Source organism: Crinia signifera, chromosome 12 (assembly GCF_055691185.1).
Source record: "Crinia signifera chromosome 12, ASM5569118v1, whole genome shotgun sequence".
Taxonomy (NCBI): Eukaryota; Metazoa; Chordata; class Amphibia; order Anura; family Myobatrachidae; genus Crinia; species Crinia signifera.
In genome coordinates this window covers 55259839-55373406 of record NC_139228.1, presented here as the reverse complement: position 1 = coordinate 55373406, position 113568 = coordinate 55259839, and the positions used below count along the sequence as shown (strand labels likewise).

Below are 113568 nucleotides of genomic sequence, written 5' to 3'. Positions count from 1 at the left end.
ATCAGGTCCCGGTGAACATCAGAGGGGGCAACAGGGCGAAGAAACTACTGCAAACGGAGTCTCGGTGGATATTCCGCCTAGACACAATACACCCCAGAGGGTTAAATGACTCCCTGGGGCTAATCCATTTTCTGTAGAGATGGGCAGCATGTCAGTGTTTGAAGGATCTCAGTGTTGGTGATATACATAATATTTATTACTGTAAAATGGGGATATATGAAAATAACCATTAAAGCCTAACTTAGTATAATAGCAGCATAGGTGCCACATGGGCAGAGCAGCTCCCTCCAGAGCATAGGACAGTGGGGACAACACAACAACTTCTAGAAACCCCGTTTTTTTAACAGTGATCCGTATATTTCTCTCATTTTTGCATATAGTCCCAAGATATTTCTCGGACCTAATATTTAAAGCCATCTATTTGAGTATACTGGTTGCAAGTGTTAGTCTGTCTAAGCCCATGTCTATTGAGATGTGGGTGTTTATGTGTTTTCAATGTATTTTTATAGCCTTTTGCTTGGCTCTATGCCAATATGCAAAAGGTATTTTTCACGTTTTTTTAGAAAGCACTGTCACTTTAAGTAAAGTATAATTCTGTGCATATAGGCACAGTCATCCAGTCACGAAGTTTTGAAATGCACCATGTTTGTGATAACCATTTTAGCGGTCTGAATATGTTTAATGCACGCAATAGCGTTTTTTTATATTTATATGTTCTATAGGTACTCTTTACCTAGCACGGCGCCCATCGCGGTCATTGAATGCACTTAAAAATTGGGTGCGACGCGACCGACGCGATGCCCGCGATTTCCCATAGGGAACAATGTTAAATTTCTCAATTGACCCGATTTTACTGTTCAATGCCTCAATTGACACGATTTTTCCATAGGAAACAATGTTAAATGGCCCACAGAGGCCAAATAGGCACCCTGAAGTGTGAAATGGCCCCCACAATTGTTAACGCCACCCCAAGATCAACGTGAACCCGAAGCATGGCGAGCGCAGCGAGCCTGCGAGGGGCGGCGATACGCGTCCTACGACCTTTTTATACCCCCACTATCCACGTCGGCGTGGAGTTGAGAATAGAATAGTGTGGCGAGCGCAGCGAGCCCCGCGAGGGGACGCGGATACCTGTGAAGCCCGCGAAGGGACGCGTTTACCTGTGAAGGTATCCGGCTGCGCTCGCCACGCTTCGGGCTCGGGGGCTCGCCACACTATTCTATTCTCAACTCCACGCCGACGTGGATAGTGGGGGTATGAAAAGGTCGTAGGACGCGTATCGCTGCGCTCGCCACGCTTCGGGTTGACGTTGATCGTGGGGTGGCGTAAACAATTGTGGGGGCCATTTCAGACTTCAGGGTGGCTATTTGGCCTCTGTGGGTCATTTAACATTGTTTCCTATGGAAAAATCGTGTCAATTGAGGCATTGAACAGTAAAATCGGGTCAATTGAGAAATTTAACATTGTTCCCTATGGGAACTCGTGGTCATCGCGTCGGTCGCATCGCACCTGATTTTTAGTGCATTCAATGCCCGCGATTTTTTTACCTGCGATGCCCACGATCAAAATCGTGGGCGCCGTGCTAGGTAAAGAGTACCGTTCTATATTCACAGGTTGTCCCCAGGTGCGTTCCTGAAGCCCGTGGTAGCCATGGCAACAGCCGGGTGCCAGCTCTGACGTAGCCGCCGGAAGTGACGCGCCGTAGAGGAAGTCGGGGCCGGAGCACGCTGGGCAGGATGCCAGCCACGGAGGACGGGGGAAGAGACGCATGGGGTAAGTGTATTTAATGCGTGCAGTGTATCCACTTGTTGTGTATCCACTTGTTGTATCCTGACGAAGGGGGCTATACCTCCGAAACGTAGATTAAAAGTTTTCACTAAGTACAAGCGTTTGGAGTCTCTGAGTGCCGCCGCCGCCGAGGATATATATATATATATATATATATATATATATATATATATATATATATATATATATATATATATATATATATATATATATATATATATATATATAAAATAATGTTGTGTGATCCACTCGACAGGTCCCTGAAGAAGACCAGACGCTGAGTAGATTCCACTCTATGGTAATACAGGTCTTCATTGACTGTGTGGCCCAGAATGGGTGTGGATCGTGGGTTTAACAGTAATTAAGTCAATAGTGTTTCAGTCGACACCAAAAGGTTGACATGCACAGGATTGACACTGAAAAAAGACAGAAGCAAAAGGTCGAGGCAGAAAAGGTCAACATATGAAAAGGTTCCCAATCGGAGTCCGTGTGATAGTTAAAGTAGGGGAAAAAAAGAAAAATACAGGAAAAAAAAAAACCCCAACAACTCATGTCAACCATTTCATGTGTCGACAATAGCCATGGCGACCTTTTGTTTGTCAACCTTATGCATGTCGGCCATATTGTGTCAACCTATTAACCTATCATCCGGATCCCACCAGAATAGCAGGGTGTGAGGACTGTAGTTGGGAGCAGAGTTCGATCCATTCTCTCACTGGGGGAAATTTACTAAGATGGGAGTTCTATTTCACATGGGCTGTTGCTATGGGCAACCAATCAGAATGTACTTCTTATTTAATTAGCACCGTCTCGAAGATAATAGATAGTATCTGACTGGTTACACATAGCAACATCCCATGTAACATATTACTCCCATTTTAGTAAAGTTCCCCCGATGTGACAATCACTACAGTAGGTCAAAGATGGGTAACCTTTTGCCCTCCAGCTGTTTTTGAACTATGCATACCAGCATGCAATGCAACAGTTTTACAATGGCCAAACAGCAAAACTGTAGCAGGGCATGCTGGGATGTGTAGTTTAAAAGCTGGAGGACCCTGCGCTAGATAGAGGAGACACTTAAAAATTACAGAAGGCAAGAATAAAGTGATAGAGGTGCTCAGGAAGGTTTACACACATGCAGTCCTGCTTTCACTGTGTGCAGGTGACAGTGTAATGCAGCCAGAACTCATAGGTTTTGGGGAGGGGGGTTGTTCCCTTTGAAACAGCAAGTTAACTTTTACAGGTGCAAATCATCTCCTTTTCTAAATCTCTCTAGAAGGTAAAAAAGTATGGCTTCCCTTCGCAGATGCAGGGTCTCAGTACGTCATGTGATCACAAAGTGTAGAGTGATGAAGGGGGAGATTTTACAGTGCAGATAGAGCCCAGAGGGGAGTTCCGAGGTCTCTCTGCTCACATCACTGTGATTTCTGACAACAAAGTACACCTCATTTTTTTTTTCACAGGATTCTGGTTTTACCATGAAACTACCTAATATTAAACATTCATATTTTTAAACAAATCGATTGCCAGGTATTCTTGTTTTTTATTCTGCCATTAATATTTCACATTGCCTGTGCAGAGCAATTTGCACGGCAAAGGTCTGGGTACGCAGCCACTTTCACTGATACACCCACAACGTTCCTATAACATCCCCACTGATTGGACCAAAATAAAAGTCTCCATTATACCCAACACCTTATCACGACATATAATTGTCACATACGGGAGAAGCCAAGTCCTCCATCACTTGTGAAGGAAAGTTCTCCTTGATAATTGCCCTCAAATTCAAATTAAGAGCCGGTGTTACTTTTTATGGAGCTTCAATCATAGGAGCGGCAGTTATTAGGTCGCATTCTCATTCCGGATACTGGTACAGCATCGCATCCCCCATAGAATCCTATGGGGGATAGGGCTGGGTGCAGAACTGGAGTGACCTCCGATACATGCTGCGGTCCCTTATACTCGCATTCCAGAGATAATTAATATTTGCAGCTAACCCCCAAATTAGCCACAACTAATGAATGATAAATGGGCCCCAAAGTATGAAAAAGATTTAAAAATTGGATGAAAAAACATTAAAAACTCATGTCGACCACATGAGGTGTAGACCATTATCATGTTGCACGACTGACCACGTAATAACTGTCAGCATAAAGATATATATTATTTTTTATGAAAATCTATCAAAAACAGTTCTAGTTCTACTAGACACAGCTTTTCTGTTTTCAGTGTCGCGTATGAGACATTTATACGTTTTTCCACCGACTGGCCCGTGAACGTCAGAGTGACATTTCCCCACTGCCTTCCCCAAGGATTCAGACATCTGCATCTGACTATGAGGGTTATTCAGATCTTATTACCGCAGTGTGATCTAGCAGCGCCCTACGACTAGATAGCTGTTGCCCAGTCTGACTAAAAGGCCACCAGTACAAGCCTTCAAATTGCTTAGTGCGGCTTGGGAAAATGAGCGGCACCGATCCACCATCCACTGTGCGCAGTCTGTGTGTAGCCCGGGACTTACTCAGTGGCAGCGATAGAAACAGGCTGATCGGGGGCGGAGCTGACATTACAGACCCTCCCCACAAACGCCTGGGTGCACCTGCCTTTTCCCTGACACTCCCAGAAAATGGTTGGTAACCACACCCAAACACTGGCTTTCTGTCAATCACCTTGTGTACAGCCAGCAATAAATGGGTAGCAGTACTTTATCACTTTGTGCATGCGTGCTATGATCCGTATGCATGCGCAGTCTATCGATAATTGCTTGCTCTGCTAATTTGCAGCTGTGCGATCAGGTCTGAATAAACCTCAATGTATCTAGAACTCTTGTAATTATTTTCAAATTTTAATTTGACTAATAAAAATTCAATCTGATTTTTTTAACTTTTTTGTCACCTATTTACCCTACAGCACCCATTTAATGTAATGTAGTTATGTAATAAGCTCTGATATTACAGAACCAAGAGGAATCGGCAATACATAAAAAAAAAATGGCAGTCGCTTACATATGCTGGCTCAGCATTATATGGGATTGCCACTTTAAATTTCACAACAATCTTGCTGCAATTACGCCGTTTGGTATACGGTGCCTGAGAGACATTAGGGGGGGGGGGGGGGGGGGGGGCGTGTATACTGGGATATACAATCCCAGACGACAATTCTGACAAGTGGAAATATCATCCGTTTCCGACAAGATTAGGTTGAATTAAATTTGGCTAATTTAATGACGGATCCGTTTTTGCCGCTCCACAGACTTTGGCCCTTATTTGATTGAGTCGGATGGCTCCGTGCGCATTAGGACGGCCGATGTTTGGTGTTTGCGCCTGTGCAGAGGCGTATCTGTGCATGAGCGAATTCCTCGCATGTCCGGACACGGAGCGAGTTCCGTGCAGAAAACGATCGTACGGAACCATCCGAGCAGGGGGTGGAGAGGGGCGTGAAGGGCTGTGTGGGCTCATTACCATATGCGTACACCTTGTGTTTCATGGGCTTTTACATGAAAACACTGGGCGTACGTTTGGTAATGCAGCCGTGTGGGGGGCGGACAGCTGACATAGCCTGATGTCAGCTGCCCGCCCATATCCCTGCTTTCATACGGAGAAATGTATGAGTGGTCTGGAGCAATCGCTGCTGCCTGACCGCTTGGACCATCATTCGATGGTCGGCGACCATCGGAGGTTACCACAGATGGAGGAGGTGTTCACATGAAATATCTACTCATAGTTCGTTCATTCAGCGTCTTACCGCATTCGGATGGTGTGAGCGATCCATACGGTAGGCGGGGCTAAGAGCACTCGGTTCCTGTCCATAATACACATCCGTCTACATCAACTAGAATAAGGGCCCATATGACTATCGTGGATCGGCAAAAACAACTGCCGGTAGTCAAAAATGTCTGCGGTCTTTAAACAAAGTAAAATCTGCACAGACGAATCTCGTCCAAAAACATCTGGAATTGAATAAAGATGGCCTATATTTCTGCTTGTTCGAAATATCGGCCAAAATCGAATATCCCCTAAATGTCTTGGTCAGCAGGTGGACAATATATGATCAAAAGGTCGTCACAAGCAATAGGTTGACATGCAAACGTCGACAAGGTTGGCATTTTCATGTGGAGTTTTGCTGAAAGCAAAAAAAAATACTAGGCGCTTGTATAATGGAAAGGGTTGGAAAGGATGCAGTATAGTGGTGAGGGTAGAGGTACCGATAGAAATAGAATAAAATAAAAATAAACATATTACAAAATAAAAAATAAATTAAAATAAAAAGTAATAAAAAATAAAATTCCTAAGAGGGACATCAGGACATCAAGGGGAGACGCTGCCACCCGCCACAGCTGAATGCCGCAAGTTGCGAGCAGAAGCCGGAGAATCGGCTGACGTCACCCCAAGGCACACGCCGCACAAAGAAGGCGCTGCCGTCTTCTCCTGTAAGCAGGTCAGAGTTAGGTTGAGCTAGCATTATTGCTTACATTGGACTGTTGCCCTCCCAGAATCTTTCAAACGGAGTGTAAACAGTTTATGCACGGTTTAATTTATTTTAGTTACTTTTTTTTTATTTATTACTTTTTATTTTGTAATAAGTTTATTTTTATTTTATTCATATTTCTAAGTATCTTTCATTTATTCTATTTCTATCGGTTCCTCTACCCTCACTGCTATACTGCACCCTCTCCAACCCTCCCCATTATACAAGCGCCTAGTATTTCTTTGCTTTCAGCAAGACTCCACAATATACGTTTCCACCTACTGGGCTGCTCAAACAAAAAGCGCAAAATCCTTTGGGAAACTCCCTAACCCTCCACGGCCTTTTCATGTGTTGTCTATTTCCGCATCCTGCTCACAATGAGAATTTTAACACAAAGTGACCCCTTGGATGAAAACTCAAATGTGTCATGGCCGCCTGCGAGCACATACATGCAAAAACACGGTGCAGTCGCTACTGCTGTGTCCGTAGACCAGGGCTGGGCAACACCGGCCCTCCAGATGTTAGTGAACTACTCATCCCAGGATGCTTTGCATTAGTTTTGCTATGTGGCCATGCTGAAACTGATGCAAGGCATGCTGGGATGTGTAGTTCATCAATATCGGGAGGGCCGGTGTTGCCCAGCCCTGCCGTAGACCAACTTACAAATTAATTTGCGATAGCTCCATAGCCTTAAAACCACACTGGCATGCAAACATGAATTAGGCCCAAAGTTTTAAACAGCAGCAACAGTGTGTTTTTCAGTTTCTAGCAGCCGATTACAGCCAGAAAGACCAGTTTACATATTAAGAGTCCTATTAACGTAGCAGCCAGTATTGTGATTTCAATTAATTGCCTGTTAAAAAAATAATAATCTGGCATTAATATAGACTGGAGCAGGAACAAAAATATAACAGTTTATAAATAGTCTCCGTGGTGACACGCCATCACCCAGAGCGCAAAAGACATTCCTGACTAGTTAGATGGATTCCTGGTTGGTGTACTGCGGGGTACCCGCTGTGCGTCAGGCTGCCTTATAACGCAAGCTCCTATGTAAGAGAGAGGCCTTGTTGTGATTAGCCCTGCCACTGTTATGGGTTAGTGAGGTGTAAGAGTCTGGGAGACGTCACCCGGGGAGCAGCGAACGTTGTTCTGCAAACACAGGATCACTCAGCCGTCCAGGTCTGTAGTTAACCTCTTCGCAAACTAAACCGTCCCCTGTGACCACCGCAGCCATGCCCGGTGTATAACGAACATCTGCTTCCTCTTAATACTTGCCTCTTTTTTTTTTTTTTATAAATAAAAACTACTAATAACAAGTGTAAAAACATATAAAATGCTTCCAGATCTCGGCCTAAGTTGCGAAGTTCGACGTGGAATGGTAAAGTTCTGTTTCCCGTTATAATGTCTGCATGGCCGGCCTGGCAGACAGGGTAAGTGGCGAGCATGGAACAAAAAACTTCCCCCTGTGATCTCGTCTCAGCTAGGTGGGTTCCTGACCCTCTCACACGAGTCTTTTGGCGGTTACCCGTGAACATCGCCATTATGTGCAACTCTGAATTGGCTCAAAGGCAATTTGGCTTTATAATGTGCTGTATTGTTGCAGAACGCACGCGTTTTTCTAAGTTACGCTATTTGTGCTATACGGAAGTTTAACTTGACCATGGTAGTAGAATCTCAGCCCAAGCGCTCTTTAACACCAAACCATTGTCTGCGCAGAGTTCAATCAGAGGGAAATATGGGCCACACTACCGCCACCTACTGGCAGCCAGCATACGTCATGCTTTCATGTGCAAGATCTATATAAAGAACCGGACATATGCTATAAATACTTCAAGAGGACTAATTATAAATGCCGCCTCAGGATGTTTACTATACATGTCTATTGGTTCATACAAAAAAACAGAAAACAAGGATATAATTCAGTGGGAACAGAGATTATGGTTCATATAATTAATAACTTCTCTTGATAAATAACGTGGGGGATTTTTTCTACAGCTACTGTACACATATTAATCTAGTGGAAACCTTGGACATCGTAGACTACCCAACATTTCCTTTTCACATTCCACACGGGTTGAAATCGGTAGAAGAACCCGATCACTTTTTTGTTGCTAGTTTGGTAATATCAGAAAAATCTGATATAAACTGAGGGAATTATCAATTGTATATTTTAAATGATGCTACAAATTACAATCCTGCACACGCTGGGCACTGCGGCAGCAGCTGCGAATGGGACATACCAGCACACTGTCCACCAGCAGCCATACCACAATACAGATCTGATCAATTAGAAGACTTGTATTAGCCCTCACTTAATATGTCATCTGCAATATCAATGTGTAGAGATTATCCCAATACCCAAGTCAGAGTTGGACTGGCCAGTAGGAGGACAGGGGAAACTGCTGTCCAAGGGTCCAGATCCTCCTCTAGGCATCAGGTTCCAGACCGAGCACTTGAATTATATAGATTACAATATATTGCACATGACTATTGTGTATTTTCTACAGTGCATTGTGATGATAGATAGATAGATATATCTAACTATCTCTCAAAGTGCCCAGAAAATGCACTCCCTTATGCCTTATGGTTAGCCAAGCCAACACCCCCTCTGGAGACTGACCACACCCCCAAGGCACAGTTGCCTACCCTCCTGCAGGAGACTCCCTGAAATAGCAGCAATCTCCCACTGTCCCTCATTAGTCTAGCAATCTCCCTCAGGTCACCTAGCCCAATTACATTTTTTTGGGAAACAAGGAATGAGATACATGCACATTTACATTAAATCATCATCGCTGAATCTAGTTTTCAAAAGTAGGCAAGTATGCCCCAAGGATTAGCCCATCCCACTGCATTTCCCAATGGCCCTCTAGGCCCCAGTCTGACATTGACCCAAGTACACATAATGTAGGGATATTACCGGTACACGTCACAGATGTCACATATATACACTGTAGGAATATTGCTCAGACTATGCATTCCCCAATGTTTTGTACTATATATATGTTAACCATATGAATCAGCGGCGAGTGCCTTTAAGGGCAGATAACAGTCGCCACAGATCTCTATATTGGAGCAGCGTAATGGAACCGATAGGAGAAAATGTTTTCAATTACTGTTTAATGACCTTTCAGTTTACACAAAACATGACGAAATGGAACATTAATAAGATCAGAGCTTAAGTACAAGAAAAGCCTGGACTACGAACGTCTCATTTATATCAGAGATGTCCCTACATCGGTAGAAATAGCAGGGTGCAGATCCTTCTCAGGGTTAGAGGTGTCAAGTAAGACCAGGGCCTTTTCTAGACAATTTAGCTCCCAGGGCGAAGAAATAATGTCCAGGTGCCAGTACAGACTGTTAATACCGATATATGTTTGAGTGCCACAACCTCAGCTCAGCAGTGTCTGATATGTATATTGACAGCATGTGCTCACTCTGCAATAATAGAGCAAACCCATATATCAACCTACAATGGGAACCTTTGGCCCTCCAGCTGTTGTTGAACTACACATCCCAGCATGCCCTGCTTTAGCATGGCCAAATAGCAAAGCTGTAGCAAGGCATGTTGGGATGTGTAACTCAAAAACAGATGTAGAGCCAAAGATTCCCCATCCCTGCTCTAGAACATTAGAAGTGTACAGTACTTTGTTACGGTTGTGCAAGTGCATGATGGGAATACTGGACTCTGCAGAGGGCACATGTTTAAAACATGGAGATTATGCAGCTGTTACAATAGTGAGCCAGAAGCAAAAGGTGCATACACACTATATAATATATTGTTAATGCTATATCATGCATATCGTCTCATGTGTAGGCACTATATAGTTAACAATGTGTGCCCCAGGGGGAGATAAATATACTGTTTAAGGACACATATGTATCAGAGACTGAGTTTATGGCGCAGAAGGTCACACACTGCTTCAATGTCGTCACTGAGGCCAGAACCTTTTATTCCCTATAACTAGGGAACGAGTTTTCTATTAGAAATCCTCAGAGTCCATCTTACAGCATTCTTGACCCTACGCGTTTCTTCTCAGACAGATTTCATCTGGGTTTATCTTATTGAAAAATTATAAAAACAAAACAAAAAGTTATCTCACTACAGAATAGAACACTGATAAAAAGGTGTTCCATTGTTTCCAAGAACACATCGCGAGCATCTAATTGACCCAAAACATCACCACGGGTGGTTTATAACTTTATAAACAGACATTTTGAAAGTAATATTTGCGATCTATATTAATTTGCTTATCTGTAGAATGGTGCACAGGTTCAGGACAACTAATGTAACAAATTATTGGGTACTAGCAACAATCCAACAGGCTAGTTCAAGCTTAGATCCATAGAATATATGTGGATGTAAAAGAGCGAGTCGTTGATGGTCATCCGCGGATTGCTAGAACAATATATATATATATATATATACACTAGGTGATTCATCGCGCCCTACGGGCGCTCTTCACACCGTCGTAAGGGGCTGCGCCCCCTTAATTTGTGAACGTTTGTATATGAGAAATATGGTTAGAATTGTATGAAAGATGCCCTGTATTGCAACTTAGGTGTCCGCGAATCGCGGGAGGGGGGGTCGCGGAGGGTGCCGCGAATTGCAGGAGGGGGGACGCGGGGGGTGCCGCGAATTGCAGGAGGGGGGGTTGTGGGGGGTGGATGCTGCGAATCGCGGGAGGGGAGGGATTGCAGAGAATCGCGGGAGGGGGGTAGCGGGGTGGGTTGCCGCAAATCGCGGGAGGGGGGTTACGGGGGCGGGGGTTGCGGCGAATCATGGTAGCGGGGGTCGCGGGGGGTGTGCCGTGAATCACGGGAGGGGGGGTCACGGGGTGGGGTGCCAAGAATCGCGGGGGTGTGTGTGTGTGCCGTGAATCGCGGGAGTGGGGGTTGCGGGGGGGGGTGTGACGCGAATCGCCACAAGAAAAAATCAACACAGAAAGGTCAACACATGTAAATGTTAACATAAGTGTGGCACTTCATTGGTGTCCATGTCGACACACATGAGAATGAATATGAAAACATTGAAAAAATGAAAAAAAAACTTCAAAAACTCATGTCAACCTTTTTCATTGTCGACCATAGCCATGTCAGTGTTTTCCATGTGCAATTTAATTCTGGAGCTGCCGCGAATCGCGGGGGGGTGCCGCGAATTGCGGGAGGGGGGGTCGCGGGGGTGGGTGCCGCGAATCGCGGGAAGGGGGGTTACGGGGCGGGGGTTGCGGCGAATCATGGGAGGGGGGGTCGCGAGGGTGTGCCGTGAATCACGGGAGGGGGGGTCACGGGGTGGGTTGCCTAGAATCGCGGGGGAGGTGTGTGTGTGTGTGTGTGTGTGTGTGTGTGCCGTGAATCGCGGGAGTGGGGGTTGTGGGGGTGGGGGGGGGGTGTGTGACGCAAATCGCCACAAAAATAAAGGTACTCTTTACCTAGAACGGCGCCCGTCGCGGGCATCGCGGGTACATTTATGCCTGCCCGCGACGCGACCGACGCGATGCCCGCGATTTTCCCATTGAAAACCATGTTAAACCTGAAAAATCGCGTCGGTCGCGTCGCGGCCGGCCATAAACGTACCCGCGATGCCCGCGACGCGATGCTCCCGATTTCCCATAGGAAGCAATGTTAAAAGCCGCGATGGACCCGATTTTAGTGTTAAATGCCTCAATCCACCCGATTTGGCCATAGAAATCAATGTTAAATGGGCCACAGAGCCCATTAACCCTTAAATGTCCCCCCAATTTTTGTACGCCACCCCACGATCCACGCCAACCCGAAGCGTGGCGAGCGGCGGCGGTACGCGTCCTACGACCTTTTCATGCCCTACTATCCACGTCGGTGTGGAGTTGAGAATAGAATAGTGTGGCGAGCGCAGCGAGCCACCGAGCCCGAAGCGTGGCGAGCGCAGCGAGCCCCGCGAGGGGACGCGGATACCTTCACAGGTAAGCGCGTCCCCTCGCGGGCTTCACAGGTGTCCGTGGCGACCCGGACACCTGTGAAGCCCGCGAGGGGACGCGTCTACCTGTGAAGGTATCCGCGTCCCCTCGCGGGGCACGCTGCGCTCGCCACGCTTCGGGCTCGGTGGCTCGCTGCGCTCGCCACACTATTCTATTCTCAACTCCACGCCGACGTGGATAGTAGGGCATGAAAAGGTCGTAGGACGCGTACCGCCGCCCCTCGCGGGCTCGCTGCGCTCGCCACGCTTCGGGTTGGCGTGGATCGTGGGGTGGCGTACAAAAATTGGGGGGACATTTAAGGGTTAATTGGGGCTATTTGGGCTCTGTAGCCCATTTAACATTGATTCCTATGGGAAAATCGCGGGCATTGAGGCATTTAACGCTAAAATCGCGGTCAATCAGGCTTTTTAACATTGTTCTCTATGGGAAAATCGCGGTAATCGCGGGTACCCGATTTTGATGTACCCGCGATTTACCCGCGATGCCAATCGTGGGCGCCGTTCTAGGTAAAGAGTACCAAAATAAAAATCAACACAGAAAGGTCAACACATGTAAATGTTGACATAAGTGTGGCACTTCATTGGTGTCCATGTCGACACATGAGAATGAATATGAAAATATTCAAAAAATGAAAAAAAAAAACTTCAAAAACTCATGTCAACCTTTTTCATTGTCGACCATAGCCAGGTCAGTGTTTTCCATGTGCAATTTAATTCTGGAGCTGCCGCGAATCACGGGGGGTGCCGCGAATTGCGGGAGGGGGGGGGGTCGCGGGGTTGGGTGCCGCGAATCGCAGGAGGGCGGGGTTCACAGGGGTTCCGGTGGGGGGTTGCCGCGAATTGCGGGAGGTGGGGGGTCACGGGGGGTGCCGCGAATCGCGGGAGGGGGGGTTGCGGGGGGGTGTGACGTGAATCACCACAAGAAAAAATCAACACAGAAAGGTCAACACATGTAAATGTTGACATAAGTGTGGCACTTCATTGGTGTCCATGTTGACACATGACAATGAATATGAAAACATTCAAAAAATGAAATAAATCTTCAAAAACTCATGTCAACCTTTTTCATTGTCGACCATAGCCGTGCCAGTGTTTTGCATGTGCCATTTAATCCTGGGGCTGCCGCGAATCGCGGGGGGTGCCGCGAGTTGCGGGAGGGGGGGGTTGCGGGGGGTGGGTGCCGCGAATCACGGGGTTCATGGGGGTTCCGGTGGGGGGTTGCTGCGAATTGCGGGAGGGGGGGGGGGGTCGCCGCGAATCGCCGGAGGGGGGGTTGCGGGGGCTGTGACGCGAATCGCCACAAGAAAAAAATCAACACAGAAAGGTCAACACATGTAAATGTTGACATAAGTGTGGCACTTCATTGGTGTCCATGTCGACACATGAGAATGAATATGAAAATATTCAAAAAATGACAAAAAAACTTCAAAAACTCATGTCAACCTTTTTCATTGTCGACCATAGCCATGTCAGTGTTTTCCATGTGCAATTTAATTCTGGAGCTGCCGCGAATTGCGGGAGGGGGGGTCCCGGGGGTGGGTGCCGCGAATCGCGGGAGGGCGGGGTTCACAGGGGTTCCGGTGGGGGGGTTGCCGCGAATTGCGGGAGGTGGGGGGTCACGGGGGGTGCCGCGAATTGCGGGGGGGGTTGCGGGGGGGTGTGACGCGAATCGCCACAAGAAAAAATCAACACAGAAAGGTCATAACATGTAAATGTTGACATAAGTGTGCCACTTCATTGCTGTCCATGTCGACACATGACAATGAATATGAAAAAATTAAAAAAATTAAAAATAATTCTTCAAAAACTCATGTCAACCTTTTTCATTGTCGACCATAGCCATGTCAGTGTTTTGCATGTGCCATTTAATCCTGGGGCTGCTGCGAATTGCGGGGGGGGGTGCCGTGAATCGCGGGAGGGGGGGTCGCCGCCAATCGTGCAAGGGGGGGTCGCGGGGGGGTTCTTTTTGCCGCGAATCGCGGGAGGGAGGTCGCGGGGGGGAGTGTTTTTTCCGCGAATCGGGGGGGGTGTCACGGGGGAGGGTTTGCTGCGATTCGCGGGAGGGGGGGGTGGTGGTTATGCCGCGAATTGCGGGAGGGGTCGTGGGGGGGTTCTTTTTGCAGCGAATCGCGGGAGGGGGGTCGCGGGGGTGTTTTTGCTGCGAATCGCGGTAGGGGGGGTCGCGGGGGAGCGGGTGTTTTTGCCGCGAATCGCGGGAGGGGGGGGGGGGCGCGCGCGTGGGGGGGGGGGGGGGGGGGGGGGCGCGCGCGTGGGGGGGGTATTTGTTAAATAGTGTGCCAAGCACAGCAGGCCACTGTACCTGAAGCATGGTGATAGGACACCTTACATGTACATGGTGCCCATGTTGACGGTCGACATTCTGGAAAGAAAAGTTAGAAACTCATGTTGACCTTTTGACATAATGCTTGTGTCAACCTTAAGACCTTATACACATCAAACTTTCAGGTGTTGACCTAAGGCCTGTCTACCTTCAGTCGTCGACCCAATACAGGTCTACCTAAATTGGGGCAATTCCATACCCCAAAACATTTCCCACTATCGCTATCCCAGTAACTGGTAGAGAACCCGTTCCTTACTGCCCGAAAGTACCCTGTACCCAGAGACCGGCAGAGAACAGGAAGAGTTAATCAGGTACGGGAATGCGCTCTATAATAGATTGTATTTAAACCTCTAGAACAGGATGAGGAACACAATCAGAACTTTGTCCACATGAGACCGAGTATAAAGAGCAGAGAGTTTCTCATAGCCGGGTCTGCAAAGCTCAGAGCGGCACTATAGCCGCCAGTCTGGCAGAACTTCGAGCACTCCGCTCATTGTTAGATGCTGCTCATCAGCAATTAGGATGAACCGAATACAGAATGGGAGAAAGCATTTACAGAGAGGGGGCTAACTGGAACGAGGACATGGCGCACCGGCTGTTATATGGAGAAGCCTATCTAACATGGATCACTAGAATACATGCCAGGGTGCTTAGATATTAAAAAAAAAAAAAAAACCACACACCATGGACTCTCCTCTCATACAGTGATAATCGAAATGAACCTGTCTTCACAGCTTATGTGCCAACCAGCGCATAAAAAGATGATCTTGCCGCAGGTGACATGCGGCCATGAAAGGGACCGCCTGGGAACTCCTAGTAGCACCATGACTGCTGCTGAGTTCACTTTGGTACCAGGACTCAGTATTGACACGTGTACTATGGCGCTGGGGAGAACTTTGCAATGTATGCCAGGGATAAGCAGCCACCCCAAACAGAGGCTGATTTTGTGGTCTGCAATTGTGGAACAGTGTTTTAGCTTTGTTACACAAACATGTGATCTTCCTCCCAATAGCTTAAATAAAGATACCCCTTTCTAACGGAGTGTTTGCCTTTGAGCTCAGCTACAAGGATGCACAAGGATACAACTGTGTCATAGGACTTTTGTTACATAAAAAAGGTGCCAGGTAACCACCGTCTTGAAGTGCAGCAATAAGGCAGAGCTAACAGACCATTCCCAGCCTCACGGCTCCTCTGCTCCCTGCACTCCCCCATGATACAGAACCCTCTTCTGATCTCACTATGAAACTGAACAAGACACAACACCAACGCGGGGAACAGTTACACATTCTGCCATCCCTTCACCACATGCAAGTCCAGGGGATGCCGGGTGACATTCTGACGGTCAGTATACAGACATAGTGTTCACTCTGAACTTGTTTTGCAGGGCGCCGCACCTTTCCCATTTTTTTTTTTTACTTGTACATTCACCCTGTCCTTGTGTGCAGTACTGTGTATACCCCTATCCTTGCTATGCTGACCTGCCTTCTCTGTAGCAGTCCATGCCAGCTCTTCCAGCTGCCATGCTGACTCAGCACCACCCCCCCCCCCCCCCCCCACCACGGCCAACACACAATAACCCTGGCAACAATCATGTAGGTAAGCAGCATGTGTGTGCCGTAAGGTGTACTGGCCATCATGGTGTGCGCCATAATGGGTACTGGGCGTAATCCTGGTACAATGTGCAATTTGTTATATATGTTTTATTTCTACCACAAAATTTCGAAAATAAAATGTGCCCTTCTTGTTAAATCAGCATCCAGCCCTAAAAAAAAAAAAAAAAAAAAAAAAAGGGATAGGGATCCTAGGAGTGAACACTACAACATAATCGCGTCCGACAAATGCACAACAGTCAGGACCCAGATTTACAGGGGCTATTCTACCTTGTGGGTGTCCATGTAGAGGGAGAATGGAACCTGTGGTGAGCACAGCAAGCCCACAAGGGCCTTTGAGTACCAGCAGTCAGGATTCCAATGTCAGTATACTTAGTCAGAATCCCGACTGTCGGGGGCGCTATACCACACCTGGCCCTGTGTCAACATTTTAGTGTAGCCCTTTGCGCCACATTCTCCAAGCATGATGCGCATTTTACCGTTCCCAATTGAAGTCCACATGGCTCGTTAAGCATGAAAACCACCCCCCCCCCCCCCCCCCCCAAGAGTGAAAATCTCATATTTGCCTGTCCGTGCGTCAACCATTGCAATGTTAAATTTGCTTACATTAAATTAGGTCAAGCTTTTGTTATCGACCAAGACACTGGACCATCAACCGGAACCAGGTCCAGATACCTGCAGCTCCATATCTTCCAGGCACATGACCATATACACTCTTTCCTCTCAAGTGTTTAAAAAAATAAAAGCCAAAATTTGCTTTGTAAAATAACTTTAATAATTAAAAGGTAATTTGCAAAGGTAAAATATTAAAAACTGAATCAAATAAGTTGTCTAATCAGAGTCTAAAGCAAGGGATTTAAAAACAGAAAATATTCAGTAAGACAAGAAAGCAACCTCAATCTGCCATTGTACAGCATTTTACAGACATACATAATAAATAGCTTTGACCCCCGCACTCCTGTATGTACAACAGCAGTTGACATTAGTAGCTCAAAAAAACAAAAACCCCTCAGTTCCTTATATAAAAATCAGATCTAAGAACCCCCGATTCACACAGGAGCAGGCGGACGTACAAAGTATTTCACATTTAAAACACAAAGGTCTGCAACGCTCTGTCCTGGCCCACCTGCTGCCCTGTTCACAAAAGTCAAGGCGCAGAGGGCGGCCCTAACGGACCAGGACGAGACTGGGGGCCTTCTGATTTCCATGTGCGGTGTAAGGCAGGAAGAACTCACACCTAGCGCATTATTTGCCCCATAGCACGTCAGCAGAATGTCCACAGGTACCCCCTGATAAAATCAGGGCCCCTGCTGCGAGTGATCAACGCTGCGTCAAACAACTGAAAAAACGAACAGTTAAAAAGGTCAGCTTCCATCGTCTTAGGCACTAGTCACAAGGCAGTAAGAACATTGCCCCACTTAGGACGCCTCTCCTAGACCCCCTGGTGACAGACACAGTACAGGCAGTGATAATGCACTACAGAGGTAAGGCAGTCACCGTCGGACAAGCATTCAGTTATAGCAACATTGTACTGGGACCAAACAAACACAAGATCCCTCTTCCAATCCAGCCTCAATAGATATGGGTGCAGTCTGTATTACTAGGCCACCTACTGTGCAGAGGGGAACCTCAGCCCTTGCGACCACTTGCGGAGCTCAAGTTAGTCTTGCACTGAACAGTTCCACCGGCACCAGAAGCCACCAAAGAGTAGGTCAGTTAGCAAGACTGTTCTATAGATGCGTAGAGGCCAAGGCTGCACTCGATGACTGAAGTTTGGAAGTTCCTGACGCAGACAAGGATAGAACACAAATGGGGGGGCAGCGGAGCCTGTAAAGCTTGTACCACACTAATGTTCAGCAGGTGACCGGGAAGATCAAAATCAAGTGGAGGAGACCTGGAGTAATAACCAATGCGGTGATGGGGTTAGAACATATGAGGAGCAACAGTACCATCCATAAACGTATTTGTCCATTAAACATTCCAGAGCCTCACGGGCTTGTGTGGTGCAGGGGGAGAACCAGCAACATACATACGTAAAATCAGGGCCACTTCTGGCAATTCTCCAGCTGCCATGTCACCAGTGCCACCGGTCATGTGACAGTTCAGCAGTCATAACATCCCAGCTCCACCGCTTTAGTCTTTGACATTGGTGCCAGGGAAGGGGGCAGTTCCCATACTTCAGGTTTGGTATTAAAAAAAAAATCAGTTTGTTTTCACGCCAGTCGCCCCCTACAGGCCGAGGCGAGGGTGGGCCGTGGGTAGAGGGGGTTGCGTGGGCTCACCACTCGGCATCCCCGATGGCTTTGGAGAAAACAAAGTCACGGCCATTCAGGTTCATGATACCATCTTTGAGATGAAACTTCCACTTGTTTTTACTCCTGTGGATCTGAAACAAAACCAAGACAGCAGTTTACAGCATAAGCCCACTGAGTCGGCGCTAGTGTGCGCAGTCAGACTCCACTATGAGTCCCACAAGGGGCTAACAAGGGCTTTAGCCACAGAGTGAAGAGTTTCAATGACAAGTCTCAGGATATATCTTTTGTTGTGTGAATATGGGCAGTCTAAAAGAAACGAGTGTCTAGCGCCGCACATATTTTATTTAACAGAAAAAAAAAAAGTAGTAATTTGCAATGGGGAGTGAATAGGATGCACAAGCACCTTCTGCTGAATGTAGCCATGCCGCAGATAGTTTTAATCAGCAGAAGCTGCTTGTGTGATCATTCACATTTTTACCGGATATTTTGATGCTTTCTCACAGCAAGCATTGTAAAATCGGTTTTACCAGTCTACTCCATAACCCCATGGTTGGCTTTTGCTTTGCGGAGTTGGGAGGTTTCCTTGTTACACTGAGCAGATCATGTAGGAAGGTGCATTTACCAGTCTATTATCTGCCCTATTTCAAAGCTACAGTCGCAGCAAAATGCTGTATTTGCCACAGAATTCACCGTACTTTCAACTTGGTACACTGCCGCCACCTGCTGGCATGCATAATTAACAACACTTCTGAAGACTTAAGGGTTGAATAAAGAATAGTATATGACTAAACTATAGCAGCAAAGAAAAATGGGCAAGAGCGTAGCAACTACAGATTAAACGCTATCTGTTTTCAGATGATAACAGCCTGATATCGTGATTTACAATGATATCCTATTAAAGACCGCTATTACACTATGGACCCGCTACCGCACGAACACATATAGGAACCAGAAGACTTGAATCCATGGATTATCCAAGCTCCATGAGTCGACATTTGCAGATAGCGCATAACAGCAATAACTGTAAAGGCCCCAGAGGGGATATTAGTAGAAGTAAATTGCAGCTACTAACAGGATAAACCCCCACCCCCTAATAACAAGCTACAGAGGAGGAAAGGATCTAGGAGTCACTATTTTAGGGGGACTTAACAAGTAAGCAATGTAATAAAAGCAAAGAGGAAGGCAAGTCAGATATGTGGTTGCATAGGGAGAGGAATCCGCAGCAGAAAGTGGGTCTTCAAACTGCGGCCCTCCAGATGTTGTGAAACTACAAATCCCAGCATTCCTTGCCACAGTTTTGCTATAAGGGAGTGTTAAAGCTGTGGCAAGGCATGCTGGGATTTGCAGTTTCACAACATCTGGAGGGCGGCAGTTTGAAGACCCATGCTGTATAGTATTAACAGGCAGATGGGCCAAGTCATTTTTATTGCAATGGATTCAAACAACCCTGCAAGAGTCAGCCATCGGCTACCTGTGTAGGCAATAAGAATTACATCATGAGCACAGTGGCCGTCAGCAACAAAACGCCGGTATAGGATTATTAAACATTTATCTATCCACACACCCAATGCCATGTTCTGTGCATATTAAAAGTATTTAATCCATTTATAATTATACCTACAATTCCATTAGATACAGTGACACCAATAAAAGAATGAATAAGAAAAAGCAACTAGGTTTAGAAACTGTAGAAAACAGAATTCATCTGGGCAATAGAACCACTGCCCTGCGCTGTACAATGCAACCTACCTTATCATACTGACAGACTACAACATTCTCTGTGTCAAACAGCTCCTGGCCTTCCTCATCGCTCACGTCGTCCTCACTGTTCAGGGGTTCCTGTGGAGGAAAGTCGGAAAGGTTACAGTTAAAAGCTTAATCCTGGCGGTCACCACAAACCCCAAATGAAGTGGTTCCGACACCTACTGGGGGAATCCACTTAACAGGTATGCCAACATGAGACAAACCTAAAGTGGTTCTTCCACTGGAGTATGTATCAGATGGTAGTATAAGATCACAATAAAAAAAAAAAAAACAGCCAATACCTCCTCTACTTGTCCATCTTCTCCATCCTTTTCTTTGTCTTCCTCCTCTTCATCATCATAATCTTCGTCCTCATCTTCATCCTCCTCAGAAGACGTGTCCCCAGCCCCATCCACCTGCAGGACAAGAGGCGCTTGCTGCTGCCCTTGCTGGGGTTGTTGCTGGTTTGCTACAGTGAGCTGCCCCTGCGTTGGGGCTTGTGGAGCGGACACAGTGGTTGGGATGACTTGAGTCTTGTTTCCTGTAAACAGGATCTGTTGAGGTTGTATGATCACCCCGGTCTGCTGGGAGAGGCCCCCGGGCATTGGAGCCAAGACCTGGAAGAGACATTGTGTGTAAATGCTGTAGAACGGACAGCCAGCAATGTGTCACATGGCTGACATGTCCTACGAGACTGTCCCCAAAGTGTTGTATGGTTTAATGACAGTAGCTGCCAGTGTTCTCTGCAATTTTCATCTGCAAGACAACTCCATAGCTTCTGTCAGTGTTCTTCTGTGCGCACCACCCCAAAGGTGTGAAAAAGAAGGTACAAGTGTTGGGACTTGCTTCAAAACTCCCTGAAAATCTCCCCAATGAACAATCAATGCATTGGATGTTTTCAATAAGCTTAACTGGGCCAATATTGTGGTTTAAGAAATGCCCTCAAATAACCACAAAACTCCGTTTGATAGACTGTGCACCATTAGGAGGTATATGGTCACTAGGCCCACAAGCATAAGGTAGACCGTAAAAAGGCCGACAGGCGGTATTTCATGCCCTACCATCCACTAGGGCGTAGAGGGAGACTAGAAAAGTGCCAGAAGCATGGCGAGCACAGCACTTTCTGTGTCCATGTCGACATTAGGGACAAGAAAAAGCATGCAAAACCCATGTCGACCTCGCCCAATGTCAACCTTCAGCGATCGACCCATACCCGCGAAGGAAGGTTTTACATACACTAATTGTATATAGGATGTGCCAGACACCTCAATCAAATGCTCACCAGAATTTTCGAATCCAGTTAGAAACGCTGGAGTGGGTCTGCAAGTTTGTGAAATAAACTCGCACCTAATTGGATGGAACCCATAGTGTAGTGACTACTCTGGGGCCCTTAAATTACCACAGTCCTCTATGTAAAACGGCTCACAATTATAGGCCTTGGCAAGAGAAACATTCATTATTTTGCTAGAAGGAAGATAAGCTCCAGTCTGCAGCCCTAACCTCACCTGTTGTATGACCGGGGCTTGTACCCCTCCTTGCTGCATCTGGGGAATTACTTGCTGCTGCAAGACCATTTGCTGCTGCGGCTGGATAATATACTGTGCGCCATTCGCTGCTCTCACCACCTGCAGGAGCTGGCCTGTTGATAGGAAGACCATACAGTATAGGACAAAGGTATAATAAGCACAGAAGTAGCGTCCACACTACACAACTGACCCAAGGCAGCTATATTACAAGACACTGCAAGGTAACCCACATAGAAGGCTAAATAGCCATAATATCCCTTGCTTTTGTCACCTTAAAGATACAGTCTATGTAAACAAATTGATGTTGAAACAGATCTTCCAAACTCTTGAGCTGGTTGTAGCCTGGCACAGGTATCCAAGTAGGGAGGCCAATCCCAGGATTCAGAGTTTGACCCCAAAAAGCCAGGATTTGGATTCTGGGGTTTATGGGATTAGGTTGCAAATGTGCAGTTGTGCTGAGCACTAGCAGCACTTGGCTCAGACACTGTGTGGCACAGGAGACTGGTGGACAGCCATCGAGACAGGCAAGGCCAGTAGCATTTTTGGTACTTGTTTCCTAGCACTGCGCCAGCGATAAAAATTGTATCCATCGGGACCCCCCGAAATCGCGTCGATCGCATGCAACCAAATCACGTGATGGATGCGATTTTTACATTGGAATCAATGTAAAATGGTCCCTGAGACCTGATTTTACATTGGCCCCAATGTTAAATGGCTCCCAGACCCCAATTTTTATTGTTTCCCCAACCCTGATGGGTCAAATGCCCCCTCATTGTTAACGCCACCCCACGATCAACACCAACCCGAAGAGTGGCAATCGCAGCGAGCCCGCAAGGGGCGGCGGTACGCGTCCTCTGACCTTTTCATACCCGCACTATCCACGTCGGCGTGGAGTTGATTTCATATAGTGTGGCGAGCGCAGCGAGCCCCGCGAGGGGACACGCATTACTTCACAGGTATTACAAGTGCGCTCGCCACGCTGCGGGCTCGGTGGCTCGCCACACTATATAAAATCAGCTCCACGCCAACGTGGATAGTAGGGGTATGAAAAGGTCGGACGCGTACCGGCGCCCCTCATGGGCTCACTGCGCTCGCCGCGCTACGGGTTGCCGTTCATCGTGGGGTGGCATTAACAATGGGGGGGTACGGGACGGACATTTGCCATGCAAAATACCCATAAGTGTAGGTATACAATCGGGTCCATTGGCCCATTTAACATTGATCCCTATGTAAAATTGCGTCCATCGTATCGCATGCCTTAACTTATAGCATGCGATAGACAAGTCGAGGAAAAGGCTAAAAATAGCCCTAACATCGCGTCGGTCGCGGCCATTGCATACCTTAACTTAAGGTATGCGATCACCTACGATGGGCGCCGTGCTAGGAAACAAGTACCAGATTTTTAAATGTCACTTCAGCCAATCGGAGCTGGTGAATCAGCAGCCAATCAGGGTAGTAACTGAAAGTGTCAAATTCCCAAAAAAAAAAAAAAAATGTAAACATTATGGCATTTTTTAGCAATTGCATGTCTACACAATTTACGTATGCATGTGCTTTGAGTGGCGTAATACAGTACACTTTGCTGAGCATGCACATCACGATATATGTTGTGTAATAGGAGAGAGATATGTAGTTTACTTAATGTAAATATCACCATGTTTGGACAATTTTTTATAAAAAGTAATGTTTATAAGTAGATCTGTAGATGGTTATAACCGAGTCGTAAGGTGGGACCATGAAAATATATATTGAACAAAGCCAGTGTATGGCCCATTGATGACTTGAAAGGTGTGTGTCAGACCAATGAAAGGAGATTCATACATTGTATACTATTTTCTATTGTATATAGTACATAAATATAAGACATCAGAAAAGTATCTGCACACACTTTACAAGGTCTTCTGCTTGATGACAGATAACCTGGATCCTCAGTAGTGTATGTATGAACATGTTGGTTGTAATTCCCATCTATGTTTTATTCATCTGCTGAAATGCTATTGACTTTTAGTATATGTATTTATGTGCTGTAACTATTGGTATAAGTATCTGTTATAAATAGTCGTATTGTAATTAACTATATTTGTGGTTATATCTTCTTTGTTGATTGTATACAACTGTATATACTATTGTATTGTGGCCTTAGGCACAAAAAACTGATTTAAAAAGGTATTAATTTGTGCATAACCACACCAGAGGTATATTACCTATATATTGGGCACCATGGACAGTGCAATGGTTAGCATTACTGCCTCTCAGCGCTGAGGTCATGGGTTCGATTCCCACCATGGCCCTAACTGTGTGGAGTTTGTATATTCTCCCCGTGCTTGCGTGGGTTTCCTCCGGGTAGTCCGGTTTCCTACCACAATCCAAAAATATACTGGTGGGCTAATTGGCTGCCAACAAAATTAACCCTAGAATGTCTGTGTGTGTTTGTACATGTGGTAGGGAATATAGATTGTAAGCTCCACTGGGACAGGGACTGATGTGAATGGTCAACTATACTCTAAAGCGCTGCAGAATATGTGTGCGCTATATAAGAAACCTTATAAATATTACAGTAATAGACGCAGTTTGTGTACGCAAGAAACTATCATACAGAATATTACAAAAGCGGCTCCTGATTAGCTGCTGGTCCGTCAGCGCTGGCTGGTGCTACAATCGGAATTGCTGCTGGCCAAAAAAACAAAAACAACTTTCTAACACAGGACCCTAAAGCACGACTCCTACCTTTCGTACAGGCTACCTAAATCTGCCTGCCATTTGTACTGTATTTGGAGAGCCACTGAGAGCGCCCTTACATCTACTCACTCATTACTTAACTGTTTTAATACCGGCTGCTACTATGTTCTGGATGGCGAAGCCAACAAGGCCCCTTTCTTACAAACCACCAATAGAGTCCTCGTGTCTGCTACCAGCTTCTGAGACTATCCTCCAAGTTCTCCATGCCTGACAGTACCCCCTGAAACATGTACAGCGACTTCAGTCACCTTCCCATGCCCAGACCAGCAGTGTCAGACCTCCACGCACTTACCAGAGTTGGTGATCAGCTGCTGGACAGGGGTCACCCCAGCAGGCAGGGCCAGAGTAGCCGCCGTTGCTGCCGCACTCTGAAAGACATTAAAGTCACTGAACATTAACGATTGTTCACACTCCAGCCCCAGTATAACAGGCCAAGCACCAACCCGTCAGCCCATCAGACACCAGTGTGACAGTAGAACCCAGATCATACCATTCCTTGGGGCGTCATGTGCTGGATTAGTTTGGAATCATTGCTTGGAATCAGCACCTGCTGCTGAGAAGCTGCAAATGGAGAGATAGGAGTAACATTACTGTCTAGAAGAGACACTTGTGCCAGTCAGAGATATGAGCCTTCTACAAGTACTAGATACCCCCTGGTATTACCCACAGAGACCATAGACTCTCTAAAAATGGGATTAAGCAATAGTCTATGGTCAGGAGCGGATGCAGTCACTAGGTCAACATGAGTTTTACATGTTATTTTATTTAAAATCTGGTTTTTCATACTTTACTACCCAAGTGGGTATAGTGGGAGAATATAATAGTGTATGGAGCATTTCGCGGTAATGTGCCTGAAGCATGGCGTGCGAAGCACACTTATACCGTATGTTGTCCATGTCCACCTGGGTCAACAGACAAAAATATATGAATCCATGTCAACCTATTTCATGCATTAACCCTATGGCCCATACTCCCTTCTGATCTGCATCTATACAGAGCTTGATGAAGAAAGTATGGCTCGTCCAAGTCACGTCAGCACAATTAAAGCATAAATGCAGCCCACACACGCACCGATCCCGGCGTGCGTTGTGGGCTTAACTAGCACACATAGCATCGCATGCCTTGTGCATACGATGCTATGCTAGAAAAAGCTAGTACAAAAAGTATGTGCAGCACATACTTTTTGTACTGTACGATGAGGTGCCACAGGAGCGCGCACCCCATCGTACAGCATCGCGTGTGCGTGTGTGGGCTCCTTAAGTCTTATTACTATAGATCAGTGGTCTGTCATACAGATGGTTATTCTTGTACAATGTAATTTACAAATCCAAATCAAGGAAAAAATAAATAAAATAAACAACCTAAAACCATGATCTCTATACACGTGCCCAGTAGAACTTGTGTTGCAGAAGGATGAGTGCCTAATATTTAAGTTTGAGACAACGTCTAAATACAAGCGGTTCTCAAACAAGTCCTGTATAAGACAACGTAACAAGAAATGTGTGTCATCGGTAAACAAACCCGTGTTTTTACATTATGTAAAAGTTTAAAGCCCTGTATATCAGTGGCGGTAAGCCGGGGTGTGTCTATACACTTGCAGATGATGGAAGGGAGGGGGCGGGGCCATGCTGTAGTTTGTCGTTATTGAGGACCTCCCTCATCTGTACATGCAGGATGAGGGAGGTGGTAGTCAATGACGTCCCAGCCCTCCATGGGCAGTGCCAGCCGTTTGCACCATGGAAACATTTAATTCTACTTAACAGGGTTACATATAAACCAGCCACAGAACCAGAAGAGGTGGCTCAGACCTTAGTTGCTACCAGCAACAGACCTCACACTCACTGCGGTATGATGAGGGTACCAGACCTTGGTGGGTGGCGGGAATGAGGACCTGTTGTGTTGGAGCTGGGTGTGACGTGGCCTGTTGCTGCTGCATGTGAGGCTGGACATGGTGATGTTGCTGATGCTGTTGTAGAAGCTGTTGATCCTCGGAGTGGAAGCCATCTACTGCCTTTGATTGCATGAGTTTGCTCTCCCACAGCTAGAAAGGAGAGAGGCCGTTAGGCAGGTGGGGCTGGTGTGAGTTGTGTGCAACACCTCAATGTGAACTCATACTCACCGTCTTCAGCTCTATCAGAACCTGCTCATCAACACCCTCGTCCAGGAAGAGCTCCCGCACATCATTAATGACATCCTCAATGACTGATCGGTACAGTTTAGGCTGCAATGTGAAAGAGGAGGGCTCAGACTAATGGGTTTACTTAAACAGTGATGGGGTGGGCAAAGTGCGGCCTTCCTACTGCTGATAAGCTATACATCGCAGCAGCTGGGGGGACCCCGTCTGCAGACCCCCTGCTCTAGATCATACCTAATGTAATTTATAGACCGCCGAGACCAGCCATTCGTCTAGGAATCCAAGCTCCAGTAAACCAGTGGCCCCACACCACGGGGGCCAGAAAATCAATGGCACAACACATTAAGGGCCAGGGGTTCCAGAAGCAGCATGGAGAGATGAGGAAAAGTTACTGGGCAGAATTATGTTCCAGATCAGAGAGGAGGGTGCAAATAGATGCAGGACATTGTATAACAGCCAGGCAACCACACTGATGAGAACATTTAGCTGCATAACTGTGCAGCAGGTTGGATATCCGGTGTATGTTGGGGCAGCATGGAGTATACACAGAACATACTGGAGCAGCTGATATTGGGGGGCATTAGGAAGAATAGTAAGGTAGCGGTTAGTGAAAAGGGGGATGTATGGTAGGTGGTCAGAGTATAGAACAAAATACAGGGATGCATTGGGGTAACAGGGTATGAGGCATTAAGCTGCATACTGGGGTAACACTGCAGGGGTATTTGTGTGTATACTGGGGTAACCAGATATGGTAGCATTTGGCTGCATATTGGAGGAAGTGTGAAGGTACCTGCCAGTATATTTGAATAACAGAATATGGGGTATTTTTATATTGGGGTAACTTTTAGGGCAATTACCGCCAACACAAAGTATAGACATGTCCCTTTACCAGGGCTGTAGGCTTTTTATGGGGTAACAGAATGGTATTCGGATATAAATTGGAGTAACCAGCGGAGGAGAACAGTGGTGAGTATTTGGCTGTTATACAGAGTATAGAGGGAATATAACAAGGTTGTCAGATGTAATCTGGTTCAGCAGAAAAGATGGGGGGGGGGGGGGGAGAGCATCGCTGCAAACTGGTTCAGCACAGGAGGGGGGGGGGGCGACAACACTAATCTGGTTCAGCAGAAGAGGGGGGATGTCGCATCGCTGTAACCTGGCTCAGCAGGTGCGTCTGTATTCTTGGCTAATATTCTATTTGCCCATTGTGCCAAGTATAGCGGTAATAAAACAGGGCTGTGGTCTATATATTGGGGTAACAGTGTGGTGTATGTGGCTGTAATTTGGGATAACCATGGGGAGTGTTTGGGCGCTACAACAATAAGTAAAGACAGTACTTATGTAGTATCTGGGCGTCCGATTTAGAAATCGGATAGCATTGCATGAGACCAAATCGTATGCGATGCGATGGTCAAGATTTTTTCATAGGATTCAATGTTAAAATGGTCTGAGTCCATTTTAACATAGAATTCAATGGGAAAAAGGGGTCATTTTCCTTTCCCCACTATCCAAGTGGGCATGGAGCTGGATATAAACCTGTGGCGAGCGTAGCGAGCCCCGCGAGGGGACACAGAATACTTTTTAAGAAATATGCGGCCGCTCGCCACGCTTCGGGCTCGGTGGCTCGCTGCGCTCGCCACGCTATATAAAATCAACTCTATGCCCACTTGGATAGTGGGGAAATGAACAGGACCTTCTTAACATTGAATCCTATGCAAAATCGCATCGCATCTGATTGTATGCCTTAAGGTAAGGCATACAATCACAAAATCGGCAGCCCAGATACTACATAAGTACCGTAAAGACCTTATAAAATGACTGCAGGCTGTATACTGGGGTGAACATAACCAGGCGGGTGGGAATCACAGAATCAACTGAGTCAAGATTGACACCAAAAGGTCAACATGGGAAGATGTTTAACACACCAAAAAGGTCAACACAGAGAAAAAGGCAGCAACGCCTGAGCATGTGTACACCCAATTAGTGTACTGCGTGGCCCTCCATGTACTGTATAGAGGGAAATAACCAGGCTGCATATTACAGATCAGTCAGAGGGCCGTGGTTCTCAAACTCTGCTCTGAGGACCCCACACAGGTCACCCAGCAGATGTTCCGGTATGGGCATCACCCACTGACATTACAAAGGATAGACAGGTGGAGTTCGTTATGTCACTTGTGATTCTGTGAAGAGATCTGGAAAACATGAACTGTTTGTGGTCATGAGGACAGAGTTTGAGAACCTAATGTATTGAGTGGATATACCTGGACTGCACCCTGTATATTTGATAAATTGGGGGCATTTGGCTGCAGTGAGGAGACATTTCACAGTAGGGTTGCAGGCTGTATATTGGAGTAACAGTTGGAGATCAGGTTAAGAAGTGGTGTACTGGGGAAAATATGGGGGAGGTTACTTGGCTGTTTAATGTAGCAGTATATTGAAGTATATTGTGCCATCTGGGTGTATAATGAAGCAAGTGTTTGTGTGTAGGGGATGCTTGGCTGTATATCAAAGTAACAGTGTGGGGGAAGCGTATCCGGCTATATATTGAGGTTAAGTGTGGAGGTACTTGGCTGTATACTGGTGAAACAGTGTTGAGGTATGTGTATATTTAGTAAACAGAAGAGAGGGGTAATTGGCTGTATACTGGAATAGTAGGGGGAAAGGGGCTGCACACTAGGGACACTGCAGCGGGAAAGGGGCTGCACACTAGGGACACTGCAGCGGGAAAGGGGCTGCACACTAGGGACACTGCAGCAGGAAAGGGGCTGCACACTAGGGACACTGCAGCAGGAAAGGGGCTGCACACTAGGGACACTGCAGCAGGAAAGGGGCTGCACACTAGGGACACTGCAGCAGGAAAGGGGCTGCACACTAGGGACACTGCAGCAGGAAAGGGGCTGCACACTAGGGACACTGCAGCAGGAAAGGGGCTGCACACTAGGGACACTGCAGCAGGAAAGGGGCTGCACACTAGGGACACTGCAGCAGGAAAGGGGCTGCACACTAGGGACACTGCAGCAGGAAAGGGGCTGCACACTAGGGACACTGCAGCAGGAAAGGGGCTGCACACTAGGGACACTGCAGCGGGAAAGGGGCTGCACACTAGGGACACTGCAGCGGGAAAGGGGCTGCACACTAGGGACACTGCAGCAGGAAAGGGGCTGCACACTAGGGACACTGCAATAGGGATGGCCATCAATGGCTTGAAATCATTCATAGTTCATAGCAGATGTATATCCGTTTCACCAACAATGGGGGAGAACCAGATGGTTTCTCTCCATCGATAGCAAGCATAAACAAATCTTTGTTTTTCTGGGCTTTTTTTCCTCCCAGGGGGCTGGGACACCGCACAGCTCCACCCAACATCCATGAAGCCCTGCCCCCAAGTTTTTATTGGCCCATAGGCCAATCAGTCAAAGAAAGTGGATGACCAACAATAGGTAAAAATATTGATGTCATCCAATGCATAGCATATATGCCACTATCGATGGCCAGTTGCTCTATTGCCATCGATGGCAATGGTCATCCCTACACAGCAGTGTTTAAGGGGCTGTACATTAGGTTCCGCAGCGGGTAAGGGGGGCTGTACATTATTTAACAGCTGAGGTGTATATTTGGTAACAGTAGGAGGCTATATAATGTGATAGCAGTCAGGGGCTGGGTATTCGGGAAATAGTAGGGGGTCAGGGGCTGTATACTGGAGTACCACTAGGTGGGCTGTATATTGTGGTAACAGTAGGAGGCTGTATATTGAGGAAACAGTAGGGGACTGTATATTATGGTACCAGTAGGAGGGCTGTGTATTAGGGCTACAGTATTGGGGTAACATTAGGGAACTGTACATGGAGAACACCTACGGTGTAAGGCTGTACATTAGGGTAACTATAGGAGGCTGTTTATTGGGTAAAACTAGGGGGTAAGAGGCTGTATATTGGGGTAAAATTAGGGGGTAAGAAGCTGTACAATGGACTACTAGAAGGGACTGTACACTGGGTTTACCACCATGTTGGCTGTATATTAGAGCAATAGTAGTGGGGGAAGTGGCTATACATTAAGGTACCTCTAGGGGGCTGTACACTGGGCTAACAGTAGTAGGCTGCAAAAATGCATATTAGAGGTACAGTAGGAGGTTACATGGGGGGTGGTTCATGTTAATAGGCTGTATACTAGGGTACCACTATGGTGTAGCAGGCTGCACATTGTAATGGGGCATACACACAGAGCGAATTTGTGCTATTTTCTAAGCAATATGACTAGATCACTTAAGCTGTGTACACACGGGGGCGATTGGGGCTGAAATCGCTGGAAATATGATCGCAGGCGACCATATTGCCAGTGATGGGAGTGTGCCCCGGCGAGCGCGCTCCCGTTTTCAGCCCCGTTCTAATCGCTGGTCGCAGGAGCTTGCGGATTACCTCTGCGGCACCGCCGGCAGAGGTTCTCTTTCATCAGCGACCATCTCTGGTCTGAAAAGGAGAAACTGAGCAATATTTCTCCCCCGTGTGTACGGGGCTTTAGAAAGTAAGCACAGATCTCTCAGTGTGTCAAATTGCTTAGCAAGTGACTGCAAATCTCTAGGTGTGTACAGAATGAGAGATAGTGATGGAGATCTCTCATTCTGACCCACTACCCGGCCTTTTTTTGCTTAAGCAAAATCGTTTAGCACAAGTCTCTGCAGTGTATGTGCTCCCCATGGGAGATCTGGACAGGTGGAAATTGCCTACCCTAAATAGCTTAGCACACATCTCTACGGGTGTACGCCCCTTGACAGTAGGACTTAGAGGCGGTATATCGGGGGTATTACTAGGATGTAAAAGGCTGTACATTGGGGTACCACTAGGGTGTAGGAGGCTGTACATTAGGATAACAGTAGGAGGCTGTATATTAGTAGGTACCATAGAAGTTAAGGGGAGGCTCACAGGGTGGGGGGGGTGGCTGACCACTATGAGGTAAGAGGCTGCACACTGGGGTACCTCCATGTGGACTGTATATTAGAGTAATAGTAGTGGGGTACGTTGCAATACATTGGGGTACCACTAGGTGGCTGTACACTGGGGTAACAGTAGGAGGCTGTATATTTGAGGTACAGCAGGAAGTAAGGGGACCAGACATTGTGGGTACCACCTGGGGGGAGTAAGTGTTTGTTAAGGGTATAATGAGGTACCAGTTAGAGACATAGGTTGGTGGTACACCTAGGGCCCCTCCCAGTTGCCCCCCCCCCCTGAGATGTGACGTCAGCAGAGTCGTCCCCACCCCCTCCCGGCTGAGGGCTATATATAGAGAGCGGCTGCCCGAAGCTCAGGGACTGTACCCAGCCAGTCGGGGCCCCGGACACCGCACACAGCGGGGGGCCCACGTACACCTGTACCTCACATACCTGTGCCTCACACACATCCCGCCCTGCAAACCCCGGGGGGGTCAGGGTACCCCGGGCTGCCCCCCTCAGCCCTGTCAGGGAGCCGGCGGCACCCCAATAGCCTCCACTGGGGAGAAGATGGCGGCGCTGCCCCGCTCAGGGTCCTTACCACGGGGTTGGCGTTAGCCGCAGTCGCCATTTCCAGCAGGCACTGCCCCCCTCACCCTCTGCCCCGGGGATGCCCTGACTATGGGGCTGAGTGCTGTGCTCCGGCGCTGCTCGTGCTGGTGCTGCCGCTGGGATGGGGCCGCCGCCGCCAGCCGTCTGCTCTCGGCCACCGCTCTCCTTTATATACCGAGACTGAGCCGCGGAGACACAGCTACCAGGTCACGGGGGCGGGAAACCTCGCGGGAAGCGGGCGTCACCGGAGGCGGGGCAGGCGGAGGGCGCGTCGGGAGATGTAGTTCTCAAGCCGGGGAGCGGCCGGGCCGGCGCAGGGGGAGCCGGGAGCTGTAGTTCTCTGGGGCGGGGCCTGTGCGGCGCAGGGATGGAGGCCGTTAACCCCTGAGGTGCCAGACGGCTAGGCCACGGGCCGAGGCGGGTCACGTGAGGGAGTGTGGTCCCGGTCGCGCGGTGTCAGGTCCCACACCTCATGTTGCGGCGGACTCGGGACGTGCAGAGATCCCAGCACGTTCCCTGTGTATCCCTGGCCGTGTCCCATTAGTCTGTACTAGGGTGAGGAGGCTATGCATGGTTGCCTACCTGACCCTCTCCATGAGGGAGAAAATTATCTGTTCCTGGACTTCCCTGGTAATGTAGGATTGCCATCACCACATTGCAGGGCGGCCACTAGAAATTTTGGTGCCCGGGACTGACTTACAGTCCGGGCCCCCAGCGGCACAGCGCCATACCGCTATAGGAGGTGGGGTGTGAGTATTACATATAACATTGTCTAGGTAGGCACTAGGGCTAGCCCAAAAAGGTTGACATGCAAAAAGTTCTCGGACAAAATGGCGACACGAAAAAAGTAAACACATGAAAAGGCCAAGGTCACATTTTTTTTACTGTCAATGTAGCATACCCCTCAACATGACCCTCTCCAGGAGGGACACAATGCTCTGTTCCCTCTAATGTATGATTGCCAGCACCTGTGTTGAACAGGATGGATCAGAAAGGGGTTTCACCACAGGTGATGGCAATCAATACATTAAGAGGAAAGTCCAGGAACAGAGCATTGTGTCCCTCCTGGAGAGGGTCATGTTGGGAGGTATGATGTAGGAATATGTCAACATGGACTCCCAATTAGTGTAGCGCACATCCTCCATAGCTCGCTTCGCTCCCCATGCTTCAGGTACGGTGCCTCAATATGCTCGGCTCACTATTATACTCTCCCTCTATGTTGACATGGATGTTGAATTAAGAACAAGCCAATTTAAAAAGAAAAAATCATGAAAAACTTATGTCTACCTTTTCATGTGTCTACCTTTTTCATGTTAACATTTTGACCCTGTTGACCTATTGCAATTTGACCTTCTGGGGTAGACCTATTGACTCTATATATTTACACTGTATATTTACCAACCGGATCCATAGGAGGTGAGGGGGCAGAAAATAGGGATGGCTTCCTTTGGGTGTACGTGCGGACGGGGTCATTCTTAGGCTCCACCTCTCACTTGCCCCTGAGCACAGGCAGGTAAAGGTGGGGCAGTATACCTATGCGTCTCTCTGGGATTTCAGAATTAGACAGCGCACTCTAATGCCGGGCAGCATCTGAGCACCCGCTCAAATGCTGCCCTGGCTTCTCCTATACCCGGCAGTGCGGCTCTGCGCCGCGCGATGAGGTCAGAGGTCATGCTGTGCAGGCCAGGCCACACATCTAGCCTCAGCCACTTTGATCCTGGACATGCTGGCTGCCTGCCCGCAGCATTATCTTGTGTCCTGCGCTCCTGCCTGGCTCCCTGAGGGCCTTATTTTGGTTCATTCTTTCTGACAAAATCCTTCTTAGATGGGCAAAACCATGTGCACTGCAGGTGAGGCAGATGTAACATGTGCAGAGAGAATTAGATTTGGGTGGGGTTTTACTTCAAAGTGAGATCTATATTGCAGTGTAAAAATAAAGCAGTCAGTATTTGCCCTGCACAGAAACAAAATTACTCACCCAAATCTAATTCTCTCTGCACATGTTACATCTGCCCCACCTGCAGTGCACATGGTTTTGTCCATCTAAGAAGGATTTTGTCAGAAAGAATGAACCAAAATAAGGCCCTGAGACCCCCACCAACCGGCTCCTGGCAGAATCAACCTGCCCACACCCACCCAGCACATGTAGGTAAATATGCAAGGGGGGGGGGGGGGGGGGGTGTTTATTAGGGAAACCAATCCCGAGATTGAGCATTTTTCAATCCCGAATCCCTGGATTGAAACAATGCCCTGGGATTGGCTTCCCTATGAGCAATGCAATAGGCAAATTGTGGACAAATATAATTGAATCCTGTCTATTAACACATAACTGACACAAAGGATGAGAGAAACACAATTTATGTAATTTTTATATTATTGTGTCGATGAGAAACGTTTGCCCTAGGGGTGCGGTGAAAAAATTCTGATATTCAGGGGTGCCATGATTGAAAAATCTGGGAACCGCTACTCTCTTATTCTAAGAATCTATGTATGTTAGCTTCTTGTTAGTATATCCTATTCCAGGGCTGGGCAACACCGGCCCTCCAGATGTTAATGAACTACACATCCCAGGATGCTTTGCATTAGTTTTGCTATGTGGCCATGCTGAAACTGATGCAAGGCATGCTGGGATGTGTAGTTCATCAACATCTGGAGGGCCGGTGTTGCCCAGCACTGTCCTATTCCATGCTGTTCCTAGTATAAAGCACTCTAGGTGCTTATTTGTGTACATATGCTGGAAGTCTCGTGAGAGATTGTTGTGTGCATTCAGTACATGTTACAAGCTGACTGGCAACCATGTTGCCATATAGTATCACTTTGTTATCTCATACATCCAAACATTGGATCCCGAGTTTGTAACAGCAAAGGCCCATACACACTGGGCGACTTTGAGCTGAAAGCCGCGTGTTTGAGCGGCTTTCAGCTCAAAGCCGTCCAGTGTGTATGCCCCAGTGATGAACGGTGAGCGCTGCTGCGTGCTCCTGGATCATCGCTGGGAAAGCCGCTCATCGGGTGGTAATACTAGCCGATGAGCGGCTTTGAGGACGGCTTTGCATAGCTCTGTGCTATGCAAAGCCATCCTCTCCCCTCTGTCGGTGCCAGGCAGGGGGAAAGCCCCGCATTGAGCGGCTTTCCCCCCAACGATGAACGCTATCATCACTGTCCATACACGCTGGGCATAGTCGCCCAGTGTGTATGGACCTTTAGGCCCATACACACTAGAAGATTTTTGCTAAAATCTTTGAAAGATATATCTTTCACAAAGGTAGTGCGTACACACTGAGCTATTTTCCCCAAAGTGCAAGAGATTTTCAGGAGACAAAAGACTTTGCTTAAAATCTTTCATTATAAGGCTATTTACATAATAGTCGGGAATTGAATGCCAAGGGTGGGAGCAGGGGCCATTTTATTCAGTGCATTCCAGTTCTTGGGGCTTGATTGAAAACTGATCGCTGGACTGCATATATTCAGAGCCCAGGGATCAAGTACACGCTGCGCCCACCTTGTGAAATCCCTGCCATGTGCACAACTACAATTGTATTTGCAACCATTCACGTAGGGAGAAATCCATTCACTTGCGCCAGCAATGTATACGATACTGCCATAATAAAATTAGGATTACCACCTTTGTTTTGAGAGATTCCCGTACAGTGGCCCGGCCCACCCCTTGACTCGCCTTTTAAAAAAAAATGTAACCTTTGCTAGAATTCTATTCTTGATTTTGCACACCGTAATGCCACTTACACATTATGCCACACATTGTAATGCCCATTACATGTTATGGCACATACTACGATGGCTATTACACATTATGCCATACACTGCGATGCCCACTACGCCACATACCATAATGCCTATTACACATAATGCCACACAATGTGATACCCATTACATATTATACCACACACCGTAATGGCTATTACATGTTATGCCACATTAGTGCCGCTTACCTACATGTTAATTGCTAGGGGTTTCTTGCTCAATGAGAGCGTCTTCATGCTCGCTGCCTTGCTTGATACCATGGGGGAGTAAAGTGCTCGTTGCCATGAGGGAGTTTAAGAGCGGTGAGAGCAGCAGCCGGGTTGAGAGCATTGTGCAGCAGGGAGCAAAATAGCTGCAGACATGCTTGCCGGGCCCGCTATCTCACCAGGCGGCGCGCGCACACAGTGTCTCACTTTTAGCGCAACTCCGCATCAGCTGCCGCAGAGAGTGAGTAATTAGTGTTGGCACCGCTGCCGGACTCTGCCTGTTCCCGGACATTCTATAAACTGGGAACGCCACCCGTCCGGGCTCCTGACACCGGGCTTAATTATCAGGATGTCCTGAGTAATCCCAGATGAGTGGTAACCCTAAATAAAATATACATTGGTGGGCAGTGGTGGCGGTAATGTATACATGGCTGGCATGTGCCAGCTATGTATATATTACTGGCTTATAAATAACATTGATGCCCAGTGGCACCGGTAATATATAGATTGCTGGCATGTGCCAGTTTACTGGCTTAAAAATCACATTGGTGTCCAGTGGCGTGTATATGCTCCGTGGAGCATTGCAGTCAGCCGGGGCAATGTGCCGGGGGCCGGGCCTTTCACCGAGCTGTGTGGAGACAGAGGGCCTTATTCTAGTTCACTCTTTCTGACAAAATCCTTTTTAGATGGACAAAACCATGTGCACTGCAGGTGGGGCAGATGTAACTTGTGCAGAGAGAATTAGATTTGGGTGAGTTATTTTGTTTCTGTGCAGGGTAAATGCTGGCTGCTTTATTTTTACACTGCAATATAGATCTCATTTTGAAGTAAAACCCCAAAAAAAGAAGGAATTTCCGCACCAGTACCTTTTTTAAGGATTCTCCTCCCCCAGTTATTATCAAAGTTAGGGGAGATCAAGTCTTCCCCTAAACTAGTTTGGAGGGTGCTACCCACTACTTGAAGTAAAACCCCACCTAAATTTAATTCTCTCTGCACAAGTTACATCTGCCCCACCTGCAGTGCACATGGTATTGTCCATCTAATGGTGTGTACACATGGGCCGATATGGCTTCCGATGTTGCCGATATAGTGAACATCAGAAGCCATATCGCTTGCGAGCCCGATAAGCTGCTGATGCGCTCTCCTGTGTGAGCGCAAATCGGCAGCCAAATAGAGAGGGCAGGCAAGACTATATAGTGCAGATCTGCACTATATAGTCAAAATTGTGCCTCTGCAGCATGCCGTGCTATGCGAGTGCCATTACGATCTGATCGCATCGGGACTCGCATAGCACGGCATATCTGCCGTGTGTACACACCATAAGAAGGATTTTGTCAGAAAGAGTGAAGTAGAATAAGGCCCAGAGACACACAGGCCGTGGCGCAGCGGCGTAGGCATATCGGCAGGGTGAGTATGCACCGAAGGGGGCGGGGAGCATGGGAGGGAGCGCGTGGTCAGCTGGGCTGAAAGTGTCTCATCTTTCAGCCTGGCAGCCAGGGCTTAAAGTGGTCATGCAGAGGTGGAGGAACTCATTTCTCTATGCCACCTAATTACCGCCCCTCCCCATCCCCCATTAGGCAGAGACAGGGCCAGTGGTAGGGGTTTTGGCATCCCCCTGCAAACTAGAATGCTTTTCTGTGAGAATTACTGTGCAGGGTCAATGTGGAGGTTAAAATGTTCCACCTCACCATTTGTTCCACCCCGTTCCCCTTCACTTTAACCCCTGCCGGCAGCCATACACACACAGCGATGATAACTCATCCATCATCACTGGCATGCTGGTAAAACCAGCAGATGGGAAACTTTGCTAGCGATGATGCGCGCTCCCGCATCATCGCTAGCAAAGTCACCCATCGGTGGCCCATACACACTAGGCGATTGTCAGCTTCCCTGTTCGTAAAGGGCGTTCGTTTGCACGGGGACCGATGTTTTGTTGCTGCATACGGAGTGTGCATGCACCCACTGCGAATAGTCGTATCGATGGGTCACAGGACAGCTGGCGGGGAGCAGCGGGTAGCAATATTAGCATATGTGAATGCCCAGTGTTTTATGGGCGTTCCCATGAGAATGCTGGGTGTGCTCATGCTAATGAGGCCGTACGGATATCAGCTACCCGCCCACTTCCTTCTGAACGTGCACGCATATGTAAGGGTTCCTCAGAGCACCTTTACATATGGGTGCATGTTCCACATCATTCGATGTTCACCGACCATCGAATGATTTCTCCTGGCTTTGCACATAAAAGTCAGTAAGAACCAGGATGAAGACGGGGCAGGTGGCTAACGTCCTGTGACATCAGCCACCTGCCCCCGGCAGATATTGTCCCACCCGCGTACCCATGGGATTGCCTAGCGTTTTCACGAGGACCATAAAAATGCTGGTCGTCCCCACCACCGTCCACCCCATTCACAAAGGGGAGCTGCACACGCGCATAATAGACATAGCGAGTAAACCAACATCACGCCTCTGGTCCCCCATTGATTTACCAGCACCGCACGCACATTGACAATAACCAGGCCGGACACCTTGTTAATGCTTTATTTGACTTTCTATACATAAAGCAGAGAGCAATCAGTAGTTTCTTTTCCTTAAGGAAATGCTAAAAACAAGAAAAATGTAAATCTGCTGGAACTTTGTGTCATGCCACACTGTGACACTGGGTACATTGTAGGAATTGTCCGTGCTTCACCAAGCGCCCTGCAATTTGCTATATTGCCACACGGGGGAGATAGTGGGTAATACCTGCCAAATTGTACAGTAATACAGTCCAACACTGTCTGTATAGCAGTTGTGCCAGGTTCCTGCAGTGCCCTGTGCCAGGTTCCTGTAGTGCCCTGTGCCAGGTTCCTGTAGTGAATCCAGTGCAATTACAATAAAAGGGAACTTGCAGACGTTGTAATATCCAAACATTATTTTATCATTCTGTAGCCACTCAGTCAGTAACATATAATACAGTTCTTTCTAGAGTACCCCGGGTCTGACATGCCTCTTCCCTGTTATGGATTTATTAAAAAAAAACCTGTTTGTGCTGTTGCTACATTCTGCAAAACAGTTATCCCCCAGTGCTACAGGGGGGGGGGGGGGGGTCAGTTGTTGTTCCCCAACCATAAAATGGAAATGTAGATTCATAAAATACCGCCTGCCCATCTTCAGTAGGCATTTTATTAGCTAATACACCAAGAGGCAGCTGTACCTATGGGGCAGAGATCCGACGCCTGTGTTTTTAAACGCGAAAAAGGTCTCACTTAGAGTTTACATGAAAATGGCGGTCTAAGAAATGTAGGTTGAGTCTTATTCACAAGGCGTACATCTGCGCACAGCACACCCAGCTACAGCGTAGAAATACTTTGCCTTTTGACAGTGTTACTGTGACTATTTATATACAGTTTCATGTAATGAAGTGTCATATGCATAAGAAAGAATAGTGTCCAAACTTCTATTAATAAATACGAAAGTTTCATACAAAAAGTTATCAAATACAAAACACTGTCATTAAATGAATTGGTGATCTTCTCTCCTGCAGTGTCCAGAGGGTTAGAAGCAGCTGCAGCCTGACACAGTGTAACAGGTAAGATCAGGAATAAAGTATTATCAACCAATCAGATAACGCTGCTGCTGTCATCATCATCGTCACCGCGTATCTCTATACCGGGCACCCACAGAAGGCTTGCCTCCTAAGAAGGGTATGTAGAGGTGTCTGATGATGTCACATCTCCCTGTAGCCTGCCCTGCGGTAATTACATGGCACACACCCTTAAGTCTGAGATTTAAGGTATGGTTAAGTTTAAATACAACCACATTTTGGTTGGTACACATGGGCAGAACGTAAAGATGTTTATATCTTACTCTACAGACAGACCTGAGTCCAGCTGTGAGGCCCAGAACCATACAGATGCCTATAACCGCCATACTGGCGTGATCACGGGCACAGGCCGCTTCTTTCAATGCTATAATCACAGCAGGTATACTGTACTGGGGACGGTCTTTTGAGCATAGAAGCGGATACTGCAGTTTGTATATGTAACACCTAAAGACACAGAACATTTAAGGTGGCTGCTTTAAACTGGCTTTGCAGAGGCAGGAATGAACGAGACAACCAATCAAAACGTACTATTTCTGTGAGGACAGCTTCCGATTGGTCCTCTTGCTCACGCTGCCTCTGAGGCTTTACACAGCACCAGAACGGGGCATACAATGAGCTGCACTATGCAGCCCATGACTCCATGAGCTTACATTTGCAGCTTCCCTATCCTACAAATAACCTATGCTGTAAATGCATCTCTTGGAGAGTGCGTATAGCCTTTGGCTTCTTGAAGCTGACTCCATGCCCCCTCGGCCACCTCAAGTGGTTTTTGTGAAATTTAAGCTCTCAGCAGTTAAAAGATTCAGGTAAAGTTTGCAGCGAAAACTCTGATTACTTACACACATTTCTACACAAACGCACGCACGCAGGTGTGCCAATGCTGCATAGCGCAGTATATAATGCGTGCACACACACAGAGAGCCACTCCGCAGGCTCCAGGATGATGCTGGTAACTCAGAATCCTGTCTGCTGCAGGCAGGGTACAGAGGACTTGGGTGCACAAATGATCTTCTTATGGCAATAGATGCAGGATGATAGTAACAGAAATATAAATGCTGTAAACAGTCACCAGCCCATAAAACGGTGCACAGTGAAACATTGATTATAAACATTCAGCAGGCAGCCTTTGGGCCGCTGCAGATAGAGATGGGGGCCTAGGTGTTTCTATTTTTAACCTGCAGGTCGCCCCCTAGATATGCTGCAGTACATTGTGCTCTGGGTCTATGTCCGTGTGTGGTACACCTGGAGGTGACTATTGTGCTAACTTGACATTCCAGAAAACATTCCTGCCCACAGACCAGGACAGTTATGGGCACCTACCTAAAAACAACCTGGGCCTCTGCAGTTACCTCGGGTAATATCTGTGCTTATCAGGATAATTAGTACAGAGACCCAGGCCATGCTAACTTCCCGACAGTGGAGGCTTCCTGTGATTCTGCCTCTGAAAATGGCATCACCTATAAATAGTGAGGAGGGAACCGGGGAGCAATGCCGGCTGCTCCCAGTATTACGGCTTTGGGACAGACGGCCTGATTCAGTTTCATTCACAAAGCACATTTGGTTTGCTAATGGACAAAACCATGCTGCACTGCAGGTGGGGCAGATGTAATGTGCAGAGAGAATTAGATTTGGGTGGGGTGTGTTCAAATTGAAATCTATATTGCAGTGTAAAAATAAAGAAGCCAGTATTTACCCTGCACTGAAACAAAATAACACCCAAATGTAACTCTCTCTGCACCTGTTGCATCTGCCCCCTACAGTGCAGCATGGTTGTGTCCATTAGAGAGAGAATTTGCTTTTGCAAGTGAACCAGAATCAGGCCCCAAATGTGCTTTGCGAATTACCCAGAATCCCCCCCTGAATGGATTGTGTTGCTATCCAGTGTTGTTGGAACAGATGACTCCGGAGCGTTGTCAGACAGTGGTCCATTCACAGCACAGATCTGCACAATGTCCTGGTGTTTTGTGTGGATGGACATTAGTCAGAGCAAAGTCCGAGCCTCTCCCCCCACCTCCAGCAAATAAAGGTCAAGTGATATTCGGAGGGGGGGGCGAATTGAGCACGTGGCGGAACAGCCACATAATAATGCTCCGCAATTGATATGCTAAACCACAAATGCAAGATCTTTTCAGCCTATAAAATGTCAGATACATAGGAGACGATTTAGCCCTTTACGCAGAAATCCCTAAAAATTGCTCCTCTCCTGTGCTAATTAGTTCCACAATGACAATTATTTCCGGCAAACTTCAAGTCCAGTTTGGGATCTTCCTCTGTTTATGCATCGCTCAGTAACGTTTGTGCTTTTCTATTAGCAGAAATAAAATCTTCTCTACATTATTCCACGTTCGTTTTATTACCGGGTTGTGGAGACGCCGCTCGGAGCACCTCCCTCCTCAGGTTATTGGCTAAAGGTCATGCAGTGGGCGGTCTCACATCTCAGGAGTTCTCCCACAGTACCGGTCGCTGTGTCTTCTCAATCCTCAGTTCTCTCCGTGGTATTTTCTGTACGCCCTACGCTTCCTCCTCTAACGCACATGGAAACCATCTAGTGTCACTACCTCTAGCCAACATGACGTTGGAGCTTCAATCCTACAAATGATTACTTGTCACTGAACTTGTGACACACTGGTGCAGTACCCCGGGCACCTTATCACCCTGTGGGTCTAGTGCCGATTGCACCTGTGTGCCCGTCTTAATAATGGTCTACTGGCTTCCCTTGGAAACTATTGTGTGACACATTTGGCGGGATTATCTGCAGCTTCACCCTCCATGTCTGGGTTCAGAGTCTTCTTCTGCTCAATTTCCACCTGATGAGAAGAGAAGAAAGTAAGAAGCAGACCACCACATTCTCACAGGCAGTTATAGGGGGTATATGGGAGGCTTTGGAAGTCATTTTTAGTACATGGTACACTAAACACACAAAGGACCATATCCTGAGTGGCACACAGTTCCTGTAACCTGTCTGTGACTCTATACAGATGCTGATTCAGGGAAGTTGCAAGACTGAAACAACCAATGTCAGCACTCGTGGCATGCTGTAATACAGATTGGTGCATACTTATACCCCACGGTTGGTGACACTGTCGGCACTAGTAACTGCCCCATGACAGGGGCAATTTCTCTGTCTGCTTATGGCCTCCCAGGCATGTGGTTGTGTATGCAGTGTTGTTCCATCACTGAACAGGACATGTTTCTAGCCCCCCACCACACCCCCCAAGAAAGCCCAATCACTTTCCAAGACCTGTCTGATATTGAAAAAACATCAACAACGTGGGGCAGCATGGAGGGATAACAGCGTGCATGGAGGAGTGGAGTTAGGCAGTAGAGAGGCATGAGGCATAGAGCATTCTCTGCAGAGCATACTCTAGCACACACAGGGGCTCTGAGAGATATTACAGGCAGCCATCCCTGTGATCCCTCCAGCACTGCAGTACTGTAATATCCCTGTGATCCCTCCAGCACTGCAGTACTGTAATATCCCTGTGATCACTCCAGCACTGCAGTACTGTAATATCTCTGTGATCACGCAATCACTGCAGTACTGTCATATCCCTGTGATCACACAAGCACTGCAGTACTGTCATATCCCTGTGATCCTGCCAGCACTGCACTACTTTATCATTCCTCTGATCACGCCAGCACTGTAGTGCTGTCATATCCCTGTGATCCTGCCAGCACTGCACTACTTTATCATTCCTCTGATCACGCCAGCACTGTAGTGCTGTCATATCCCTGTGATCCCGCCAGCACTGCTGTACTGTAATATCCCCGTGATCTTTCCAGCACTACAGTACTATAATATCCCAGCTGATACCGGGGTCTCACCTTGTAGAAGTAATGGGCAGAATAGTTAACCCACTTCTTGATTTCCGTCCTGTCCTCCACCGACAGAGAGCGCAAGGCTATCTTGGAAGCCGAGGCTGAGGGCATGTCAAACTCTACCTCCACATGGCGGGCAAAGCTCTGGGGCACCTCCCGGTCTGAGCCCAGCTCCAGGTGGCAGTAGAAGCAGTGAGGGTGACCTGATCCTGTGGTAAATAAAAGGGATAAACTGATTTACACAAGCACTGGACAAATTGTTCTCCCCCATATATATTGGGGTATTGGCTATTATGTGACACATAGATAGTTAGGGGTCAGTCAGGAGTGAGTAGGGTTCTCAGAGCTGGTATCATGGTGAATTTGCACCACCAATTGCCTGTGCAATGCAACTCCCAGCGTATCTGCAGTGCCCGGTGTGCACCCCCATGAGGCAAAACAGCAAGCAACTGGGCAACACGATCCTGCACTGCAGGGGGGCAGATTTAATGTGCAGAGAGTTAAGTTAGGTACAATATAAACTTAATATATATGTTAAATATTTAACATAGGTGTCTATGATGGGAACTGCCCATAGAAGCCCATGTTAAACTATAACATGGGATTCCTATTAAGCCGCAACTCCCCCGGTGCCCACTGCTGGGAGAGGACCCAGTGTCTGACATCACCGGCCATTCGGGGGAGAAGCCCCAAGTGTAATTATACACTTCAGGCTTCTCTGATGGTAAGCAAGATATTTGGTTTTAACCCCTGGATGCCTACATAGAAAGAAAAGGACGTGATCTATTCTGGCTTAGTTGGTGAGTATAATTTCTTTCCTTAGGAACCCGACTGGATTCTACTGGACAAGAGGATGGGCCCACGGTGGAATCCATAGGTAAGTATTTATGAGTGACTGTAGTATGAATGAAAGTTTTATTTTTCTTATGTGCGTGTGTGTGTGTGTTTTATTTCACTATTGGTTTTGTTGTAGAACCAGGGGGCCCTTTAATGCCCCGCATGCTGGGACTTGTGGTTCTCCAAGTCCCTGCATGCGGGGGATGCTTGCTGGGACTTGTAGTTCCACAACAAAACCCAAAAGTTTATTGTTCTATTTTTACACCAAAATATCAGCCCAATGCCCACCACCCAGGGGCATCGGGGACAGCCCCAGGGGTTATTCTGGAGTGATGGTCCCTGCTTGGGCTGACCAGTCAAAGGGTTAATGCTTTGGCTGGTTGAACTTGTATAAAAAGTTCTCTCCGGCTGTGGCATTACCCTGCTGGCTGTTTGGGACTGGTGCTGGTTTTAGAAATCCTGGAGAACCCTGTTTATTGTCGCCCTGAATTTCTAAAACCAGGACCGGTTCAATGGGCGGAGGAGGGTGAAAATCCACACTGTTTTCCTTACTGGTACAGATATGTAAATAAATGCAGTAACTGCATTTGGTGCAGCTGTCAGCATTAAATGCCAGTATCCCAGTTATGTCATCGGGGCTATTCAACTGGTCCTCCGCCCTTACACTGTCATGTAACAATTGGCACTGGCTAAAGAGGACAGATCAAATGTTTATTTTTCTGATAACTGCGCTTGTAATATGTGGACTAACAGTGATCGAGGGCCTGCACTGGCAGTATGCACGCAGTTAGCCAATGACGGAAATGCATTGTCTTCACACAGCAAGGAGAGTTCCTCCAAAAATCAGATGTAGCATTAGCATAAAGACACAGACGCAATGCGGCACAATACTCAGTCACCGCAGCGCCCACCTCTGTGTCAGGCCTCCACTCTTCAAGCTTTTGCTCACTTCAAAATAACTAGTTGCATAGACCACAAGATACGCTGGAGGTGTAAAGAGTTAAGGTATACAGTTTGTCTTACCTGAGTTTTTATCAGGCAGTCTGCTAATTCGCCACACGATGGCGTTGTAGGCATGCTCGTATTTAGCGGTTCCCAGTGTAACTCTCATGGCCGGTTCTGAACCAGACAGGCTGGGAGAGCCAAAACTAGCTTCCCTGTTGACTTTGGCCTTCAGAGACCTCTCCCCTAATACACTGTCTCTCCGGAAATAATTTACCCACTCCTGGGGAACTGGGTGTCGAATAGTGACATTTTCGCAGGGAACCTGTGAAAGACTGTCTCGGTTGGTGGAGAAGCCTGTGGACATGACTAACCAGCTTTGTAGCTCAACCTCAGCCCCACGAACACATGCCTGGGTTCTGAGTGTGAAGGGCAAGGTCTTTTCTGAAAACACGGTCCTAAACCTCATTAGTTCAAATCTGCAGGCGTCCATTGGAGTGAACACTACCATCCTGGAGCTGTGGAATGCTTCTTCGTCTGCTGAGGCATGGAACTGGCAGTCGTGGAGTCTCACCCACTTTGTGGTGGTAGTTGGCATGATGTCATGTCTGGAGACAACTTCGTTGCCTTTAATGAGAACATCGTTGAGCCCTATCGTGCAGTCCGCCATTCCTGAGATGAAACTGAGCACATGAATGTGTGTGAGCACAGAGTGTTGGAGAATCTGGTTGTCTCCTTTGCCCAGGATTCCCCGAAATTCATCTCTGACATCCAAAGTGATCTCTTCTTCATTGTAATTTTGGTGAACAGTGCTGAGGTCTACTGTGGCAACTCGGTGGAACAGAACATCTTGGATGGAGGAGATGATACTTATAAAATCTGAATAGTCTGTTGTTCCCAACTTAACAACCTGTTCTTTCTCTCCCGTGTGAGTGATAAGAGGCATCGGCTGGTACTTTCGTTTCTCCTTATACACCACCCGGTCGATGCGGACTGTATGAATCCTCCCGTTATCATCATAGTTTTGAAGTTTAGGATCAGAAATCTCATGGTTGACCTCCAGATGAAATTCCCTGAATGGCTTTTCCAAACCCTTTTCGTAAAACATCTGCAAAAACCCAGTCTCTGTGACTTTAACATAGATGGGACCCCAGTGTCTCGACGACATAATATTTTTCTTCTCTGGAATCCTCAGCATCATTGGCCAGCCATCCTTTGGTTGAGGCTTAGTAAAAGTTAGACATGGGCCAAGAGGCTCATCAAATTTCAGAGGATCGTCAGGTAAGTCAGGGCTGCAAGGGGAATCTGGGTCTTCAATTTGAATCTGCTTCAGTTGTTCAACGGCGTCCGCCTGCAAAGCCTTTTTCCTGTAGTCTTCAAACTGTTCGGTATCAAGTTCTTCAGCGAGGATGGAGATGGAATTTCTTTGGCATGAGTCTGCCCCACTAGATACTGAGGAGCGTTGAGAACGTCTCTCCTGCTCCTCAAAGAAGGTGCTGAATGGATTGATTGGGGATGGCTGGACATCTTTTAAGGCCTCATCTAGGAATGGATTGGGGGCCTTTGTAGGAGTGGAATTTAATGAAAGCTGTCTATGTAATGAGGAGAAGTCAAGTCTTTGAGCCCTGGAAAGGTCAACCAGCGAGCTCTTGGGTCGTTCTCTCTTTCTTAAGGAACCAGTGGCATTGCAGGTTCTCTCAGGTGTAGAAGGTGATTTTGTACTGTCTGTTGGGTTCCAGGTGGATTCCTTTGGACAAGGTGCAGTAGTTTCATCTTCGAAAGTGACCCAGCTTGGGAATCGAGACCTTGTGGCCGTTCCTGTGTGACCGTTGACTGTGCAGCTGTTGGCTGGCCAAGTAGAGGGCTCCATATCTAGCGCCTCATCATCCTGGAAAGAGGAGTTATCTGTGAGGAGAATAAACAACACAATTAATATGCAGTTGTCACTCAACTTGTCTGAAAAACAACATTTCTCAGGAATTTATGAAACACTGTAGATAAAAACAAGGCAGTGTTACTTCATCAACACTCCACAGTGCACATTGTGTAAACAGGACACTATTAGGCCGGCAGAGTTCCAGAGTCTCTGTGTGAAGTTCAGGAGCTGTGACCTCTCCCATCACAGGGGCCGGATTCAGGAAGAGACTGTGACAGGAGCTGGGAATGCATGCAGAGATAAGAGATAGAGGAAGAGCAGACTCGCAGGACACTCAGCTGTGCTGCTGAGAGACGTCAGGTCCAGGAAGAGGAAGGCGCATTGCTGGCTCTGGGTCTCAGTCCAGCTTTCCTAACCATTTATATACAAGTGAAGAAACAAAGGTATTGTGGAAACAGGGTCTGCATATGCTGGGGTTCCACTTTCCACGCTGTGACACTCATAGCAAAACTGATAACAATGGCAAGATCTGCCAATGTGACACTTCCAGAAAGACTACCTTACCTGCAACTCAGGTGACTTCACTCTCACCTCTATCAAACCTCAGCATACTTCCCAACTTGTATAGGTTCCAAAGCGGGACTTGCCACACCACAGAGTTGTGGCCACAACGGGATGGGGCAGAGGGGCATTGCCGTGCAACATTACGTTGTCATTTTGGGGGAGTACCCAGCACTACCTGAGCAGCTGGGCAGCCCCCAGCTGGGAGAGGGGATCAGTGGCTGTTTTGTTGAGCAGGGTTGATGACAGGCTGATTCACCGTTTTAGTCAAAAAATCGCCGTACAGCACGAAAATAGCACAAAATCGCCATAAAACATGGCGAATCAGCCTCATTGAATACTGCCCACTGACTCAGGGTCACCGTCCTGTACTCCTGTGCTGCCACGCTGGACCCTCACCCACTGGCAAAAGCTGCACAGTGTCCCCCACCCTCCTCTTTAGTCCCCCTTATGCCCACACACCCCTATCACTACCCAGCCTCCTGTTTTCCTGTGTCGTGACCTCCGCCAGTGGGGAGCCGCTGACCCAAAAACACCCTACTATACTATTGCGCACACACACACACACACCTAAACAACCACTTTTTAATTAAACAAAACAATACACACCCCCTTCCACATCATATGCTCTCTATTTAACAAATTTCACCTATAACTCAAGTTGCAATACAGGCATCTTTCATACAATTCTAACCATATTTCTCACAATGCAAACGTTCACAAATTAAGGGGGCGCACCCCCTTATGACGGTGTGAAGAGCGCCCACAGGGCGCGAAGAATCACCTAGTTTATTATACACTGCTCAAAAAAAAATAAAAAGGGAACACTTAAACACAATGTAACTCCAAGTCAATCACACTTCTGTAAAATCAAACTGTCCACTTAGGAAGCAACAATGATTGACAATCAATTTCGCATGCTGTTGTGCCAAACGAATACACAACAGGTGGAAATTATAGGCAATTAGCAAGACACCGCCAATAAAGGAGTTGTTCTGCAGGTGGTGACCACAGATCACTTCTCAGATCCTATGCTTTATGGCTGATGTTTTGCTCGCTTTTGAAAGCTGGCGGTGCTTTCACTCTAGTGGCAGCATGAGACGGAGTCTACAACCCACACAAGTGGCTGGGATGCGGTCATTTGGTCGACAGCATTATGGTCGACACCATTAGGTCGACATGGGAAAAGGTCGACATGGGAAAAGGTCAACAGGTCATTAGTTCGACATTGTCTAGGTCGATAGTCAAAAGGTCGACATGGGGTTTTCACAGTTTTTTTAGCCGCCATGTGTCAACAGGTGGTATTTCATGCCCTACCATCCATTAGGGCATGGTGGGAGAATAAAATAGTGTGCCGAGCGTAGCGAGGCACCGTGCCTGACGCATTGCGAGTGCAGCGAGTGATGCAGTGCACTTTAAGCTGTGTCCATGTCGACTGTGTTGACATGTAGGTAAAAAAACCGTGAAAAACCCCTTGTCGACCTTTTGACTGTCGACCTAGACAATGTAGAACTTACGACCTGTCGACTTAGAACCATGTCGCCCTAATGGTGTTGACCCAATGACTGTCGACAATAATGCTGTAGACCAGGCATGTCCAACCTGCGGCCCTCCAGCTGTTGTGAAACTACACATCCCAGCATGCCTTGCCATAGTTTTAGCATTCCCTAATATCAAAACTGTGGCAAGGCCTTCTGGGATGTGTAGTTTTGCAACAGCTGGAGGGCCGCAGGTTGGACATGCCTGCTGTAGACCAAAAGATCCCAAACCAAGTGGCTCAGGTAGTGCAGCTCATCCAGGATGGCACATCATTGCGAGCTGTGGCAAGAAGTTTTGCTGTGTCTGTCAGCGTCGAGAGAATGGAGGTGCTACCAGGAGACAGGCCAGTACATCAGGAGATTTTGAGGAGGCCGTAGTAGGGCAACAACCCAGCAGCAGGACTGCTACCTCCACCTTTTGTGCAAGGAGGAACAGGAGGAGCACTGCCAGAGCCCTGCAAAATGACCTCCAGCAGGCCACAAATGTGCATGTGTCTACTCAAACGGTCAGAAACAGACTCCATGAAGGTGGTATGAGGGCCAGACGTCCACAGGTGGGGGTTGTGCTTACAGCCAAACACCGTGCAGGATGTTTGGCATTTACCAGAGAACACCAAGATTGGCAAATTTGCCACTGGCGCCCTGTGCACAGATGAAAGCAGGTTCACACTGAGCACGTGACAGATGTGACAGAGTCTGGAGATGCCAAGGAGAACGTTCTGCTTCCTGCAACATCCTCCAGCATGACCGGTTTGGCAGTGGGTCAGTAATGGTGTGGGGTGGCATTTCTTTGGGGGGCCGCACAGCCCTCCATGTGCTCCCCAAAGGTAGACTAACTGCCATTAGGTACCGAGATGAGATCCTCAGACCCCTCGTGAGACCATATGCTGGTGCAGATGGCCCTGGGTTCCTCCTAATGCAAGACAATGCTAGACCTCATGTGGCTAGCAGACATCATGTCTCGCTCCATCCACCATCGCCACTTTGTACCACAGACTGTCCAGGAGTTGGCGGATGCTTTAATCCAGGTCTGGGAGGAGATCCCTCAGGAGACCATCCGCCACCTCATCACTACTGAGCCTCATTTTGACTTGTTTTAAAGGACATTACATCAAAGTTGGATCAGCCTGTCATGTGTTTTTCCACTTTAATTTTGAGGGTGACTCCAAATCCAGACCTCCATGGGTTAATAAATTTGAATTCCAATGATAATTTTTGTGTGATTTTGTTGTCAGCACACTCAACTATGTAAAGAACAAAGTATTTAATAAGAATATTTCATTTCTTCAGATCTAGGATGTGTTACGTTAGTGTTCCCTTTATTGTTTTGAGCAGTGTATATGTCCGTATTGAAGACCTAAGTAGAAAACGGCCTTTAAAAATATGAATTTCCTATAAACAGGCTGCCTGAGCAAGGGCCTGGTCTTTCTTTTTGCCCCCCCTCCTTCCAATGACAGGTGGTACATTCCTAGTTGGATGACTTGGTAAAAGAGCCAGGTCTTATGAGAGTAGTAAAATAAACAATACTTTGGGGATATTAGAGAAAAAGTGGATTTTCTGTTGACTCTGCTTCGGTTTCCATAGAGAATAACTCTTCTGTGATACACAGATGCTTTACAGACCGTATAAGACGAGGTGCTGTTCGTATTTTTAGCACAAATACTGTTATCTGTCCGCCCACCCAGTACATACATCGGAGCTGGTCCCCATTCTGCTTTATCATGCTGTACTGTTACCACAGGCCAGCGGCGTCAGAAGCATTTTCTACGCCCTGACGCAGTTAGCGAGCGCATGCAATACAGCGCATGCAAGGATTTATGCATTGCTACATAACTCCGTCCTTTCTTGAGCCGAGTGCATCCTTGCCGGTTTTGTCTTTGCATGAAATGTGCGTTTTGGGGAGAGAATTGTCAGTGACAATGCGATTGCCCAGAACTGTTCTATCTGGTCGCGGGCGTGTAGTGTGAGTTCTGTGCTAGTCTGAGTCATGGATACAGGGACGTTTCAACTGTTTCTTATGTGACGCTTGTGACGCTTGAGCAAGTACCAAGGGCTGAACTCAGTTAGACCTGTTCAATTCATTCAATTACAGACCCTATTCCTCATCTGTTACATTAACCTGAGCAGGATGACCCTGTGTGATAGAAAACTCTTGTAGTCTTTAATAAACTTGTGATCAGTCTCTTTGCATCTGTAAGATGTGGTCACGCCCTTATTGGACCCCACTTGTGTTTCAAATAGTGAGAACAATATACAATGCTACCTTTTGTGGCTTGTGACCCAGGGCAGAAGTGCACGTTCAGCTTCGTCTGTCTCCTAAAATATTTGTACTGTTCTACTTATGTGATTTCAAGTACCTGTACTGCTTGGAAAGTAGGGTGTAACCCCCGCTGCGCCTTGTTTTTGTGTTTGGAGGGGTGTGCAAAAAAATAATTTAACTAGGACGGCCATCGACTATTGAGTATTCATATTTATCGATGGTATATGGCCAATGTAGAATACGTTCCCCCATCGATGGCACGGCATAACCAATTTTGTTTTTTATTTTTTAAACAAGATGCTGTGACACGGAGCATGATCCGACAATGTGTCTTTGGACACAGCAGCGGATCAGAGAAGCTGGAAGGAGGAGTCTGTTTACACAGGACGCCTCCTGCGCTATTTGCATATTTTCATACAGCAGCTGTGCCAAAAGAAGCTTCCGTGTCCACCTCTGAACCAGGACCTCAGTGCACACCAAGAACAGTTCATGCCCTGAACCTCCAAGGGGACACTTGTTGCATCTCCCAGTTGCCCTTTAGCAAATAATAGAATCTTCCCGGTATAAAACAAAGCATCACCGCTTGGACTGGAGCTCGCCTGCGTCTGTTTACGAGCAGAGGACAGAGGGGAGGACACACAGCAGAGGGGATGACAGAGTGCTGGGACAGCTGCTCCTGTTTATGAACCTTCCTCCTGATCAGTTCCTGCCCGTCTTGCTATTAATAGGTTGCAGGTTAAAGGTTTATAGAACTTGGCATCATAAGAGGCGATGTGACCTGTGCCAGGGCCACAGCATCAGTATATCCATCAGTTTAGTAGCAGCACTGCCCACAACACGCTCACTGCCCACAACACGCTCACTGCACGCCTCCCTGCATGTGTCTGAAGTTACACCTGCAGCGCTGCAAGGACGCAGTTGGGACCATAGGCCTAATTAGGACCAGACCGGGCGATCAAGTATACGCCACCCTGTCAGAGAGATATCCCGCCCCATGCAGGGCTGGGAACATCTTAGCACGACTTGTGAAAATTACCACCCACAAATGCCGGCTTCCTGTCAGTGACCTTGTGTAGGCCAGCAATAAAAAAGTATCAGGACTTTATCACAGGTCGGCCTTGCACACACTTACTACGGGTCGTACAAATGCGCAGTCTATCGATAATCGTCTGTGAATTTGCAGTCCTGGATTAGGTCTGAAATAGGCCCCTTCAATGGATACACCATCCATTGAAGGGACCTAATTGAGACGATGATGTGACTAGCGCACACTACGTACAACAAGATGACTAGAAGTAATATGCATTATACAGTATGTGGCGCTAACATGTAACACACAACATACGTGTTATACAGATATATCAAGTATTATGCATCGTGGTCATATGTAACATGACGTGGTCACCAGAAGGAACATGCATCACATGTGACCACCAGATAAAACATGCATCATACATGGTTGCAAGATGCCACATGCCTCATATGTGGTTACTAGATAGAACATGCATAATACGTGGTCATCAGATGCAACAACCAGCATGCTTACTAGTTGGTGCACGCATCGTATGTGGCCAGCAGATAGAACATGCATCATACACGGTCACTGGATGGAATATGCATCATACAGTACGTGTTTAATAGATGAAACAGGCATCATATCTGGACAGAGATGGAACATGTTTCATACATGACCAAAATATGGAACATGCATAATATGTGGCCAACAGATGGGACATGCATCATACGTAGCAATCAGATGGAACATGCATCATACGTGGCAATCAGATGGAACATGCACCATACGTGGCATCCAGATAGAACGTGCATTATACACGGCCAATAGATAGAACATGCTGTGGCTGCCTCTCTATTTGCTAATCAATGTGGTTTCACAGCGAGATCCAGATTAGATGAGAGCTGGCACCGGGAGCTGACTCCTGGGAACTTGGTGGTTAATGACACATTTCTGGTGTAACCGGCTGCTTCCATCCACAGAGGCCTCCTGTGTGCGGAGATAATCAGCAGCGGCTCTCACTATGGGCCCGATCTCCCATCCAGTATGTAACCTCTCCCTGACATGTCACCCCCATCCTGTCCTGCAGATGTCAGCATGGATTCCGGCCAAACGTCAGGAAATGCCTCACACTGTGACACATGGACTCGCCAGAGCCCTCGCTGTCACTGACTGCCATTAGCAGGATATGGGGACACAGCGGCAGCACTATGATCATTGTCATTACTATTATATAGGGTCAGTGCCTTTAGGGGAATAACAAAGCTTTGTGTGTGTTATACTCACCACTGTTATTATAGCACGGACGGTGTAATGGTTAGCATTACTGCCTCACAGCGCTGGTGGGTTGATTCCTACCAAGGCCCTAACTGTGAGGACATGGTTTGTAAGGGCAGATAAGCACTTGGCCCATCAGGTCTGACCCTCGTTTATACCCCTTTTCCATCTGCAAGCCGGGTCGCACCCAGGATTTTGTACCCGGCTACAGCCTAGGTGTGACCCAGCTTGCAAACCCATTCACACTAGAGTCCCCACCCGGCATAATGCCGGGCGGGTGACGTCATCGGGAGGTGGGGTCGGGGAGGCGCTGGGAGATGAAAGCATCTCCCAGCACCGGCTTTTGCACTATAGTGAACAGGACCCAGGTCGCATCGACCCCGGTTACACTACACAGTGACCCTGGATGAACCCGTGTTCAACCCTGGTCGCTACCTGGGTAGAAATGCCGGGTCTCACAGGGAGCGTTTCCACCTTCCTAAAATCCCGGGTTTTGCCCGCTCCCGTGCAAAAACCCGGGATATTTAGGCTAGTGGAAAAGGGGTATTACACTTCACCCTTACCCGAGTCTGCCTGTGTCACACAGTCTGGGTGTAAGTTATCAAAAGTCACTTTGTTCTTAGGGGTGAATTTATGAAGCTTTGAGAAGTGTTATCTATCCCCATAAAGAACGTTATGAGCAAGGTGATAATGGTTCAGCCAATCAGCTACAGTATGTAAATTGACAGGTAAGAGCTGATTGGCTGAACCATTATCACCTTGCTCATAACGTTCTTTATGGGGATAGATAACACTTCTCCAAGCTTCATAAATTCACCCCTCAGTTCCAAGAGCTCCACAAGGTGCTGGGGAAGGGATGTGTTGGGGAGGTGAGTCCGGATCTTCGTAGATCCCCCTCCCTTTCCATACGAGCGGCACAATGAGGTCAGGTAGTGTGATGAGACGGAAACCCCTCAGACCAGCAACAATGACTGAGATGCATTTACTGTCGGAGGCATTGAGTGCAGCAAGGCGCGGAGTCATTACTATAGAACTTCTCTTACATCCTATATTTTGCCCGTCATTGTAAGAAGGTTCCCTGATGCCCAAAGGCTCAGTACACAAAGAGCTCTCTGAGTCCCACGTCCACGTTACAGGCTTAACAAATGAAGTGGAGATTTTCCGCACTCCAGGGCTCATTTGTCTATTCCGGATATTTTTGGACCAAGCGTTCTCAGGACCAACAATGAAGCTCCCAGAACGGTTATAATTACACAATGCCCATAATCGGAGGGGCAGAAAGCAAAGGGTCCCCCGCACGTCTCTGCCTGCAGTATACCCACACTTGTAACAGTGACATAGGAATAAATAGGTTTTTGAAATAATAGGATTTTGCTACATGCTCGGACCACCTCTTCTTCTGTCTGGTGACAGCTGTCACAGGCAGCCCCTCCGGACAAGGACACCCCTGGACCGGACACTACAAGATCCGGAGTGCAGTTTAATGTCCATTATGGCATTCCGGGGTCTTGTCTGGGTAGGGTATTCACCCATACCCTCCAATAAGTATCTCCCCCCCATCCCTAACCTTCCTGCAGCCTACCCCCCCCCCCCCCCCCGCAGCCTAGCTAACCCAAATCCTCCCCGCTAGTGCCCAACCTACCCACCCCACGGCCTAAACCCCCTTCTTAAGGGGCATACACACGGAGCGATTTTGTGGTATTTTCTAAGCAATCTGATTAGATTGCTTAAAAAGTAAGCACAGATCTCTCTGTGTGTATGCCCCGAGTGATTAATTATCTCCTGCTAAGTCAGTGCATGCTTTCAAAATCTAGTCAAATTGCTTAGCAAGTGACTGCAAATCTCTCTTGTGTACAGAATGAGAGCTACTGATCGCAATCTCTCATTCTGAACCACTACCCAGCCTTTGTTTGCTTAATCGGTAGATTGATAGAATTCCATTATTTGTCCTACAATAGAGAAATTTGCAATTTTTACAGCAAGGTTAAAAGTACAGATAAGAGTAAAATAGCATAATAAGAACACACAGGATAATAAGTCCAAACAATATAAATCTAGAATCTAAAGGGGTGTACACACGGGGAGATTTTGACTAAGCAATTTTGGGAGAGATTTTGGCAATGATAGCCTATGATCTAGTCAAAATTGCCTTGTCTGCACAGTCACTCTATGCTAAGCAATCTCTGCTAGACAGTACTGACTAAGCAGGAGAAAAATAGGGAGATTTTGGCTAACCTTCTAGGAGATTTTGACTATCTACTCAAAATCTCCTGATAAAAGTTCTCAGTGTGTACACCCCTTAAGAACATGTAGGTCTACTACAGACCATGAGAGTTGTACATTCTAATCGCAGCAGGAAGAAAAGACCTGCGGTATCTCTCTGTTGAGCATCGAGGGTGAAGCAACCTATCACTGAAAGAGCTACACAGTTCCGTCAAATATTCTGGAGTGGGTGTGAAGCAATATCCAATAAGGATGTTATCTTGCTAATCATTCACCTCTCTCCCACTCTCTCTACAGAATCCCACTATCTATAAGCAAAAGCTTATTAGCACAAATCTTTGCATGTGTATGCCCATTTAGTGCCTAACCTCCAGGACATGATACATATAGAGACATCATTCAATAACTATATATCACATATATCGGTGTGATTAGGCAACAGACACATCAATAAAATAAACTTTGTAAAGCAATTTAGGGAGATGACTTAATGGGGATCCCCGTCACCCGTCCATTCTGCCTGTGCCAAACTCTCCGGTACATCCTAATAATAATAATAATAATAATAATAATAACAAGAAGTGGATGTTACAGTATATGGGGATTATTTACCTCTCTGTATAAGCATCCAGCACGTGAAGCGGGAAACCTTGATGCAGAGATTTAGCCCTGGGGGTGTACGTGTGTGTGTGTGTCAGGAGAACCCCAGTCCTAACAAGTTAGAGGATTAGTAATAGGGCAGGGTGGCCTGCGGGGTACAGATGCTGACTAACTTTCCATTGTTTCCACTAAGTAATGGACTAAACAGCACCTGGCGCCAAGTCTTTACACCAGTCTTCTAACTGAATTACCGTCTGAATAGAAGGGTGTTGGGATAGATATACAATAAAGGTACATTAGACAATAGTTAAACTACAACAGTTCACAGCTATACGGTATAAGGGCACATCTGTAACAGCCAGAGCCATTGTAACTGCCGCAACCAGTGGCGGATCCAGGGGAGGTGAGGTAGCAAAGTTCGAATTCAAATTGGGTTGCCCCAACAACAGCCAGCGAGTCCGGCTGGAATGGCAGTTGGTGTGGCTCCCCTGTTTGAATATTGAAATATGCTGCAGCCCCTATTCTGGAGCTGCCTCTCGTCGTATCACTTCCGAGTTTTGCTTTTTACCTCCCACAAAATGCTCGCTGAATGACAATCACTCTGCGTCCAAATCCTCAATGTTAATGTCATGCGCAATACAAAACAAAATCACTTGCAAACCTCTGCAAAGCACCACCTCTGAATCAGCCCCCTAGTGTGTTATATTAGACAAGTGCTGGATACACAGAAACTTATCTTCATCGTTTGCAATGATAAAGTCTTAGCAGCCACAGAACTATAAATCTCTCTGTGGCAAGAATCCCACCAATCCTTTTCCAGGAATGAGGTTTCCTGTTGTCTTAATATTATATATAATTATATCTGCAACCAGCACCGCCCCATCTGGGGCCTGTTATTCCACTCTGTGCTGGGCTGGAATATTGAAGGGTGGGAGATTGAAAGTCCTGTTCCCCAGCAAAACAGGGCATGTGCTGGGCCCATGTCTGTACACAAGCCGTCATACAGAAGGACCACAGCACACACTGGTCTCTTGTGAGGGTTAGTAATACATTTATAGAGACGGAGCCTGGCGCTGAGTGGGCTCCTGGGGCACACAGACACAGGGCGATGTACATATGGAACACCAGTGTGAGATAATCAGGGAGGGTCCCCAGTTCTGTGCTATGTGAGGTGGATCTGGATGTGACCTTAGAAGTAACAGCATTGGTCACAAATGTGGGACATCTGCTCTGGTAATCCATGTCCCCGACACACTGCTGTTACTCTCTGTCTGTAATTCCTGGGCGCAGTCCTGAATTATCTGGATGTAGGGGTTCTGTGATGTAGACTGTTGTGATGTATGGAAGCTATGATTATACTTGCCTACTTTTGAAAGCTAGTTTCAGGGAGATTATAGTTGGTAGCAGAATTTTGCGCAGGGCCCCATTGAAAGGGTGTGTCATGCTCCGCTTAAAGGGCGTGTCTAGTTCCATATATGGAGAAATTGTGAAAACAGATTGTGAACGTGGCACCTAGAATCGTTGGTGTGTACTTCTACATCTGGGAGGAATCTTGGAAAATGACTTATATCCAAATGTAGATGAGCCCCAGAGCAGTTAGTAAGAGCTACTATACTTGGTATAGTGCTAGGAAATGGTGCTGATGATTCACTGTAAATGTATTTTTCTCTCATTTCTTTTTTTCCCCTTTTTACCCCAAAAATGTAACAGTGTAATGTAGGCTAGGTGAAATGAGGGAGATTGCTAGACTAATCTGGGAGAGAGGGAGATTGCTGCTATTTCAGGGAGTCTCCTGTAGAATGCAGGACGGTACGCAACTATGGCTATGATGTAGGGGTGCTGTGATGTAGAGTGTTATAATGTATGGATGCTGTGATGTAACTTGTTGTGATGTAGGGGTGCCGTGATGTAGAGTGTCGTGATGTATGGATGTTGTGGTGTAGAGTGTTGTGATGTATGGATGTTGTGGTGTAGAGTTTGTGATGTATGGATGTTGTGATGTAAGTGTGCTGTGATGTACAGGGTGATGCAGTGTAGGTGTGCTGTGATGTATGGAGTGATGTGCTGTGATTTATGAGGTGCTGTGCTGTTGGGGGTGCTGAGATGTAGGGGAGTTTGGTGATGTACAGTGATGTCATGCAGGAGGTGCTGTGATGTAGGGTGTTGTGGTGTAGAATTATGTCATGTAGTGGGTGCTGTAATGTAGGTTGTGCTGTGATGTAGGAGGTGCAATGATGTAGATGGTGCTGAGATTTAGGGGAGTGCTGTGGCGTAGAGTGATGTCATGCAGTGGGAGCTGTGATGTAGGAGTCCCTGTGGGGTATGCTGCTGTGGTGCAAAGTGATGTCACGTAGGTGGTGCTGTGATGCCGTGGGTACAGTGATGTAGGGTGCTGTCGTGTAAAGTGATGTTATGTGAGTGGTGATGTGATGCAGTGGGTACTGTGATCAGGCCGCCGAGAGGGAGGTGGTTACTAATTTCCCAGGCTTGCTGGAGGGGCCCTGGTCCGACCCTTCCTCCCCCCCATACCTTCCCCCTATGTCCCTCCCGGGCAACATCAGCACACACCTATAGCATGTGCTGTGCTGACAGCAGGCCTAGCATGAGCATCTCACTGACAGCGTGAGAGCTCATGCTGAGCCTGCTGTCAGCACAGCACATGCTGTAGGTGTGTGCTGCTGCTGAGGTGTGTGTGTGGCGTTTGAGGGACTACGTCAGAGTGTTTTTTCACCCACCTTAAACATTTTGGGGGCGTGGCCTAATCACAGGAGGTGACCATGCCTCCAGTGTTTAGAGCAGGCATGTAGGGTGCTGTGGTGTGAAGTGATGTCACGTAGGTGGTGCTGTGATGCAGTGGGTGCTGTGATGTAAAGTGTTGATGTGTAAGTGGTGCTGTGATGCAGTGGATACTGTGATGTAGGGTAAAGTGATGTCACGTAGGTGGTGCTGTGATGCAATGGGTACTGTGATGTAGGGTGCAGTGGTGTAAAGTGATGTCACATAGGTGGTGCTGTGATGTAGGGTGCTGTGGTGTAAGGTACTGTCACGTAGGTGGTGCTGTGAGGCAGTGGGTACTGTGATGTAGGGTGCTGTGGTGTAAGGTACTGTGGTGCTGTAGGGTGCTGTGGTGTAAAGTATGGTCATGTAGGTGGCGCTGTGATGCAGTAGGTACTGTAATGCAGGGTGCTCTGGTGTAAAGTAATGTCATGTAGGTGGTGCTGTGATGTAAGTGGTGCTGTCATGCAGTGATATATGAGGAGCTTAGATGCAGCTGCGGCGGTCACATTAAGCTTGAGAGGTGATTTTCTGATTACACAGGATATCACATGTAACACTGGGGACTGAAATCCTGAAACAATAATTTTCCCTTTTGGCGTCCTCACGTATGCAGGGCTCTGTGTAACTCAGGAGGGGTGAACTTGGCTCTGTCACGTTCTGAATCATTGCACAGCCACAAAGCATTGCTCATTAACTACTTCAGTGCCGCTTTCTCCCTACGTAACCTCGTGTAGTTGGCAGAGCGGGCAGTACTGGAGCTTAACACTTGGCGCACTGTTGGCACTACAGCATGTGCCCACCTGGAACTTATCTAGCAATTCTAAGCTGCAGGCATTGCAGGTGGATTTGCCCTGAATTAGCCATTGTGTAGCCTAGTTGCGCATGCTACGCTATGCAGTTCCCGGCCGCTACGCTTGTACAGGAAAAGATAAATCACTGGCAAATGCAGAACCTCACCAAAATAAAAAGAATCAATACACTGAACATAAAACCATTGTTTGCAGCCCCGTAAATACTCTGCTCCAGGCATTATTATTACTATTTATACTTTATGACTGGAGGAGCCTGGTGACTATTATCGGAACCATCTGGACCTGTTTTAGCCATTTTTCTAATAATTCGGACCCTTACGGGTATATTTACTTACATTTATTTACTGCTGCGGGATTTAAAAAGGCAAAAAAACATATAGTTGTGTATTTAATGTTAGTGACCTTTTAAATCCTATGGGCAAAACTCACCAACAAATTTGTATATATGTATATATGTATAATATATATATATATATATATATATATATATATATATATATATATATATATATATATATATACACAGTTCCAAGCACTGCCGGCACTCAATAGGTCATCTGGACAGCTTGCTCCTGGTGCCAGAGCGGAATAATACCATAGAAATCCAATGGTCGACACGGACGAAATGACGGCACTCAGGAGACTGTTTAGCAGCGGCGGAACACGTCCTCCGACGTTTTCATACCCCCACTATCCACGTCGGTGTGGAGTTTATTTCATATAGTGTGGTGAGCACAGCACGCCACCGAGCCCGAAGTGTGGCGAGGGAACGCGGAATACATGTAAAGTAATCCGCGTGCGCTCGCCACGCTTTGGGTTCGGTGGCTATATGGGCTCGCCACACTATATACATAAACTCCACACCGACGTGGATAGTGGGGGTATGAAAATGTCGGAGGACGCGTTCCGCTGCACTCTCCACGCTTCGGGGTGGCATGGATAGTGGGGGGGGGCGTAAAACATCATTGTATGTCATACAATGATATTATTGTATAGCTAATGTAATGGCATCGCACACCCTATAAAACCGCATGCGATTTTGCGGTAGGTGCGATATGATCCGATCCTCTGGGGCACACAGAGCAGTGAATAAATTACATGAAAAAAAATCGCACCGCATGGCACTAAAATGGCCCATACGATGCAATGCGATTTCACTACGTTAGCGTACGTAGAAAATCTGGGCGCCGTGCTAGGAAACAAGTACCAATAACTATTCTATGCACTATATTGAACTATCTGTTACTCTGGGCCCTAGGTTACATATAGATGATCAAGCTTTGTAGGCTTCCAAGTACTCTTATGTACTCTTACACATGTAACGACCCTGCTGGGCGATAGATCCCTCAGCACACAGCGATGTGCCAGCCATGTGCCACTGAGCGGTCTGCACAGAACAGTGGCCCTGACCACGGCTATTCATTTGATTTATCCAGCGCGCTGATTTTTCCAACTCGGGGTGAAGGCACACATCGCTATCGCTATGCCCCTACACATGCCCTTATGTAGGGGCATTTTCTGCGCGTTGCAGTAACATCGCTCAGAACATGGCCTGATATCGATACGTATGTAGGCCCCATTAGACTTCTGATTGTTCCATAAATCAGACCAGGCTCCTCCTTAATGGAACCTTATTTGGGACCTAATAGGGAGGCTCTCAGGGCCTGAACAAACATTAGCGTTTCCTAATCTGAAAATGACGAGAACCCCACCTGTTCTGGAAATTTATCCGGAAAGTTCTCCGCCGATCTGCTGCGGAATAAAGTTTAGAGGAGTCTGGGCAAACACAGAGGAATTCTTCCTCTCCCTGCGGGCGGAGGGAGAGTGGATTGCTGGGGAGAAGGGTCTGTGGTGTGTTGATGTAAACATTCCTCCATTCATCCTACCGCCGCTCCCCCCCCCCCCCCCCAGCCCCCATCTTGGAGTTCCCTGATACAATAGAAATACAAAGAATCGCACAGGAATCCGAGACCTGTTGCTATAGCAGCGGAGGAACCTTTTCTGTTCCCTTGTGGAGCATGGGAATTGGAGCCAGGCTTATCCAAGACGTGGGCACAGGGTGCACGATTGGGTGAGTGCAGCATACAGGGACCTGACATGTATGCAATGCTTAATAAAGGCCTCTGATAAATATATCAGATGTGCCAGTTCCTGTAGCACCGGTGTCACATCGTAGCTGCGTCCAGAATGTGCGGGGGCAGAGACTGGTACATTACACTGTGTGGCACCATGCATGGCATGGCAGAACAGTCTTTTGCCTTTTTCCCCAGGTGATCACCCCAGCCACATGCAACTGCGGGCAGCGATAGCGCCAGTGCCCAGAGTACATGATGCAAATTTGCTACAAAACCGTCTGGCGTGTAGCTATTGTCCGCGGCATGCCAAATAGAGGCGTTAGTAAATAAGCCTGACGCAATCAGTGGGTAAATAGAAAACAGAACAATGGTCCTGATTCAGACCATCTCGCTAGCGAGCGAGCGGGTAAACAGCGCCTGCCGGGAGAGCAAACGCTCCCCCCCCTCCCGAGTTTGCGATTGGATGTGTACTCTGACACATCCATTCCCATGCGGGTGTACAGGTGAAAAATCATTCGATAGTCGCCGACCATCGAATGATTTTTTTGCCCGCTCACAGATAAAAGTCAGTCTGATCTGAGGAAGGAAATGGTCATGTGACGTCAGCTGCCCCCACCCCGTGCAGGCTTCACCACACCCAGTGTTGCCATGCGCCAGCCCCCTGCCCGTATTCAAACACCTCAGCGACTGTGATAGTCGACGAAGGCATTCGCACATCGGGTCTGAACATGCGCATATTCGCCGATAAACATCGGTCTCCAGACTAAATACGCTATATATCGTACGGACAATAGGTACGCCAATATCAGGCAGGATGCAAGTGGTTTAACTCTTTACAGCCCACATGCGGAAATATAAATGCGTTAAGTGGGCGCAGTTTTCCACTCTTATGGCCCCAAGTCCGTTTGGTGACGAGACCTTGAACACATTTATTACATTTATTGTACAGGCGACAGCAAACAGTTCCCTGGCTGCTATAGACAATGCCCTCTGGTAGCATTATCAGCCCGCACCCTGTTCCATGTAATCATTAACCTCACTGAGATTTATTTACTTATATGCTTCATCTTCTCCGGCTGAGGGGCCCCTCCACACGACCGGCGCCTCCTTCTGGTTATTGAGGTTCTATGGCAGCACTGTTATAAGTAATATATTTCTAGCCTGGCAGTTATAGGGTTAACGGGCCCCACCCCAACCATCTGGGCAGAGCTTCCACTTAAGGCCTCTAGCAAGTTCAAAGTACAGACACACAGCTGCAAGTATATCCTCGCCCGTAGAGTGACATCATGGTTTCATCTATGATGTCACCAGCTTCACTGGATGCCAAATGGCGGTATTACCATCGAACAAGTGACATCAGTCAGTAAGTCATTACTGGCAAGCAGCCACCGGTACCACCCGAGTCCCACAGTCAGCTGCAAAAGGATCCTGTCATTAATTGTTAGAGAAATATAACTTATTGCTCCTGAGCTGTAACTAGTACTTTGCAAAATAAAAGAGATTGTGCCTGATTCTGGTTCACTCTCCAAAGCTAATTCTCTCTCTAAATGGATAAAACCATGCTGCACTGCAGGTGGGGCAGATGAGTTTGAAGAAACTCAGGAGCCCGAGGTGTGCTCCCTACCACCAGTGCTGTGCCTAAACACGTGCAAAGGGGGCCATGCGATCGAAGTGGGCTTTCTCCCGAAGGAGAAGGGCCCCATTTTTCCCCTAACCCCTCTCAACCATAAGGCCGAAGAGGGGAAAATAGGGATCGGTGGGTCCTCTTCGCCGAAGCTTTGAGAGACCCTCATTCCTCAACCCCCGGAAGGGTTAGGACGGTGGGTTCTCCGCACCCGAAGGTTTGGAGAGACCCGCATTAGACTTCCCTCCGCCTTGCGGCTCGGGGTCGTCCTCGAGGGGTCCAAAGCTCTCCCCAAAAAGGCGAGAGCTTTGGCACATTGGGGAAATGGAAGGCCCGTAAGGGTCGACCACACTACCCAAAAAAATGTGACAAACTACAGAAAACGTGAAAAAGTGCACGAACGTGAAGAAGAAGAGAAATAAATAATAAAGATACCTCAGCCAGAAGGCCGGGGTGGGGGGTGTGAAAAATTGTCCTACCCCATCCAAAAGGACGAGGTAAGGACGTGAAGCGCTAACCTAGAGGGAAGTGCGCAGTGCTAGTGATTACTAGTGCATGGTGATTTTGGGATCACCTGTGCATGTTCGGCAACCCCGAGTTTCCCCGGGGGCACAGTGCAGCCTCGGACTCCAAGCAGCCGACCGATCAGCGTCCGACCAAGTGTTTCTCTGCTCCCATCGTAGGGCACTTTCCAGGTGGGGCAGATGTAACATGTGCAGAGAGTTACATTTGGGTGAGTTATTTTGTTTCTATGCAGAGTAAATACTGGCTGCTTTATTCTAAAGGGGTGTACACACAGGGAGATTTTGACTAATGGACAATTTTGACTAAGTAATTTTGTGAGAGATTTTGGCTAGATGCACTGGAGATTTTGACTAAGGGATTTTTACTAAGCAATGATAGTCTATGATCTAGTCAAAATTGCCTTGTCTGCACAGTAAATCTATGCTAATCAATTTCTGCTAGACAATATTGACTAAGCAGGAGAAAAATAGGGAGATTTTGGCTGACCTTCTAGGAGATTTTGACTATCTAGTCAAAATCTCCTGTTAAAAGTTCTCAGTGTGTACACCCCTTTACACTGCAATATAGATATCAGTTTGAAGTACACATTCCAGCTAAATGTAACTCCCTCTGCACATGTTACATCTGCCCCACCTGCAGTACACATGGTTTTGTCCATTAGAGAGAGAATTTGCTTTTGCGAGTGAATCAAAATCAAGCCCATTGGGGCAGATGTATTAAGCCTTAACAAGAGATAAATGCAAGGGTGATAAGGAGAGATAAATGTCCAGCCAATCAGCTCCTTACTGACTTTTTTCAAACAGAGGCTGTAACATGGCAGTTAGCAGGTGATTGTCTGGACGTTTATCTCTCCTTATCACCCTTGGATTTATCTCTTGTTAAAGCTTAATACATCTGCCCCATTGTCCGTTGTGATATAATAGCTTTCTTCTTGGTAAGTGTTGTCCGCCCGACCCCAGATCAGCACCTGATAAGGTTCACCAGCCATGTTTTTTTCTCAGCATGGAGCATTTGCAGTGCTGGAGTAGAGGAGCTTCCATGTGGACCTGAGGATTGGAACTACCTGGAGGGCTCAAGGAAGAGGAGGGGTTTAATTTGTTTTTGGGCACCCATCTAAAGTGATGGGAGGTATCTGATTGTGCCAATTCTCACCTTCCTAAAGGTGCTCATAAATGGCACAACTGTGCTGTGGGTTATTCTGGTTGATTCCCAAGGCTGCGAATTCGCAAGCCTTTCGAGTCCACCAAACCCCCCCCTCGCAGTGCAGGTTTGCCCGCACAGGCTGCGAATTGATGTTTAGCATAAACATCCATTCGTATGCCGTGGGTAACCTCACACATTGAAATATGTGGAAGGTGCACGCATATAAAAGTCACTTTGAAGTCACTTCCATATGCGAGTACACTGGGACAGATATGGGCGGGCAGCTGACATCCGGTGATGTCAGCTGCCAGCCCCCCGCACCCGCGACACCGCCTCATTATCATGAGAACTTTCATGGTCTGTAAGACTGGTGTTATCCTAGAGATGTCATGGCCTGAAGACTGGCGTTACCCTAGAGATCTAATGGTCTGTAAGACTAGCGTTACCCTAGAGATTTCATGGTCTGTAGGACTGGAGTTACCCTAAAGATGTCATGGTCTGGAGGACTGGCATTACTCTAGAGATCTCATGGTCTGGAGGAATGGCATTACCCTAGAGATCTCATGGTCTGGAGGACTGATGTTAAGAGCTGAATCTATCCTGGAGGTCTTGGTGCTGGAGGACCCCGAAGACTCCATTGGCTAGAGGACTGCAACTATGCCTGAGATCTAGGTTTCTCTGAGGTGTACAGTGACCGCACCAACTGGCCGACCACACTATCCACTGGACACATCACTGGACTGTGCTCCACATTACAGCCTCTACCTGCTTTATCAGGTCCTTATGTACAGTAGTTCCCATATTAGCTAACAGCAGGGAGGAATCTTTAATATTTACTTTGTACACAGCCCAGAGCAACCCAGAGTCTCTCCTACAAGGTCAGCTTACAATAGACAGACCCTCAAGGAGGGGGAGTGTCTGGCGGAGGGGGTGCTAATCTACAATGATCACGGTCCTTGGACACACATTGGATATTGTGCATAACTTCCCAGCATACTATATAAGAGCCGAGTTCTCCCCTACACTGTACTGTAATTATCTCCTGCATATGAAGCACCTGGAAGCCAACCTGTCCCATGACTCCCACTCTCCCCCCCTCCTGCAAAACCTGGCCTGATGCTGGGGTGAGGTGTCGTCAGAGACAAGACAGAACATGCTACAGACAGGGCGACTGGGGCACACTCAGCCCAGACATAACAACTGGCTCTGTGCTGAGTGCACTCTACACATGATCTGGTGTTTATGTAAAGCCAGCCAATCACAACCTGAGAGGAGGATGCGATCAGGAAAGCCATTTGTGGGATGTATATTAGTGGCGGAGTTTCCCTAACATGAGATTCATGGAGATTCCATAGGGAAGAATGACAACAAAATATCAGCCTATTTGTCTGTAAATGTGACAGCACTGAATTCATTGTAAGACAATTTGCATGGAAGTAGTGATTTCGCATCTTGTGTGAGGACTGCGGATTCCTCTCATTATTCCACCTACACTGTGGCCAAGTGCACGAATATATCTGGCATAGATGTGACAATTATTCTCAACGTTCCCATATTCTGACTTAGATACAAGTCAGGGATCTTGGAAACCAGATAACATTTACAGATACATCATTGCTGCATCACGCCAAACAGACCCTCTCGACGCACTAGATTCCGCGTTCATTTGCTACAATGTCTGCCCCCCTGCAGTGCACGTGGCTTTGTCAATTTATGAAGGAATTTGCCAGAAGGAGTGAACCAGAATAAACCCCTTAGTTCTTAAATACATTATTATCACACTGCATATGCACCCCCCCCCCCTCCCCCAGAATCACCCTGTGTACATCCGTAGGGTCATTTCAGAGGGAAAGAAAAGTGTATCTTTCAACTTATCTGTCTGACGTGTATCCAGCTTCAGTCGTGGGTGTTAGATCACGTGCTATATACAAACAATAACACTACTGTCCCCACCCTCATTCCACAATGGCTGGGATGTATGCAGGAACCTGGACTCTGGGTGTTGTGCAGTTTACTAAAGGTGTCATTTGTACACGCGATGTAGGAGAGAATCTGGATAAGTCTTTAATGCACTTGGGGCAGATCTAAAGAATCTCAGCAGCCACCGGGCCCTGTTCATCTACAGAAGGCAGCCCCTGGAGGTGGCTACTATTGGTGGCAGATATGGCAAAGATGGCAAACTAGGGACTCAAAAGTAATTATGCCTCTGTACAAATCATTGGTTAGATCACACCTCGAATACGGAGTACAATTCTGGGCCCCGCACCATAAAAAGGACATCATAGAATTAGAAAAAATCCAAAGAAGAGCAACAAAGCTTATTATGGGAATGGAGAATTTAAGCTACGAGGAAAGATTAAGCAATTTGGGACTATTTACACTAAAGAGACGTTTAAGGGGGGGACATGCTCAACATGTACAAATATATCAGAGGCCAATATAAGGAACTGTCAAGCACCCTTTTTTCTGCTAGACAGGAATCTAGGACGAGAGGGCACGAGTTTAGATTAGAAGAAAAAAGATTTTGTTCATCTAGAAGAAAAAAATTCTTTACAATCAGAGCAGTCAAACTTTGGAACTCTCTTCCTGGAGAAGTGGTGTCGGCAGACACTATAAATACGTTTAAATAAGGTTGGATAAACAAATAAGTAACATAATCTGTCTTTAAAATATCGGAACATACTATACAACAAGGGATAAACTATTATAAGCATAGGTTGAACTAGATGGACGCAAGTCTTTATTCAGCCTCACCTACTATGTGCTGTGGTTACATGTCTCAGTTTGGATTAGAAATGAAAAAATAATGGGCAGTTAAATCACCATTCTTTTCGGTATGGAAGAACTGCAACTGAATAACAGAAAAGAGCTGCATACTAGGTGATATACCCCTGGTGCAGTGCAGCAGAACTAGTCACGTAATCTGCACAGGTAATAGAATATTGTGTCTATTACTCTCCTGCTCATACAAACAGTCCGGGTCTGCTGTGAGGTAAGCTACAACCTGTTGCATTAAAGCGCACTTGTCGCCTACACGGTGGAGGCAGACAGTGTGTGAGCTGAGACTATATCATGATAAGTTTATGCCTCATGGCTCAGAGACATCACTGGTTCCTAGTGACTGGATAGACTCCACTCTCAGGGATGTCACTGGGTCCTAGGTGACTGGATAGGCTGCTCTCTCCACATGATGGCACTGGGCCCTAGTGACTGGATAGGCTGCACTCTCAGTGATGTCATTGGGTCCTAGGTGACTGGATAGGCTGCTCTCTCCACATGATGTCACTGGGTCCTAGTAACTGGATAGGCTGCAATCTCAGTGATGTCACTGGGTCCTAGTGACAGGATAGGCTGCATTCTCAGTGATGTCACTGGTTCCTAGTGATTGGATAGGCTGCTCTCTCCCCATAATGTCACTGGTTCCTAGTGAATGTATAGGCAGCATGACAGCTATGATTTATCAGTAATTATGAAGAATACAGCTCAGCAGATGATGAACCTACTATGTAAAAGTTACTCCGAACATACAACTTCTGGTGTAATTCCCCTTTAAAGTATTCGCAGTTATCCTTCAAGAAACAAAGAAAACAGGTTTTTCTGGTGTGCGGCTCCTTGCCATAGAAACTACAATCTGACACCCAGACCCTCCGGAGCTCAATCTCTGTCTTACGCACCAACAGCGGAGTAATGTGGCCTCAGGATATACAAGTCCAGCCGGCCTCAATCTACACAATTGAGCTCTTCTCCTATTATTCAGATGATGTTTGGTTATAAGCAGCGACATATTCCACAGAGACGTACCATGAGAGTGCTGGGTGACTTCCATACAGCGCATTCAAATCCTTATCTGCAGTCATATTCACCTTCCAGCGGATGTCCCCTACTTGCATGTACGATAGAGGAGATGCACTGATGGGCTGAAGAGCTTACAATCTATCTGAGCAGCGAGATACTTGTGCATAAATTTACAAAAGCTTCTAGAATATAAAAAGCGTTGATGTTGCCCAAAGCAACCAATCAGATTCGGTCTTAGATTTTTTAGGCTGCAACAGAGAAATTATAGGCGGAATCTGATTGATTGCTATTAGAAGCTTCATTTTTAGAAGCTTTAGTAAATGTTCCCCTTAGATTCTCTCCCTGGCGTGAGTCAACAAGGCGCAGAGTGTCGGTATAACACCTGACGCCTGTGGGATGACAGCAGATGGATAGCGATTTATATATACTTCCATATAGTGTTCATTCTAGCACCCGCCAACTTTAAAAACCCATGCAGTTCCTCTTCCCTGCCTGGGGTGTCACTGTCTGCTGTGGTGTTTCTAGCACAGGTCTGGTTTGCATATCAGTGCTAATATACAGACCACACTGTGCTAGAAGCACTACAGCAGACAGCGACACTCCAGGCAGTTAAGAGGAACTGCATGGGTTTTCAAAGTTGGCGGGTGCTAGAATGAACACTATCCATATACACTAACAACATACGCCGCTGCAATTGCAGAAGAAGTACAGATCCCTGTCCCCAAAAGCTAGCCATCTAATGCCCATACACATGTGACACACTCTGCGCTCACACACGGATGGTGTACAACAGACATGCAGGACCTGGGACTGACACATGCACATAACTTGTGCCACATCAATAAATGAAACCTGTAACAGAAAACATTCCTCAGAGTCTGATGGAGGATACAACTGTTGCCCTGGAGCCTGGGCAGTAAGAGGTTAATGCCCATGGCTTTCAGAAGAGTCACCCAGAGGGACATGTGCTCACATGGGTTACAGCTTCTGCTCTCATAGAACTCCACAACTCCCCACAATCATCACCCCTAAATCTCCCCCGCCAGCAGCACCCCCACATCACAGCCCCCCAAAGACACATCTCCTGTAAGTCACCAGGGAAGGGCAGCTGCACTCACCCCATAGTGTGTCTGCCTCCTCCGAGCTCTGCTCTGTGGGGTGAGCTATGCACTGTGCAAGCTTCAGCAAGGAGCCTGTCATTCAGGGGAGGATTTACTCACTTTCATGTGTGTGTGTGGGAAGGGCAGAGACTGCAGACAATAATGCGAGAGGGAGTGGGGGGAAAGATCTATCTACAGTATGCATCTCCGCACTGACTCGCATAGTATATAGATTGCAAGCTCTTGGGCATTTCCCTACCATTTACGTTAGCTTGTAAGTCCTTCCCCAATATAGGGTGCCACGGAATAAGTCAAGTGCTTTATGGGAACTATAGTAGGTCACATTCTTTGCACTGCTTCTGTACATTAGAGTGTAAGCTCTTCTTCCCTTCTGTGCTTTTCCTTCCTTTACTAATACCATTACCCCCCCCAAAGGCACCAGGACTCTGGGTTCTGGTGCTGTTGGGCACTACCTGCGGGGCTCCCTGCTTGGATGGTGCAAGGAGATTAAACCTCTGATTGTTTTCAGCCTTCCCCCTCCAGCTCCTGTACTCCATGCTGGATACTCTCCCCGCTGGACCACGGTGGCCTCGCAGTGAGCTTCTGCCTCACACTCTTCCTGATCCTGCCCTGCTGTATGCCGGGGCTCTGCTCCATGCACCCGCTGACCGCCGGACATCTAACCACCCTCTCTGCACCACTATTCCTGGAAGCTGGGACACATAGCCCGAGTGCGGTACAAGCCCACCAAACCCGGGACATAGAGCATTCCTACTCTAACCCTCTCCTTAGAACCCTAAATTATTCGTCAATCTACACATTATTAACCTTAATACCCTATCCCTGGTCCTAATACCCTAACAATTCAGAGTTGGTCGCAAAAGCAAAATCTTTTCTCAAATGGCCACAACCATATGTACTGCATGTGGGGCAGATGTAACAGGTGTAGAAAGAGAGTTAGATTTAAGGGAGGTAAGTTCAAATTTAAATCTAAATTGCAATGTAAAAATAAAGCAGTCAGTAATTACCCTGGGTACTCTTTACTTAGAAGGGCGCCCATCTCGGCCATCTCGGGCATTGAATGCACTAAAAAATCAGGTGCGATGCGACAGACGAGATGCCCGAGATTTCCCATAGGGAACAATGTTAAATGTCTCAATTGACCCGATTTTCCTGTTCAATGCCTCAATTGACCCAATTTTTCCATAGGAAACAATGTTAAATGGGCCACAGAGGCCAAATAGGCACCCTGAAGTGAATAATGGCCACCCGAATTGTTAACGCCACCCCACGATCAACGTCAACCCGAAGCGTGGCGAGCGCAGCGAGCCCGCGAGGGGCGGCGGTACGCGTCCTACGACCTTTTCATACCCCCACTATCCACGTCGGCGTGGAGTTGAGAATAGAAAGTGTGGCGAGCGCAGCGAGCCACCGAGCCCGAAGCGTGGCGAGCGGACGCGGATACCTTCACAGGTATCCGCGTCCCCTCGCGGGCTTCACAGCTGTCCGCGTACCCTCGCCACGCTTCGGGCTCGGTGGCTCGCCACACTTTCTATTCTCAACTCCACGCCGACGTGGATAGTGGGGGTATGAAAAGGTCGTAGGACGCGTACCGCCGCCCCTCGCTGCGCTCGCCACGCATCGGGTTGACGTTGATCGTGGGGTGGCGTTAACAATTTGGGTGCCCATTATACACTTCAGGGTGCCTATTTGGCCTCTGTGGCCCATTTAACATTGTTTCCTATGGAAAAATCGGGTCAATTGAGGCATTGAACAGGAAAATTGGGTCAATTGAGACATTTAACATTGTTCCCTATGGGAAATCTCGGGCATCTCGTCGGTTGATCGCACCCGATTTTTTAGTGCATTCAATGCCCGAGATTTTTTACTAACGATGCCCACGATCAAAATCGTGGGCGCCCTTCTAAGTAAAGAGTACCTTACCCTGCACAGTAACAATACAACTCTCCCAAATCTAACTCGCTCTTTACATGTTACATCTGCCCCACCTGCAATGCAGCATGGTTTTGCCCATTTGAAAAGTTTTAAAGTTGGGAAAGTTGTCATGAAATTGACCGCACATGCTGCAGGGGGGGTATTTGTCACATCCCGTGCATATGTAGGTCCCCCCCAGACACCTGAGTACAGACAGACAGTACCTGGGGGGACACCGGGGCTGTATGTAGGTCCCCCAGACGGATTCAGTATTAAATCCTGGCGGTCGGGATCCCGGCGTTCAGAATCCCGACGCTGGAATCCCGTTTGCCGAAATCCCAACAAGGGGGGGACGTGGATCGCCCCCCCTTGCGGGCTCGCTGCGCTCGCCACGCAGCGGGCCTGGTGCCTCGCTACGTTCGGCACACTAATTTATTCTCCCTCCAGGGGTGTCGTGGACACCCCCGGAGGATGAAAGTGTCGGGATTTCGGCGATCGGGATTCCAGCGTCGGGATTCTGAACGCCGGGATCCCGACCGCCGGGATTTACACTGCATCCCCCCCAGACAGTACAGTACAGGCAGACAGAATGTCTGGATTGTAAGCTCCTCCGAGCAGGGCCCTCTTCCCTCCTGTTGTCAAAGCCCTCTTCTCTTCCCATTTCACTCACAGCTCTCCTATACTCAAACACTCAGTGACCATCTTCGTCCGCATACTCATCTCCATCATTGACATCAAGCCTCTAGTTGTATGATTGAGTCCTCACTACTTATATTTAAGCTGTAATGTGTATTGATCTGTGGCGCTCTTTATTTGTACTGTATTTTTGTTATTTATTCAATGTTATGCCAAGTTTTGTCTCTCTGTACTGTTCCTTTGTACGGCGCTGCGAAACACTTGTGGCGCCTTATAAATAAAATTATAATAATAATAATAATGCCACCACTTCCAGACGACTAACCGCTCTGCCTGTTCAGATTTACCATCCATCTGTCAGCCAGTAAATGACATGATGGGAATGTATCCTTATTACTGGGAGTACAAACTCACCAGCCCTAAAGGTCAGAGTTTCAGGCGACGTTTAGAATGCCTCAAGAACAATGCCGATCAAGAAGGTGCTGACACACTGACATGAGGGAAAAGGCTGCCCCTCTGCTGTGTGGGGTGGTAGTGGTAAAGTAGCTAGTAGTGATACAAAAGAACTACTAGTCCTAGCTAACTGACAGCAGAACACAGCTGTTATGACCAGACTGGCGTGTAACATGTCACACCGCACATGTTTCTGCCCCCATTGTTGTAGATTTGTAATTAATCATGTGTAATTCACCAATCTCATTTCAACCTGTGGAACTACAAGTCCCATCACGTCCCCTCAGCCAGACATTCTGTATTGCATTGTTACAGCCGGAATGTTTGATCTCCAGGCTGTGTGCAGATGTAACATACATGTCCTGGCATGCAGTACTGAGGATTATACATGCAGAATCAAAGTGCTAAGCCAGGGCTTCATCAGTGATCACACTGCATCCCTGCACTGGGTATATCACACTGCATCCCTGCACTGTGTATATCACACTGTACCCCTACACTGGGTATATCACACTGCATCCCTGCACTGTGTATATCACACTGTACCCCTACACTGGGTAGATCACACTGCATCCCTGCACTGGGTAGATCACACTGTATCCCTGCACTGGGTAGATCACACTGTATCCCTGCACTGGGTAGATCACACTGTATCCCTGCACTGGGTAGATCACACTGTATCCCTGCACTGGGTAGATCACACTGCATCCCTGCACTGGGTAGATCACACTGCATCCCTGCACTGGGTAGATCACACTGCATCCCTGAACTGGGTATATCACACTGTATCCCTGAACTGGGTATATCGCACTGCATCCCTGCACTGGGTATATCGCACTGCATCCCTGCACTGGGTATATCACACTGCATCCCTGCACTGGGTATATCGCACTGCATCCCTGCACTGGGTATATCGCACTGCATCCCTGCACTGGGTATATCGCACTGCATCCCTGCACTGGGTATATCGCACTGCATCCCTGCACTGGGTATATCGCACTGCATCCCTGCACTGGGTATATCGCACTGCATCCCTGCACTGGGTATATCGCACTGCATCCCTGCACTGGGTATATCACACTGCATCCCTGCACTGGGTATATCACATTGCATCCCTGCACTGGGTATATCACACTGCATCTCTGCACTGGGTATATCACACTGCATCCCTGCACTGGGTATATCACACTGCATCCCTGCACTGGGTATATCACACTGCATCCCTGCACTGGGTATATCACACTGCATCCCTACACTGCATATATCACACTGCATCCCTGCACTGCATGTAACACATGGCATCCCTGCACTGCATATATCACATGGCATCCCTGCACTGCGTATATCACACTGCATTACTGCACCGGTTATATCACACTGCATACCTGCACTGCGCATACAGTATCACACTGTATCCCTGTACTGCGTATATCACACTGCATACCTGCACTGCGTATATCACACGGCATCCCTGCACTGCGTATATCACACTGTATTACTGCACTGCGTATATCACACGGCATCCCTGCACTCGTTATATCCCACTGTACTCCTGCACTGGGTATATCACACTGCATCCCTGCACTGGGTATATCACACTGCATCCTTACACTGCATCCCTGCACTGCATATATCACATGGCATCCCTACACAGCATATATCCCTGCACTGCGTCTATCACACTGCATCCCTGCACCGGGTATATCACACTGCATCCCTGTCCCGGGTATATCACACTGTATCCCTGCACCGGGTATATCACACTGTATCCCTGCACTGGGTATATTACACTGCATCCATGCACCGGGTATATCACACTGCATCCCTGCACCGGGTATATCACACGGCATCCCTGCACTGGGTATATCACACTGCATCCCTGCACCGGGTATATCCCACTGTATCACTGCACTGCATATATCGCACTGTATCCCTGCACTGGGTATATCACACTGCATCCCTGCACCGGGTATATCACACTGCACGAGTACATCATACTGCATCCCTGCACCGGGTTTATCACACTGCATCCCTACACTGCGTATATCACACTGCATCCCTGCACTGCGTATATCACACTGTATTCCTGCACTGGGTATATCACACTGCATCCCTGCACCGGGTACATCACACGGCATCCCTGCACCGGGTATATCACACTGTATTCCTGCACTGGGTATAATACACTGCTTCCCCGCACTCGTTATATCCCACTGTATCCCTGCACATATCCCCCTGTATCCCTGCACTCGGTATATCCCCCTGTATCCCTGCACTCGGTATATTCCCCTGTATGCCTGCACTCGGTATATTCCCCTGTATGCCTGCACTCGGTATATCCCACTGTATACCTACACTCGGTGTTTTCTCGCACACAGATACCCATCACTATATACAGCAGCCTAGGGAACTGAAGACTATGGGAGAGGTGTATCAAAGCTTGAAGAGAGATAAAACCCCAATCAGTCAGTTTCTGTCATGTTACAGATGTGTCCTCATACATCCTCAGTGCGTCACGGATGACGCTATGCCTGGTGAGAGTGAGGCGCCAGGTCCCGCGCAGCTCTAATGTCAGGCATAATGGAGCAAGGACTCCTGGGGCGCCCTGCTCATAAATACGCCCAACACTAGCAGAGTCTCACGCCACCCGGCGCGCTCAGAGGGGCTGACCTGGCGCAACTCCAGCAAAAATAAACACATCTGTTTAAAAAAAGACAGTTAGGAGCTGATTGGCTGGTACTTTATCTCTCTCCACATTATCTTTCTCCAAGCTGTGATATATCGTCCCCTGTATGGAGATTTATGTCAGTTCAAGTAACTCGTCAACTAGAAACCTATTAGTGACAATATAGTAAGTGTCACATCCAAACATCAGAGGGTTCCACCAACTTTGACCCGTTAATTTTTCCCCTAGCCAATCTCGTGGTACTATACTCGTATATCGCACTGACACGCCGCGGCATATATCAGTCACCAATTATACACATGCTACATACTGTACAGCAGGATATATATCTTATAAACTGCACTTGTGTATTATAAGAGTGCAGGAGAGTTACCTGGTAGTATCCTCATGTTTCCTCTGAGCTGCCGCTTATGAGAGCCAGAGACTATTCACATGAGATTAGACCATTGATGTCGCTCCCACCCCCACCCATAGAATAAACAGCCCCCTCACCCATATCCCAAATGAAAACACCAGAAACTCCCAGCTCCCGCCCCCACTGCCTCCTGTGTGATGATTCACAGAGCGGCCCCCCTCCACCCACACCTGTTACTGCATTCCCCCCTGCCAGCTGCATTGTGTGCCGCACACAGCTGGAGTATCACTTAGTGTCACAGCACACGTGGCCCTGTGCACCCACAGCATGTAACACACATGTGAAACTACTCTTCCATATTTACATCATGTAATACACACATGACCGGATTTACAGACACTCACAGTATGTAACATTCACATGACTGGGATCACACACACTCACAGCATATAATACACACATGACCGGACTCACAGAAACTCACAGTATGTAACATTCACATGACTGGGGTCACACACACTCACAGCATATAATACACACATGACCGTACTCACAGAAACTCACAGTACAGTATGTAACACTCACATTACTGGACTCACACACACTCACAGCTTGTAACACACACATGAACGGACTCACACACATACTTACAACGTGTAACACAAACACATGATCCAGCTCTGATGTTTGTTGTACATGTGTGCTCAAGACCTATGTTTTCTGTGTGCTCAGGCCCCCTGATACACATGTGCTCAGACTCCTTCATGTGTGCATGTCCACTGACCCCTGCTACATGTGTGCCAGGCTCCATGATACATGTATGCTCAGACCCCCTGATACATGTATGCTCAGACCCCCTGATACATGTATGCTCAGACCCCCTGATATACGTGTGCCGGGCCCCCTGATACATGTATGCTCAGACCCTCTGATATACATGTGTTGCGTATATCACACGTATATCACACGATACATGTATGCTCAGACCCCCTGAAATCCATGTGCCAGGCTCCATGACACATGTATGCTCAGACCCACTGATATACGTGTGCTGGGCCCCCTGATACATGTATGCTCAGACCCCCTGAAATTCGTGTGCCGGGGCCCCCGATACATGTATGCTCAGACCCCCTGAAATCCGTGTGCCAGGCTCCATGACACATGTATGCTCAGACCCACTGATATACGTGTGCCGGGCACCCTGATACATGTATGCTCAGACACCCTGATATACGTGTGCTAGGCCCCCTGATACATGTATGCTCAGACCCCCTGATATACGTGGGCTGGGCCCCCTGATACATGTATGCTCAGACCCCCTGATATACGTGTGCTGGGCCTCCTGATACATGTATGCTCAGAACACCTGATATACGTGTGCTGGGCCCCCTAATACATGTGCTGTATTACTCAGACCCTCTGATACGTGTGTTCTCAGGCCCAGTAACTTGGCAGTGACCAGACACCAGAACAGCAGGACCCAGCCAGAGGACTCTTTATTTGCTGTCCTGACACAACACATTACTTGTGGCCACTGTGCTGTAACCCTGGAGACCCTGTCCAGCCCATCTATATCATACATGTGTCCACAGCTGGGTGGTCCTAGGGACATCAGAGACCCCTCATCAAAGGACAAACACAGGGTCACAATAGAGTACTCAGAGGCTGTAGAGCAGACAGGTGGGGGGAGGGGGGTCTGGCTGCCTGTGAACGCAGTGGTGACTGTAACACAGCTCAGTGTGTTCATCATCACAGTGTAACAACGTGTCAGCACCTGTCCTGCGAAACATCGCGTGTCCACTAGGTATAGCTGGGTATACACTGGACAATATATCGTTTCCAGATCCGTGGGTATGCGCCATCGATGACTGTGTACTACGTCAATTCCCAGACATATCGTATCGGCACTGCAACACACCCAATGCCTCATATATCGGCAGGTATAACGGTGATCAGATCCACATATACAAGTGCAGGCTAAGAACTACCACAGATGTGTCCACAAACATGTATCCTCTATGTGACAAATCACATTATACATAACACATCAGTGTTGTATGAGTCTGTAGCCAGGGGTCTGTTTTTGCCACTTTTAAAATACACCTTATAACCAAATGTAGAAAATAGGATGCACAAGCAGCTTCTGTTGATTAAAATGATATGCAGCAAGCCTATATTCTGTGTGTGAGTGCATAGGAAATGGAATGTTACACTGTTTTCCAGGAAAACACTGTAACATAGCATTTGTATGCAGATACCGCCACAGGAATTGTAGTTTCACCATAGAAAAAGCGACAGAGCGCGTACCGCGGCCTTGGATTGGATTGTCCCAGTTGCAATATGAAAATTTAACCCCACAAACAATTTTGAGACTATAAATTTAATAGCCAGGCAATGAAGTTACCTGCAGACCCCGTCCCAGAGGTGTTCTCACTGGCGCCATCCTCAGTGTGGGCGATGGAGGGGCCAACGCTTGTGCTGCTGTCTTCATAATGAGCCTCTAAGCTGCCCTGTTGGGGTATCTGGCTGAGGCGGAGGCATCTGGCCGAGCTGTGCGTCGGGGGTCTCCAGTCTGAAGCTGTTGAATAGAAGACTAATAAGAATATCTAAAAATATGTCACATAACAGATATGGTTCTATAGCATGGGTCTTCATGGGCCCTCCAGATGTTGTGAAACTACAAATCCCAGCATGCCTTGCCACAGTTTTGCTATAAGTGAGTGTTAAAACTGTGGCAAGGCATGCTGGAATTTGTAGTTTCACAACATCTGGAGGGCCACAGTTTGAAGACCCATGTTAATCTATAGGGTCCCTGAAAACAACAAATGTGTTCCGTTGTCCCCTTCCCAGGCTTGAATGCAAGGCTTTGCAGTACTTGCTGCCCAGTTTGAGTCCATGGGGTGTCGCCTGCATTTTCTCTGACACTCCTAGGAAACAGCCGGGTGACACCCACAATTGGCGGCTTCCTGTCAATCAACTTGCAAACAGCTGATTTCTGACGCTGTTTGGCCGTACGATCTGTACACATGCGCAGTCTTCCAATAATCAGTCGCCATGTGATTCGCACAGAAGCAATCAAGACTGAGTAACCCCATTTGTCTAAGAATGGACGTATTTTCAAAGCAACAATCATTTGCAATGCAAAACCAAGTTGGTTTTGCCTTGTTAATATTTGCCGCTTTCAAAAAATATGTCCAATTGCCTCAAAGCTGACGTATCGATCAGCCAGATATATAGGACCAGTAATGCGGTCAGCTGAGGTCAACGTCCGACCGGATTTACCAGCCACAGTTGCAGCTTTACGAATGGATGTTTTGCTTATACAGTACAGCCATTCACAGGGCAGCGTGAGGGGCCAAAATAATTCGATGGTTGCTGACCGCTGAATCATTTTTACCCTGTTCGCAAATCTTGACTGACCTAGACTTGCGTCGTCCGGGCACGAGAACAGGGTGGGCGGTTGACGCCCTGTGACATCCGCCATCCGCTCCCGGAAGGCAGGGGCCCACCAGCGTTAGCATGGGGACGCTTTGCATGTTCTTGGACGCATCCACCGTTTATTATAGGTATGCCCAGGAAACGCCCGTCTCTATCCTGCCCCCTCTGTGAACGCCACCGTGAATATGCAAATCGCTGAAAGCACCGGCAAAGATGCCCTGCACATGCAAATATGCGCAGTGCGTAAACATCGGTCCCCGGTGCGAATTCGCCAGGGACCGAATCAATCAGAACGAGGGCCTAAGTCATAAATGATGAATATTTTTAAACATTCATCCTTAGATAGTAACATTATATAGTGACAATGGCATAAACAATATATAGGGTGAGAGACGCTTTACACCGCGCAAACAAAGAAACAATGTTTTTCCTGTAAATGATTCTCTCCTCCCTGACCTCTGCTTCCCTTCTGCAGCTATGAGGAGTACGGGAGATGTACAACCCTGCATGTTTGCAGGCTTCCTTACATATAGGAGTCAACATGAGGTTTCCAAGGAAAAATACCACTGACCTATGAAATACTTACAGAGATTTGCAAACATACACAGCCCAGACGCTGAGCAGTTAAACAGAGGCTGGGATGGGCACAATGATGTAGGGGAAGGATGCCTTAACCCTTTAACAAATACAAATTAGGCCACAGAGTGTATTTTACTCTGTTCAGAACATATGGAGGTCATTTACAAAGAACAAAATATCAGTTCTGCAGCACAAACAAGGGCGTAGCTACCATAGGAGCAGGGAGTGCAGCTGCTGTGGGGCCCAGAGCCGAGAGGGGCCACCTTCCCTGTCACAGTTACATGTGTTATATACAGGGGCGTAGCTACCATAGGTGCAGGGAGTGCAGCTGCTATGGGGCCCAGAGCTGAGAGGAGCCACCTTCCCTGTCACAGTTACATGTGCATATCTCCCAACTTCTGTGCTGTTGAAATAGGAACACTCGTGCAGCTGTCCGGAAAGGGGGCGGGGGCATATGCAAATGAGGGCACAGCTTATGCTAATCAGCCGCGACCTCATTTTCATACGAGAATAGATGCTGTGCGCATGCGCACAGTGTCTATTCTATTAGATTGGGGGGTCTCCCAACTGCCACCCCCCGCAGCGGGACAATGCCTACCGCGGGTGGGACAGCGGGACAGGACCCGAAAATCGGGACTGTCCCGCTGTAATCGTGACAGTTGGGAGGTATGCATGTGTTATATACAGGGGTGTATCTACCATAGGGGCAGGGGGTGCAGCTGCTATGGGGCCAGAGCTCAGAGGGGCCACCTTCCCTGTCACAGTCACATGTGTTATATACAGGGGTGTATCTACCATAGGTGCAGGGGGTGCAGCTGCTATGGGGCCCAGAGCAGAGAGGGGCCACCTTCCCTGTCACAGTTACATACAGGGTGTAGCTACCATAAGTGCAGTTGGTACAGATGCTATGGCGCAGAGCGGAGAGGGGCCATCTTCCTGTCACAGTTACATGTGTTATATACATATTGTAGCTACCATAGGTGCAGGGAGTGCAGCTGCTATGGGGCCCAGAGCTGATAGGGGCCACCTTCCCTGTCACAGTTACATGTGTTATATACAGGGTGTAGCTACCATAGGTGCAGGGAGTGCAGCTGCTATGGGGTCCGGAGCTGAGAGGGGCCACCTTCCCTGTCACTGTTACATGTGTTATATACAGGGGTGTATCTACCATAGGTGCAGGGGGTGCAGCTGCTATGGGGCCCAGAGCAGAGAGGGGCCACCTTCCCTGTCACAGTTACATGTGTTATATACAGGGTGTAGCTACCATAAGTGCAGTTGGTACAGATACTATGGCGCAGAGCAGAGAGGGGCCATCTTCCTGTCACAGTTAATACATGTGTTATATACATGGTGTAGCTACCATAGGTGCAGGGAGTGCAGCTGCTATGGGGCCCAGAGCTGAGAGGGGCCACCTTCCTGTCACAGTTACATGTGTTATATACAGGGTGTAGCTACCATAGGTGCAGGGTGTGCAGTTGCTATGGGCTCAGAGCTGAGAGGGGCCACCTTCCCTGTCACAGTTACATGTGTTATATACAGGGTGTAGCTACCATAGGTGCAGGGGGCGCAGCTGCTATGGGGCCCAGAGCTGAGAGGGACCACCTTCCCTGTCACAGTTACATGTGTTATATACATGGGTGTAACTACCACAGGTGCAGGGGGTGCAGCTACAATGCGGCCCAGAGCTGAGAGAGGCCACCTTCCCTGTCCCAGTTACAGGTGCTATATGGAACATCCCTGGTGGGCCGGTGCACCTATGGTGTTGCCTGTGGCTGGGAGAGGATCAGGGTGACACACTGGTCATGTAGGTATGTTATGGGGTAGATGGTGGCATGTTGGTGGGGCTGTGGTGAGAGGTAGGATAAGACACAAGGGGTCTGATGTATTAAGCCTTAACAAGAGATAAATGCAAGAGTGATAAAGGCCCTTATTCTGATCGGTGCGGATATTCCCGCTTGCGTACGGGCCGCCGATGTTTATCGTCTGCGCATGTGCAGAGGTCACTCTGCGCATGTGCAGGCGATTTCGCCGCATGGATTCTTTATACGCCGCACAGGGGGCGTAGAGGGGCGTGAGGGGCTACTTATCCTCATTACCCTATGCATACGCCCCGCGTTTCATGGGCGTTCCCATGCAAACGCGGGGCGTATGCATGGTAATGAGGCCGTGACGCGTGGGTACGGGGCGGGCATCTGACATCGCCGGATGTCAGCTGCCCGCCCCCATACAAGATTTCACACGGACAAGTGTCCGTGTGGTCTTGTGTTGCGGAACCTGGTGGAGCGTGCGGCCCTGCATTCGATGTTCGGCGACCATCGAATGCAGGGGCTGCTCCCACCATGGAGGAGGCGTATCCCCGTCCACATTCATGCGGACCGCCACATATCCGCATACGGACGGAGGTGGCGATCCGTATGGAAGGCGGGGATTCGCCAAGACGGACATCACCGCATATTTCTGATCGGGCCGCACCGATCAGAATAAGGGCCAAAGAGAGATAAACATCCAGCCAATCAGCTCCTTACTGACTTTTTTCAAACACAGCCTGTAACATGGCAGTAAGGAGCTGATTGGCTGGACACTTATCTCTCTTTATCACCCTTGCATTTATATCTTGTTAAGGCTTAAAACATCTGCCCCAATGACGGCTGCAACTGTGTTCAACTGAGAATCAGGCCTTATGAGGAAGCTCTTCAACAGACCCCGCCCCCTCAACAGACCCCACCTCCATGAGGGCTGTTTCCAGAAATTTCCTGGTCTGGTTTGCCATCCCATTCCGCCCCTGGCCTTATATATTTGCTGATTTTGGAGCAATTTCTAAGCTCCACTGTAATTTATCTGAATGCAATAACAAGCAGTAACATTGCACCGTATCTCATCTCCATCAGTATATGAGCATCTCTGCATCAGTCCACAAAGGTACCTTCCTCTACAATGTAATTTCCTGACTTCATCTCAGACAGCGGAACGTGGCCTGGAGTGAAATAAGATCAGACACCAACGTGCCGCAAATAACAACACAAAACCTCTATGAGATCAGAAAATACTTTGGCCCAATGCCTGAGCTTTCATGTGCAAAAGAACAAGGGCCGATTCCTCTTCCATAACAATAATGCCACACAAATGCCAATGGGGGTCACCACGATATGAACACTCAGACAGATGTAACATAAAGTCACGTTTAGAGATGATTTAGAGTTGGGAGTAAAAAAAAAAAAAGAGCCAGCAACTTTGCCCCTAGGTAAGATCATGCTGTATTGCAGGTGGGGAGAGGGGACAGATGTAACATGTACAGCGAGAGCTGGATTTGGGAAGGACATGTCCAAAACTCAGATGTAAATTGCACTTTTACAATGAAACTATCCCACAGCTAATGTTATCTGAAGATGTTATTGCACCCCCCCCCCTCCCCCACTCCTTCACAGCACTATGCTACTCCACCACCAGCACTCCCTCCGGCCCCCTCTCCCCGATCCCACCGCCCGCTAGCGCTCCTCCACAGTGCTACACTACTCCAATGGACGTCGCCAACACTCCTTCCGGCCCCCTCTGCCCGATCCCGCCGCCCGCTAGTGCACCTCCACAGCGCTACACTACTCCGATGGACGTCGCCAACACTCCTTTCGGCCCCCTCTCCCCGATCCCGCCGCCCGCTAGTGCACCTCCACAGCGCTACACTACTCTGATGGATGTCGCCAGCATTCCTTCTGGCCCCCTCTCCCCGATCCCACTAGTGCTCCTCCACAGTGCTACACTACTCCGATGGACGTCGCCAATACTCCCTCTGGCCCCTCTCCCCGATCCTGGCGCTCCTCCACAGCGCTACACTACTCCGATGGACACCGCCAGCGCTCCCTCTGACCCCCTCTACCAAACCTGAAACCCGATTTATTTTAACTGTCACATGCCTGACAAACCTTTAGCGCAGTTTTAACTCTTCCTATACAACTTTTTCTATATTGGGAGCATACTTGCCTACTTTTGAAAACTAGTTTCAGGGAGATTATAGTTGGTAGTAGAATTTTACACAGTGCCCCATTGAGGGGGCATGTCATGCTCCACCTAAAAGGGCGTGTCTAGTTCCATATATGGATAGATTGTGAAAAGAGATAGTGAACGTGGTACCTAGAAGCGTGGGTGTGCACTGCTACATCTGAGAGGAATATTTTATAATGACATATCCAAATGTAGATGAGCCTCAAAGCAGTTAGTAAGAGATACTATACTTGTAAAGTAAAGGGCTGGGAAATGGTGCTGATGATTCAATGTAAATGTATCTGTCTCTCATTCCTTTTTACCCCAAAAATGTAACAGTGTAATGTGGGCTAGGTGAAATGAGGGAGATTGCTAGACTAATGAGGGAGAGAGGGAGATTGCTGCTATTTCAATGAGTCTCCTGCAGAATGCAGGCAACGATGATTGGGAGTGACTTCCCATTCTTCCTAAACTGCTGCTTGGTGTTAGCACAATCCTATCAAAGAGCCTTTTTTACAATATCTTGATACAGTATCTATTCTACTTGTGAATTGGATTACCTATGAGCAATCCAGTTTGATGAACTCCTGTTGGAGCCTTTGAGATGTCGGTTATCTGTGTCTGGGAGACGGTGTGAGATTTCCTGCAATACAGAGGGGGTGACTTGTCTGGGTCTTGTCTGCATACAGGTGATACTGGAGATTATATATGTATATCAGTATGTCAGGAGAGGCGGTATACCGTAACAGTAGTGAGCAGGACATATACATGGGCTAGACTTGGTCCTCAGCATGATTTGCAGGTCTCTTGACAGAATCGTAAGTGAAATAATCCACCTGTGGATCTTGTGTCAGTGAGTAATGAATGCACCTGTGCACCTGCCATGTGACCTGGAAAACATGAACTGTGTGGGGTCCAAAGGACAGAGTTTGAGAACCCATGGAGTAGACCACCAGAGAGAAGGCCGGGAGAGGATGAAGGGTCACAGAACCCAAGTGATCATTTGGATAAGATGGGTTAGGATCTGATTGGATGGCGAGGCATAAACATGCGCAAACGCTGTATAACTACAGTATCTGCACTATAATGGTGGCAATCAGTAAAAGGCATCACTACCTGTTGTACCTGCGGCTAGGGGAATTGCAGATGGAGTCTCTTCAAACTGAACCCAGGTGACGGCGTCGGATTTCAGGGGAATTGGTGGCACATCCACGTGGTCTGTCCTTATGTCATCCACGTTAGGGGGGCCGAGACCTTCAGCCTTGGTGGGTTTGCGCTGCTTTGCCTGGAATGTCCCATGTGTGGTGGGCGGTCCTGGGGGTCCGCTCTGTTCCTCCTCCTTATCCGCACCTACAGTATGGACACAGCAGGCAGAGGTCATAGACTATGTAACCATGAACGTGATCCGTCCTGTGAGCATAACGGCAAAAGACGGGTTCCCGATGATGGATCCACATTTCATTAGTCGACAGCCAAAAAATCAACAACATACGGTCAACAGGTACAAATTATAGCTTGATTTACTGTCCAGGTGGACATCTGTTGGGGCCAGTAACTTGTGACTAGCAAGCCAATAATCAAGGTTCTACTGATGATTGTCATGGAATATACAAGATCTGCCCTAGAAACTTGCGTCGACCCGGTCACGTCAACCTTTTTACCCTCTATGGCCTCCAATAACATTCCCTGCAGGCCCTGTGCATAGATAGCCCAGTGCAGGGTCTTATCGGGGACTGTGGTTACATGACAGACCCTTCTTATTACCCGTAGAAGCCGATATACACTGGCGCAACTTCTAGGGCGATCCATTAGGCAAACTTTATATATTTCATTTTCATTTTCAGTTCTATTTCTTCTGCATCACCATCACAATGGAGCCCACAAACGCACCGTTGCCGGCGGTGCGATGCTGTACGATGGGGTGCGCGCTCCCGCCGCACCTCATCGTACAGTACAAAAAGTATGTGCTGCACATACTTTTTGTACTAGCTTTTTCTAGCATAGCATCGCATCGAATGCACATCGTATGCACAAGGCATACAATGTGATGCTATGTGTGCTAGTTAAGCCCACAACGCACGCCGGGATCGGTGCTTGTGTGGGCTCCATTAGCCTTGGAGGGAGATAAAGTACCAGCCAACCAGCCCCTTAACTGTCATTTCTCAAACACAGCCTGTGACCTGGAGATCAGGTCAGCATAACGGCGGTTGGGATGCTGGCAGTTGGAATCCCGACTGTCGGAATCACAATTGTACGTATGCTGGATGCGGTTAGGCTGCAAGAGGGGTAGAGGGGTAGGTTAGGCTCTGGAGCAGGGATGGGGGGGAACCTTTGGCCCTTCAGCTGTTGTTGAACTACACATCCCAGCATGCCCTGCTACAGCTTTGCTATTTGGCCATGCTAAAACTGTCGCAGGACATGCTTGGATGTGTAGCTCAACAACAACTGGAGGGCCGAAGGTTCCCCGTCCTTCACAAGTGGGAGGTATAGGATTAGGCTTCAGGTAGAGAGGGTTAGGGATGTACTGTAGGAGGGAAGGGTTAGCATACATACCTACAAGGTGTCGGGATCCTGACCATCAGACCCTCTGACTGCCAGCATCCAATTGCCAGGATCCTGGTACCATCCTGTCACATGGCAGTTCAGGCTGATTGACTGGTACTTTAGCTCTCTCCACTTTATCCTCCCAAGGATTAGTGCAGGCAGAACTAAAAGCCGCAAGTCTGCGGAGCGACATCGCCATGTACAAGAATATCACATAAATCTCTCATTGTCTCTGTACCTTGCAATTCAAGATCATCATTAAAAGAGACCCACTGGGATTTCTGGGTGGCAACGATTCCAGTCAGTGACGTCATTCTCTCATCTTGTATCCAGGTTCATGGCAAGACGGTGGAAGCTGGCAAGTGGGGGAAAGTAAAATTAAAATGAACCAAACATTGACGAGTGTTAATAATAATAAGAATAAGCAAACACATAATAAACAAACCAATGAAACAACAGTAATTTGATTCTAAGTCGGACAACCGTGTGCGCGGCTGCAACCTTAGGCCAATGCTGCTACTGTATTCTGATGCCTACACAGGTGCAAGGATTGAGACGCCCAGCTTCTGTAGATAATGAAATATCGGATATAAGGCCTGATTCTGGTTGGTTTGCAAAAGCAAACTCGTTCTTTAATGGACAAAACCGTGCTGCACTGCAGGTGGGGCAGATGTAACAGGTGCAGAGAGAGTTAGATTTGGGCAAGTTATTTTGTTTCTGTGCAGGGTAAATACTGGCTGATTTATTCTTACACTGCAATTTAGATTTCAGGGTACTTGTTTACCTAGAACGGCACCCACGATTTTGATCTTAGGCATCGCAAGGTAAAAAATCTCGTCGGTCGCATCGCATGCGGCCAAAAAAATCGCATGCGATGCGACCGACGCGATTACCGTGATTTTACATAGGGAACAATGTTAAATGGCCCACAGACCCCAAATAGCAACCCTGAAGTGTGAAATGGCCCCCACAATTGTTAACGCCACCCCACGATCAACGTCAACCTGAAGCGTGGCGAGCGCAGCGAGCCCGCGAGGGGCGGCAGTACGCGTCCTCCGACCTTTTCATACCCCCACTATCCACGTCGGCGCGGAGTTGAGAATAGAAAGTGTGGCGAGCGTAGCGAGCCACCGAGCCCGAAGCGTGGCGAGCGCAGCGAGCCCCGCGAGGGGACGTGGATACCTTCACAGGTATCCGCGTCCCCTCGCGGGCTTCACAGGTATCCGCGTCCCCTCGCCACGCTTCGGCCTCGGTGGCTCGCTGCGCATGCCACACTTTCTGTTCTCAACTCCACGCCGACGTGGATAGTGGCGGTATGAAACGGTCGGAGGACGCGTACCGCCGCCCCTCGCGGCCTCGCTGCACTCGCCACGCTTCGGGTTGACGTTGATCGTGGGGTGGTGTTAACAATTGGGGGGGGGGGGCATTTCACACTTCAGGGTGGCTATTTGGGGTCTGTGGGCCATTTAACATTGTTCCCTATGTAAAATCGGATCAATTGGGCCATTTAACATTGTTCCCTATGTAAATCACGCTAATCGCGTCGGTCGCATCGCATGCGGTTTTTTGGCCACAAGCGATGCGACCGACGTGATTTACATTTTAACATGCATTTCTATGTAAAATCGCGGGCATCGCATCGGTCGCATCGCATGCCATTATAATAGCATGCGATGTACATGCGATGCCTGCCGTTCTAGGTAAACAGTACCGATTTCAGTTTGAACACACCCCACCCAATACTAACTCTCTCTGCACCTGTTACATCTGCCCCACCTGCAGTGCAGCATGGTTTTGTCCATTAAAGAAGGAGTTGAGTTTGTTTTTGCAAACTTACATGAATCACCCCCATAATGCTGCTGGATGGTCAGATGATGGCGTCAGAAGGTGATATATTATGTAGTATTAGTGGTGGGTGGTGTTAGAGAGCGCAGCGAAGATCAATAAATGCTGGATCTCCTTAAACCCATTCGCGGCTCCTAGCAGTTTATATTGATTCCAGTAACGTTCCCCTTGGAGAGCGTAATAACACCCAGACACCAGTCAGCGATAAACACTCAGAGCTGTCCGAGCCTTCCCGCTATTACTCTAATTAGTGTCAGGGCCTGTCTGTGGGGATCCGAGGTGTCTCTGGCCCAGTGATCCATCCCAGTGCCAGCAGATGTAGAATGCGCACGCAGCAGCTCCCGCTCGGTAGTGCCCAGTTCTCTCAGCCCCTCATTTCCAATATTTGTGTGTATGAGCAGAATCGGCCTGATTCAGAGCTGATCGATGTTGTTCGAATCTGATTGATTATGGAATGACCACGCATGTGTATGGACCATAGAGCTCACGAGCGAGCCCAAATAGCAACAGAAAGAACGAAATCATCTAATCGCAATGTGACTAACAGAAAGCCGCGTTTGGGGTTGGCAACCGGCCATTGTCCAAAAATGAAACGCCGTCGTGCCCAGGTGTTTTCAGGAAGGGTCTGTGACATCAGCGCCAGCCTTGCTCAGCCGGATTCTGTTGCAGATTCTGTCAAGTTGCGGAAGGAGTTACTCACATTTGCACAAACGGGAAATCATTTGATGGATGTGCGACAGGATAGTGATATTGTCACAATTCACTTACAGATTTGCATGATTCAGGCACAATGTAGGATATATGGCATCTGATTCTGCATAACCCGGGTCAGACCCGGGAGTTTGGTGTGGATGGGGTATTGTGGGATACCTGCAGCAATCTCTCCCATTCTCCATAGGTCTCTGGGGAAGCCCTCCAGATGTTGGCAATAGCCCATTGTAGCCTGCCGCTTACACGCCTTTGGGTCAACACCACGAGGTCGACAGGCAGCAAGGTTGACATGGGTCAAGGTCGACATGGGTCCAGGTCGACAGGACATTAGGTCGACATGAGCAAGGTCGACAGTTAAAAGGTTTTTCACTGTTTTCTTACCCGAATGTCAACACAGTTGACATGGACACAGTTTGAAGTGCACGGCATCCTCTCACTTTGCTTGCGATGCATCGGGCACGGTGCTTCGCTATGCTCGGCACACTATTTCATTCTCCCACCACGCCCTAGTGGATGGTAGGGCATGAAATACCGCCTGTCGGCACATGTTGGCTCAAAAAAACAGTGAAAAACCCCATGTCGTCCTTTTGACCTTGCCCATGTTGACCTAATGCTTGTGTCGATCTAATGACCTGTCGACCTAGACACATGTCAACCTAAACCCAACCTAGACCTTGTTGCCTGTCGACCTACACCCTAGTTGCTGTAGACCTAATGACCGTATCCCGTACAATGACACACTGACACCTGGGGTCCTAGTACAATGACACACTGACACCTGGGGTCCTAGTTCAATGACACACTGACATCTGGGGTCTCATAACAATGACACACTGACAACTGGGGTCCTAGTCAATGACACATTGACACATGGTGTCCCAGTACAAAGAAACACTTACACCTGGGGTCCCTGGACAATGACACATTGACACCTGGGGTCTCATAACAATGACACACTGACACCTGGGGTTCCAGCACAATGACACACTGACACCTGGGGTCTCAGAACAATAACACACAGACACCTGGGGTCCCATTACAATGACACACTGACACATGGTGTCCCAGTACAATGACACACTGACACATGGTGTCCCAGTACAATGACACACTGACACCTGGGGTCTCAGAACAATAACACACTGACACCTGGGGTCCCATTACAATGACACACTGACACATGGTGTCCAAGTACAATGACACACTGACACATGGTGTCCCTTTTAAAACCTGTTCCTTGACATAGCCACGTTTCTAACCTGAAAGTGACTGCTGTAATAACACCATTCCGATCTCCCCACATCGACCACCAGGACACTGTGTTCTGTCCTCACTGAGGGTCAGCGAGCAGGAGCCAGCGTCCTGTGTCCAGCTGGAAGGGAATGTTGTGCTGTCATCACTCAGGTAGCGCCAATATTATGAAATGTTCACACGCAGGGTCAGGAGATACTGTGCCGGCTGGAGAACTGAGGTAACCCTGCACGGAGTCACATTGCCTTTGTGTGCGTCCAGTCTCCGATGTCGTCTCTCTGTGGTCTCAATTGTGTAACAGAACTGAAAGCGCCAGTGCTGACTGCTACAAGTGTACGAGACGCGGCCAACCATGATGTCTGCTCTCTGAAAGTTTCCCTGGGTCAGCAGAACACTAAGAAACACCTCTCACTATGTATATAACCAATTATGTATATATACCTGTATAAATTGCTAATATGTCACATATCACACCAACAGAAAATCATTTGCTGAAATTTAAAAAAAAAAATTTGCCGGTAAAGTGGAGACAAACTGGCTTACACTTTTGGAACAGAGGGGGCCTTATTCTCGTTCACTCTTTCTGACAAATTCCTTCTTAGATGGGCAAAACCATGTGCACTGCAGGGGGGCAGATGTAAAATGCTTGCTCCGGGCGCCGTGGCACCTAGCTACACCACTGATCACTATGTATCTGGCAGGGGGTAGATGGGACAGAGCGATGTTCTGCAGATCACTAGAGAGGCCAGTGATGTAATAATCTGCAGGACATATCACTATGTACCTGTCAGGGGGTAGATGGAACAGAGCAATGTTCTGCAGGTCACCAGAGAGGTCAGTAATGTAATAATCTGCAGGATATATAACCATATACCTGTCAGGGGTTAGATGGGACAGAGCGATGTTCTGCAGGTCACCAGAGAAATCAGTAATGTAATAATCTGCAGGATATATCACCATATACCTGTCAGGGGTTAGATGGGACAGAGCGATGCTCTGCAGATCATTAGAGAGGTCAGTAATGTAATAATCTGCAGGATATATCACTATGTACCTGTCAGGGGGTAGATGGAACAGAGCAATGTTCTGCAGGTCACCAGAGAGGTCAGTAATGTAATAATCTGCAGGATATATAACCATATACCTGTCAGGGGTTAGATGGGACAGAGCGATGTTCTGCAGGTCACCAGAGAAATCAGTAATGTAATAATCTGCAGGATATATCACCATATACCTGTCAGGGGTTAGATGGGACAGAGCGATGCTCTGCAGATCATTAGAGAGGTCAGTAATGTAATAATCTGCAGGACATATCACCATGTACCTGTCAGGGGTTAGATGGGACAGAGCGATGCTCTGCAGATCATTAGAGAGGTCAGTAATGTAATAATCTGCAGGATATATCACCATGTACCTGTCAGGGGTTAGATGGGACAGAGCGATGCTCTGCAGATCATTAGAGAGGTCAGTAATGTAATAATCTGCAGGATATATCACCATGTACCTGTCAGGGTCACTGTGAGCAGTAAATGGTGCGCTCTGTTATGAGATTGGGTTTGGTTGTACAGGTGTATAAGTCCTTAGTTCATCTCATTCATATACACATGTATATAACACTGCTATAGTAATACAGGTATTACTGTGAATAAATAGCTCAGGGTGGTGAGACAGAGAGGGCAACACATTCTCTGTTTAAATGCCCTTTTGTGTCTTTGTAGCAAGACATCATATCAGAGTGTCCTCGCCTGGGCACGACGCTGCCTGATTGCATGGCTGGAGATATGAGTTTCTGTCAGTGATAGCAATAGATGGGAGATATGGGGGTGTGATGTGTGTGTGGGTGAGCAGGAGACAGCGGAACAGGCTCCAACTCCATCTCATACGCTGCTGTACACTACCACATCACATGCAGACAGCGCTATTATCCCCCATCTCACACTGTATTACTATAGGAAATTCCCTGGTAGGGGCACAAATTACTGTAATTACTTTATAAATCCCCTAGAATCCAGCCTCAGGACTTCCTTGCATTAATGAATGAATGACCTGCCTGTCAAATTACACTCATTAATGAGTTATATTAAGCACAATAAGATCTTTGTAGATATTATATTGTTGTACAGAATAAGGTTATAGCTGTGTCTGGGAGATGCTGGTGGTGTATTTATCACAATGCATCGCTTAGGAGATTGTACAAAACAGACTCAAGACTTTCTTGTTTATTCAAGCATTTCCGTAATTCCTTTAAGCATAGCTTATGAAAAGCTTTTCTGCATTTCATTGTTCCTGTACTGTATTACATTAATGCTATCTGTTAAGTTCCCTGAGTCCTATTGGAGAAAGAGCGCTATATAAATCAAATTATTATTACTTATCCTGGGACGCGGTCTCATAAGAAAAACGGGAGCCCAGATATTACATAAGTACCCTTATCCTATATAATAAAAGGCTAATGCTGCTCCTCACCTGTATGGGGGGGGGGGGGGGATTCAAGTGTTTTGTTTGCCAGCGGCCACTAGATGGCGCCTCACTGAGCAATTCAAGAGTTACTCTCTTCGGGCGCGCACAGCCGCTGGCGCTGACATTATGGTTATGATGTGCAGGTGGTGTAATGGTTAGCATAACCACCTGACAGCACTGAGGTCATGGGTTCAATTCTACCACAGTGTGTAGTTGGTATATTCCCCTCATGCTTGCATGGGTTTCCTCTGGGTACTCCAGTATTCTCCTATTGCTTGGTTGCATTTCCTAAACTTATTCTGTTATTCTTCCTGTACTTGTGTGGGTTTCCTCTGGGTACTCCGGTATTCTATTGCTTGGTTGGGTTTCCTCCATGTATTGCGGTATTCTCCCTGTACTTGTTTGGGTTTCCTCTGGGTACTTCGGTATTGTCCCTGTGCTTGCTTTAGGGATGGCCATCGTTGCCATTGCCATCGATGGTTGCCATTGATGGCAATTCTGCAACAGGCCATCGATAGTGCTAAACTATGCAATGGATGACCATCAATATTTTTACATATCGATGGTCATCCATTGTGTTTGATTGATTGGCCTGTGGGCCAATCAAAACACGGGGACGGGGCTTCTCAGGTGTCAGGGGGCGGAGCTATGCTCCGTGTCCCGGCACTTTGAAAGAAAAACATCGTTTTGCTGTTCCATCGATGGAGGGAAACCATCTGGTTCTCTCCCATGGATGGCAAAAGTATTCAACATCGGCCATGAACCATCGATGATTTTGAATCATCGATGGTCGATGGCCATCCCTAGCTTGCTTGAGTTTCCTCTGGGTACTTCGGTATTGTCCCTGTGCTTGCTTGGGTTTCCTCTGGGTACTTCGTTATTCTCCCTGTGCTTGCTTAAGTTACCTCCCGGTACTCCGGTATTCTCCCATTGCTTGCATGGGTTTCCTGTGGGTAATTTGGTATTCTCCCTGTGCTTGGGTTTCCTCCGGGTACTCAAGGTATTCTACCATTGCTTGCATGGGTTTCCTCTGGGTAATTTGGTATTCTCCCTGTGCTTGCTTGGGTTTCCTCCGGGTACTTTGATATTCTCCCCATGCTTGGGTTTCCTCCGGGTTTTTTGATATTCTCCCCGTGCTTGCTTAGCTTTCCTCCTGATACTCTGGTATTTTCCCTGTGCTTTGCGTAGATTTCCTTTGGGTACTCCGATTTCCTCCCACAATGACCTTGGTTAAGATAAGTTTAAAGCCCAATACATGTGGGGTGGCGTTCCAAGATACATCATCTGCTTCCTTGGAGACTGCTGGCGCCAGATTTGTACTATCTCTAGTTATGAGTTCCAGCTGACTATATGAGGACCCAGAATATAATGCAAACCACTTTTTCTGAAGGAGATTATAGGCCTGGCAGTACACATGTGCGGCCCATTGATGCATGCAGTTCTTCATGGCTGGCTCTGTATTTGCATTGTCAGGCGTTACGGGCAGCTGAGCTGCCAAATACCTGTCGCAGAAGGGACTGTTCTTGGATGTACGTGGTCCTGTGTGCTGCACATTGATGGGAGGATGAGATATGGACAGACATCGTAAGTGTTCCCTCCGCCCATGGACCATACAGCAGTGCAGCTGGCGCTACAGGCTACTGCCAGATACATTATGTTCTGTTTTCTCTCTAAGCGTCCGATGCACAGGATTCTAACAAACCGATCTGTATCTCTTCTCAGTTATAGGAAAATCCGTTTCCATGGAGCCTGTTGGACTCCGGCAATCCGACCTCGGAAATCCAAACATCTTTCATCCCAGCTCTAATTGGAAAGTTCTTCTGAGCTCCAGGGCGGAATCTAAGGTGGCATCATTAACCTACTCACTGCTGGCAGAAATTGCACGTAATAGTGCCAGCGACCCTTGCAAGTGTAACTGACCCGGCTGCTCCCTGGTGGCTGGATGGCATGAGTTACATCTTATGCGGTCCTTTTGGATACAATGTATAGCATGAGCTCCCATTCAGCAATACGGGATACAACAAATCCTTGTGGCAGACACAATGATCTCCGGATCCGATCTGCACGGGGTTCATGCATTGGATCAGAAGTAAAGCACATGCGATTTGACACTTTTCACACAATTTATGATGCCCTATGAGTGAAATCGAACTCACCGTAAGAGTGCATGCATCTTGCACCTGTCGCCAGGCTGCATGTGCCGGACAAAAGCAAACTTCAGACTGCACGTGTGCCGCACCGCACCAGAGGAGAAAGTTGGAACATGGAGGATCTTATGTATTTAGGGAGAAAGTAAGGCTGATAGTGCAGATGTACACGCCCACATGGCTCCGGTCACCCCCACACAGAACCGGTCACTCCCATGCAGTACTGACCATGCCCACATCACACTAGTCATTCCCATGCAGTACTGGCCACACCCACATAGCACTGGTTACACCTATGTAGTACTGGTCACACCAGCACCACACTGATCACCCATGCAGTACTGAAGATGCCCCCACAGCCATGGCCATAGCTCTTCCCCTTCTCATGTAAACCCCCAGGCCCATGCCATTCGCCCCTGCCTTAGGCCATTGTTAAACCCCTAACACCTCTTTGCACAAGTTGCTGAGAATTTTGCATTACAAATATTGCCACAGTGGCAAGAGCGCGGGAGACTTATTTCCCACAGGCAACAGCAGTGCATTGCCTTATATACAGTAAGATAGTAAAGATGGAGCATTTCACCCTCTCATTAATAGACACCCAGAGATTGCAGCCTATAGGAACTCTGCGCCGCTTTTCTCTGTGCATTGATTGGCTGAATATTGGTTGCCACTCCACATTCAGAAGCCACAGATACAATTTATAAACAGCTGTCAGATCTCACCCTTAATTACATACATCGGAATGCAGCACATTATCACTGGAGCATTAACAGGGAACTCCAGCTTAAAAAAACACAGTATTAAACAATGGCGAGCATCGTAATGGACCTCAAAAATGAGGTTGCGATGGCTCCGGGGGGAGTCCATGTTCATTCCTCAGTGGCAGCGTTACTCGCTAACCCTAGCAGCTCCGTAGCCTAGAGAATCGCAGTTGCGTACAAGCAGGAATTAGGCCCTGAGTAGAAGGAGCCAGTCCTACATACAGTATAATATAGTCAGCTGCTGCAGTAATACATAACGGATGTGGTACAGGGGTCCGACAGTCGGGATCCCGACAGTCGGGATCCCGACTGTCCGGACCCAGACAGCATGGTGAGCGCAACTAAGCCCCTTGCAGACTCGCTGTGCTCGCCACGCTGCGAGCACGGTGGCTCGCTAAGCGAGCCACCTATTCTATTCTCCCTCTATGGGGGTCGTGGACCCCCACGAAGGAAAATGGCCGACGGCCGTTGGGAACCCAGCTGTCGGTGTTTTGACAGTCGGGATCCCGACCTCGGGTAAATGCCTGTCGGGATCCCGACTGTCGGGTTCCCGTCCAGCACCAATACATAACACTGCTCCTGTACAGCCATATACAGTACAATATACCCCATACATGGATGACTATCATTATGAGATGGTGATATATACCCACAGTAGTACATGAGAGATTTAGCGGCTGGGAGGAAATGTCTGAGAGAATGAAAGTGTAATATCAGGGAAGTGGTTGGGGCCTTGGCGGGTTTTATAATTTTCTGCCATATTTGGTGCAGTATTATGTTGGATGCTGCACAATGTAAGGATCAGTGGGAAGGACTATCTGACATTTACAAATAATGGAGACCTACAGGTTGTGGAGAGTACAGGTCACCGAGTCAGGTCAATGAGACAGACAGGTCACAGGGACAGGTCGCTGAGACATAGGTCACAGAGACATGTCGCTGAGACAGACAGGTCACAGAGACATGTCGCTGAGACACAGGTCACAGAGTCAGGTCGCTGAGACAGACAGGTTACAGAGACATGTTGCTGAGACACAGGTCACAGAGACATGTCGCTGAGACAGACAGGTCACAGGGACAGGTCACAGAGTCAGGTCGCTGAGACAGACAGGTCACAGGGACAGGTCGCTGAGACATAGGTCACAGAGACATGTCGCTGAGACAGACAGGTCACAGAGACATGTCGCTGAGACACAGGTCACAGAGACATGTCGCTGAGACAGACAGGTCACAGGGACAGGTCGCTGAGACACAGGTCACAGAGTCAGGTCGCTGAGACAGACAGGTCACAGAGTCAGGTCGCTTAGACAGACAGGTCACAGAGTCAGGTCGCTAAGACAGACAGGTCACCGAGTCAGGTCAATGAGACAGACAGGTCACAGAGACATGTTGCTGAGACAGACAGGTCACAGGGACAGGTCGCTGAGACATAGGTCACAGAGACATGTCGCTGAGACAGACAGGTCACAGAGACATGTCGCTGAGACACAGGTCACAGAGACATGTCGCTGAGACAGACAGGTCACAGGGACAGGTCGCTGAGACACAGGTCACAGAGTCAGGTCGCTGAGACAGACAGGTCACAGAGTCAGGTCGCTTAGACAGACAGGTCACAGAGTCAGGTCGCTAAGACAGACAGGTCACAGAGTCAGGTCGCTAAGACAGACAGGTCACAGAGTCAGGTCGCTGAAAAGTATGGGTTACTGAGATATAGATTGTTATGAGAAAAGTATGGACTGTTGAGACATAGGTTGCAAAGGTTATATAGGTCGCAGAATTGGACAGGTAGCAGAGATGGACAGGTTGCAGAGATGGACAGGTCGCCTAGAAGGACAGATTGCTGAGATGTACAGGTAGCTGAGGTGGACATGTCGCTGAGGTGGACATGTCGCTGAGATGGACATGTCGCTGAGATGGACATGTCGCTGAGATGGACATGTCGCTGAGATGGACAGGCCGCTGAGATGGACAGGCCGCTGAGAAGGACAGGCCGATGAGAAGGACATGTAGATGTACAGGTCGCTGTGAGGTACAGATTGCTGAGATATACAGGTAGCTGAGATGCACAGGTTACTGAGATATACAGGTAGCTGAGATGTACAGGTTACTTATAGGTGGCACAGTCACAGGTCGCACTAGAGATTTAGAAGCCCTAACACACCTCTGTGCTACACTTTGGCCAGATGAGGAGTTCTATTCCCATGGAAGATCTTCTCTATGCTGTAACCAATCTCCATTCTCTGCCCAGATCGGGGTCCCTAAACTAAGGTCACTGGAGAACTGAGCTGTCCTGGGAATAAGGCCCTCGCTGCTGCGTACAGTCATCCACTGCACTATACATACTTGTACTATACTAACCAAGTAGCGATACTATATCTATAAACCATATAAGAGTGATGTCATCACTAGTCTGATGTCATCACTAGGAAAAGTATGCACTATAAGGAAAGACTCAATAACATAACAGATATTACAAGTCACCTTGGTGTTCTTCGACCTGTACACATGCCAATATATGGTTAAAGAGGGTATGGGTCATATTGTCCACACACCTAAGGTCGACATGCATTGTGTGGACCACTGAAGGTTGACATGGCCTTAGTTCGACATTTGCTTAGGTCGACAATGGCATTAGGTTGTCATGGGCTAGGTCAACAGATAAAATGTCGACATGGATTTTTTTGCAGTTTTTATTTTTTTTACCTAATGACTGTATACTGGTTACAGAACTCCTCTTGTCCTATACTATACAGTAGGCAGGGCATTCTCCCATATACTGGTTACAGAACTCCTCTTGTACTATACTATACAGCAGGCAGGGCATTCTCCCATATACTGTATACTGATTACAGAACTGCTCTTGTACTATACTATACAGTAGGCAGGGCATTCTCTCATATACTGTATACAGGTTACAGAACTCCTCTTGTACTATACTATACAGTAGGCAGGGCATTATCCCATATACTGTAGTTTATAGGCTCCTTACACTTCACGTGGACTGTTAATGATATTTTAGGCAGATTGAGGATCCCAGCCCATGGGCATGCAGAGAGGGGACTAATGCACAGTACTGCCCCTTTCTCATGGGCACAGTTGTAGGTGGTAACAGACACACAGGATTACAGAGCAGTGGTGCACACTAGGATTTGGGGAGCAAGTAACAGAATACAGCCAGGTGCCATGAATTACACACATGCTGCTTGTACCTGGCCTTGTGCATAAGTGTGACACTCCTCACAGCAGCCGCAAACTGGGATCCAGGGGCAGCAGATATGGGGGTGCAGGGTGGTATCAGATCCAGGGGCAACAGATGAGGGGGTGCAGGGTGGTATCAGATCCAGGAGAAGCAGATCTGGGGGTGCAGGGTGGTATCAGATCCAGGAGCATCATATGATGGGTTGCAGGGTGGTGCCAGATCCGGGGGTGGCAGATGAGGGGGTGCAGGGTGGTATCAGATCCAGGGGAAGCAGATAAGAGGATAGTGCAGGTGGTGGGAGATCCAGGGGGACAGGAGCAGAGAGCTGCAGATTCAGGGATAGTGCGGGGTGGTAGGAGAGCCAGGGGCAGCAGATCCAGGGGTAGTGTGGGGTGGTGGGAGATCCAGGGGGACAAGAGAGGAAAGCTGCAGATCAGGGGGATGCAGATCCAGGGGTAGTGCAGGTGGTGGGAGATCCAGGGGGACAGGAGCAGAGAGCTGCAGATCCAGACTCAGCTGTGCTTCCAGTGCCAGGGAGAAGACAGGAACATGTAGGTTCCACCCACTTCCTCAAAGTTCCTTCCTATTGGCTGCTTTGTAAAATCTTGACAGCAGAGCTGGTGCATTAACCCTTAGCTGCCAGTATTGTGCAATGTGGTGTAACTAGTGTAATAAGCACCTTGAGTCCTGTTGGAGAAAGTGCGCTATATAAATTAAACTTACTAGTAAGACAGCATTAAGTAAAATAACTTATTGTAGGTTTACAATATAAACCAAAATGAATGGGACTATGTAAAAACCAGACCCGGACTACACTCCGGACCGCCGGACAGGACATCAAAATCTGCAGTCCGGAGCTTGTAGGGTCCGGTCCGGGGGGTGTCCGGTCCGGGGGGTGTCTTTTCCGGGGGGGTCCTTGTTATAGCTATCACCAGGGACATGGTGGAGGGGAGATTACAGCCTCCCCGTGTGGTCCGGACCGTCCGGTTTTTGCTACTTGCCCGGACCATACATTGAGGCTTTATTCTACCCCTCCTCCTCTACTTGGTGACAGGTGTGACAGGCAGCCCCCCGGACAGGACACCCCTTCCGGACCGGAGGCTACAAGCTCCAAAATGCAGTGTTTGTTGTCTGGTCCGGCGGTTTTGTCCTGATCCGGTTTTCACCCATACCCAAAATGAACAGCCGGAACTCTGCTAGTGCTGCCATATATAACATGTAACGTCTGGATTGGTGCAATTATGTCAGATAAGGTGACTATAATAGTGACCTGCTCTCCCATTATTCCCTGTAATATACAGTAGGGTTGTGGTCTGGGTACAGTGGTCCAGCCTAAAAACAGAAAAAGGGGGTAATTTATGAAAGGGTGGAAATTTCTTTTACTGGAGAATATGGGAATTTTTGCAGGAGAAAGGGCTAATCGAGATATTCTCTCTCTCTCTCTCTCTTTATATATATATATCTAGTGCCGTGAGTCTCCGAAACACTGCCATCTGCTGGCAGAGAGTGAAACTACATCTGTTTCTCACACATGCACAAACACAGAAGGTAGCAGACTAGCTTTTGAAGCTTTTGTTTATATATATACAGGGCCGGTGCAAGGTATTTGTGCGCCCCAGGCAAAAGGGGGGGATGTTTGTGGGTGCTCTCAGCAGTTAGCCTCAGCGATAGCGCTGCCTGCACTATGGAGCCGCCGGCAGCAGCAAGATCACTTACCAGCACTTCAGCGAGCAGCAGCCGCCGCATGCCGGTCCAGCTCTCTCTCCACCTGCTCCCCGCCGCTACACAGCCAGCAGCACACACTGATTTCAGCCCCCAGCCCACACTGTGTGTGCTGCTGGTGTTGGGCCAGATGACAGAGCGGCCGGGGTGCGGCTGTAGCACCAGAGAGGGGCTGCTGGGATCCCCTAGCTGGCTATGACTGGGAAACAGTGACAGGCGGCATGGAGCACCCCGGCAAGTCCACACTGGAGCAACGCAGTACGGGCAGCAGCCAGCAGCAGGACGAGTGGCCGGGTGCTGGGGAGACAGGAAGCAGCATGGCCGACGTACCCGCATCAGCAGCAGTCCCGGGCAATGGCATACACTGCACCGCACAGCAGCAGGTGAGAGGTGAGACACACACACAGTGCATAGTGTTGGTGGCACCTAACTAGTGTGTGCATCCGCTGCTCGCTGAAGCGCTGGTTAGTGATCTTGCTGCTGCCGGCGGCTCCATAGTGCAGACAGCGCTATCGCTGAGGCGCTTATCCCACCCCTGGAAACTGTAGCGGTGGCTCAAGGGACCTGCTGCCACACATAAATAGAATTCATTTAAATGTTGGGCTGAAATGGTGCACCTTCCAGTGGCCTGCACCCTAGGCAGCTGCCTAAAGCTGCCTAGTGGTAGCACCGGCCCTGTATGTATATGTATATATATATATATATCCCTTTGCAGAGTAGCCAGATTATAATGGTATAAAGTCACGCTAATTATATTGTACGGTTGTTTCTTTTTGTAAATGTATTTAATCAGAGTTATTCTATTTTTATTTTACTTTTGCTAAAACTCTTCAATAAATTTCAGATCGGTTCCACCGCGCTGATGGATAAAGCTGTGATACTTTTGTGTATACAATAATTACATGGAAGCTACGCATTTAATTTGTAAAATATGAGGACGATTTTACAAATCACTGACATATGTGTTATAAGCAATAGATATATGTATAGATTTTTTAAATGTTCATTCATAATAACAACACAAGGGGGAAGAGTCGCACACTGCCCTGACCACTTCATCGCCTCTCGGCATAGCTGCATCCACAACTTTATGCTGATGCCGGTATCAGCCCTACCCCGGTATACAGCCATGCATCTGTGATGGTGACCTAATGCCAACATCAGTCCTATACCTGGCATACAGCCATGCATCTGTGCGCTAATGCTGGCATCAGCCCTTCCCCCAGTGTACAGCCATGCATCTGTGCGCTAATGCTGGCATCAGCCCTTCCCCCAGTGTACAGCCATGCATCTGTGTGCTAATGCTGGCATCAGCCCTACCCCTGGTGTACAGCTATGCATCGGTGTGCTAATGCTGGCATCAGCCCTACCCCTGGTGTACAGCCATGCATCTGTGCGCTAATGCCAGTATCAGCCCTACCCCCCTGTGTACAGCCCTGCGTCTGTGCGCTAATGCCGGTATCAGCCTTACCCTGGTGTACAGCCATGCATCTGTGTGCTAACGCTGGTATCATCCCTACCTCGGTGTACAGCCATTTGTCTGTGCACTAATGCCGGGCCCAACAGGATTGCAGCCTACCACGGAGGACCATTTGCCCAGCTTAAGTTTGTGGAGCCGACAGGGTGAGCCCTCATTGTTTGGACCCCCTGTCAACCTACCATCCTGGCTCCATTTCCTCAGCTGGGTGAGAAGGACTTTAATATTGTATCCATTACATTTGATGTTTTAATCTGTACCCAGTACTACCCAGTCTAAAGTTTGTGGAGCCTACAGGGTGTACCCTTTGGAGCACTCTGTCAACACCATCCTTGGCTCCACCTCTCTAGCTGGGTGAGGAAGGATTTCTGGGGCGAAATGTAATAGGGTGCGATTTTTTAGACATGTGCGATTTTTGGTCAAAAACGGCCGAAATCGCACATTTTCCGAAAATCGCACATTTAATAGGTTGAAAATCGCGGTAAAAAATCGCACTTTTTACCGCGAAATCGCACTTTTAGAAGTGCGATTTTTAGTCACATTTCAATTCGCATCCAGATGTTTTCCCATTATAAAGTATACAACTCGCAAATGTAATAGGGTGCGATTTTTGGTAAATGTTACCAAAAATCGCAAAAAAAATAGACCAGGTTCTGACAGGCGAATTTGACAGAACCATGCACAGATCATTGAGATCTGTGCATGGTTCTGTTAATAAAAATGTGTAAAAGTGTTTTTATAAAAAAAAACGGCGTGGGGTCCCCCCTCCTAAGCATAACCAGCCCCGGGCTCATTGAGCCGGACCTGGTTCCAAAAATACGGGGGGACAAAAAGCATAGGGGTCCCCCGTATTTCTGAAACCAGCCCCGGACTCTTGGACCGGTCCTGGTTCCAAAAATACGGGGGACAAAAAATCTGGGGGTCCCCCGTATTTTGAAACCAGCACCGGGCTCCAACAGCCCGCGGTGTCATGCCACAGCCGGGGGACACTTTTTATACAAGTCCTGATTGGCTGAGCTATGCGTCTCCATGGAGACGCATACTGTAGCTCAGCCAATCACGCTCTCAGCCTCTGTAGCACTCGGACAGCGCTACAGAAGCTGTTAGAAGCAACGGAGAAAGCCGGTTCTCCCCGCTGCCTGTCAGTTCGGGGGGAGCCGGCTGTAAAGCAGCCAGACCAGCGCTGGATCCAGGAATGGTAAGTAACGCTGGTGTAAAAGTGAGGTGTGTGTGTGTGTAATAAACTTTTACTTCTCTGTGTGTGTGTTTTTTATAAACATTCTTTTTACAGGTGGACTACAAGTCCCAGCGGGCCCATTAATGCCCCGCATGCTGGGACTTGTGGTTCTCCAAGTCCCAGCATGCGGGGGAGGTCTGCTGGCACTTGTAGTTCGCCGGTAAAAAGCAATGTAATGATATGTATGATGGATTTAACCCTATCAGGCCGGCGTCCACTGGCCACGGACGCCGGTGACAGCCCCGGGCTTCAGCCCTGGACGGGTGAAGCCTGGGGGGGGGACCCCTTTATTGGGGGGGTCCCCACTCCTCCAGGTACCCCGTCCAAGGCTGACCAGCCACGGTGCTCATGTTTTGGCCGGGGGACCTTGTATAAAAAGTGTCCCCCGGCTGTGGCATGACACCGCGGGCTGTTGGAGCCCTGGTGCTGGTTTCAAAATACGGGGGACCCCCAGATTTTTTGTCCGCCGTATTTTTGGAACCAGGACCGGTCCAAGAGTCCGGGGCTGGTTTCAGAAATACGGGGGACCCCTATGCTTTTTGTCCCCCCGTATTTTTGGAACCAGGTCCGGCTCAATGAGCCCGGGGCTGGTTATGCTTAGGAGGGGGGACCCCATGCCGTTTTTTTTTTTACTTTTTTTTTTTTCCACAAAATCGCATTTATGAAAATGCGCACATTTTCATGACTGAAAAGGCGCACATTTTCATGACTAAAAATCGCGGCAAATCGCGGCAAATCGCATTTTTTGCCGCTAATTCGCATCTCATTACATATGCGAATTCGCGGCAAAAAACGCGATTTTTAAAGGTGCGATTTCTGGCGAGTTTGGAACTCGTCCAAAAATCGCACCCTATTACATTTCGCCCCTGATGTTATTGTAATTTTTTCGTGCCTTTTATCAACTTTGTGTCATAATAAATAAATTTTGGATTAACTCACTCCACTATTGATTAGAAGACATCTCTACACCCAGTGCGCCAAAGGTCACTTCCACCTACTCTCCTACTCCAGTCTTTTTTGGTGCCTTTTGGGAAGACACCAGGAAGTTTTTGACCCAGGCAGCAAGGGGGTGCGCAGGAAACACAAGATCATTATCCATTCTAGATTATCACTTCATTAGTCTTAATACAGCTGCCCCTTAACACTGTAACTATTACAAAACAAATAAGTGTAATGCACATAAGCACATCTTAATCCGGGTTATAATAATAAAGCACTTATTTACCTCCAAAATGTCTTAGACTGTCAGCGTTCTAGACCCGGCTTCCATCTGCGCTGCATGCCATCTCCTCAGACTGCCTCCTGTGATCCCGGCGCTGCTGTCATGGCGTCTGCTCAGCCCATTCCACCATAGGCCGCAGCTATACTGCGTACAAACTAACTTCCCCTCCACAGACAAACATGGCGGTCCATCTTGACACCGGATGCCTATAATGCACCGATATATACACATACATGTAGCCGCAATACCACATTGTGGTGAGAGGCATCCAGCATGGCTGAACCGTTAAGAGACATGTAGAGTACAACACAATTGTGTGAGCGCTTTGCTGCACAGTGAAGTGATCGCACATTATAGGCTGCCCCCAACTGCAAAGCCAGGCGCACACCGGCCACATTTTGGGTCACAGTGGCTGTGTAACATTATGTAGCCAGTGTGGCCCGCACCCCAAAATGTCACATCATCACCTCATGCCTTCGCCACCCCCATCACTAATTAAACTGCGGTTGTGAAACAATTTTTGCAGATCTGCAAGGGGTACTGAATTTGCTCTGCTAAATCTTGGGGCAGCACGGATGGTGTAGTGGTTAGCATTACTGCCTCACAGCACTTAGGTCATGGGTTCGATTCCCACCATGGCCCTAACTGTGCAGAGTATGTATATTCTCCCTGTACTTGTGTGGGTTTACTCCGGGTACTCCGATTTCCTCACAAAATCCAAAAAAATATATACTGGTATGCTAACTGGCTCCCAACAAATTAACCCTAGAATGTAGATGTAGTAGGGGATATAGATTGTAAGCTCCACTGGGGCAGGGACTGATGTGAATGTTCAAATATTCTCTGTAAAGCGCTGCGGAATATGTATGCGCTATATAAGAAACTGTTAATAAATCTTACAGATTCAGCACTTATTTTAGGCTGCCACCTAGTGGTTTCCTGTTGAATTGCATTTGGAGCACTGTTATATTATTTATTATCACAATACCTCTTGCTTGATATGACCAGGTAGACCAGTAGAGAAATGGTGAAACTTGTTTGTGTATTCCTTGTGAGCCTGTTTACTGCCGAGTGTCTCAGTGTATGAAATGTTTTGTAAATCTGTCGACAAAGTAGGCCACCGGACCGGCCAACTGCAAGATCTGGCATCAGAGCGGTTGATTTAATAAGGGTACAAATTTACCAATCTGCTGCCTGCCCAGCTGTGAGATCATTGACTGTGGCCCCTGCTGGGGTGGAGCTAACTCTGTGTTCCGGCCCCTTGGGGAAAAAAGAAAAATTAAACTATTCGTTTAAGCTTGACATCAATGGTGGGAAACCATCTGGTCCTCCCCATCGATGGCAAAACTATTCTACATCGCCCATAAACCATCAATCATTTTGAATAGATGGTCGATGGACATCGACCAAACAGTCAACAGACCGACATTACAGAGAATGTATATGTATTTTTTTCCGGGTTGTATCAACTGGTGGATAAGGCGGGTGATAGGTTAGGATATGTTAGGGATGCCACCAAGGTGGTATAGGTTGGGTTATTTTATTTTAGATCTACAATGTCTACAGTCATATGGTCAACCACTAATGGTCGACAGGGTCCAAAAGTCAACATGGAAAGGTCAACATGAGTTTTTCATGTTTTTTTGGGTGTCTATGTTGACATGGACACCTTTAAGTGTACCGCTACACTCGCCATGCTTCGGGCTCAGCACACTATTATATTCTTCCTCTGCGCCATAGTGGATGGTAGGATATGAAATACGACCTGTTGGCACATATCGGCTGAAATTTTTTTTAAAAATATGCATGCTGACCTTTCTCAACCTTTTGACCATGTCGACCTTTTGGCTGTCAAGCTTTGGACTGGGTCAACCTTTGGACCCTGTCAACCTAGAGTCAATCTATCATTTGTCTGGATAACATAGGTGGCACTGTTGCACTTGCCCAGCAGTCCTTAAAGCCTCATGCAGGCTTATGCTGGCCACACATCAGACCAACTTCTGACCAACTTTTTTAAAACCCTTCAAACCTCCAACCAACCAACTTGACAGTCCAAATAAACAAGTATATATCTATATATATAGAGAGAGCGCAAGAGACACTGAAAAATATCACTGTATAAAAATACTATTTTATTTAAGCTTCCTTAAACACAGATATTATATTTAATAAAAAAATACATTGTACATTAAACCCACAGATAATTTAATAAACATAAAAATATATAAAAAATGACTGTGTCCCTTTGCCAATTTCTGCCAATATTTATTTTCCAGAGAAAACTGATAATGTGGATTTCAATAGCCAGGTTAATGGTGTTATTTCAGATGATCATATCCACAGAGTTCAAATGTTTTCAATTGATATTGTTTAAATAGCAAGTCCAGATATAACCAGATGTTTTGAGGGTCAACTAAAACAGTTCCCCACACATCTAACCAACTTTTCTTTCAACCAGTATTTTTTTTTTTTTCCAGCCAACTTCTGCTCAACTTCTGATGTCACATAAGTAGGCGGGCAGTGCCTGCCTGTTTTGAAATTTTATGCATTCATGAATTCACCTGTGCCCATTCCCAATAAACTGAATTCTGCATGATCATTTTAAAAAGAAACTTATGCTGAATCAGGGAAGACTGCTCTTTTTTTCTGCAGCCTTCAACACCACTATAAGAGAACATTGTTGATACGTTGAAAAATCTGCACTTACTATGTATCATTTGTGTAAACATTGTTGCAATTATGTGAATGGAAGGTAATTGGAATCTCACTGCAGCTGAAAGACATTCATTATTTAGATTTTTCTTGTTTTTTTGTTGTTGCAACACATCCGGAGGGGAGAAACCGGGGGAGCTGTCTGCCACTGGGGTCACCCACACACACACCGCAGCATATAACATAACCCTAAGCATAGACACCCCACAGCCTATAACCATACACACACCCTACAGCCTATAACATTAACCGCACAACATACTCCAAAGCCTATAACCCTAACCATACTCACACACACACACACCCACACCAGCCTAAAACCCTAATCACACACACCCCGCAGCCTATAACCCTAACCACACACACACCCTATACCCTAACCATACACACCCTGCAGCCTATAACCCTAAGCATACAAACCGCAGTCTATGACCCTATCTATCCCCCCCCCCCAGCAACCTATAACCCTAACCACATACTGCAGACTATAAACCTAACCATACACACACACCTCAGCCTAACCCTAAGCTTCTCCCCCGCAATGCTAGCTGCCCCTTACCTAAACCTAACCCCTGGAGCCTCCCGCGTAAACCGTAAACTTACGCAACAATACCCACATTATGTATGTATGTATGTATGTATGTATGTTCCAATTGCAAAGCGCAACAGAATATGCTGCACTCTATAAGAAACTAAATAAATAAAATGTATGCATGCATGTGTGTGTGTTTGTGTATGTGTGTATGTTAGTGTTCATTCTAGCACGCGGCATCTTTGAAAACCTATGCAGTTCCTCTTCCCTGTCTGGGGTGAGGCTGTCTGCTGTAGTGCTTCTAGCACAGTGTGGTCTGTATATCAGCATTGATATGTAAACCAGACATGTGCAAGAATCACCACTGCAGACAGTGACACCCCAGGCAGGGAACAGGAACTGCATTGGTTTTCAAAGATGGTGCCTGCTAGAATGAACACTAACATACACACACACACACACACACACACACACACACACACGCACGCATTTTTTTTATTTACAGTTTCTTATATAGCGCAGCATATTCCATTGCATTTTACAATTGGAACATACATACATGTTTGTGTGTGAGTGTGTGTGGGGGGAGTAGGCAGCCAGTTTGCCTAGGGTGCAGAGGAACCTTGCACCGGCCCTGCCTACAGAGCAAAGGTTAGCCAAAGAGTTTCTAATGGAGATGTGTGGAGTAGGTGGTCATATATATATGATATCTGTAAGAGGTCTGGCACTCTTCTTACTTTAAACGGCTGCTCCGGTGGCTTACGCAGTGGATGAAATAGAGGTGTTGGTGGCAGTAGCACTCTGGAGGCTGGTTTCAAAGGTGTAACAAGTTTATTTAACAAATAACCGTCATCTCATACAGTCCGACGTTTTAGGGTACAGGTGTGTCTCACCTTGAAAATGGGGTACAACTGTCCCCAAAACGTTGGCCTGTATGAGTTGATGGTTATTTGTTAAATAAACTTGTACCTTTGAATCCAGCCTCCAGAGTGCCACTGCCACCAACACCTCTGTGTGTGTGTATGTGTGTGTATGTATGTGTGTATGTATGTATGTATATATATATATATATATATATATATATATATATATATATTATAGCTCTCACCTTGAGTGCCTTATTTCCAATGCCACCATCCATCCACACACACCACACATATAGATCTATATCTCTCTATCTAGAATATGTGGTTATGGTGGCATTCGGAAATAAGGCACTCAAGGAGAGCGCGATATATATATATATATATATATATATATATATATATATATATACAAACATACAAATAAGGTGGGTGCTGGTGCCACTAATTGTTGGTCGCGGGACTGCTGGTAAAGGGATGAGGATTGGAAATGGGCAGGTGCAACTGAATACCGATGGAGGAGAAGACGTCTGGGGATCAGGGCGGGTATAAAGAGAGAAAGAGAGAGGGGGGCTAGGGAGAGAGAGGGGTGAGAGGGGGACAGGCAAAGAGAAAGATAGAGTGGGGGGTTAGGCAAGGAGATAGAGGGGAGATAGTGGTGTCATGCAGAGAGAGAGAGAGGGGTAACAGAGGGGGGTCAGACAGGTAGAGAGAGGAGGGGGTGAGACAGAGCGAGGGGTCAGACATACAGAGATGGGGGTGAGGCAGAAATACAGATAGCGGGGGAAGTCCGTCAGGGAGGGGTGAGAGAAAGGGGGGGAGTCAGACAGAGAGGGGTGAGAGAAGGGGGGAGTCAGGCAGAGAGGGGTGAGAGAAGGGGGAGTCGGGGGAGTCGGGCAGAGAGGGGTGAGAGAAGGGGGAAGTCAGACAGAGAGGGGTGAGAGAAGGGGGGAGTCAGACAGAGAGGGGTGAGAGAAGGGGGGAGTCAGGCAGAGAGGGGTGAGAGAAGGGGGGAGTCAGGCAGAGAGGGGTGAGAGAAAGGGGGGGAGGGGAGTCAGGCAGAGAGGGGTGAGAGAAGGGGGGGGGGGGGGGGTTAGGTAGTTAATGCATGTATGCCGGAGTTACCTTTTGGGAGAAATATAGCAGAAACCCCAGCCAGCAGCCCTCACCTTAGGGACACCGATGGGGTCTTGTGCCCAGCAGCGGCAGGGAGAGGACCAGTGGCGGCGCAGTTATGAGAGCCCAGCAGGGCCGGGGATGAGAACAGGGCACCCGGCAGAAGCAGGTAGCGGACCAGCGGCGGCAAAGTGATGAGACCTGGACGCAGGATAAGAGCGGAGTGTTGGCAGTGCATCCCCTATCCTCCCTCCTCACAAAGCCGCTGTCCCCTTCTGCCGCCAGAACCATCTGTTAAGTACAGTGGTTATGTGCTGTATTTAGCGCCGGCTATAAGTGTAATGCGCTAATTAGTGTGAGTAGTGCTGCAGATCAGAAATAGATATCCGATCTGCAGTGGGTGGGGGGCAGAGGGCCAGGCAGTATTGATTGCGGGTGCTGGTGCCAGTGTGACGCTGGCACCTCTCCTCCTGCTGCTGGCACTGGACTCCACTGGTGACACAAGTAGGTGGACACTGCTGATCAGTGTCCGCCTACTTATCGGGCAGTTGGGGAAACTTTCCCCACACATCTGCACGATCAGCTGGGAAAAATCAAACAGGTTTGATTTTTCCCAGCAAGTTGGAACGACCGTTCAGGGCCGTTTAGCAGCGTTTTTGGCCATGTGGGAGCAAACGGCTGATAATCGTTTGCTCCCACACACTAGAAAGATTATCATTCCAACCAGCCAAAAGTTGGCTGGTTGGAACGATATCTGTCTGATGTGTGGCCAGCATAAGGCTCCACCTATAACAGGAAAGTCACTGCAGGTGAACAGCTTACACACAAGGCAGAGTGCTAATTTCCTAATTATGAGACAGGTGAAACTGCACACAGAAAAAAATACAAGAGTCAGGCTGCATTTACACAGACCTGCCAGAGGGTCTGTGTAAATGCATAGATAATAGGAATAGTCATGAGCAGATGGAGAAAAAAAATACCACTGTATAAAATAAACAGTATTTATTTATATCATCAAGATATGTAAATGATCCTTTGTCATGGTGCAAAAAACACAGTAAAATAAAAATCTCATACAGTATGTAATCTTTTTTTGCATGCAATGATAAACTTTGTAAAGATAGCATATGCAACATTAAATATATACACAATATAAATGCGCTTAAAAAAATGCGCTCTGTGAGAGATGTGCAAAATATCAGCTAAAAATACCAGCATCGCCCACATTTGCTATATAAATTCAAACAAAAAAAATATGTGTAAATTATATAAGGTAACATTACAGGTCATTATGATTAATAAAAATGTTTGCTTGGCAATTTTCACACCAATTTTGACAAATTCACTTTGTCATATGCACTCAAAGGGTTAAAATTTATAAACATAAATGTGGGGAGAGTAGTATATCAGTATGGCTGATGGCACCTTTAATCGTGGACCAATTCAAATTATTTATGCTCAATGTAATAGGCAAAACCAGAGCTGGTGGCTGTCAATTATAACATATGTGTACAAACAGAAGCAAGTGCTATGCCTCACCACAACTGAGCCTAGCGATAACAGATAAACATAATCTATTTCATTTTATATTTTAAAATAATAAAAATAAGTCTAGGTGAGCCATGAAAAAAATCTGATACTCTAGGTGTGCCATGATTTACAAAAGTTCAGGAACCCTTGGACTATACTCTGGTAATTAGGGTTACCACCTTCCCCCTTTAATTCCGGGCTCATATTAATTACACAGGTTCTGTGGAAGTTTAAAACCAGGTGATATAGGCCCTTATTCTGAATCGTGCGGTACGGCCCGCGTGCGGCCGTACCGCCGATGTTTTCAGTCTGCACATGCGCAGAGGTCAATCTGCGCATGTGCAGCCCAATTCGCCGCAGATGTAGTTCGTCCGCCGCAAAGGGGGCGTATAGGGGCGTGAGGGGCTTCATACCCTCATTTCCCTATGCATACGCCCCGCGTTTCATGGGCGTTCCCATGCAAACGCGGGGCGTATGCATGCTAATGAGGGTATGACGCCAGTGATGGGGGCGGGAAGCTGACGTCGCCGGATGTCAGCTCTCAGCCCCCATACAAGCTATCACACGGATGATTGTCCGTGTGGTCTCAGCTTGCGGGACCTGGTGGGGCGTGCGGCCCTGCCTTCGATGGTCGCCGACCATCGAATGCAGGGGGCAGCTCCCACCATGGTGGAGGCGTACGCCCCACCATTTTCTTGCGGATCGCCAGCCGTCCGTGTACGGACGGCCGTGGCGATCCGTATCGTGGGCGGGGATTGGTTTGTGCGGCCGGAGCACCGTGTGCGGCTCCGGCCGCACAGATCTGAATAAGGGCCATAGAGTCTTGAAGTCAGCCAGCCACAGAACCTGTGTAATTAATATGTGTCTGGAATTAAAGGGGAAAGGTGGTAACCCTACTGGTAATGCACAAGGCTTGTTCATGTATTGTCTCTATTCACTTGTGGTTACATATTAAGTGGCCCCTACAAACATTATTTGAAAATTTGGGTGTGGATTAAAGGGTTGCTAGACTACATAGTCAATCTGTCCACACCATACGGTCAACAGTCCATAGGTCAAGTGGGACCAAAGATGGAAGGTTTTGGTCCATATGGATTAGGTCAACAGGGTCATAAGGTTGACATTTTTGTTTTAATCCTTTACCTAACCCCTCCCCCTAGTGCTCTACCCCAACCTTCTCTCCCTCCCTAACCTCCCCTCCCGCAGCCTTACTCTCCCCTTCATGTCTAACCCTAACTTCCCCTCCCACAGCCTAACCCTCCATAGTGCCTAACCCTGACCTCCCCTCCTGCAGCCTAACCCTCCCCCTTAGTGCCAAATCATCCCCTCCTGCAGCCTAACCCTCCCCCTAGTGCTCTACCCTAACCTCCCCTCCCACAGCCTAACCAGTCCCCTAGTGCTTTACCCTAACCTCCCCTCCCACAGCCTAACCCTCCCCCTAGTGCTCTACCCTAACCTCCCCTCCCACAGCCTAACCCTCCCCCTAGTGCTCTACCCTAACCTCCCCTCCTGCAGCCTAACCCTCCCCCTGGTGCTCTACCCTAACCTCCCCTCCTGCAGCCTATCCCTCCCCCTAGTGCCAAACCCTAACCTCTCATGTCAGGGAGATTGCTGCTATGCCAGGAAGTCATGAAGATTGCTACTAAGTTAGGGGGTTATCTTTAGACATTAGAAGGGGGATTAGGGTTAGGCTGCGGGGATGGGGGGTCCCATTTAGTATAGGTCAAAGGGCCTAATT

General features: G+C 47.8%; 2 protein-coding genes across 10 annotated transcripts; both read right to left on the bottom strand.

Annotated features, from left to right (window-relative positions):
- Positions 1–16927: 16927 nt before the first annotated feature.
- GTF2A1 (general transcription factor IIA subunit 1) lies at positions 16928–32323 on the bottom strand. Of its 2 annotated transcripts, none has more exons than XM_083166309.1 (9): positions 32082–32323; positions 26542–26643; positions 26289–26463; positions 24913–24983; positions 24715–24790; positions 21663–21796; positions 20460–20774; positions 20164–20253; positions 16928–18545 (listed from the first exon to the last, which is right to left on the bottom strand). In XM_083166309.1, exons 1-9 carry the CDS (start codon positions 32109–32111, stop codon positions 18438–18440), a joined length of 1101 nt encoding a protein of 366 aa, XP_083022435.1. In that variant the 5' UTR covers positions 32112–32323; the 3' UTR covers positions 16928–18437. The 2 variants fall into 2 exon arrangements, with proteins under 2 accessions (XP_083022435.1, XP_083022434.1); XM_083166308.1 differs by having other exon boundaries at positions 16929–18545; positions 26265–26463; positions 32082–32321.
- Positions 32324–38584: 6261 nt separating this feature from the next.
- Positions 38585–99956, bottom strand: STON2 (stonin 2). Of its 8 annotated transcripts, none has more exons than XM_083166299.1 (7): positions 99430–99956; positions 87281–87397; positions 85615–85848; positions 78911–79084; positions 45323–47146; positions 43469–43671; positions 38585–42450 (listed from the first exon to the last, which is right to left on the bottom strand). In XM_083166299.1, exons 2-7 carry the CDS (start codon positions 87354–87356, stop codon positions 42367–42369), a joined length of 2595 nt encoding a protein of 864 aa, XP_083022425.1. In that variant the 5' UTR covers positions 87357–87397; positions 99430–99956; the 3' UTR covers positions 38585–42366. The 8 variants fall into 8 exon arrangements, with proteins under 8 accessions (XP_083022425.1, XP_083022427.1, XP_083022426.1 ...); XM_083166301.1 differs by having other exon boundaries at positions 85624–85848; XM_083166300.1 differs by lacking the exon at positions 99430–99956 and adding an exon at positions 90858–91162.
- Between the last annotated feature and the right edge of the window lie 13612 nt (positions 99957–113568).

Bases quoted from the DNA above. Each gene is read 5' to 3' on its own strand.
- GTF2A1 (XM_083166308.1), bottom strand. From the start codon at position 32,111: ATGGCGACTGCGGCTAACGCCAACCCCGTG. The intron at 26,644-32,081 runs GTAAGGACCCTG...TTCACATTGCAG, and splicing joins CGGCTAACGCCAACCCCGTG to CCTAAACTGTACCGATCAGT. The intron at 26,464-26,541 runs GTGAGTATGAGT...TCTCCTTTCTAG, and splicing joins TTCTGATAGAGCTGAAGACG to CTGTGGGAGAGCAAACTCAT.
- STON2 (XM_083166299.1), bottom strand. From the start codon at position 87,356: ATGACGTCACTGACTGGAATCGTTGCCACCCAGAAATCCCAGTGGGTC. The intron at 47,147-78,910 runs GTAACTTCATTG...TTCTCCTCACAG, and splicing joins CTCTGGGACGGGGTCTGCAG to ATAACTCCTCTTTCCAGGAT. The intron at 42,451-43,468 runs GTGAGACCCCGG...TCTTCTCATCAG, and splicing joins CTGCCCATTACTTCTACAAG to GTGGAAATTGAGCAGAAGAA.